This window comes from Bufo bufo, chromosome 2 (assembly GCF_905171765.1).
Source record: "Bufo bufo chromosome 2, aBufBuf1.1, whole genome shotgun sequence".
In the NCBI taxonomy this organism is placed as follows: domain Eukaryota; kingdom Metazoa; phylum Chordata; class Amphibia; order Anura; family Bufonidae; genus Bufo; species Bufo bufo.
In genome coordinates, this window is record NC_053390.1 from 529,130,251 (window position 1) to 529,258,393 (window position 128,143).

The 128,143-nt window shown below is 44.5% G+C and overlaps 2 protein-coding genes across 3 annotated transcripts; both read left to right on the forward strand.

Moving 5' to 3' along the window:
• The first annotated feature begins 7,494 nt into the window (after positions 1–7,494).
• Positions 7,495–88,665, forward strand: SCARB2 (scavenger receptor class B member 2). Of its 2 annotated transcripts, none has more exons than XM_040417959.1 (13): positions 7,495–7,814; positions 9,114–9,271; positions 59,964–60,023; positions 61,341–61,428; positions 66,278–66,478; positions 70,632–70,723; positions 71,941–72,060; positions 73,210–73,388; positions 73,669–73,787; positions 82,776–82,849; positions 84,843–84,894; positions 85,369–85,527; positions 87,620–88,665. In XM_040417959.1, the coding sequence occupies exons 1-13, from the start codon at positions 7,698–7,700 to the stop codon at positions 87,659–87,661; spliced, it is 1,461 nt and encodes a 486-aa protein (XP_040273893.1). In that variant the 5' UTR covers positions 7,495–7,697; the 3' UTR covers positions 87,662–88,665. The 2 variants fall into 2 exon arrangements, with proteins under 2 accessions (XP_040273893.1, XP_040273892.1); XM_040417958.1 differs by having other exon boundaries at positions 7,497–7,814; positions 59,964–60,014; positions 61,332–61,428.
• Positions 88,666–97,871: 9,206 nt separating this feature from the next.
• Positions 97,872–113,581, forward strand: COPS4 (COP9 signalosome subunit 4). The gene is made up of 10 exons (XM_040417960.1): positions 97,872–98,071; positions 100,372–100,451; positions 102,630–102,781; positions 102,871–102,974; positions 103,322–103,475; positions 106,644–106,794; positions 111,259–111,429; positions 111,586–111,701; positions 111,800–111,884; positions 113,270–113,581. Exons 1-10 carry the CDS (start codon positions 97,998–98,000, stop codon positions 113,401–113,403), a joined length of 1,221 nt encoding a protein of 406 aa, XP_040273894.1. The 5' UTR covers positions 97,872–97,997; the 3' UTR covers positions 113,404–113,581.
• Positions 113,582–128,143: the final 14,562 nt, after the last annotated feature.

Below are 128,143 nucleotides of genomic sequence, written 5' to 3' on the forward strand. Positions count from 1 at the left end.
TAAGGCTCAGGTTAGGAAATCAGTCTCTAGAATAGATCCTATGTGCACATGCACTGCACCCAGCTCCCTGAACTGTTAGACAAATAGTGTGTACTTTTGGTTATCGTTCTATAAAAAAATGTGGCCCTGCACGTTTATTTTAATTCATGCCAAAAAAAAACTGGTGTGAATTATTCCTGAAATCTACATGAGCCCAGAGTTGATTTCAGTCCTGGTGCATGAACTTGAGGAGTGCCAAAATTCTCAAGAGGTGTGTAGGATCCAATTCACATTGGCAGTGAAAGCTCTCACCTGAGGTAAGTAGTAAGCTTGTTACTACAGGTCGAGCACTGCCTGCTCCATACACAGCAGAGTCACATTACTGTCTATGACCACCAGCTAATATCCAGGTATGTGGCTAGGAGTGACTCCATGAGGTCTTGGTAGCTTGTCATATGTATCTGGAGCCATGACTCCGTACAACCCACAGCTGAAGTATCCATAGAGTGAACACGACGGTCGAGGTGGTCCCACAGATATTCCATTGGGTTCATGTGTGGGGCATTAGGGGGCCAGAGTAGTACTTAGAAGTCTTGGTCTGTGTGACATGTCTCATTTTCCTGGTGGAAGATCCCATCCACCCCAAAGAAGATAATTAGCATGTATGGGAGTACCATAGGGGTGAGCCTGGGCACACCCTAATTAAGCCTCAAAATGGAGGTTCTGTCACCTCCGGCAGCTGCCTCTTGAGCCCCGCTGGCCGGCGAATACTAATGAAGCGCTTCCATTTTGGAAGTGCTCATTAGTACCGGAGGACCAGGAAGCGGTGAACGCTCTGTACTTACCGCTTCCTGGTCCTCTGCTGTCGGCTGTGCAGGGCTGCACACAGCGTAATGCGGTTTGTGACGTCACGCTGTGCGCGCCAGTTCAGAGCGCACAGTCAAGAGCCGACATCAGGAGGAAGAAAATAGCGGGCGGCAGCTTCCAGGAGCAGAGAGGTAAGTGTTTTTTTTATTTTATAAAAAATGAGGCTGCTTGGGGCATAATGAGGGCTAATGGCATAAAGGCTATATACAGTCATGTGAAAAAATTAGGACACCCTTTGAAAGCATGTGGTTTTTTGTAACATTTTTAATAAATGGTTATTTCATCTCCGTTTCAACAATACAGAGAGATTAAAGTAATCCAACTAAACAAAGAAAACTGAAGAAAAGTCTTTTCAAGATCTTCTGTAAATGTCATTCTACAAAAATGCCTATTCTAACTGAGGAAAAAGATAGGACACCCTCACATGTATTCCCTCTTAAATTGGCTCAGATCTCACACAGGTATATCACACCAGGTGCACATAATTAGTAGATCGTTACTCTGCATGTTGAATGAGGCTTGCCCTATTTAAACCTCAGACATTTAGTTTGGTGTGCTCCTGACTGTTGAAGTGAGAGTGAGCACCATGGTGAGAGCAAAAGAGCTGTCAGAGGACTTCATAAAAAAGATTGTAGCAGCCTATGAGTCTGGGAAGGGATTTAAAAAGATCTCAAAAGATTTTGAAATCAGCCATTCCACTGTCCGGAAGATAGTCTACAAGTGGAGGGCTTTCAAAACAACTGCCAACATGCCCAGGACTGGTCGCCCCAGCAAGTTCACCCCAAGAGCAGACCGCAAGATGCTAAAAGAGGTATCCAAAAACCCTAAAGTGTCATCTCGAGAACTACAGCAGGCTCTGGCTACTGTTGATGTAGAAGTACATGCCTCTACAATCAGAAAGAGACTGTACAAGTTTAACTTGCATGGGAGGTGTGCAAGGAGGAAACCTTTGCTTTCCAAGAGAAACATCGAGGCCAGACTGACATTTGCCAGCGATAAAGTTGACAAAGACCAGGACTTCTGGAATAATGTTCTTTGGACAGATGAGTCCAAAATTGAATTATTTGGACACAACAGCAGAGGACATGTTTGGCGTAAACCAAACACAGCATTCCAAGAAAAGAACCTCATACCAACTGTGAAGCATGGAGGTGGAAGTGTCATGGTTTGGGGCTGCTTTGCTGCAGCAGGACCTGGTCAGCTCACCATCATAGAATCCACGATGAATTCTACTGTGTATCAGAAGGTGCTTGAAGAACATGTGAGACCATCAGTTAGAAAATTAAAGCTGAAGCGGAACTGGACCATGCAACATGACAATGACCCAAAACATACTAGTAAATCAACCAAAGATTGGCTGAAAAAGAAGAAATGGAGAGTCCTGGAATGGCCAAGTCAAAGTCCAGATTTGAATCCCATTGAGATGCTGTGGGGTGACTTGAAAATGGCTGTACGTGCAAGAAACCCCTCAAACATCTCACAGCTGAAAAAGTTCTGCATTGAGGAGTGGGGTAAAATTTCCTCAGACCGATGTCGAAGACTGGTAGATGGCTACAAGAACCGTCTCACTGCAGTTATTTCAGCCAAAGGAGGTAACACTCGCTATTAGGGGCAAGGGTGTCCTATCTTTTTCCTCAGTTAGAATAGGCATTTTTGTAGAATGACATTTACAGAAGATCTTGAAAAGACTTTTCTTCAGTTTTCTTTGTTTAGTCGGATTACTTTAATCTCTCTGTATTGTTGAAACGGAGATGAAATAACCATTTATTAAAAATGTTACAAAAAACCACATGCTTTCAAAGGGTGTCCTAATTTTTTCACATGACTGTATATACATACCATGCACACACGCGGTGTGTGTTTGTGCTTTAGGGTGCACACGCCTATGGGGAGTACATAATCTGCAAGAATGAAGGGGCCCCCCCAGAGCGTATAGCTTGGGGGACACATGGTGGCAGGGGCACTGTTGTTTTATTGGAGTCATTTCAATGGGTTTTGTAATGGTTTTGGTTTGTGGGATTTCTCTCCTCCTCCCCCCTTTTTTCTTTTAATTCAATTATAGGGTTTTCCTGACAGGAATCCGGTTTTGGCTGGTTCCCCTAGTGATCTGCCTGGAAACGGGACGCTCTGAACAGCTGTCAGGATTGGCCAGCTCTTCCTGAAGCGGGAAGTGCTGGACAGCTGATTGGCAGCTGTCATTTTGAGCGGGAATAAAAGTGACAGCGCACAGGTGCCCAGCTGTCAGTTCCAGTGGAGCGCCCTTCAAGGAGCAGCGCCCCGCCCTCCCTCCCTATTTAATGTCGTGTTGCATATTTGGGGGTGATCGGTCACCCAGCTCGTGCTGGGTGGACTTAATGGTCCATGAATTAATGAGATTTAAGTATTTATTCAATTATTTATATTTTATGGTTGGATTATTTATTGATATTTATTAATTCAGTATTTTGATAACTTGGTATGATAACCTGGTAAAACCCCAAATAAAGCAACACGGCCTATTTATTCCACACTGAATTGTCTCGTGTTTTAATTATCTATTAGGTAAGGTTATACGGTTTTAAGAAATGTGTCCTCTGCCACCCATGGAATCATACCCAAATCAGTTGAGAACGCCTTCTACATGGATGAGGGGCCACAGAGAATGCCACAAAAACATTCCCCAGACCATAACACTGCCACCATCAGCTTGTGTTCTTCCAGCAATGGTTACAGGGTGTTTGTTCTCTGATGTTTCTCGCCTAACGCCACACTCGACTATCTGTTTGAAGCAGAAAAAGTGATTTATCAGAGAAGGCAATTCTGATACTGCTGTGAAAACTGACGCCGTCTGCTTCAGAGCCACATTCACAGTAGGGCTCGGTGAACTGTTGTTTTAGGCCTCATGCACACGACCGTTGTGTGTTTTGCGGTCCGCAAATTGCGTATCCACAAAACACGGATGGCGTCCATGTGCGTTCTGCAATTTGCGGAACGACACGGACAGCCATTGATATAAATGCCTATTCTTGTCCGCAAAACGGACAAAAATAGGACAGGTTATATTTTTTTTGTGGAGCAACGGATGAAGACCGCACACTCAGTGCTGTCCGCATCTTTTGCGCCCCCATTAAAGTGAGAGGGTCCGCATCCAAGCCGCAAAAACTGCCGCTAGGTTGAAGACCAAAACAACGGTCGTGTGCATGAGGCCTTAGATGTATGTCTAGTAGCCTCTGGTTCATTTTGGTGTTGAGCTGCTCCATTGTAGTGTGTTGGTCTTCATTCCTGTAGCAGACGTTCACTTCTCACATCTATGGCACGTTGTCCTCCCACAATACATGGTCACCACAGCAGCACGGGAACAATTCAGTATCAGAAATACCGCCATCCTTGGTCTGAAAGCCAATAATCATCCCTTGTTGCAACTCTGATAAATCACCTCTTTTACTTGTGACGAGGGATATGTGTGCAGACAGCCCATCACCACCTTATGTACCCACCAAGACCAGCTGACCACACGTGACTTCCTTCATGAGCTATTGTACTGTACACACTGCTGACGACAAAAGTAGGAAGTGGTCATAATAATGTGACTGACTGTGTCTGACAGAGCCGTGTAGTTCTGGTGCTGATCGGCTCGGGTGCAGAGTGTTAGACTACCCCCCGATCCGTCAGGACAGAAGGTGGCATTTTTCATAAGCTGCATCTCTTTGCATTTTCACATCACCTTCTTTATAAATATGCCATGAAGAAAACACTAGGGGGCAAACACAAAGGGGCTCATTTATTTTGACCCCCATTTTGTGACACGGTGAACGCAGTGTTTTTATCAGGGCTTGATTAAATGAGATCTGCGCGAAACGCGCCACCCTCCCCCCCTCCCAGGACACCATGGAGTTTTTTTTTATTCATGTGACTTAGGGTCCATTCACACGTCCGCAATTCTGTTCCGATGTGCGGCCCGGATCCGGAAATGCGGGTCCGCATTTCCGTTCCCGAAAAAAAATAGAACATGCCCTATTCTTGTCCGCAATTGCGGACAAGAATAGGCATATTCTATTAGTGCCCGTGATGTGTGGTCCACAAAATGCCGTGTCCGTGTTTTGGGGATCCGCAAAACACACACGGATGTGTGAATGGACCCTAAAAGTTACATTTTATTTTAAATTCCAAGGCGCTGGACCTATTGAAAATGACCCCAAATCCAAGGGATTCATCCGTGCTGCCTTTTTCTTCATATTAGTGTCTGGATTACACAAATTTAGGCTACATGCACACGGCCGTTGTTTTGGTCCGCACCTGAGCCGCAGTTTTGGCGGCTCGGATGCGGACCCATTCACTTCAATGGGGCCGCAAAAGATGCGGACAGCACTCCGTGTGCTGTCCGCATCCGTGGCTCCGTTTCGTAGACCGCCCAAAAAATATAACATGTCCTATTCTTGTCCGCGCTTTGCGGACAAGAATAGGCAGTTATATTAAAGGCTATCCGTGCCGTTCTGCAAATTGCGGAATGCACACGGACGCCATCTGTGTTTTGCGGAACCTCAATTTGCGGACCGCAAAACGCACAACGGTCGTGTGCATACAGCCTTAGGGTGAGCTGTGCAAAAAATCTTTTTTTTTTCTTGCGGTGCTTTTATACCACCCTCGCCACTGTGGAGGGGCATGCCAGAGGCAGGGCCATCAGCCTGCCAAAGCCGCTAAAATTTAAAATTTATGCCAGTCGTCTGCCATAAATGACAATTAAATTCTACTCCAGCTAGCGGCACACGGACTGCCAAATAAAACTTGGCAAACGACTACTCCTGACAGGGGCTGAAGTAGTCTTTCTCTCCAGGCGCACGGACTGCTGTAGATTCGCCTTATTTATGATAAGGTGCACGCCTTGTGAGAAATTCGCCAAATCTTACAGCAGCGCAAATGCCAGTCTTAGTAAATCCCCCTCATTCACTTTTTACAATGCATTTTTTTTGTCACAATTTTTTATTGCAAAAAAATAATAATAATGCACCGTGTAAACCCAGCCCCACCGTAACCAATTTAGACAATGTAAGGCTACTTTCACACTTGCGTTTTTCTTTTCCGGCATAGAGTTCCGTCACAGGGGCTCTATACCGGAAAATAACTGATCAGGCATATCCCCATGCACTCTGAATGGAGAGTAATCCGTTCAGTTTGCATCAGGATGTCTTCAGTTCAGTCGTTTTGACTGATCAGGCAAAAGAGAAAACCGTAGCATGCTACGGTTTTATCTCCGGCGAAAAAAACTGAAGACTTGCCTGAATGCCGGATCCGGCATTTTTTTCCATAGGAATGTATTAGTGCCGGATCCGGCATTCAAAATACCGGAATGCCGGATCCGTCCTTCCGGTCTGCGCATGCGCAGACCTTTAAAAACGAAAAAAAAAAAAAACGGATCCGTTTTGCCTGATGACACCGGAAAAACGGATCCGGTATTGCAATGCATTTTTCTGACTGATCAGGCATTTTTCTGACTGATCAGGATCCTGATCAGTCTGAAAAATGCCTGATCAGTCAGAAAAAATGACATCCGTTTGCATACAGTTTGCCTGATCAGGCAGTCAGTTCAGGCAACGGAACTGCCTGCCGGAATCAAACAACGCAAGTGTGAAAGTACCCTAAAGCATCATGACAATAAGTGGCCGATGAAAATGGGTCTTTGTCGGTAAGCTACCACTAATGTGCGGGCCCCCCAGAGTGTTTAATGGCACCATATATGTCATATATATGTTTAGGTTGGTTTTCTCCTCCCCCCTTATATTTTGCAGATTTTACCTCAAGTTTGTGCAAATCCAGTTATCAGCTGTTTTTTTCTGGTTAACCTGTGAGCTGCAGTGACAGCCAGGATCACAGCTGATTGGTTGATGCTGTTGCTGAGGGTGATTTCAAGGCCTCTGGTTGGTGGCTGTACCTGTGGTGGGAAACTTCTAGTCCTTAAATTGCGGGTTCGGTGGCGCTTCTGGGCCAGTGTTAAGAAGACCAGATCGTCGCCCCGCCATCCCGCCCCTTTTTATTGCTAATGTCGCTTTGCTTTATTAGAGGGGCGGAGTGGATTTTGTTAATGAAATTAATGGTTTTAATTTTGAATTTATTAAAGTATGTTAATTTTTAATTGGTTACCCTTAATAAAGCATTGCGGCCATTTTTATTCCACAATAAAGTGTTTGTCATCATTTATTAGAGGTTAAGGATGTTTTTATTAAAGTTGAAGGGTGTCATTTGCATCCATGTGTAAGGACAGGGATGAGGAAGACCACAGTGTGGTAGGAAGGACGCGGTTGTAAATGACGCCCGGTGTCAGGGTGGCCAGACGTCCGGATTTTAGACTCCTGGTCCTCCGTCCGGCACAAGTTCTCCTTTTTTGTTGTACAGGGTGACAGGACGGTTGGCTCTGGAAATGGTGGGTCTGTGACTGACACAGGAAGAGGCCATGAAGAATCATGGCTGGTCAGGCAACCTGGTGGGGGGGGGGGGCAGTGGAAGAGACTGGTATCAGTGTGGCATTCTAGCTGGCAGTGCTAGGAACTCAATGACTTCTAATAACGTCCTCCTGAGCTGCTGTCTGCCAGTAACCGTGTGCAGCCTCCAAGCTCGGCTCCACATAGAAGCAGGCGTCATTGTCCTGCGCCCTGAGGGGGGAAAGAAGCTCCACGAAGCTGGGAATATGAAAGTGAAATAGGCCTGACACCATATTACACGGAGACTGGGCGGACGCTGCTATTGGGCGAGGCGTGACCTCCAGCCTGTAAACAGCACAGTCCTGGCGAGTAGCATGTAGTGCTGCTGTGCCCTCACAGGACTGAAGTCGCCTGCTGTCACCGGGTGTCGCTCCTGCTGGGACCAGTGCGGAGGCTATGGCGCGCTGGGCCATGTACTCCTGCGGCGCGCTGTCTCTGCTGCTGCTCATTGTCAGTGTGGTGCTGCTGCTGGCGCACACCTTCATGGAGACTGTGGAGGGACAGGTGAAGAAGGTCGGTATCTGCCTCATACACTGTATTCTACTTTGTCACTTCTCCCAAGACCCTGTAAAATTCCTTGACATTAGGGCAACTACAAGAAACCCCAAAATTCAAGGTCTTCCCCAGGCTAAGCTTGAGGGTAGCTGTACAGGGGTGCAAGTTTACTAACAAAATCTATGCAGATTTCTGTGTGGTTTTCTGTGCGTTTCCGGACCTAAGCAGCGTTTTTTACTTGCGATTTTTGGTTTGGATTTGATGTAGGTCTCAAGATCTGTTCAGATTGTCAGTGCAGATTCTGTATCGAAAACCGGACCCAATCTGCGCTGAAACCACCTCGCCAGTGTGCAGTTTATGCGGCCAAGGGTTTTTGTCATTCGTTTTTTCAAGACCGCGCCAAGAATGTGCGGGTCCATTCTTGGTGCTGGTACCGTCACAACGCAATAGGAGGAGCCTGCTCTATTCAGTGGCGCTAAACCTAGAGCGGGTCTGCATGAAAGCCCACGGCAGAAACCGCGCCATGGCATGGGGCAGATTTTCAGATCCACAGCATGCTGATTCCACGGATTTCACCCGTTCAGTGCCTAGGGTTGATGTGAGTGATGAGGCATCAGAACGTGCCATTATTTCATTTCCGAGGATACAATTCTGGCGTACGGATACTTGGGGGCAGACTTGCGAACGTGTGCGGCCCTTGGCCGTGCTGCGCCCACAAATTGCGGGCCGCAATGCACGAACACCCACCGTGGGGCAGCCGCAGCAGATCGTGGACCCATTCATTTTAATGGGTCCACGATCCGGCCGTTCCGCAAAAAGATAGAACATGTCCTATCTTTTTGCAGAACGGAAGTACGGAACGAAACCCAACGGAAGCACTCCGTAGTTCTCCCGTAGGGTTCCATTCCATGCTTCCATTCTGCATCTCCGGATTTGCGGACCCATTGAAGTGAATGGGTCCGCATCCGTGATGCGGAATGCCCACGGAATGGTGGGTCCGCAATACGGCTACGGAGCGCACACCTTCGTGTGCAATAAGCCTAAAAGTGTAAGGACCTTCATCAAAGGACCAGTTTGGGTAAAATTGGTATCTTGGGTTTCGATCAGGGCCTGAGGGGGCGATACATGGCACAGGGTTGCTAATTTGACGATACCTGTAGACCTGTGGCCTCACTGTCACCCTAGAGAAAGATCTGCCACGGCCTCTCCTGGTTTCAGTAGAACCTTTCACACCCTGGACCATACAGCTGAACTGTATTTTCTACCAGATCACTTACATGTATGACATGTTTTGTAATTCTATACATTTTATTCCAGGCTACAGTATTAAAGAATGGGACCGAGGTCTTCAATAACTGGGTAAACCCCCCTCCTCCAATCTACATGCAATTCTATTTTTTTAACGTAACTAACCCACTGGAGGTCCTGGATGGAGAGAAGCCTGTGGTAGATGAAATTGGCCCCTATACTTACCGGTAAGTGGAATTATATAAAATGTAGGGTTAATTTGATATGCTTGCTGCAACGCACAGACGATATACAGTTTATTGAATGGATGATTTTACCAGTTTACCTCTGGTGACAATTTTTTTTAAATTATTTCTTTTAACTCACTTTGGCCTAGAAATAATTATTTTTCAGTGGTCTTTATAAAAAAATCTTCACGTTTTCCCTCTGTAGCTTTCACTTTCAGTTCATCTGCAGACTGTTGCTTTCTGCTTACACAGTGAATCTGTCAGAAAGCTGCTCTGATGGCTCGATCTGTAGCCCTTAGGCTACATGCACATGACCGTATGTATTTTGCAGTCCGCAAAATGCGGATCCACCAAAAATACAGATGACGTCCATGTGACATCCGTGTTGCATTCTTTTTTTTTTGCGGATCCATTGTAACAATGCCTATCCTTGTCCACAAAACGGACAAGAATAAGACATGCATATATTTTTTGCGGGGCTACGGAACGGACATACGGATGTGGAGAGCACACGGTGTGCTGTCCACATTTTTTGCGGACCCATTAAAATAAATGGGTCCACATCCTATCTGTAAAAAAAACAAAACGGAACAGACATGGAAACAAAGTACATTCATGTGCATGAGGTCTTATCTGTACTTTTCTAACAGCTTAGGCTACTTTCACACCTGCGTTAGGTGCGGATCCGTCTGGTATCTGCACAGACAGATCCGCACCTATAATGCAAACGCTGGTATCCATTCAGAACGAATCCGTTTGCATTTTTTTTTGGTTCATGATAATGTTAACGGATCCGTTTTGACTTACACTGAAAGTCAATAGGAGGCGGATCCGTTTTCAATTGCACCATATTGTGTCAGTGAAAACGGATCTGTCCCCATTGACTTACATTGTAAGTCAGGAGGGATCCGTTTGGCTCCGCATCGTCAGGCGGACATCAAAATGTTGCAAGCAGCTTTTTGGTGTCCGCCTCCAGCAGTGGCGACTCTAGGAACAATACACTGCGTGCAGAATTATTAGGCAAATGAGTATTTTGACCACATCATCCTCTTTATGCATGTTGTCTTACTCCAAGCTGTATAGGCTCGAAAGCCTACTACCAATTAGGCATATTAGGTGATGTGCATCTCTGTAATGAGAAGGGGTGTGGTCTAATGACATCAACACCCTATATTAGATGTGCATAATTATTAGGCAACTTCCTTTCCTTTGGCAAAATGGGTCAAAATGTCACGGAACCATGAACCAGACGTACAACAAGAGATAAGTGAAAATAAGAAGGCTTTATTGAAAATAAAGCTGTAAAGCAAAAGTCCAAACGAATGGTGAAACCGAAGCAGAGTCTTTGAGAGGCCAGAGATCAGGAACCAGAAGGGTAGTCAGACGAAGCCAGGATCAGGAACCAGCAGGGTAGTCAGACGAAGCCAGGATCAGGAACCAGCAGGGTAGTCAGACGAAACCAGGATCAGGAACCAGAAGCAGCAGCAGTCTTAGAAGCATGTGAACACAGGAGGACCAAGCAAGGAACTGAAGCCACAGACCTCCTATATATATGAGCTAGGCATCCAGCTCCTCCCAGTGGGAAGGAGGAGCCGCAGGGTGGAAGGCTACAAGAAACCCAGAAACCAAGATGGCCGCCAGCACATGTCAAACGAAGGAGAACAGCAAGAAGGTAAGACCATGACAGTACCTCCCCCTCAAGGGCCCCTCCTCCGCGGAGCAAAAAACGGTTTCTGAGGGAAGCGTGCGTGGAAGGCTCGGAGCAAGGCAGGAGCATGGACATCTGCGGAGGGAACCCAGGAACGCTCCTCTGGACCATAACCACGCCAATGGACCAAAAACTGCACCCGACCGCGGACCAGGCGTGAGTCCAGGATATTGCTCACCTCATACTCCTCATGATTGCCCACTCGGACCGGACGAGGCCGAGGAACCGAGGAAGTGAAACGATTACACACCAGTGGCTTCAACAGGGAGACATGAAACACGTTAGAGATCCGCATGCCAGGAGGAAGCGCAAGGGCATAGGCTACCGGGTTTACCCTGCGAAGCACTCGGAAGGGACCAACAAAGCGAGGCGCCAGCTTGGGAGTGGGCACTCGAAGGTTGAGGTTGCGGGTGGACAACCATACACGGTCTCCGACCTGGTAGGAAGGAGCAGGCGCTCGTCTGCGATCAGCCCGGAGTCTCTGGCGCTGCGCAGAGGCCTCAAGGGACTTCTGGATCTGTACCCAAGAAGCACGTAGGACGGAAAGGTGATCCTCCACCGCCGGAATATCCTGGGGAGAGAATACCTCCGTTAACACGGCAGGTTGGAACCCATAATTGGCCATGAAGGGAGACGTCCCAGAGGAAGAGTTCACCGCCGTGTTCCTGGCAAACTCAGCCCAAGGCAGAAGGTCAACCCAATTGTCTTGGTGATCGGAGACATAGCAACGAAGGAATTGCTCCAAGGCCTGATTGGATCGTTCTGCGGCCCCATTGGACTGAGGGTGGTAGGCCGAGGAGAAGGAGAGATGAATCCCCAACTGGGAGCAAAAGGCGCGCCAGAACCTGGACACAAACTGACTCCCCCGATCCGACACAATCTCCTTGGGCAAACCGTGCAACCGGAAGACCTCCCTGGCAAAAATCGTGGCCAACTCTTGTGCAGAGGGTAACTTCTTGAGAGGAACACAGTGGCACATTTTGGAAAACCGATCCACAATCATGAGAATGACCGTATGGCCTCGGGATGCAGGGAGGTCCACAATGAAATCCATCCCCAGGTGTGACCATGGGCGCTCCCCGGTGGCTATGGGTTGCAGAAGGCCCAACGGAAGGTGCCGAGGGGACTTACTCTGGGCACAAACGGAGCATGCCGCTACATATGCGGCGATGTCGGAACGTAGGGAAGGCCACCAGAACAGACGTGAAACAGCCCAGGACAGCTGATTCTTTCCAGGATGCCCCGCGGTCTTGGAGTTATGGTAGGTTCGCAACAACCGAGTGCGCAACTCCTCAGGCACAAAACATCTGCCGTTGGGTCTCCCAGAGGGAGCACCAGATTGAGCCGCCAAAATCTGCTCACCCAGGGGAGAGGTCAGGCTGGTGCGAATGGCGGCCAGGATCTGATTCGGAGGTATGACCGAAGTCGGAATCGACTCCTCCCTGGACAGCTCGGAGTACTGCCGTGATAGGGCATCCGCCCTGATGTTCTTGGAACCGGGTAGGTAGGAGACCACGTAATTAAAACGTGACAAGAACAGAGCCCATCTGGCCTGACGTGGTGTCAATCTCTTGGCCTCAGAAAGGTAGGTCAGATTCTTATGGTCCGTCAGGATGAGAACCGGAACCACCGAACCCTCGAGCAAGTGCCTCCATTCTTTAAGGGCCTGCACGATGGCCAATAACTCCCTGTCACCAATCTGATAGTTGCACTCCGCGGAAGACAGTTTCCGGGAGTAAAACCCACAAGGAAGCAGAGGACCCTCTGGTGTTCTACGCTGAGACAGAAGGGCGCCTACTCCCGTCTCAGACGCGTCCACCTCGAGGACAAAGGGCAACCCAGGGTTGGGATGCGACAGAATCGGAGCCGACACAAAAGCGGACTTTAGGGCCTCAAAAGCTCGGATGGCCTCGAGCGGCCAGACCTGGGAATTACTGCCCTTCCTGGTCAGATCCGTGAGAGGCTTGGCCAGCATGGAAAAGTCCCTGATGAACTTCCGATAATAATTGGCGAAGCCCAAAAAGCGCTGCAGGGAACGAAGACCACTGGGCTGGGGCCACTGTAAGACAGCCGAAACCTTCTCAGGATCCATGGAGAACCCCTCAGCGGAAATGATGTAACCTAAGAAGGTTACCTGGGATCGATGAAATTCGCATTTCTCAAGCTTACCGAACAGCTTGTTCTCTCGTAACCGTTGCAACACTCGTCTGACATCCAGAATGTGGGCCTCCATGGATTCAGAATATACCAAGATGTCATCCAAATAGACCACCACACACTGCTGCAACAGGTCACGGAAAACATCGTTGATGAATTCCTGAAAGACTGCGGGCGCATTGCACAACCCAAAGGGCATAACCAAGGATTCATAATGACCGGTCCTGGTGTTAAACGCGGTCTTCCACTCATCGCCCGCCTTGATCCTTACCAGGTTATATGCCGCCCTCAGGTCGAGTTTGGTAAAGACCGTGGCCCCTTTAAGGCGATCGAACAGCTCGGAAATCAAGGGTATCGGGTAAGCGTTCTTGATCGTGATGCGATTGAGACCCCTGTAATCGATGCAAGGCCTCAACTCACCGCCCTTCTTTTTCACAAAGAAAAATCCAGCCCCTGCCGGGGACGAGGATTTGCGAATGTGTCCGCGTGAAAGCGCCTCCCTCACGTACTCCTCCATGGCCTCATTCTCCGCTACCGACAGTGGATAGACTTTGCCACGAGGAGGAACGGCACCAGGTTGTAACTCTATGGCACAATCGTATGGGCGGTGCGGAGGTAGGGCAACCGCGCGCACCTTATCGAATACATCCCGGTACTCCTCGTATTCAGGAGGCAACAGAGAGTCCGAGGAAGTACACAGCAACTTGACAGACCCATGGATGCAACTAGCCCCACACTGCGGTGACCACGAGAGGATCTCGGCCGATCTCCAATCGAAAGTCGGATTATGCTTCTGGAGCCAGGGGTACCCCAAGACCACCGAGTAGTGTGGAGACGAAATAACCTGGAGACAGACCGACTCTCTGTGAACGGCACTAATGGCTATCCCCACTGGAAGGGTCTCATGAGTCACGTGTGACGACAGAAGGGGTCTGCCGTCTATCGCCTCAAGAGCCAGTGGGGAACCTCGAGCCTGCAGAGGAATGGAATTGGCGGCAGCGAACACACTATCAATGAACAAACCACGAGCACCAGAGTCCACCAACGCCTGGGTCGTCGTTGAGCCCCCGACCCAGGAGAGGACAACAGTGATCAGTGGTTTGTCAACACGGGAAACCGGGGACGAGGAGACTCCACCCAAGATCTGCCCCTGACAGGATCTCAGGTACGAGCGTTTCCCGGACAGTTCGGACATGTCAACCGAAAATGCCCACCGAGACCACAGTACATGCATCGACCCTCGCGTCTCCGGAGTACCCTCTCCCCCTCGGACAGGCGAGCAAACCCCAGCTGCATGGGTTCACCCCCAGACAAGTCATCCCCAGGAGGCGTGGGAGGAGAGGGAGGCACGTGTGGGACAGCAAACGTAGGCGCCAATCTGTTAGAAGACCTCCGCAGGCTCTCCTTAAAGGAAGGTCTCTCCCTGAGTCTGGTGTCAATCAAAATCAGGAAAGAAATAAGAGACTCGAGCTCCACTGGTAGGTCCTTAGCTGCAACCTCATCCTTCAAGGCATCCGAGAGACCATGAGAGAAAGCAGCGACCAGAGCCTCATTATTCCAGCCCACCTCTGCTGCCAGGGTACGAAACTCAATGGCGTATTCAGCTACGGATCGTGAACGCTGTCTGATGGACATAAGGAGCTTCGCAGCAGAGGCAGCACGAGCCGGCACATCGAATACCTTCCGAAGAGAAGCAACAAAACCGGAAAACTCGGCAACCACCGGATTGTTGTTCTCCCATAAAGGGCTGGCCCAGGCCAAGGCCTTGTCCGAGAGCAGCGAGATTAAGAAGCCCACCTTTGATCTCTCAGTAGGAAAGGCATGTGGCAGCAACTCGAAATAAATGCCCACCTGGTTAAGGAAACCTCGGCACTGAGTTGGCTCTCCCCCAAAGCGCTGTGGAAGAGGGGCAGAACCGGTCATACCCCGAAACACCGCAGGCGCAACAACAGGTGTCGGGGTAGACTCTGGCGCAACAACCGGAGCGGCAGTAGGAGCGACAACCGACCCATCGGCAACGGGAGCGAAATGAGCCGTGCGTTCAAGCAGGGTTTGCAACGCCACAGCGAACCGACCCAACAGGTGATCCTGCTGATCAAGTCTGGCAACCAGCATGGGTAGCGAGGATGGCACTGTACCTTCAGAACTCATGGCTTGGTCCTAATGTCACGGAACCATGAACCAGACGTACAACAAGAGATAAGTGAAAATAAGAAGGCTTTATTGAAAATAAAGCTGTAAAGCAAAAGTCCAAACGAATGGTGAAACCGAAGCAGAGTCTTTTGAGAGGCCAGAGATCAGGAACCAGAAGGGTAGTCAGACGAAGCCAGGATCAGGAACCAGCAGGGTAGTCAGACGAAGCCAGGATCAGGAACCAGCAGGGTAGTCAGACGAAGCCAGGATCAGGAACCAGCAGGGTAGTCAGACGAAACCAGGATCAGGAACCAGAAGCAGCAGCAGTCTTAGAAGCATGTGAACACAGGAGGACCAAGCAAGGAACTGAAGCCACAGACCTCCTATATATATGAGCTAGGCATCCAGCTCCTCCCAGTGGGAAGGAGGAGCCGCAGGGTGGAAGGCTACAAGAAACCCAGAAACCAAGATGGCCGCCAGCACATGTCAAACGAAGGAGAACAGCAAGAAGGTAAGACCATGACACAAAAGAAGGACTTGACAGGCTCAGAAAAGTCAAAAATAGTGAGATATCTTGCAGAGGGATACAGCACTCTTAAAATTGCAAAGTTTCTGAAGCGTGATCATCGAACAATCAAGCGTTTCATTCAAAATAGTCAACAGGGTCGCAAGAAGCGTGTGGAAAAACCAAGGCGCAAAATAACTGCCTATGAACTGAGAAAAGTCAAGCGTGCAGCTGCCAAGATGCCACTTGCCACCAGTTTGGCCATATTTCAGAGCTGCAACATCACTGGAGTGCCCAAAAGCACAAGGTGTGCAATACTCAGAGACATGGCCAAGTGAAGAAAGGCTGAAAGACGACCACCACTGAACAAGACACACAAGCTGAAACGTCAAGACTGGGCCAAGAAATATCTCAAGACTGATTTTTCTAAGGTTTTATGGACTGATGAAATGAGAGTGAGTCTTGATGGGCCAGATGGATGGGCCCGTGGCTGGATTGGTAAAGGGCAGAGAGCTCCAGTCCGACTCAGACACCAGCAAGGTGGAGGTGGAGTACTGGTTTGGGCTGGTATCATCAAAGATGAGCTTGTGGGGCCTTTTTGGGTTGAGGATGGAGTCAAGTTCAACTCCCAGTCCTACTGCCAGTTTCTGGAAGACACCTTCTTCAAGCAGTGGTACAGGAAGAAGTCTGCATCCTTCAAGAAAAACATGATTTTCATGCAGGACAATGCTCCATCACACGCGTCCAAGTACTCCACAGCGTGGCTGGCAAGAAAGGGTATAAAAGAAGAAAATCTAATGACATGGCCTCCTTGTTCACCTGATCTGAACCCCATTGAGAACCTGTGGTCCATCATCAAATGTGAGATTTACAAGGAGGGAAAACAGTACACCTCTCTGAACAGTGTCTGGGAGGCTGTGGTTGCTGCTGCACGCAATGTTGATGGTGAACAGATCAAAACACTGACAGAATCCATGGATGGCAGGCTTTTGAGTGTCCTTGCAAAGAAAGGTGGCTAAATTGGTCACTGATTTGTTTTTGTTTTGTTTTTGAATGTCAGAAATGTATATTTGTGAATGTTGAGATGTTATATTGGTTTCACTGGTAAAAATAAATAATTGAAATGGGTATATATTTGTTTTTTGTTAAGTTGCCTAATAATTATGCACAGTAATAGTCACCTACACACACAGATATCCCCCTAAAATAGCTAAAACTAAAAACAAACTAAAAACTACTTCCAAAAATATTCAGCTTTGATATTAATGAGTTTTTTGGGTTCATTGAGAACATGGTTGTTGTTCAATAATAAAATTAATCCTCAAAAATACAACTTGCCTAATAATTCTGCACTCCCTGTATATAGGGGGGGCACAAAGATACCACAGTCAAAAATGGGGGGGGCAAAAACAAAATAAGTATATATAAATAAGATTACAAAATACGAGAGAATTGCGGTATGCAGGGATACATTTATAATAAAACAATTTACTTACAAAAGAAGCTATTCAGTCGTCTGCTGTGCCGTCCTCTGCTTGCTTCCGCGGATTCTTTCCCCTTCTTTCTGTCTCTCGTCAGTGCGCAGGCGTACTGTTATGGTGGATCTGTGGAAGACACACTGTTATGGGGGCATCTGTGGATGACACTGTTATTATGCCTCTCATTAGCCCTCATTATGCCTCTCATCACTCCCATATCAGCCCCCATGCCTCTCATTAGCCCCCATATCAGCCCTTATGCCTCATTAGCCCCATTATAAGCCCTTATGCCTCATTAGCCCCCATTATTCCTCTCATTAGCCCTCATTATGCCTCTCATCACTCCCATATCAGCCCCCACGCCTCTCATTAGCCCCCATATCAACCCTTATGCCTCATTAGCCCCCATATCAGCCCTTATGCCTCATTAGCCCCCATATCAGCCCTTATGCCTCATTAGCCCCATTATAAGCCCTTATGCCTCATTAGCCCCCATTATTCCTCTCATTAGCCCTCATTATGCCTCTCATCACTCCCATATCAGCCCTTATGCCTCATTAGCCCCCATATCAGCCCTTATGCCTCATTAGCCCCCATATCAGCCCTTATGCCTCATTAGCCCCCATATCAGCCCTTATGCCTCATTAGCCCCCATTATAAGCCCTTATGCCTCATTAGCCCCTATTATTCCTCTTATTAGCCCCTATTATGCCTCTTATCACCCCCATATCAGCCCCCATGCCTCTCATTAGCCCCCATATCAGCCCTTATGCCTCGTTAGCCCCCATTATAAGCCCTTATGCCTCATTGGCCCCCATTATTCCTCTTATTAGCCCCCATATGCCTCATTAGCTCCCATATGCCTCATTAGCCCCCATTTATGCCTCTAATAGTCTAATTAGCCCCCATGGTGCCTCTCATTAGCCCCCATGATGCCTCTCATTAGCCCCCATGATGCCTCATTAGCCCCATTAAGCTTCTAATAGTCTAATTAGCCCCCATTATGCCTCTCATTAGCCCTTATTATGCCCCCAGAAGCCTCATTTTTTATAAAATAAAAAAACACTTACCTCTCCTGCTCCTGGACGCCGCCTGCAATTTTCTTTCTCCTCAGTCGACTGTGCTCTGAACTGGCGCGCACAGCGTGAGGTCACAGAGCGCCCTCACGCTGTGCGCAGCCCTGCACAGCCGACAGCCAAGGACCAGGAAGCGGTAAGTACATAGCGTTCACCACTTCCTGGTCCTTCGGTACTAATGAGCGCTTCCATAATGGAAGCGCTCATTAGTATTCACCGGCCATTGGGCAGAGCAGCTCCTTTGGGGAATCAGCGGGGGGGCACCCGGGGGGGCAAAGAATAACATAGGGGGGGCAATTGCCCCCCCTCGCCCCCCTGTAGCGACTCCACTAGCCTCCAGAGAGGAATGGAGGCTGAACGGAGGCAAACTGATGCATTCTGAACGGATCCTTATCCAAACAGAATGCATTGGGGCTAAACTGATCCATTTTGGACCGCTTGTGAGAGCCCTGAAACGGATCTCACAGGCGGACCCAGAAATGGCAGTGTGAAAGTAGCCTTAGAAATGCTCATCACAGCTAAGTTCTTAGCAGTTTGATAAGAATGTAGCTTAAAGGGAAGGTGCCACCATTTTTTTTTTTTTTGCCAGTTAAAATGATATTTATTTTCTGATTGCAGTTTTTTTTAATTCTATTTCTTGAACATGATTATGGGGGTGACCATCTTGCCTGAGCTGTTCTTAACAGCATTTAGAAATATGCTTTACATTAGCCCCATGGTCCATAGGCACAATGGACAGAAGCTGATTCTTTGAGGAGCGTTTTCTAGGCATTCTCTGTGACCTGTGCAGAGGTCAGGAGGGAGCTGATAAGCTGTGATATCACCTGTTGTGAATGGTGGATCCTGTGTTATCTATGTGTAAGTCATATCTGTCATTCTAATCCCGCCTGTAATTATAAGGATATAACTACAAAAAAGTGATCTGCACAGGCCAATTAGTGCTGTTTATTATTAAGCTTAGTGGCCACTGCAAAAACGGCAGTATTTTTTTTAACCTGTTAGTGACCGCTGCTTTTTTACGGCATTCACTAACAGGCCTTAAAGGGGTTATGCCATCTTAGACAATAGGGGCATATCGCTAGGATATGCCCCCATTGTCTGATAGATGTGGGACCCGCACCTACAAGGAGAACGGAGCTGTGGAGAGTTGTGGCTGGAGGACCCCGGATTTCCCGGGGTCCGTCCACCACCAGGCGCAGCTCCCCGCCTCTCCCATTGAAGTGAATGGGAGCACACCTGAGCCAGCTCTCAGCTATTTTCGGCGGCTCCATAGAAATGAATGGAGGGTGGCTGTGCATGCGCAGTGCGCCCTCCTCAAGCTTCTCTGCTCCGTTCTCCTTTTAGGTGCGGGTCCCAGAGGTGGGACCCACACCTATCAGACAATGGGGGCATATTCTAGCGATATGCCCCCATTGTCTAAGATGGGATAACCCCTTTAAGCTAAGCCCTAGTCGCAGCGCTGCTCAGCTCTCCTGTGCAGCAGAGAGTGGGGGCTCAGCTCTCACGTGAGACCTGGGCTCCTGCCCTAGCAGCCCAGATCAGAAGAAGCAATGATCCAGGCTGTTTAACCCCTTAGATGCCCTGGTCAATAGCGACTGCGCCATCTAAGTAGTTTAGAGGAACGGGGCTCCCTCTGTGAACCATCGGCACCCCTGAAAAAGAGATTATGGGTTGCCAAAGACTCCGCATGACAGCCTGGGGCCTAATGAAGGCCCCAGGCCTGCCTTCAGTATATGTGTATTAGGAGTACCTGCTGGTGCCTCTCAGTATAGCACTAACAGTATAATACACTGTACTGCATAAGCATAAGATTGGCTAGCATATTCTTGTAAAAAAAATACAGATTGATAATGGAAAATGACATAAATCCAACCTTTGTATGTTTCTAACCATATGTATATGCAGTTAAACTGATAAGTCCATTTACGTTGTACAGAATCATAAAATACCGACATAGGGTACATCATCTTTAGCTTATTGAATCTCTTTTTTGTCCCAGAAACAGCGATATTCTTGTCTGTAGGCTACTGGGGCTTAGCAGATGTAGCTCATAGACAGGAATGGAGCTGTTTCTGGATAACAGGTATGGTTCAGCTTTAAAACAATTTTTGCCAGTCTCAGCCCCCGGACCTGTGGTGGAAAGGATACTTACCTGGTTCCTGCTACCGGGTTTCGGCTCATTCGGTTCGCTGCGCTCTGGTTTCCTGCTTGTCCGCTTCAGGAATGGATGGGGTCTTGTGTGCTTCGCTGCAGCCAATGACTGACCACAGTTGTGTTGTGTCCCCCTAGCGGCATGCGATCCAGTGACACATGGCCACTCTGGCCAATTACTGGCTGCGCTGCACGTGACCCTTCTACATTCAGGACAAGCTGGGGGGCGGAGCGTGGTGAACCAAAGAAGCCAAAACTCAGCAACGTGGAGCATGTACGTATCCTTTCCTCTACAGGTCTGAAGGACGGGGGTCTAGCGAAAATTGATTTAAAGCGAACCTGTCACCATGATTTTGCGCAAAGAGCTGGGGACATGGGCTGCTAGATGGCCACTAGCACATCTGCAGTACCCAGGTCCCATAGCTCTCTGCACTTTTATTGTGTTAAAAAACCGTTTTGAGTGATATGCAAATTACCTGATATGAGTCCTGTAGCCGGAGATGAGTCAAGCGTCAAGGAGCCCAGCACCGCCCCGCGTCCTCCGAATCTCCTCCTTGCCGGCTGACGTCACAGAGCTGGAGCGCCGAAATCTCGCGATGCGCGAGCTAGCGCATGCGCAGTGTCGGCATCATGTTCATTCCCTGTGCTGGCATCAGCACAGGGAACGAACTACGCATGCGCTAGCTCGCGCATCGCGAGATTTCAGCGCTCCAGCTCTGTGACGTCAGCCGGCAAGGAGGAGATTCGGAGGACGCGGGGCGGTGCTGGGCTCCTTTCCGCTTGACTCATCTCCGGCTACAGGACTCATATCAGGTAATTTGCATATCACTCAAAACGGTTTTTTAACACAATAAAAGTGCAGAGAGCTATGGGACCTGGGTACTGCAGATGTTCTAGTGGCCATCTAGCAGCCCATGTCCCCAGCTCTATGCGCAAAATCATGGTGACAGGTTCGCTTTAAAGCTGGACAACCCCTTAAAAATTTGTGCCTACCTTGTCAGCTATTTTTGGTTAATTGTCCATATATACCTGAAAGGGGTTGTCCGCTGTCTGCTAAAAATTACAGCAATGCCATACACTGACATAAAAGTAATGCTAAAACGCTTCAGGGTTGCTCTCACCGTGAAGTAACCACCATTGCTCATGGGTATTGTACTGTATGTAAGCAAATCATAGGTGCCCATGGTGTCCAAATATGTCGGCTGCATCATCTACTGCGCAGAAGCACAGGACAGATTATATGTGTTACACATGGGAGTTTCTATCTGCATGCTCAGGTAAGCCCTGTAACGTCTTAGGCTGGGTTCACACGAGCGTGTCCGGATTAGTTCGGGATGCGTCCCGGTGTGTTGCGGCAAACCCGCGCGAGTAGGAATGCAATTGCAGTCAGTTTTGACTGCGATTGCGCTCCGATGTTCAGTTTTTATCGCGCGGGTGCAATGTGTTTTGCACGCGCGTGATAAAAAAACGACTGTGGTACCCAGACCCGAACTTCTTCACAGAAGTTCAGGTTTGGGTTCGGTGTTGTGTAGATTGTATTATTTTCCCTTATAACATGGTTATAAGGGAAAATAATAGCATTCTGAAAACAGAGTGCTTAGTAGGTGATCAATTGAGGGTTAAAAAAAAAAAAAAAAAAAAAAAAAATTAACTCACCTTCTCCTCTTGTTCGCGTAGCTCTCCCGGTCTTTAGTTCTTTAAAAGATGAACTATGGGCTAAAGGACCTTTGGTGACGTCAGATCACATGCTCCAATCACATGGTCCATCACCGCGGTGATGTACCATGTGATTGGAGCATGTGATCTGACGTCACCAAAGGTCTTTTAGCCGATAGTTCATCTTTTGAGAAGTAAAGAAGAGACAGGGAGCTACACGAACAAGAGGAGAAGGTGAGTTAATTTTAATATTTTTTTTTAACCCTCAATTGATCACCTACTATGCATTCTGTATTCAGAATGCTATTATTTTCCCTTATAACCATGTTATAAGGGAAAATAATACAGTTTATAGACTGTCACCTAGCAACCATGCGTGAAAATCGCACCGCATCCGCACTTGCTTGCGGATGCTTGCGATTTTCACGCAACCCCATTCACTTCTATGGGGCCTGCGTTGCGTGAAAAACGCAGAAGATAGAGCATGCTGCGATTTTCACGCAACGCATAAGTGATGCGTGAAAATCATCGCTCATCTGAACAGCCCCATAGAAATGAATGGGTCGGGATTCAGTGCGGGTGCAATGCGTTCACCTACCGCATTGCACCCGCGCGGAGATCTCGCCCGTGTGAACGCAGCCTAAGTCTTTCTTATTCCATTACATGTCAGTGTATGGCATTTCTGAAATTGGAGTAGAAACCCTTTAAAAGTTTTTTTTCAGGAGTTTTACACTGATGACCTGTCCTCTGTATAGGTGACGTCACGTGGCCTAGGAGTAGCTCAGCCCCATAGAAGTTCCAATACTATGCACAGCCGCTATATCTCTGCGCTTGGTGGGCAGGGACAAGGCTGCGGCGCTCACAGGAGTACAGTTGCCTTCTAAAACAGCTGATTGGTGGGGGTCCCAGGTGTTGCACCCCCACCGATCAGATACTGATGACCTATAAGGCTACTTTCACACCTGCGTTCAGGTGTCCGCTCGTGAGCTCCGTTTGAAGGGGCTCACGAGCGGCCCCGAACGCATCCGTCCGGCCCTAATGCATTCTCAGTGGAGGCGGATCCACTGAGAATGCATCCGCCTGCCAGCGTTCAGCCTCCGCTCCGCTCAGTGAGCGGACACCTGAACGCTGCTTGCAGCGTTCGGGTGTCCGCCTGGCCGTGCGGAGGCGAGCGGATCCGTCCAGACTTATAATGGAAGTCAATGGGGACGGATCCGCTTGAAGATGACACTATATGGCTCAATCTTCAAGCGGATCCGTTCCCCATTGACTTTCAATGTAAAGTCTGAACGGATCCGTTCAGACAACTTTCACACTTAGAAATTTTTCTAAGTTATAATGCAGACGGATCCGTTCTGAACGAATGCAAACGTCTGCATTATAGGAGCGGATCCGTCTGATGAAACATCAGACGGACCCGCTCCGAACGCTAGTGTGAAAGTAGCCTTAAGAGGATAGATCATCAGTGTAAAACATCCCTGAAAACCCCTTTAACTGATAAAAATGATGCAAGTTTTAATTAAAAATGTCCTATTGTTTGTTTCTATTCCTATAAAAGGTCTCATTGTAACAGTCAACAACTGCTCCTTTTATACTTCATCTGTCCCTGAGATAATAGGGTGTATGACCGCAGGATCAGACTACACGGTGTGTTTGCTGTCTGTTACCATGGAGAAGCATAGGTCTGCATAACAGCCGTTCCAGAACGTCTTTTCAGAAAGTGCAGCTGCACGCTAATCGTGCAGCTGCTGATCGGGTTGCCCGCTGTCAGTGACAGCAGGGCAACCCTAAGACAAGGCAGGGACAGTGCCCAGGTGTCCCTGCCTTCTAGATCGCTGCAGACACAGCGCTCACCGAGCGCTGTGTCTGCAGAGAAGGAAGCGCTGTGCGCTTCCTGTTCCGGCCCGACGGTCATGTGACCGCCGGGACCAGAGTGTGCAGGAGCTGTGTGAGGTCTCTCAGAGACCTCGATCAGCCCTGCTGTGAGGCTGTACAGCGCTGGATTGCTGCTGTACAGCCTCTCTGGGGATGTGGGGAGTGCATTTGTCCTGTAACTGGGGCTACTATGTCAGCCCGAGTTACAGGAGAAATCAATAGTGAAAAAAAAAAGAAAAAGTGAAGCAAATGTCCCCCAGAGGTCTTGTATGACCTTATGGGGGACGAAAAGTGTAAAATAAAATAAAAAAAATAAAGGGTTGAAAAAATAAAATAAAAAAAGTTTCACATGTAAAAAAAAAAAAAGTTCCCAAGTAAGGAATAAAAAAAAATTAAATTTAAAATAGAAAAAATAAAATAAAATAGACATATTTGGTATTGCCGCGTCCGTAAAAAACAGCTCTATAAAAATATCACATGACCTAACCCCTCGGGTGAACACCGTAAAAAAAAAAAAACTGTGTCAAAACAAGCAATTTTTGTCCCCTTGCATCACAAAAGGTGCAACACCAAGTGATCAAAAACGCGTATGTCCCACAAAATAGTACCAATAAAACCGTCACCTCATCCCGCAAAAAATGAGCCCCTACATAAGAAAATCTCTCAAAAAATAAAAAAACTATAGCTCTTAGAACATGGAGACACTAAAACATAATTTTTTTGGTTTCAAAAATGCTATTATTGTGTTAAAGTGAAACAAATAAAAAAAAAGTATACATATTAGGTATTGCCGCGTCCGTAAAAAACAGCTCTATAAAAATATCACATGACCTAACCCCTCGGGTGAACACCGTAAAAAAAAAAAAAAAAACTGTGTCAAAACAAGCAATTTTTGTCACCTTGCATCACAAAAGGTGCAACACTAAGTGATCAAAAACGCGTATGTCCTACAAAATAGTACCAATAAAACCGTCACCTCATCCCGCAAAAAATGAGCCCCTACATAAGAAAATCTCTCAAAAAATAAAAAAACTATAGCTCTCAGAACATGGACACATTAAAACATAATTTTTTTGTTTCAAAAATGCTATTATTGTGTAAAACTTTAATAAATGAGAAAAAGTATACATATTAGGTATCGCCACGTCCGTAACAATCTGCTCTATAAAAATGTCACTTAACCGAACCCCTCGGGTGAACGCTGTAAAAATAAATAAATAGAAACTGTGCTAAAACAACCAATTTTTTGGTCACCTTGCCCCATAAAGTGTTATAATGAATGATCAAAAAGTCATATGTACCCAAAAATAGTACTAATAAAACTGGCACCTTATCCCCTAGTTTCCAAAATGGGGTCACTTCTTGGGAGTTTCTACTGTAAGGGTGCATCAGGGGGCTTCAAATGGGACATGGCATCTAAAAACCATGTGGAGTTCCTTTTCTTCTGCGCCCTGCCGTGTACCCATACAGCAGTTTATGACCACATGTGGGGTGTTTCTGTAAACCGCAGAATCTGGGTAATAAATATTGAGTTTTGTTTGGCTGTTAACCATCGATGTGTTAAAGAAAAAAATTGATTAAAATGGAAAATCTGCCAAAAAAGTGAAATTTAAAAATTTAAACTTCATTTTCCTTTAATTCTTGTGGAACGCCTAAAGGGTTAACAAAGTTTGTAAAATCGGTTTTGAATACCTTGAGGGGTGTAGTTTCTACAATGGAGTCATTTATGGGGGTATCCACTATGTAGGCCCCACAAAGTGACTTCAGACCTGAACTGGTCCTTAAAAAGTGGGTTTTGGCAATTTTCTTAAAAATTTGAAGAATTGCTTCTAAACTTCTAAGCCTTCTAACGTCCTAAAAAAATAAAATGACATTTCCAAAATGATGCCAACATAAAGTAGACATATGGGGAATGTTAAGTAATAAATATTTTATGAGGTATCACTTTCTGTTTTAAAAGCAGAGAAATTGAAATTTAGAAAAGTGCGAATTTTTCTAATTTTTGGGTAAATTTGGTTTTTTTTCATAAATAAAAGGTGAAATATTTTGACTCAAATTTATGACTATCATGAAGTACAATGTGTCACGAGAAAACAATCTCTGAATGACTTGGATAAATAAAGGCGTTCCAAAGTTATTACCACATAAAGTGAGATATGTCAGTTTTGCAAAATTAGGCCTGGTCAGGAAGGGGGCAAATGGCCCAGATGGCAAGTGGTTAAAGGATCACTCCAGGTCCATGCCCCCAAAGTTTTAATAGTGCCATTACAAAGATTCTCTGCTCTACTAGTCCGCAGATGAGGATTAGTGCTGTCCTGAGTCACTTCAGAGTCAGCGTAAGAAATCCTGTATATGTAGACAGCGTGACCACCCCCTGCAGGGTGCTAACAGGACACCAGTAATGATGACGTTTGGATGAAGTTGTCTGGGGTACAGATACAGGATAGGTCAGCAATATCTGTACCGGGCGGCTGCGGTGCTGGAAACTATACAGTGTACAGAGCATTCACAGGATCGCATTTCTGGCTCTGTATCCGTACTGCAATTTTGCGGAATGGGTGCAGACCCATTTATTTCAATGATCTGTCCTGAGCATAGGTCTTCAATATCTGTACCGACAACACCTTTAAAATGAGGTTTATGTCTCTCGGTTTCAATGTCCTCCCACGTTTTCATCACTGTGGGAGGGGCTTAGTTGTGTGCACCACCCACTGACATCTTGTGTAATGAGAGGTAATTGCTATACAGCTCACTGGAGTCATGGAGATAGCAGCCATGTGCTGCTGCAATGTGGAAAATATGTAGTAACCGGAACACACATAAATACCAAGTGATGGCTGATTTCTCATTTTTCACCAAAAATGTAATAAAAAAAAATAATATAAGATGCATTGGTTGCAAAGGTGTACATAACTGACTATTGTAGGAATAATGGTTATGTCTATGGGATAGAAAACTCAGTATAAACCAGTGGAAAAGGGTTCCATAAGTCATATAATGGGATATCTTTAAGATGTTTCATGGTGATTAGGGCACTTTATTTTCTGAAGTGTTTCTCAGCACCTTTCAGTCTATTTGTAACATGTTTCTGGTACAAAGACAAAGCAAACACTGCAGCGCTCACCTGTGTAGTCTGTTAAGGGAGGCACCTGGACAAGGTCAGACAAATCCCCAAAAAGCAGCAGATCCAGCTTCCCATTAAAAGAATTCTTTGTTTATAGCAGATCAGTGTAGTCTACGTGTTTCGGACCCTAGACATGTTGGTCCTTCATCATGACATTAAAACTAAAGCAAATCCACTTCTTATAGACCAGGGTATGATCACATATATTCAAATGATTCCCAACACCTGTTCCTCCGACAAAAGAAAAACCAGTGCTGAAAACAGGGGTGGAATAAAGATGCAATGATCCAGAAGGGATCCAAGTTTCATAAAAACAATCATTTATACTGAAGAACGCGATCATATTTTCTATTCGGACCACCTGGAACACAAGTCCCTAATCTGAACATCCAGAAGGCTTCTCTACTTAGGAGCTTCTGTCTGTGGTTGCCCCTCTAATAGGTAAAGAAACCCTTTCCACCCCCTGCACTACAGATGCAGTAATACTGCCTTTGTGAACAGTGGAACGTGGCCGCTGAAACATTCCGTGTTTTGTAATGTGGGATGTCAGACAAGTGTTTCCGAATTCTGACCTTAATCTGTTTAGTGGTACAAAGCAAGTAATGACATGAACGGCATACTCAGTGTTACAATTCATGTATTGTTGTATCCTATAACTGGTGCCATTTGCTGTAGGTAACAGTCTGGCAGACATTCATGTAATTACAGCAAAGACATCTATTGCTGACACATTTAACCACCTCAGCCCCCAGTGCTTAAACACCCTGAAAGACCAGGCCACTTTTTACACTTCTGACCTACTCTACTTTCACCGTTTATTGCTCGGTCATGCAACTTACCACCCAAATGAATTTTACCTCCTTTTCTTCTCACTAATAGAGCTTTCATTTGGTGGTATTTCATTGCTGCTGACATTTTTACTTTTTTTGTTATTAATCGAAATTTAACGATTTTTTTGCAAAAAAATGAAATTTTTCACTTTCAGGTGTAAAATTTTGCAAAAAAAACAACATCCATATATAAATTTTTCTCTAAATTTATTGTTCTACATGTCTTTGATAAAAAAAAAATGTTTGGGTAAAAAAAAAAAATGGTTTGGGTAAAAGTTATAGCGTTTACAAATTATGGTACAAAAATGTGAATTTCCGCTTTTTGAAGCAGCTCTGACTTTCTGAGCACCTGTCATGTTTCCTGAGGTTCTACAATGCCCAGACAGTACAAATACCCCACAAATGACCCCATTTCGGAAAGTAGACACCCTAAGGTATTCGCTGATGGGCATCGTGAGTTCATAGAACTTTTTATTTTTTGTCACAAGTTAGTGGAAAATGATGATTTTTTTATTTTTTTTTCTTACAAAGTCTCATATTCCACTAACTTGTGACAAAAAATAAAACTTCCATGAACTCACTATGCCCATCAGCGAATACCTTGGGGTGTCTTCTTTCCAAAATGGGGTCACTTGTGGGGTAGTTATACTGCCCTGGCATTCTAGGGGCCCAAATGTGTGGTAAGTTGTTTAAAATCAAAATCTGTAAAAATCGGCCGGTGAAATCCGAAAGGTGCTCTTTGGAATATGGGCCCCTTTGCCCACCTAGACTGCAAAAAAGTGTCACACATGTGGTATCTCCGTACTCAGGAGAAGTTGGGGAATGTGTTTTGGGGTGTCATTTTACATATACCCATGCTGGGTGAGATAAATATCTTGGTCAAATGCCAACTTTGTATAAAAAAATGGGAAAAGTTGTCTTTTGCCGAGATATTTATCTCACCCAGCATGAGTATATGTAAAAAGACACCCCAAAACACATTGCCCAACTTCTCCTGAATACGGCGATACCACATGTGTGACACTTTTTTGCAGCCTAGGTGGGCAAAGGGGCCCATAATCCAAAGAGCACCTTTCGGATTTCACCGGCCAATTTTTACAGATTTTGATTTCAAACAACTTACCACACATTTGGGCCCCTAGAATGCCAGGGCAGTATAACTACCCCACAAGTGACCCCATTTTGGAAAGAAGACACCCCAAGGTATTCAATGAGGGGCATGGCGAGTTCATAGAAATTTATTTTTTTTGGCACAAGTTAGCGGAAATTGATATATATTTTTTTTCTCACAAAGTCTCCCTTTCCGCTAACTTGGGACAAAAATTTCAATCTTTCATGGACTCAATATGCCCCTCACGGAATACCTGGGGGTGTCCTCTTTCCAAAATGGGGTCACATGTGGGGTATTTATACTGCCCTGGCATTCTAGGGGCCCTAAAGCGTGAGAAGAAGTCTGGAATATAAATGTCTAAAAATTTTTACGCATTTGGATTCCGTGAGGGGTATGGTGAGTTCATGTGAGATTTTATTTTTTGACACAAGTTAGTGGAATTTGAGACTTTGTAAGAAAAAAAATAAAAATTTCCGCTAACTTGGGCCAAAAAAATGTCTGAATGGAGCCTTACAGGGGGGTGATCAATGACAGGGGGGTGATCAATGACAGGGGGGTGATCAATGACAGGGGGGCGATCAGGGAGTCTATATGGGTTGATCACCCCCCTGTCATTGATCACCCCCCTATAAGGCTCCATTCAGATGTCCGTATGTGTTTTGCGGATCCGATCCATGTATCAGTGGATCCGTAAAAATCATACGGACATCTGAATGCAGCCTTACAGGGGGGTGATCAATGACAGGGGGGTGATCAATGACAGGGGGGTGATCAGGGAGTCTATATGGGGTGATCACTCCCCTGTAAGGCTCCATTCAGATATCCGTATGTGTTTTGCGGATCCGATCCATGTATCAGTGGATCCGTAAAAATCATACGGACATCTGAATGCAGCCTTACAGGGGGGTGATCAATGACAGGGGGGTGATCAATGACAGGGGGGTGATCAATGACAGGGGGGTGATCAGGGAGTCTATATGGAGTGATCACTCCCCTGTAAGGCTCCATTCAGATGTCTGTATGTGTTTTGCGGATCCGATCCATGTATCAGTGGATCCGTAAAAATCATACGGACATCTGAATGCAGCCTTACAGGGGGGTGATCAATGACAGGGGGGTGATCAATGACAGGGGGGTGATCAGGGAGTCTATATGGGGTGATCACCTCCGTCATTGATCACTCCCCTGTAAGGCTCCATTCAGACGTCCGTATGATTTTTACGGATCCGATCCATCTATCAGTGGATCCGTAAAATTCATACGGACCTCTGAATGGAGCCTTACAGGGGGGTGATCAATGACAGGGGGGTGATCAGGGAGTCTATATGGGGTGATCACCTCCGTCATTGATCACTCCCCTGTAAGGCTCCATTCAGACGTCCGTATGATTTTTACGGATCCGATCCATCTATCAGTGGATCCGTAAAATTCATACGGACCTCTGAATGGAGCCTTACAGGGGGGTGATCAATGACAGGGGGGTGATCAATGACAGGGGGGTGATCAGGGAGTCTATATAGGGTGATCAGGGGTGATCAAGGGTGATCAAGGGTGAATAAGGGGTTAATAAGTGACAGGGAAGGGGGGTGTAGTGTAGTGGTGCTTGGTGCAACATATTACTGAGCTACCTGTGTCCTCTGGTGGTCGATCAAAACAAAGGGGACCACCAGAGGACCAGGTAGCAGGTATATTAGACGCTGTTATCAAAACAGCGTCTAATATACCTGTTAGGGGTTAAAAAAATCGCATCTCCAGCCTGCCAGCGAACGATCGCCGCTGGCAGGCTGGAGATCCACTCTCTTACCTTCCGTTCCTGTGAACGCGCGCGCCTGTGTGCGCGCGCTCACAGGAAATCTCGGCCATCGCGAGAGGACGCACTGGCGCGTCCACCCAGAAGAGCAGGGCCGCCGCCAGGACGCAATCCTGCGTACGGCGGTCCTGAGGAGGTTCAAACTTCCCTTAACCCCTTCCCGCAATATCACGTACATGTACGTGGGGGAATGTGGTGCCTTACCACATCCTCCCGTGCATATACGTGATGCTGCATCCACCGGTTTTGGAAATTTTCTTAAAAAATTTAGGATTTGCTTCTAAACTTCTAAGCCTTCTAACGTTCCAAAAAAAAGAAAATTTAATTTACAAAATGATCCAAACATGCAGTAGACATATAGGAAATGTCAAGTAATAACTATTTTAGGAGGTATCACTATTTGTTTTAAAAGCAGAGAAATTGAAATTTTAAAAATTGCTAATTTTTCCAAATCTTTGGTAAATTTGGTATTTTTTATAAATAAAAATGAAATATTTTGACTCAAATTTACCACTGTCATGAAGTACAATATGTGAGGAGAAAACAATCTCAGAATGGCTTGGATAATTAAAAGCATTTTTAAGTTATCACCACATAAATTGACACATGTCAGATTTGCAAAAAATGGCCTGGTCCTTAAGGTGAAAAATGGCAGGGTCCTGAAGGGGTTAAAAGTCAGCCAAGTGGGTATATTCTCTGAACGATTATGAAATAGACTAGGGCTGACTTTCTGGCCAATGGTAGGGGCCCTCCTTGCTGCAAATTTCACTCCCGCTGAGACTATACTAGGGTACTTTCACACTAGCGTTATTCTTTTCCGGCATTGAGTTCCGTCCTAGGGGCTCAATACCGGAAAAGAACTGATTAGTTTTATCCTAATGCATTCTGGATGGAGAGCAATCCGTTCAGGATGCATCGGGATGTCTTCATTTCAGTCTTTTTGACTTTTCAGGGCGGAGATAATACTGCAGCATGCTGCGGTTTTATCTCCATCCTAAATTCCGGTACACTTAACGGAATGCCGGATCCGGCATTTTTTACCATTGACATGCATTAATGCCGGAGCGTTCTGCCAAAACGGATCCGGCATTGCGGTCTGCGCATACTCAGACAGTAAAAAATGTGAAAAAATAAATGCTGGATCCGTTTTTCCGGATGACACCGGAGAGACGGATCCGGCATTTCAATGCATTTGTAAGACAAATGCCATCAGTCTGCATGCGTTTTGACGGATCCCGCAGGCAGTTCCGGCGACGGATCTGCCTGCCTGAATCCTGCCGCAAGTGTGAAAGTAGCCTTAGGGCTCTTTCACACCTGCGTTATTGTCTTCCGGCATAGAGTTCCGTCGTCGGGGCTCTATGCCGGAAGAATCCTGATCAGTTTTATCCTAATGCATTCTGAATGGAGAGAAATCCGTTCAGGATGCATCAGGATGTCTGCAGTTCCGGACCGGAACGTTTTTTGGCCGGAGAAAATACCGCAGCATGCTGCGCTTTTTGCTCCGGCCAAAAATCCTGAACACTTGCCGCAAGGCTGGATCCGGAATTAATGCCCATTGAAAGGCATTAATCCGGATCCGGCCTTAAGCTAAACGTCGTTTCGGCGCATTGCCGGATCCGACGTTTAGCTTTTTCTGAATGGTTACCATGGCTGCAAGGACGCTAAAGTCCTGTTTGCCATGGTAAAGTGTAGTGGGGAGCGGGGGAGCAGCATACTTACCGTCCGTGCGGCTCCCGGGGCGCTCCAGAGTGACGTCAGGGCGCCCCAAGCGCATTGATCACGTCATCCATGCGCATGGGGCGCCCTGACGTCATTCTGGAGCGCCCTAGGAGCCGCACGGACTGTAAGTATACTGCTCCCTCGCTCCCCACTACTACTATGGCAACCAGGACTTTAATAGCTTCCTGGCTGCCATAGTAACACTGAACGCATTTTGAAGACGGATCCGTCTTCAAATGCTTTCAGTTCACTTGCGTTTTTCCAGATCCGGCGGGCACTTCCGGCAAATGGAGTGCACGACGGATCCGGACAACGCAAGTGTGAAAGAGGCCTTAGCCTATTCTTTGTCATAGTTGAGCACAGGTAAATGTTGCCGAATAATGTTACAGATCTGTGTATATTCCCTGCTATAACCTGTAACAAAAGTAATGGGTGTGTTCTTTTGATTATTAGCTTTATTGGATTTATTTCTCCTTTTGCCACCCATCCTTTCTTTATCCGCATATGGAAATAGTAAAGCCTTTTTTATCCCGCATAAGCGCCCATTGTTTCGCATGTGTAATACTCTGCTCCGTGTATTGTCTCGTCGCTAACCTTGTCTGCTTGAAGATCAAAAATATCGACATTCGAACAATGACGCCTAGTCCTGATCATTTCTCCTTTCGGAATGTTTTTAATAACGTGGTGGATGACAGGACGTGCAGTTTGTTTTCTGAAGGTGAATGTGCTGTTTTCAGCACTGGTTTTTCCTTTGTCGGATGAACAGGTGTTGGGAATCATTTGATTATATGTGATCATACCCTGGTCTATAAGAAGTGGATTTGCTATAGCTTTAATATGTCATGATGAAGGACCAACATGTCTAGGGTCCGAAATGCGTAGACTACACTGATGTTTGGATTTTATCTGCTATAAATAAAGAATTCTTTTTATGGGAAGCTGGATCTGCTGCTTTTTGGGATGTTTCTGGTACAGTATTTAAAATGACTGCATAGGGGTGTTTTTGGGAAATGTAAATTAGTCTGGAGTATAAAAGTTGTCTCTGCTCTCAGCATAGTCCTTCACCCTAAACCCAATCATTAAATTGCCTAGTAATTCGATTTTTATTGGATTTTATTATCACGTGGGTTTTATATATCTTGCTATTTAGAATTAGTGACTTTTAAAAATACCTTTATTAGTGATAGTGTGGGTATAGGTATGTATATACCAACAGAGTGTACTACAATTTCAAAAGGATTATATATAAATTTCTTTTGACAGGGGAGTAGTGACCCCTAAACAGAGCATTAACTAGTGATACAATACTGTCAGTAGACTTAGACGGTTCGAGGATCACATCAACAATAAGACCGGGTCTGAGGAAAGGGCAGGGCAGACACAATGCTTACCCTAACAGCCCTAAAAACTGCTCAGCCCAGGGTGACCCCCTGATGGTGGGGGTTCCCTGTCCCCGAACCTAAGACTGTCAAATCCCTAGTTTGACCCTAGCCAGGGAAAAATATTTGGTATACAAAAACAGTAATGGAGATATATCGGGAGTGGAAGGTGGTTCAAATAAATGGGGTCGCCACCTGCCCTCTCCGAAAATCAAAAATACATGTTATACATACAATATAAGAGTGGAAGGGGGTCCAGATACTGGGGAGATCACCATTCCACTCAAGTATATAATACGCACGTTTTAAAATATGCACATCTTATTACACAAACCTCAACGCATTTCACCTGTATAAAATCAGGCTCATCAGGAGGTAGGTAGAAATTTGGACAAGGTCCAGCTAAGATATAGATGTGATCAATGATACAAGGGCGATAATGTAAATTAAGCGATACTTAGCTACAGATGTTCAATGAAGAAGGCGTAGATACAGCATTACCAGAAGGCATGATAATTACATCCACAAGGGAGATACCTAAAAAGATGTATGTATAAGGAGGACACTTAGATATAGAATAACTCATCACAGCTCTAGGGATAACTATCACAAGTTCCAGAGACATATTAAGACTTACATGATGTTGGTGCTGGCCATTAGCTCCCCCAGTAGCCTGCTTTGGGCCCAGGTACAGTGCCAATAGAAATTCAACCCATTTATAGGGTCAGATTGATGCGTCCGGACGCCGGAAAAGCACTTCCGGTCTCCTGGAACGCATAGTGGAACGCAATGGGGCTTCCGGCCTTCGTCACTTCCGGCGCCGTGGAACGCATCGTGAGCCGCATATGGCTCGATGCCGGCGCCGGAAGACAGCAGAGACCGTGCTGTCCAGGCGAATTAGAACATAGGAGGTTTAATGGAAAAAAGGCCAGTATGTTGTTATTGGAACTAAGAGCTGTGAATGACCATGTCCAGTACACAAATGTGCCAACAGATAAAAGATATAACCTGGGGGCACAGGAGACCCTCAGTAGCAGCCCCCAATGAGACATATATGTATCACACAGTGAACGATATATAGTATTAAAAGATATCAACCATGATACAAAGTACATAAAGACCTGCCTCTACAATAATATTAATAGGATTAAGAGATACCAGGTAGTATTTGAAGATATGGGGAATCAGTCTTGTATACCCCTTAATAACGTGGTGCTTTTCGCACTGATCAGCACAGAAACCCTGGGTCACATACCAGTGATACTGAAAAAATTACCTAGGAACGTCATGTCTCGAGTGCTTGGCAAGTAGAAACCTGCACTTTACCTGCTGTTGGCACTCTTGAACTGCAGAACATGTGTGAACAGGCCCATGTATCTATGATATCATCAGTATTTCCAGTTTGGTCTGTTAGGAAGCAGCCTGCTTGTCTCTAATTGTTATCATTGGAGTTATGTCTGAGCACCTTCTCTCCCTGCTCTCATGCCCAGCTATTCTTAGGCTACTTTCACACTTGCGTTCAGAGCGGATCCGTCTGGTGTCTGCATAGACGGATCCGCTCCTATAATGCAGACGTTTGGATCCGTTCAGAACGGATCCGTCTGCATTATAGTTTAGAAAAAATTCTAAGTCTGAAAGTAGTTCAGACGGATCCGTCCAGACTTTATATTGAAAGTCAATGGGGGACGGATCCGTTTGAAAATTGAGCCATATTGTGTCAACTTCAAACGGATCCGTCCCCATTGACTTACATTGTAAGTCTGGACGGATCCGTTTGCCTCCGCACGGCCAGGCGGACACCCGAACGCTGCAAGCAGCGTTCAGTTGTCCGCATGCTGAGCGGAGCGGAGTCTGAACGCTGCCAGACTGATGTATTCTGAGCGGATCCGCGTCCACTCAGAATGCATTAGGGCAGTACGGATGCGTTCGGGGCCGCTTGTGAGAGCCTTCAAACGGAGCTCACAAGCGGAGCCCTGAACGCTAGTGTGAAAGTAGCCTTATAGAGGATGTATGGATATGGATTGTCCTGATGGAACAATCCTTTTTAAAGGGGTTGTTAGAAACATAGAAACATAGAATGTGTCGGCAGATAAGAACCATTTGGCCCATCTAGTCTGCCCAATTTTATACTGAATACTATGAATAGCCCCTGGCCCTATCTTATATGAAGGATGGCCTTATGCCTATCCCATGCATGCCTAAACTCCTTCACTGTATTTGTAGTTCAGCCATATATATATATATATTAAAAAAAAAAAAAAACACTATATGATGTCACAAAATAATAGTCAAACTCGCTTTACCAAACCGCTGCTGCTTCTAGTTCGATTCTTCCCGGGCCTCCACTAGATTCTGTTCTGACTACCCCATGGAGGACATCCTGACTGTTGCAGTCACCGGCTGTAGTGGTCACAAGTCAGCACTGTGGCCAGTGATTGGCTGCCCATGCCCATGGCGAGACAATCTATGGAGCGGGAAGTAAATTGAACGGGAGTGATGTGGGGTTTGATAAGGTGAGTATGACTTATTTTATTACTTTCTAAATAGTTAAAAAACGCATGGCTGGATATCCCCTATAATTACTTCAGATGGTTTTAAGTAATGTGTTATGTATTTATATATGTTATTTATTTGTGTGGTGGCCATGAAATTATGACGTTTGTGGTTTGCAATAGTAGACTGCCAGGAGTTACTGGATATCTTATTTACATTGCATAGAAGAAAACAGTGTAATTAGAGGCTATCCAAAAATAGCTCCCCGCTAGAGTCAGTAGCTTGATGCTCAGGTTGTGAATCCCAAGGGTTCCCCATGTCACCTTTGGGTATAATAAGAATTCATTATATATTCCTTTGTCTACATACTCATTTCCATTACCGTCTGTGCTGATGAGATGCTCACCTTTACTAATCTAATAATGTTCAGATATATCTAGTGCCAGAATATTCAGCAGGACTCAGGGGGTACATGTATGAAGAGAATAGGAACTACAGTGTAACAGACCAATGAACAATCCATGTGAATGCCCTGGTCCCCAGAGATTTAGAAAATAGGGGTTCCACAAGAGGTAAAAGTGCTTGTTTTGTGCAACAGTCCTGCCGTCTTCTATAAAAAGGAGTACTCATGAGCCAGTCACCAGTCATTATCTGTGTGCGCATTAAGGGCATGGACTGTGGAGAACTTGGTTGAATGAAAGGATCAGGTGCTAAGGAATAAAGTAGATGGAGAAAAGTTCCATTAGGAAATGTAAAAGGCCTGTCCAGAATGATGTGTTTTAGAGCACATGTTAAAACTATGGATGTTGGGAACTGATGCAGCACAAGAAAAGTTGGAAGTAAGAGGTATGGATGATGGAAAATGTTAGTCTTAGATCATTGGGAGGATTGAGAGCTCAGGTAGGGTGGTAGAAAGAGATGAGGGAGTAGATAAAGGGGGTGCAGCCATGTGGAGAGCTTTCTAGGTGAGAGTGAAAAGTTTAAATTGTATTCTGTAGTGAATAGGCAACCAGCGACTTGCACATGGTGGAGGCCACAATGTAGCATTTGGATGGAAAGGGGAGGCTAACTGCTGCTTTTAGGATAGATTGGAGAGGGAAAGACCAATTAGTAAAATCAATAATCAAGATGAAAATGAATCAGAGCAGAAATAAGAGTTTTGTCCATTTCTTGTGGGAGAAATGGGCAGTTTCTGGAGATGTTTTTGAGGTGCAAGTAACATGAGTATGCCAGTGGAATAGAGAATAAAACGAAGATCTGAGCTGAATATATCTCAAGACAGCGAGCATGCTGGAAAATATAAATCAGCCCTTTAAAGGAATTCTGTCACCAGGATTTCACTTACTGAGCTGTTAACATGACCACATCAGTCTCCACGATTTATATTACAATATACTAGTATTACTGCCCTGTGTCTTGTAATTTGTCTATAAAATCGCTTTTTATTAATATGCAAATAACGAAACAACCCTTTAAATGATTAACTTTTTATATCTGATGTCATAGTCCTACATATTTTTACAAGTGTTGCCAGATAAGGATAGAGATTAGATTTAATGAAATATTGAGTCTCATGCATGAGAACTGTGGTAAAATAGGTCACTGGAGGCCATAACAATCTACCAGATTACTTCCAGGACAGGACTCAAATTGAAATACACAATTTGATTGTTTTGGGCAGCATTGATTGTATTTTTTGTTAGAATAGTTGAAATCATCCTCCAAAGAAAATATAAAATCACATTAACTGGAGAATAACAGAACACTTACCTGGTGACCTCTTTCATCTTTTCAACTCAAGATCTGCCAATTCCCAGACTCTTCAGTCATCCAAGATGGCCACACCACTTCTCAGACCAAATACCTCAGTGTGCATCAGGTAGTCTGAGAAGTCTGAGACGAGCCTGGGAATTTGTGGATCTGCAGCTGAAAAGGAGATCAATATGTACAGTATCTGTTCTGTTCATTCCACAGTAACCCTATCCGGAAATTCCCCCATACATGTACAGTGGATGTTGGATCTGTAAAGATGGTGCCCGCTTAGAAGCTGAGCGTGCTGCTCTTTTGCACAGTAGACACTGCATGGCAGAGTCTATGATCAGCAACAACACCAATCATTGACTTTTAATCTCTCAGATGTCGTTGTCAATTGTGACCCTGACATCTGAGCTCTCAATTAGTGGGAGTGCTGCACTTCTGGTGACCGAACGGCTTCCCTGTGATGCGATTGTGGAAGCCATTTGGTTGCTAAAGGCCTGCCATAGCAAAGTTTCTTTCAAGCCATTTAGTAATTGGGGTTGTGGCCTGGAGCTTATGGCGTAATGATGCACAAGTCCAGAGCTCCTGAGAAATCCTGCTTTTATACTGACCATCTGCCTGCCTAGCGCTGTCCCATCTTTGTGGGGATACTGGATGCTCTCACCCTACTTGCTGTGATCCTGAGGTGCTCCGAAATGGACTACCTGTCTTTGTAGTCCTAGTCAGGAATAAGAGATCTGCAATCTAAACTGCAGATGCGAAGCGGCGGCCTGCTGAAATCCAGCCGGATCGGTGGTGCTGGCGAATAGTGTACAGCAAGGTGGAGAGCAATCTCAGCTGCAACAATCACTTATGCTCCTGAGATGCCTATCACTGCTGACAAAAGAAGGGGCCATCTTGCCACATGTCGCAAGGTTTCAGAACGCTGTGCTTGTTATCTATGGTATAGGTGAGTGGTCTTATCGGAATGCCCCCTTCACTGCCTGTCCTTTTGAGTATCTATCTTGCGGACTTGCTCTAGATTACACTGTGAAGGGTGCTCCATAGTTATTTGATGTGTTCAAAGAACAGAAGTAGATTGAGACTTTGTTAAAGGGATTCTGTCACCAAGTTTTGGGCTATAGAGCTGCGGACATGCACGGCTAGATCGCCGCTAGCATGTCCGCAATATACCGGTCCTATAGGGCTGTGTGCTTTTATTTTCTTTAAAAAAGGTAAAGGAGCCCAGCACCGCCTATGTCCTCCGAATCTCCTTTCATCAACGATAGATTGCCGTAATCTTGCGATGCGCGAGCTCGCGCATGCGCAGTGCCGGTATAGTGTTCCTTCCCTGTGCTGGCATCAGCCTCGGAGAAAGAACTGCGCATGCGCGATCTCGCGCATCGCGAGATTACGGCTATCTATCGTTGATGAAAGGAGGAGATTCGGAGGACATAGGCGGTGCTGGGCTCCTTCACAGGCGGGCGTGGCTGGGCACCAGGAAGGTTCGTATAGCCCCTTGGACACAAACAAGACTAATTTACATATCTCTAAAATCCTTTTTTTAAAGAAAATAAAAGCACACAGCCCTATAGGACCGGTATATTGCGGACATGCTAGCGGCGATCTAGCCGTGCATGTCCGCAGCTCTATAGCCCTAAACTTAGTGACAGAATCCCTTTAACCCTTAACTGCCTGTCCTCTACAAACACCTATTCTGTGGGCTTGCTCTGGATTACACTCTAAAAAGTCATTGTTGGGGCGTGGCCAACTGCCGTCATGGATGGTCGCAATTGAGAGTAGCTCCGTCTCCCACCAGCAATCCTGAGCCATCCTGCATCTAAAGACTGACATTTGGATCCCTGAAAGACTATCTGGGGACAGCGAGGAGACCAGATTCAAACCATGAGCCCAAGTAAGGCACAGCTGGCGGCGGAACGTCTTAAGGAGTTCGCAAGGCAGGACTCCCAAAATGGCGCTGCGGCCTCCTCACCATCCCGCGCGACCAATACAAGGAGCCAGTCCTTTCAACAGCTCCCTCCAGACACGGAACCCGCACCGGAACTTACCTTACAGGCCTCACATCACCAGCTGATGGCGGCAATCACCGGGTGCCAGGCCTCCCTGACCAGGAAGATAGAGGTGGTTAGGGTGGACCTGGGCCTACTACGACACGACGTGCAGCAGTTACGGGAGAGGGTCAGACTCACCGAAACCAGAGTGTCTGACCTAGAAGACCTAACTAATCCCTTGCCGGCGAGAATAACCGCTGTGGAAGCATCGGTGGAGCTGTACCGCCAAAAATGCGATGACCTAGAGAATCGTGCACGTCGCAACAACGTGCGCATCATTGGCATGCCGGAGCGGGCGGAGGGCGCAGATCCTGCGGCCTTCTTAGAGGGGTGGTTCAAAGAGTTATTTCCGAGCGCTGCCTTCTCCTCAGCATATGCCGTTGAAAGAGCGCACCGCGTCCCGGCGAGACCGCTTCCACCTGGCGCTCCTCCGAGACCCCTGCTTGCCCGCATGTTAAATTGGCGCGACAGGGACCTAATCCTAGCACAAGCCAGAGTCGCACAGACCATTTCGCTGGGCTCAGCGAACATATCCCTATACCCGGACTTCTCCGCTGACTTACAGAAGAGGAGGGCCACCTTCGTCTCCATCAAAAGACGCCTTCGTGAGATGAACTTCAAATATTCAATGGCGTATCCTGCGCGTTTGAGGATCATAGATGGCGAGAAATCATTATTTTTTTCCACACCTTCTGAGGCGGAGAACTGGCTATCCGGGAGACCCAGACGTTCTCCTCCCAAGTGATCCTAAAGGAGGCCATGGCCTTATTATTAACAGCCAGAGACTCAGGGTAACCCCTGCAAGGTTTGAAATGTGTCCGCAATATGATATCACTCATTTGTATTTCTCTCACCATGCCTGTTTCCTAGTTTGGTAAAATACCTCCTCACTTATATACGGTGGCAGAGATGTTGAGAGATAATACCATATGTTGCTGTTCAGATATTAAGCATATAGTCGGTAATATATGATACCAATGGTGGGGGTCGCTACTCCACCTGCACTGGGTTTACATCTACATACACCGTGCAGGTCCCCCAATGCATGTGGCCACTTGCTAATACAGGCATATTACATGTTTTACAAGTTCACCCGTTGTTTGGGTGGTTAAATTTATGCCTTTTGTTTTCCACTTTTATTGAAATGCATTGCAGATGTTATATATGTGATTTAACCCACGCACATCATCTCCGCCATAGGAAGTCTCGGGAGTGGGGCCTTTCTCCTACTTTTATAACTGGTACTAATTATGGCGGACATTAAAATAATGTCATGGAATGTCAGGGGGATGGGCGGACCTAGGAAGCGCATGGCAGTCTTTTCACATATCCGGAATTACTCCCCTCACATCCTAGGGCTGCAGGAGACGCATCTTACCATAGAAACAGGGGGGAGGGTAAGGAAGCCATGGGCCCAATGGGTGGAGAGTGCGTATGGTAATTCTTACTCCAGAGGTGTGTCATTAATAATTCATCGGGCGCTCAGATGGGAACCGCACCATACAAGTATAGACCCAGAGGGGAAATATGTATTTGTCTACGCCCATATTAATGGTATGCCGTATGTGATATTAACCACCTCCGGACCGCCTAACGCAGGATCGCGTTCCGGAGGTGGCAGCGCTGCGCACAGTCACGCATATACGCGTCATCTCGCGAGACGCGAGATTTCCTGTGAACGCGCGCACACAGGCGCGCGCGCTCACAGGAACGGAAGGTAAGAGAGTTGATCTCCAGCCTGCCAGCGGCGATCGTTCGCTGGCAGGCTGGAGATGTGTTTTTTTTAACCCCTAACAGGTATATTAGACGCTGTTTTGATAACAGCGTCTAATATACCTGCTACCTGGTCCTCTGGTGGTCCCCTTTGTTTGGATCGACCACCAGAGGACACAGGTAGCTCAGTAAAGTAGCACCAAGCACCACTACACTACACTACACCCCCCCCCGTCACTTATTAACCCCTTATTAGCCCCTGATCACCCCTAATCACCCCTGATCACCCCATATAGACTCCCTGATCACCCCCCTGTCATTGATTACCCCCCTGTCATTGATCAACCCCCTGTAAAGCTCCATTCAGACGTCCGCATGATTTTTACGGATCCACTGATAGATGGATCGGATCCGCAAAACGCATCCGGACGTCTGAATGAAGCCTTACAGGGGCATGATCAATGACTGTGGTGATCACCCCATATAGACTCCCTGATCACCCCCCTGTCATTGATTACCCCCCTGTCATTGATTACCCCCCTGTAAAGCTCCATTCAGATGTCCGCATGATTTTTACGGATGCACTGATACATGGATCGGATCCGCAAAACGCATCCGGTCGTCTGAATGAAGCCTTACAGGGGCATGATCAATGACTGTGGTGATCACCCCCCTGTCATTGATTACCCCCCTGTAAAGCTCCATTCAGATGTCCGCATGATTTTTACGGATGCACTGATAGATGGATCGGATCCGCAAAACGCATCCGGACGTCTGAATGAAGCCTTACAGGGGCATGATCAATGACTGTGGTGATCACCCCATATAGACTCCCTGATCACCCCCCTGTCATTGATTACCCCCCTGTCATTGATTACCCCCCTGTAAAGCTCCATTCAGATGTCCGCATGATTTTTACGGATGCACTGATAGATGGATCGGATCCGCAAAACGCATCCGGACGTCTGAATGAAGCCTTACAGGGGCATGATCAATGACTGTGGTTATCACCCCATATAGACTCCCTGATCACCCCCCTGTAAAGCTCCATTCAGATGTCCGCATGATTTTTACGGATGCACTGATACATGGATCGGATCCGCAAAACGCATCCGGTCGTCTGAATGGAGCTTTACAGGGGCATGATCAATGACTGTGGTGATCACCCCCCTGTCATTGATTACCCCCCTGTAAAGCTCCATTCAGATGTCCGCATGATTTTTACGGATGCACTGATAGATGGATCCGATCCGCAAAACGCATCCGGACGTCTGAATGAAGCCTTACAGGGGCATGATCAATGACTGTGGTGATCACCCCATATAGACTCCCTGATCACCCCCCTGTCATTGATCACCCCCCTGTCATTGATTACCCCCCTGTAAAGCTCCATTCAGATGTCCGCATGATTTTTACGGATGCACTGATAGATGGATCCGATCCGCAAAACGCATCCGGACGTCTGAATGAAGCCTTACAGGGGCATGATCAATGACTGTGGTGATCACCCCATATAGACTCCCTGATCACCCCCCTGTCATTGATTACCCCCCTGTAAAGCTCCATTCAGATGTCCGCATGATTTTTACGGATGCACTGATAGATGGATCGGATCCGCAAAACGCATCCGGACGTCTGAATGAAGCCTTACACGGGGGTGATCAATGACTGTGGTTATCACCCCATATAGACTCCCTGATCACCCCCCTGTCATTGATCACCCCCCTGTCATTGATCACCCCCCTGTCATTGATCACCCCCCTGTCATTGATCACCCCCCTGTCATTGATCACCCCCCTGTCATTTATCACCCCCCTGTCATTTAGCACCCCTCTGTAAGGCTCCATTCAGATATTTTTTTGGCCCAAGTTAGCAGAATTTTATTTTTTTTTTCTTACAAAGTCTCATATTCCACTAACTTGTGTCAAAAAATAAAATCTCACATGAACTCACCATACCCCTCACGGAATCCAAATGCGTAAAATTTTTTAGACATTTATATTCCAGACTTCTTCTCACGCTTTAGGGCCCCTAGAATGCCAGGGCAGTATAAATACCCCACATGTGACCCCATTTCGGAAAGAAGACACCCCCAGGTATTCCGTGAGGGGCATATTGAGTCCATGAAAGATTGAAATTTTTGTCCCAAGTTAGCGGAACGGGAGACTTTGTGAGAAAAAAATTAAAAATATCAATTTCCGCTAACTTGTGCCAAAAAAAAAAAATTTCTATGAACTCGCCATGCCCCTCATTGAATACCTTGGGGTGTCTTCTTTCCAAAATGGGGTCACATGTGGGGTATTTATACTGCCCTGGCATTCTAGGGGCCCCAAAGCGTGAGAAGAAGTCTGGTATCCAAATGTCTAAAAATGCCCTCCTAAAAGGAATTTGGGCACCTTTGCGCATCTAGGCTGCAAAAAAGTGTCACACATCTGGTATCGCCGTACTCAGGAGAAGTTGGGGAATGTGTTTTGGGGTGTCATTTTACATATACCCATGCTGGGTGAGAGAAATATCTTGGTCAAATGCCAACTTTGTATAAAAAAATGGGAAAAGTTGTCTTTTGCCAAGATATTTCTCTCACCCAGCATGGGTATATGTAAAATGACACCCCAAAACACATTCCCCAACTTCTCCTGAATACGGCGATACCACATGTGTGACACTTTTTTGCAGCCTAGGTGGGCAAAGGGGCCCATATTCCAAAGAGCACCTTTAGGATTTCACAGGTCATTTACCTACTTACCACACATTAGGGCCCCTGGAAAATGCCAGGGCAGTATAACTACCCCACAAGTGACCCCATTTTGGAAAGAAGACACCCCAAGGTATTCTGTGAGGGGCATGGCGAGTTCCTAGAATTTTTTATTTTTTGTCACAAGTTAGTGGAAAATGCTTATTTTTTTTTTTTTTTTTTTTTTCATACAAAGTCTCATATTCCACTAACTTGTGACAAAAAATAAAAACTTCCATGAACTCACTTTGCCCATCAGCGAATACCTTGGGGTCTCTTCTTTCCAAAATGGGGTCACTTGTGGGGTAGTTATACTGCCCTGGCATTCTAGGGGCCCAAATGTGTGGTAAGGAGTTTGAAATCAAATTCTGTAAAAAATGACCTGTGAAATCCGAAAGGTGCTCTTTTGAATATGGGCCCCTTTGCCCACCTCGGCTGCAAAAAAGTGTCACACATCTGGTATCTCCGTAATCGGGAGAAGTTGGGGAATGTGTTTTGGGGTGTCATTTTACATATACCCATGCTGGGTGAGAGAAATATCTTGGCAAAAGACAACTTTTCCCATTTTTTTATACAAAGTTGGCATTTGACCAAGATATTTATCTCACCCAGCATGGGTATATGTAAAAAGACACCCCAAAACACATTCCTCAACTTCTCCTGAATACGGGGATACCAGATGTGTGACACTTTTTTGCAGCCTAGGTGGGCAAAGGGGCCCACATTCCAAAGAGCACCTTTCGGATTTCACAGGTCATTTACCTACTTACCACACATTTGGGCCCCTAGAATGCCAGGGCAGTATAACTACCACACAAGTGACCCCATTTTGGAGAAAGAAGAGACCCCAAGGTATTCGCTGATGGGCATAGTGAGTTCATGGAAGTTTTTATTTTTTGTCACAAGTTTGTGGAATATGAGACTTTGTATGAAAAAAAAATAAAAATAAAAAATCATCATTTTCCACTAACTTGTGACAAAAAATAAAAAATTCTAGGAACTCGCCATGCCCCTCACGGAATACCTTGGGGTGTCTTCTTTCCAAAATGGGGTCACTTGTGGGGTAGTTATACTGCCCTGGTATTCTAGGGGCCCAAATGTGTGGTAAGGAGTTTGAAATCAAATTCAGGAAAAAATGAGGAGTGAAATCCGAAAGGTGCTCTTTGGAATATGGGCCCCTTTGCCCACCTAGGCTGCAAAAAAGTGTCACACATCTGGTATCCCCGTACTCAGGAGAAGTTGAGGAATGTGTTTTGGGGTGTCTTTTTACATATACCCATGCTGGGTGAGATAAATATCTTGGTCAAATGACAACTTTGTATAAAAAAATGGGAAAAGTTGTCTTTTGCCAAGATATTTCTCTCACCCAGCATGGGTATATATAAAATGACACCCCAAAACACATTCCCCACCTTCTCCTGAGTACGGAGATACCAGATGTGTGACACTTTTTTGCAGCCTAGGTGGGCAAAGGGGCCCATATTCCAAAGAGCACCTTTCGGATTTCACAGGTCATTTTTTACAGAATTTGATTTCAAACTCCTTACCACACATTTGGGCCCCTAGAATGCCAGGGCAGTATAACTACCCCACAAGTGACCCCATTTTGGAAAGAAGAGACCCCAAGGTATTCGCTGATGGGCATAGTGAGTTCATAGAAGTTTTTATTTTTTGTCACAAGTTAGTGGAATATGAGACTTTGTAAGGAAAAAAAAAAAAAAAAAAAAAAATCATAATTTTCCGCTAACTTGTGACAAAAAATAAAAAGTTCTATGAACTCACTATGCCCATCAGCGAATACCTTAGGGTGTGTACTTTCAGAAATGGGGTCATTTGTGGGGTGTTTGTACTGTCTGGGCATTGTAGAACCTCAGGAAACATGACAGGTGCTCAGAAAGTCAGAGCTGCTTCAAAAAGCGGAAATTCACATTTTTGTACCATAGTTTGTAAACGCTATAACTTTTACCCAAACAATTTTTTTTTTACCCAAACATTTTTTTTTTATCAAAGACATGTAGAACTATAAATTTAGAGCAAAATTTCTATATGGATGTCGTTTTTTTTTGCAAAATTTTACAACTGAAAGTGAAAAATGTCATTTTTTTGCAAAAAAATCGTTAAATTTCGATTAATAACAAAAAAAGTAAAAATGTCAGCAGCAATGAAATACCACCAAATGAAAACTCTATTAGTGAGAAGAAAAGGAGGTAAAATTCATTTGGGTGGTAAGTTGCATGACCGAGCAATAAACGGTGAAAGTAGTGTAGGTCAGAAGTGTAAAAAGTGGCCTGGTCTTTCAGGGTGTTTAAGCACTGGGGGCTGAGGTGGTTAAACATGTATAATCCTCCTCCGGCCAACCTTTCGCTGCTTCAGACAGCGGCGGGATTCGCAGCGCAATTCCCATCAGCCGGGATTCTAGGCATGGGAGACCTCAATATGACCCTAGATAACTCGAAAGACAGATTCTGTAATCCGTCCATTAATCACCCTGAACGGCCCTTATCCAGAACTGCTCTAGCACGTCTGCTGTCTGAGCTGGGATGGATTGACATATGGAGAGAGAGATACCCTGACAGAACAGAATTTTCGTGTTTTACCCCTTCAAGAGGAGCTCTGTCTAGGATTGACTACCTCCTGGGCACCCCTGGCACCTATATGGCAATACGAGAGATCCGATATGGGACTCAGGGCCCATCTGACCATGCACCTGTAATAGCCTCATTAGATAACCCTTACGTGGCAGTCCGCACTCCAAAACAACGCGTACACCCATTCTGGCTTTCCTTGATGTCCCTGAATGATAGGGTGCCCGATCAACTACACGCATTTTTTGCGGCTCACCCAGCAGATACAGACCCGGCATTATTTTGGGACACCCTGAAGGCCTTTTTGCGTGGATGCCTTAAGTCCTCCATTTCGTACATTAAAAAGTCCACTCGCTGCAGGGAGGAAGAGTTGTGCATGCAGTGCAGAAACGCAGAGTTTGAGTATGTCTCAAATCCCACGGAAGAGAACAGAAGGGATTGGTTGCTGAAAGGTAGAAATTACATGAATCACTTGCAAGAGAAGAGTGACCGTAAGATGCTCTTCTGGCAACAGCAAACTTTTGAACAAGGTAGCAGAGTGGGTAAGGTATTGGCACAGATAGTGAGGAGGAACAATATGGCGCCCCCGATACTCCGCATAGCGAACAAGGATAGTATTGTAGTATCAGACCCTGGTGAGATCTTAGACCGTTTTGGTGAGTTTTATCAGGATCTGTATTGTTCACATGCTGAGTATTCTTTCCAGTCACTGGAGAATTACCTGCAGGAAGTAACACACCCCAAATTATCCGAGTCAGACAGGGAATTATTAGATGAGGAGCTCACGCTGGAAGAGGTGGGGGAGGCGATTGCAGGGTTAAATAGGGGAAAGGCCCCAGGGCCAGATGGAATTCCATTGGAAGTTTACTCTAAGTATGTGGAGATTTTGGCTCCACAACTGCTGAGCATGTACAAATCATCTTTAAATAGCGGTACTCTTCCGGAAACATTATACGAAGCCTCTATAGTAGTTTTATTAAAACCTGACAAGGACCCCTTAGAGTGCGGGTCATATAGGCCCATTTCGTTGTTAAACTTGGATTACAAAATCCTTACTAAAGTGTTGGCAAATAGGCTAAACAGGGTCATTTCAACTATAATACATGAGAATCAATCCGGGTTTATTCCTGGTAGATCCACCTCTAGTAACATACGCAGGGCACAGGTTATCACCCAGTTGGGATGTGCAAATCACAACTCTTGGGCCCTGGCTGCCTTAGACACCGCCAAGGCGTTCGACTCCGTTGAGTGGCCTTACCTGGTACAGGTACTGCGATTTTTTGGCTTTGGTCCAATGTTTATTAAATGGATCAATATCCTATACAAATCCCCGACGGCGAACATAATGATCAACGGCTCGTTGTCATCCACTTTCAGTTTGCACAGAGGCACCAGACAGGGATGCCCCCTATCTCCCTTGCTATTTGCAGTGGCCATTGAACATTTAGCATTAAGGATCCGCCAGGATGAGGTTTATAGGGGTATTAAGATGGGAAATAGAGAAGATAGGTTGGGACTATACGCTGATGACCTCATTTTGTACATGGATTCTGTAGAGTGCACCTTATCTAGGGCAATATCCATTATTGAGCAGTTTGGTGTATTCTCCGGATTATGTATAAATTGGACCAAGTCAGCTATTATGCCCCTGTGGGCCTCGGGGTGGCCCTCGGTGTACCATAACTTGCTAGTGGTGGACAAGTTTAAATATTTAGGTGTCATTATCACCAAAGTCCCAGGGTCAGCACATTTGTTAAACATTGATCCCTTGGTTTCATACTTCGTAGACAAGTTCAAATCCTGGAATACTCTGCCGTTGTCCACCATGGGCCGCGTGAATTTAATTAAAATGATCCTTCAACCCAAAGCCTTGTACATGTTGGAGCATGCTTGCGCACCTGTACCACGAGCATTCTTTGACAGGTTACACTCCCTTATGGCAACATTCATATGGGGTAGAAACAGAAGAAAATTAGCCATCAGGTCTCTGCAGAGGAGTTGGGACCAAGGGGGTACAGCTTTACCGGACTTACATTTATATTTTCTTGCTGGTCAGTTGCGGTATTTGGTGCCATGGGCGACCCAGGATGTGCTTCCTAATTCTGAATATTACCTGCGGAAGTTTTTGCAGCTCTCCACTCTATGGCCTGTCCTGGAGGGCCAAGCATCTATGGCGGGTTCGCTCCTTCCAATCCATAAGTTGGCACATCAGGTGTGGGGAGCTGCAAAGTTACAGCAGTACAAGGATCTGCCGGAGGATATTCCATTATGGAATAATTTACTGTTTCCGCACCTGATACAAAGAGAGTGGGAGGTGATATGGAGGGGATATGGCATATGCTACCTAAAGGATTTGTATGAAAACGGCATTTTATTTTCCTTCTCACAATTGCAGACTAAGGCGGGTGTTTTGAGGCCACACTTCTTCAGGTATCTTCAGTTGAGACATGCCTTACAGGCCCAGCTGAGAGATCTGAAGAAAATCGTATCGGCTTACCCGTTAATAGGGGTTTTCAGGACGCAGGGCCCTCGGGGACTGATATCTGCCATCTACACACATTTACTTAATCTAAAGATATCAACATCTCCATTGACAGCAGAAAGTAAGTGGAAAGGAAATGTGCCTGATCTGACAAGTGAGGAATGGAGTGAAGCACTGGAAGCCCCAGTGACAGTATCTCCGTCCCTTAATAACAGATTGATACAACTCTTTATCTTGAATAGGTGTTACTTGACCCCAACTAGGCTCTTTAAAATGGGCAGGAGAACGCACACGGAGTGCCACAGGTGCTCACAATTAAATGCGGACTTCTGGCACTTAATATGGGAATGTAATTATATTCAGGTTTTTTGGAAGGAGGTGGTGGCTATAGTATCATCCCTGATTCCAGATTCATTGGTGGTTTGCCCTAAATCCTGCCTATTAGGTATTGTAGAGGAGGAGTCGCGTTCACGATATACACTCATTTTCATTAAGGAAGTTTTGTTTATGGCCAGGAAAGCTATTGCCATTAGATGGATGGCGGACAGACCCCCTTCGATCAGTCAGTGGAAAACCATGGTCAACAATATTATTCCTTTTGAGAGGATTATGTATTCTAACAGGGGTTGCTCTCAAAAGTTTCAGAAGATATGGGGACCTTGGTGTGCTTCTCCTGTGACTACTACGGCGGCCCACCTACATTCTGTGACTTAACTAATATGCTTAACTAGATATGTATCTTCAAAGTTTACTAGCGGGACTTATCAAAATTGAATAAAGATAAAACATTATTCTACTGTACAATATTGACTAAAGATGATCATTAACATGATGTGCGGGGATCAATGGGTAGCGATTTATTTGATATCTGCGATGCTACAAATTGCTCGACTTACCATTGCATTCTTAATTGTAATGTACTACTCTGCAAATTGTAATACAGTGTGAATGTACTGTTAAATATCTTGCCTTTTTATTTTCAATAAAGCGAGTTTAAAAAAAAAAGTCATTGTTGTTTCCCTGCTAACAGAGTAGGACTGGATTGAGTCCTTAACAACTCTTATCGGAAAGTCCTATAATAATTTACATCTTGCCAGCTTGCGCTAGACTACATTCTGAGGTGTGTGCTATGGTTAACTGCTGTGTTCAAAGGACTGGAGTAGCTTGAGATGCTGCTGCCCTTTAACTGCTAGTTCTATAAAGCTACATGCCCTATGAACTTAAATCAGGAGCTGAATCATCTTTACTATTTCTTGACATAGTCCTTTGGATATCCCTGGAGCATAAGTCCTGTTTTACGGGCTGCAAAACTAGTTCAGCTCACACGCCTGTTGGTGTTAAATCCTTGGTAGATGACGCTGATGATGCATATGCTGTGGATACTGCAAAAATCATGTCTGCCATAGCATCCTTTCAGGCAGTTTTAACTGCCAACCATTCGTTACAAAATTGAGCATAGATTGAGTGGTGTGGAGGATGTGGCGCACGCAGGGGAAAATGTTACCCACACACAGAAAATTGTAACCGGTGGAATAATGTCCGTGTCTTGGGGCTACCTGAAAGGGTGGAGGGCTCTGACCTCGGGCTGTTTGCTGAGCAATTGTTGCCACTCTCCTTGTTCTCGTGTTTTGTGATGGAGAGAGCACACCGAATACCGTCCAAACCTGTGCTGACAGGTGACCCTGCACGCCCTTTTATTCAAAAAGTCCTGAACTATAGGGATAAAAAGGGAGAGATCAAGTTTGAAAATATGAGGCTTTCCTTTAACCCAGATTTTACCTCTAAGGTAAGGCAGCTGAGGAGGCAATTTACCCAGGTGTGAGCTTGTCTCAGAGAGAAAGCCATTAAATATGAAGCACTCTAGCTTACGAGATTGAGGGTGTAGGATGGTGAGATGATGCTTTTCTTCACTACTCTAGAGGAGACATTGGACTGGCTAAACAAGAGGACCCCAGCCTGTGTTGAATTCCATATATGACTGTCTGGAGACCACTAGACTTTTATGTTTGATACTGCACCATGAAAGCTTTGGCTATGTTTGGTTTCTATTGTCTTTTTCTCTCTGGACAGGTTGGGACTTATGTTCTCTTAATGTTCAGATCATACTGAGATCTCTGGAGCTCCTGAGAAAGGTGATAACCTAGATCTCACTGGAAGGATCTCCTGTTTCTGTCTGAATGCACTGCTGTTGACACGCACATCTTTTTGCGGTACAAAGACTTCCTTGACCACTGGTTTGGGATGCCATTCTCATACAAGGATGGTTTGGGAAAGGAGGAGGGGGGGGGGGGGGGCACAGATTGCTGAGTCTCCCAGTAGGCAGACATGTCACTCAGGGCAGCTCTTGTATTCACTCCCTTAGCAGTGCAGGGGGAGGGGCAGAGAGAGTTTTTATTGCAAGTAAACAAAGGGCCAGAAGAGAACCAGGGAAATGAGGAAATAATTAGTTATATATTGCTGACCATCAGATTTAGGCCTGTTGCACACGACCGTATGGCTTTTTCAGTGTTTTGCGGTCTGCAAAAAACGGATCCGCAAAAAATACGGATGACATCCGTGTGCATTCCATTTTTTGCAGAACGGAACATCTGGCCCCTAATAGAACAGTACTATCCTTGTCCGTTATGCGGACAATAATAGGACATGTTCTATCTTTGAACGGAAATATGGAAACGGAATGCATACGGAACAGAGTACATTCCTTTTTTTTTTTTGCGGACCCATTGAAATGAATACGGAACGCAAAAAACGGAACGTAAACGAAAAAAAAAAATTAAAACAGATTCGTCCTGTTTCCGCTATGCAGGGGAATTTTCTCCTGCATAACGGAAACGGGACGTATCCGTTATGCAGGCCATAGACTTCTATTATGATGGAATGAATAACGGAATGCCTCTAAAGGCATTCCGTTATGCATTTCGTCATAGAATTGCGTTATGGTCCGTGGTAGCAGAATCCATAACACAATTCTGCTTTTACCACCAAACAAAGCGTGAACGAATTTCATAACCTGAAACATCTCTAGTCAGGATCTTTTTAGTGGGTGGTGTATACATGCTGCCTTCCTTTTATAGGAGAATTCTTCATGAGCTCATGGGGAAATTAGCACTATTCCTGGCCGTTCCTGTTATTTTTTTTAGGAGACTTTAATGCTGAACCCTAGAGGCTGGAGGCGATTACATACTGACTTGCAGCATTACTCCTGCCACTCGGCTCCAGCTGATTCCTTGCCGAGGATTGACCTAAATACAGTTAGGTCCATATATATTTGGACAGAGACAACATTTTTCTAAATTTTGTTCTGTACATTACCACAATGGATTTTGAACAAAACATTTCAGATGCAGTTGAAGTTCAGACTTTCAGCTTTAATTTAGTGGGTAGAACAAAATGATTGCATAAAAATGTGAGGAACTAAAGCATTTTTTAAACTCAATCCCTTCATTTAAGGGGCTCAAATGTAATTGGACATATTAAGTAATTGTAAACAAAATGTTAAATTCTAATTATTCTAATACTTGGTTAAAAGCCCTTTGTTGGCAATGACTGCCTGAAGTCTTGAACTCATGGACATCACCAGACGCTGTGTTTCCTCCTTTTAAATGCTCTGCCATAACTTTACTGCAGTGGTTTTCAGTTGCTGTTCGTGGGCCTTTCTGTCTGAAGTTTAGTCTTTAAAGGGAACCTGTCACCAGTTTTATGGTGTTCTAACTAAGGGCAACATAAATAAGTGACTGATTCTCTTAGCAAAATGCTGGGTCACTTTCTTTAATTGACCCAGTCAATCTGCCAACATTTTGTATTGAAAGGCTCCAGCTGATAATGATGAGTCCTGAATATTCATGAGCTCCTGACTCTCCCCGCCCACCTGCTGCTGAGTGACAGTTATTTTCCATATGAATCAGCAGCAGGTGGGCAGGGGAGTGGCTATATCTCTGAATTAAAAAAACGCTGGACTCACTGACATCACGCTGGACTCAAATCAGCTCATTAGCCTGCGGCATGTGGCATCTTTGTGTGTATATTATGTGACTATACATACACCTGTGACTATGTATGTGAATGTGCCAGTCAAAATTTTCTTGTAGTGTATTACAGACTGTAATTATAGCCTACTCACAGGCTGTCCCAGAAGGCTGCCTTCCCTGCCATCGGGTACCCGTCACAACAGAGCGGGGACCCAATGGCTGCTTCCTCCTTGCACGGACATCGCACGTGCCACGGTCAGCGCTGACCGCGGCCGTGCAGGGGTTAATGCGCCGGCATCAGTGATTTCACCGATGCCGGCGCATACAGCAGGGGTCCGGCTATCAGTGACTGCCGGACCCCTGCCGCGGATCGGGCGGGTGCAGGAGGTACATGTACGACGCTGGACGTTAAGGGGTTAATTAGCTTGTCATATCTTATAACGCCTGCTTTGTGGATGACGTGTGATGTCTGCCGGTGTCTGTTTTTGCCACTGTGTGACTTATTTTTCACCTTTTGTTTACATACTGATAAACCTCAATAAAGATAAAATTTATATTCTGATACACATTGGTCTTATGCACTCCCATTATTGTAGGTATCTTGTTGTAGTAATTTGAGTGTGACCTATAAAAGGCTCATAGGCATAGTAGCCCACATTTACTAATGTGAGTGCATGTAGATTTTGGCATAAATGTGGAGCAATATGACACAGTTGGGCTTAGAGAATTGCACCTGGCCTGAAAACCGGACATGGCTTATGGAAATATGGGACTTTGCTTAACTGGAATATTCTGTGGCATAAGATCAGCATTTTGCAGCAAAACTGCACTTCAGTTCTAGCATAAAATTCTGTCTCAAAGTAACCCAAGAAATAGTTTGTATAGAGTCAGACAAAAGTGTCTAGTGATGCACCACATTTATCACAGTGGTCCTCCACCGCTACCCCCAAAAAGGGACCCACACTGGACCTTATTTTGACCCATCTCTGCTCCCTATCTAATCTTTTAAACTCTCCTCTCATCTTCTCTGACCACAATCTTCTACTTAGGCTACATGCACACGACCGTATGTGTTTTGCGGTCCGCAAATTGCGGATCCGCAAAAAAAAAACGGATGACGTTCCGTATGGCATCCGTTTTTTTTGCGGATCCATTTTTTTGGGCGGATCCATTGTAATAATGCCTATCCTTGTCCGCAAACTAGAAAAAAATAGGACATGCACTATTTTTTTTGCGGAGCAACGGAACGGACATACTGATGCGGACAGCACACTGTGTGCTGTCCACGTTTTTTGCGGACCCATTAAAATGAATGGGTCCGCATCCTATCCGCAAAAAAAACGGATCGGACACGGAAACAAAATACGGTCGTGTGCATGAGGCCTTACATTGTCAACCATTCTCTCTTCAACTGCTTCTCCTGCCCACAAATAAGTGCACCCTCAAACGTTCCGATATTCACACACTCTCTGACTTTTACCTCTCTCAACCATATCTTCCCTTCACGGCACAGAAGCAGCTTCTATTTTCTTTAACCACAATAACTTCAGCTCACAACTCAGTTACCCCTTAAACACAAAAAAGCATGTTGAATCAATAGACAATCCTCGAACACAAATCAGACAAAAAAATTGAGGCAAGCTGCCAGAGTTTCAGAAAGACGCTTGAAGAAAACACACACCAACCAAGACTTCATGACATACAAACAAGCAGAAGTCCGCACTGACCTCTTCAAAACAGAACTACTTCACTACTCTTATATCTTCTCTGTCTCACAAGCCTAAACAGTTGTTTATTCCTTACTCTGTCCCCCAGTGCCCCCTTCTGACGCCTGTCATCTCAGCTGAGGACTTTGCCTCATAACACAACATCAGAGGAAGCTTCAACGAACAGTCCCCACAACCCCTCTACACAACTGTTCAGTGCTCTTCCACATAACCCTCTTTACCATTATCAATGAAGAAAAGCTTTCCACCATACTCCAACTTTCACCTCACCACCTGTGCTCTTGACCCACTTCTATTCCACTTCATCCCTAACCTTATCACCATGCTTATCATGGTTCTAAAACATCTCTTCAACCTATCACTAACCACTGGTGTCTTCCCATCTTCTTTTAGATCTGCCACCATCACAGCCATATTCAAGAAGCCTTCCCTCAACCCATCTTTGTTCTCCAGCTATCTCCCCATCTCGCTACTCCTCTTCACATCAAAACTCTTAGAACATCATGTCCACCTTGAACTATCCTCCCACCTCTTATCCCACTTACTTTTTGACCAGCAACAATCTGGATTCCACCCCATCACTCCACTAAAACTGACCTAAATAAAGTACCCAATGATCTGTTACCTGCCAAAACAAAACATTTCTCTGCGCTCCTCCTTCTAGACCTTACATCTGCCTTTGACATAGTCAGCTACTCCCTTCTGTTACAAACTCTCTCATCCCTCTACATCACAGACTTGGCCATTTTCCTAAATCAACTCATACCTTACCAACCGAACATTCAGTATCGCCCATTCACACACCGCCTCCTCATAACGTTCTCTCTGTGTTGGCTGTCTCCTGGAAACCCTATTCTTCTCCATTTATGGGACAGCACTGCTTTCAGTACCACCTGCTGATGACACCAAAATTTGCCTCTCTGGCCAAGATCTCACTTCCCTGCCATCCAGAGTTTCAGCATGTCTATCAGCTATATCTTCCTTTTTCTTCTCAGTTTAAAAGCTCAACATGGAAAAAACAGAATTAATCATCTTTTCCCCTGTCACTGACGCTCCACTCTTTCACCAGTCTCACAAGTTTGCTGCCTTGGGTTAACATTTGATTCTGCCCTGTCCTTCAAGCCACACATTCAAGCCATTACCTTCTGTGGTGGCCATGTTCCATCCTCTTACTCCAGTAGTCTCAGAATGGTAATACAGTTGCATTCAGGAATCAGGAGGGCACCTACAGCCACCGGCCAAGACACTCATAGCATAAATTAACTGTGGTAATGTCAGATAATTACTTCTGGTCATGAGAAGGGCTCAGACAGGCCCCTGGGCATCAGCCACAAGAAAGTTTTCCTGTAGCTTCTATGATCAGTGCGCCCCTGCCCATGGATTCATAAGTCAGAATTCTGGAGTAAAATGTACCTTTTTGGTGCAAATTAGTTTAGACAAATTGATTTGCATCCGAAAGAACAGATGCTTGTACCTTACAGACAATTACTGGCTGCAGTAATCATTTGCTCTGCACATCAGACCAGAAAGTAGAGAGCGGTGGGGACCAGCTTTGTCAGTACATGAGCACAAAGCGATCCATGAGTGAATTATTATTATTATAATTATTTTTTTCACAGCATGAAGATCAGTTTGACAATTTTTTTTTTTCCTGGAAAACCAATTTAACGACTGCTTAAAGAGGCAGCCGGGCTTCTGGAAACCACCAAGCGGGCCGACACTCCACTGTTTGCTTAACTCCCATTGATTGTATTAAGTGGGAGCCACGCTGACAGTGTAGCAGAACAGGGAGGTAAATGGATAAATTGCAAGTTTTGCTGAATTATTTGGGTGGTTTTTCTTGATAGCCTTTTCTGTGTAAATGTGTATACATAGATAGCTGTCAATCACTGAAAAGATGGCCCACTTGGCTACTGTGCTCAGAAAGAACAAAGATATAAATCTATAAAATACAAATTATGCAGAATCTTTTCTCACAGAACTATATACCAATCTGCCCAGCTCCTCCGGCTCTGTACCATGCTGCCTGCACACTGCATTTTTATGGTGACAGGTTCCCTTTAAGACATTTCTAACAAACAGATGAGCAGAGCAGGACTCATTCATGACCTCATGGCCTGTTTACAGACTAATCTTATAAAACTCCATAAAAGTGGGCTTTCCCTTCAAATGGTTTAGTCACTGAAATGGATGCAAACACCCAAAGTATAGATGGATAAATCCATGGAGTCTAAAAATGAAACAAAGAAGTAGTTCTCTACTCTGAGCAAATGCCAGGAAGAATCACCAACGCCTGTATTCAAAATCATCAGCATCCCTTCATTACTAATCTCCACACAGTGCAGTTTTGGTCACATTTGTCCGATGTGGCACATTCTGCAGGATGGTAGTGAAGATTGTAAGGACACACAGATAGAGGGGAATTTATAATGAGTTTGGTGCAGTTTTATGCATTGCCATAACTTGTACCACTGCTGATATTCCAACTTCTGCATCTCCCCGCTACTGCAATGAGATTGTGCCATTTTTTTGCAAATTTTTGAAAAAAGAAGTTAACCATGCCCACTTTGCCAGACATTTTTCAAAGATGTCAAGATCACAAAAAGTCACACATTTTTGTTTCAGCTTATTTTTACACCAGAAAACCAGTGTGCAGAGCTTCATAAATACCCCCAATAAGGTGAGGTTGCAGTAAAATCAGAGGAAACATGTTGTCTGTTGCGGAGTGTGGCTGCTCCCTTGACTCGAATCTTCGGTGCAGCAAAAATCCCAGTCGGGGGGATTGGAGTTAAGTCTGAGCAAGGACTCCTGCGTTGGGATCCCGCAGCTCTGTGCCCACACTGCCATATCTGCAGGGGGGAAAAATGGCATTTGTATTTTTGGAAAATCCTTATTGTGAACCAAAACCAGGTGTGGGTCAAAAGCACAGAACACGTGCAAGTCTTCCCATTGTACCTTATCTGTGTGTAGGCTCCACTCCTGATTTTGGATGGAAATCACTGATGAAACACTGACCAAATCACTGAAGTGTGAACTAGGGTTTAAAGCCCCTTTACACTGGTGAAGCATCAGCTAGATAATCGCTAATGAGTGTTTGCTTGTTAGCGTTTATCTGCCGGTGTAAAAGTGCCACCAATTACCCGATGAACGAGAGAAAATCTTATTTATCGGGTAATATGATTGCTTGTGCGGACACCAAAATGTCGGCAGCAGATCGGGGATGAGCAGTGGCTTTAGCGATCGCTCCGTGTAAATCCTTCACTAACAAGCAGGCAATTGTCGGGAAGGTATACTGCCTTCCTAACAATCGTCTGCTAAATTTATCAGCGTAAAGGGACCTTTAGGCCACTTTCACACAGTCAGTGTTTGGTCAGTGATTTCCATCAGTGATTGTGAGCCAAAACCAGGAGTGGAGCCTCCACAGAGATAAGGTAGAAGGGAAAGATCTGCACCTGTTCTGTTTTGACCTGCACCTAGTTTTGGCTCATAATCACTGATGCAGATCACTGATCAAAAACTGACCGTGTCCTTATTCAGTGAGTAAATTCTGGAAGGATCCCCATAGCAGTGGAGTTGGAACTGGCATGTCTTAAGAGGCAACATCTTGTGCCAAAATTTTGGAGCGAGTTAAAGGGGTTGGCCACTTTCTGGTTACTGTGTATCAAGGTGTTTGTAAGATGTCTACGAGGCACTTACTAATATAGCCTTTGATGATATTCTTCACTTTTTTCTATATTTCATAAAGCATGCTACCTTCTTGGCCAAGTCTTTTGTGCTGTCCATACAAAGGTTCTGTCCATAAAATGGCTGCTGATGGAGGGTCATGTGACCGTGCAAATCACTTAGTCTCCTCCATTCAAATACACCGCACCTTCCGTCTGTACTTCACTGTTAGGAGTTTAGTGAAGTTTGTTTGACTGGTAGAGATTGAGTGATGTGTCTGGTCACATGACCCTCCATCAGCGGCCATCTTATGGACAGGACCTTTATGTGGACAGCACAGAACAAGGGGACTTCACTGAATATCAACCAAAGTTATGTTACTAAGTGCTGTATAGTGATCTTACAAGTAGCCAGAAAGGGGTCAACTCCTTTAAGGAACTAATAGTGTAAAGTTAGTGTCTAGCCATGCACCAGATTTACCATGCAGTATTACAATACATTTGAGGCATTTTTGGACAGTCTGTCCCAGTTAGCCCTGACTACCTTTTAGACAGGATTTGTAAATCTGCCCCATGTGATCACATGCAATTCCACAATCATGGAGTAGGACTGGGCCCAGTGATATTGACTATAAACAGTAGACCTACATGTGACCGTCTGTTTAATCCTATCTATGTCATTCAGGAGTTTATTGTATCATGTTTTATGTAATCTATAACATTCACATATGTGTATAATGATGACGTGTTCATGTTTGTGGAGTTTACTTTGGGATTAATTGATTGAATTGCTTGTTTCATTTGTAGGGAGTATCGACCTAAAGAGGATATAGAATTTCTTGAGAATGGTACTGAAGTGTCTGCGGTAGGGGTGCACCGAAATTTCGGCAGCCGAAAATATCGGCCGAAAATGCACCTAATCCACTTCGGCCGATATTGTTACATATCGGCCGAAAATATGGGGTGTGGGATTTGTCACCCACCATCTGCGGGCGGGCGCCGGGCGGGCGGTTTACTTTGTCACTGCATCTTTATTTTACCTTACAATCGTGAGGCTCCAGTAACTAACAACTCTGCAGGCAGAGCGGAGGGCGGCGTAACGTCACTTACTCACGTGACGCGCCTGCTCCGCCTCCTTCATTCATAAAGTGGGCGGAGCAGGTGCGTCACGTGAGTAAGTGACGTTACGCCGCCCTCCGCTCTGCCTGCAGAGTTGTTAGTTACTGGAGCCTCACGATTGTAAGGTAAAATAAAGATGCTGTGAGCAGCAGGGCCGGGGCTGTTATGGGTAGGGGGATCGGTCTATGGAACTGCTATGGGGAGGGGGGATCTGTGCACTGCTATGGGGAGGGGGGATCTGTGCACTGCTATGGGGAGGGGGGATCTGTGCACTGCTATGCCCATAACAGTGCACAGATCCCCCTCTCCATAACAGCGCCACCCACAGATTACCCTCTCCATAACAGCGCCACCCACAGATCCCCCTCTCCATAACAGCGCCACCCACAGATTACCCTCTCCATAACAGCGCCACCCACAGATCCCCCTCTCCATAACAGCGCCACCCACAGATCCCCCTCTCCATAACAGCGCCACCCACAGATCCCCCTCTCCATAACAGCGCCACCCACAGATCCCCCTCTCCATAACAGCGCCACCCACAGATCCCCCTCTCCATAACAGCGCCACCCACAGATCCCCCTCTCCATAACAGCGCCACCCACAGATCCCCCTCTCCATAACAGCGCCACCCACAGATCCCCCTCTCCATAACAGCGCCACCCACAGATCCCCCTCTCCATAACAGCGCCACCCACAGATCCCCCTCTCCATAACAGCGCCACCCACAGATCCCCCTCTCCATAACGGCGCCACCCACAGATCCCCCTCTCCATAACGGCGCCACCCACAGATCCCCCTCTCCATAACAGAGCCACCCACAGATCCCCCTCTCCATAACGGCGCCACCCACAGATCCCCCTCTCCATAACAGAGCCACCCACAGATGAATTTCATTCATGAAAAAGAATTATTAATAAAATCATTAAAAAAAAAGTATTTTAAAAGTATTTGGGCAAAAAGGCAGTTTCGGTTTCGGTTTCGGTTTTCGGTCAAGGGCATCCTGAATTTTCGGTTTCGGTTTCGGACCAGAATTTTCATTTCGGTGCACCCCTAGTCTGCGGTTAATCCCAAGACTTACATTTTTGAACCTGATAAGTCTGTGGGGAACCCAGAGGTGGACTTAATACGAACAGTTAATATTCCTATTGTGGTAAGTATTCTAGTAACATTCCAGTTGAGTCTTTTAGTTGCTATCTATTTTCCTGTTGGTTGCTTTTTAGTTCTGTTCCATTAGGGCAGAGTTATAATCAGTGGTGGTACCTTACATGATAATCCGAGCTGCAAAGGAGGCCTGAGGTGGTCAGAGCCACAGACTGGTCTTCTATACCTCCATGCTTTACACTGCAGTTCTGTGTGCTTAGAGTGATTGTTGTGTATACTGTAAGCACAGGCCAGCACAAGACCAGTAGAAAGGCAGAGCATGTTGAGTTGATTTCCTTTGCAGCAAGGATAGAATAATTCAAAACTATAAGTAACCAAGCTAAGGCCCAGTACATATTAGAGTACTGTCAGCAGCACCGACCGACAACTTGAAGGGAACCTGTCATAAACCTTATGGTGACCTCACTGAGGGCAGTATAAAATAGTGACAGAAATGCTGATTTCAGCGGCGTGTCACTGATGAGCTAAAAGTAAGTGGTTGCTGAGAACCAGCATCATAATCATTACAGCACAGGCCTGGAAAAGAGTCCAATCTACCTGAGAAGAGTCCTGGTTATACATAATCTCCTGTACTCCCTGCCCATCTGCTGATGACTGGCAGTTCTCTCCTGGAGAGGAAGGGAGAAAACTAGGTAGAAGACTGTAAGTCACCAGCAGGTGGGCAGGAGAGCAGGACTTCATGAGTAACCAGGACTCTTCTCAGGAGGCCGGGACTCTTTCCCAGGCCCAGTCTGCAATGATTGTGATGTTGGTTCACAGGAACCATTTAGTTTTAACTTATAAATGACAGACCGCTGAGATCAACTCGCCTGTCTCTACTTTATTCTGCCGTTAGTATTGGCAGCATAACATTAATGACAGGTTCCCTTTAACCCCTTAAGGACTTGGCCCTATTTTACCTTCTGGACTTGGCCATTTTTTGCAAATCTGACCAGTGTCACTTTAAGTGCTGATCACTTTGAAACGCTTTGACTTATCCAGGCCATTCTGAGACAGTTTTTTCGTCACATATTGTACTTCATGACACTGCTAAATCGAAGTAAAAAAAAATCATTTTTATTTATAAAAAAATACCAAATTTACCAAAAAATTTTAAAAAATTGCAAATTTCCAAGTTTAAATTTCTCTACTTCTATAATACATAGTAATACCTCCAAAAATAGTTATTACTTTACATTTCCCATATGTCTACTTCATGTTTGGATCATTTTGGGAAGGATATTTTATTTTTTGGGGATGTTACAAGGCTTAGAAGTTTAGAAGCAAATCTTGAAATTTTTCAGAAATTTTCAAAAACCCAATTTTTAGGGACCAGTTCAGGTCTGAAGTCACTTTGCGAGGCTTACATAATAGAAACCACCCAAAAATGACCCCATTCTATAAACTACACCCCTCAAGGTATTCAAAACTGATTTTACAAACTTTGTTAACCCTTTAGGTGCTCCACAAGAATTAATGGAAAATAGAGATACAATTTCAAAATTTCACTTTTTTGGCAGATTTCCCATTTTAATAATTTTTTTCCAGTTACAAAGCAAGGGTTAACAGCCAAACTAAACTCAATATTTATGGCCCTGATTCTGTAGTTCACAGAAACACCTCATATGTGGTCGTAAACCGCTGTACGGGCACACGGCAGGGCGCAGAAGGAAAGGAATGCCATACGGTTTTTGAAAGGCAGGTTTTGCTGGACTGTTTTTTTTGACACCATGTCCCATTTGAAGCCCCCCTGATGCACCCCTAGAGTAGAAACTCCAAAAAAGTGACCCCATTTTAGAAACTATGGGATAGGGTGGCAGTATTGTTGGTACTAGTTTAGGGTACATATGATTTTTGGTTGCTCTATATTACACTTTTTGTGAGGCAAGGGAATTAACAAGAAATAGCTGTTTTGGCACCATTTTTATTTTTTGTTATTTACAACATTCGTCTGACAGGTTAGATCATGTGATATTTTTATAGACCAGGTTGTCACGGACGCTGTGATACCTAATATGTATACTTTTTTTTTTATTTATGTAAGTTTTACACAATGATTTCATTTTTGAAGCAAAACAAATCATGTTTTAGTGTTTCCATAATCTGAGAGCCATAATTTTTTCAGTTTTTGCGTGATTATCTTAGGTAGGGTCTCATTTTTTTGCGGGATGAGATGAGTTTGATTGGCACTATTTTGGGGTGCATATGACTTTTTGATCGCTTGCTATTACACTTTTTGTGATGTAAGGTGACAAAAAATGGTTTATTTAGCACAGTTTTTATTTTTTATTTTTTACTTTGTTCATCTCAGGGGTTAGGTCATGGGATATTTTTATAGAGCCGGTCGATACGGACGCGGCGATGCCTAATCTGTATACTTTTTTTTATTTATGTAAGTTTTACACAATAACAGCTTTTTTAAAACAAAAAAAAATTATGTTTTTAGTTTCTCCATATTCTGAGCCATAGTTTTTTTTTATTTTTTGGGCGATTGTCTCAGGTAGGGGCTCATTTTTTGCGGGATGAGGTGACGGTTAGATTGGTACTATTTTGGTGGGCAAACGCCTTTTTGATCGCTTGCTATTACACTTTTTGTGATGTAAGGTGACAAAAAATGGTTTATTTAGCACAGTTTTTATTTTTTACGGTGTTCATCTCAGGGGTTAGGTCATGTGATATTTTTATAGAGCCGGTCGATACTGACACGGCGATACCTAATATGTATATATTTTTTTTTTCCCCCTATTTTTTACCAATTTTTTTTTAACTTTATTTGGGGAAAATGACGTTTTTGTTTATTTTTACTTGAAACTTAATTTTTTGGGGGGGGGGGAAACTTTTTATTTTTTCAACTTTTTTTTCACTTTCTTTTTTGTCCCACTTTGGGACTTGAACTTTTGGGGGTCTAATCCCCTTTACAATGCATTCCAATACTTCTGTATTGGAATGCGTTGGCTGTATGAGTAATACTGGATCTCACAGGCTCGTCACCGGAAGGCAGCGCGATGCCTTCCTTAGACATCGCACTGCCTTCCATGCCATCGCGTCCCCCCTACAGCCGCATGGGGACCCGATGGCACTGCCGCCCGCCGCTGCCGCACCTGGTAAAAGCCGCAAACCGCAGGTCTCAATTGACCTGCGGTTTGCGGCGATCGTTCCGATTAACCCCCGCGGCACCGCAATCGCGTTTTAAAATTAGGACGTACCGGTACGCCCTGGGTCCTTAAGGACTCTGGAAACAGGGCATACTAAGGGGTTAAAGGGGTTATCCCACTAAAAATACTTTTCTAATTGCACGTAATTAAAGACTTAGCATAGCTATGGAGTTATATAATAAAATGTGTCTGTGTAGCGCAGTGCTTCTCAATTATTTTCTGTCATGCCCCCCCTAGGAAGAAGAAAACATTTCGCGCCCCCCGCGCGACTGTAAATAGTATCATTTGTCTATAAAATTGTTATAAGTACACCTCTGCATAACACTATCCTTATTAACGTATAAGAGAATAAAAAAAGAAAGAAATGTGGATCGGACACACACTTATGGGGGGATCTGTGGATGACGGACACTTATGGGGGGATCTGTGGATGACGGACACTTATGGGGGGATCTGTGGATGACGAACACTTATGGGGGGATCTCTGGATGACGGACACTTATGGGGGGGATCTGTGGCTGGCACTGTTACAGGGGGATCTGGCACTGTTATATATGTGCCATCCACAGACCCCCCACCCCATAACAGTGCCATCCACAGTGCCGCCCCCAGCCCATAACAGTGCCATCCACAGACCCCCACCCCTTAACTGTGCCATCCACAGATTCCGTGTGCCCGCCGCCGCCGTTTAAAGTTATTAAACATGCCCCCCTCATTACTAATAGTACCGTATATCCGAATCTCTTCTGTATAATGCCGGCAGGCGGGCCGGGCGGCCGGCGCGTCCCTCAGTGACGTCACTTGTCTGCGCCGCCTGCTTCATTCATAAAGCAGGCGGCGCAGGCACGTGACATCACTGAGGGACGCTCCGGCCGCCCGGCCTGCCTGCCGGCATTATACAGAAGAAATTCGGATATACAGTACTATTAGGAGTGAGGGGGGCATGCTTAATAACTTTTAATTCAATAATACATTTTATATTAGTATACCGGAGGGAGCAGTGGGGCGGGGCTATAGTACAGTGACCGCACCGCCCCACCGCTATTGCCGGCCCCCAGCTCCTCCTCCCAGTCCCTCCCCCGGCCCCCGCTCCGTACATCGCGTCCAGCGCCTGCGCCGGCCTCTGATCAGACGGGAGATGAGCGCTTCCACAATGGAAGCGCTCATCTCCCTGCCGCATATTACACTGCGAGCTGTCGGCCGCCCGGCGCCCCTGTTGCTATGGCGCCCTGTGCGGCCGCACAGCCCGCACACCCCAAAGGCCGGCCCTGAACGAGCCCCCCTTTACGGAGCCTGGCGCCGCCCCTGGGGGGCGCGCCCCACTATTTGAGAAGCACTGGTGTAGCGTCACCTGCTGTTTGCTTTTTTTCTTATTTCTTTGACCTGCTCACTGAGATGGCCGCACATGCTCAGTTTCATCCTTCAACTGGCACCTGAGCTGGGATAGGGAGAGCATAGGATGAGGAGAGCCCCCGTTTGAAATCCTTAATAGCAATAATGTTTATCTTGTACCCTCTTCCATCAGTACTCCATTAATATGATGCTATTTTATTTATATACCGCTACTATGGCTTTTTGTGCTTCTTAAAATGTGGATTTTTGCTTGTAACTCGGTCTACTGAAAAATGGATTCATTGTATTGAAGTTGTTCACCAAATGTGGGAAGACTTGTAGTTATCTTCTTTGTAATCTTCTATATTTCAGACACTGCTGCAAATTACCAGAAATAATAAGTATTTTAAATACATAAAACCAATAGTTGATGGAGTTTTGAAGACTTACAATGAAGGAGTGTTTCTTACACGATCGGTCCATGAACTGCTTTGGGGTTACAAGGACCCTGTTCTTTCTATGGTACATACTGTAGTACCAGACATTAGTGACATGTTTGGCTTGTTCTACCAGGTAAGTGTGGCAAGTGCCTGTCAGATTTCTGAGGGAAATAATCCAAAAACACCACTAATTTTTTAGGAAACTTAGGTAGAGTTTCCTTATTAAAGGGGTTGTCCCACAAAAATATTCTGCATTTCTCAAACTTGCACTTGGATCTGAATACTTTTTGATTTTGCATGTAATTAAAAATGTTGTAAAGCCAGTGAGTTATTTAAAAAAAAATATATATCTGTATAGAGCCACGTGCTGTTCTTTTCCTTATATCTCTGACCACCTTGCTGAGGTGGACGCATATGCTCAGTTCCATCCTTCAACTGCCACCTGTTCTGTCTTCCATTAGAAGCTGTGACAGTTACAGGGAGACCGCTGCAACGGAAGTGACACGTCTCCTGATCTGTGATAGGGAAAGAGCTGGTGCAGAAATGACATGCCCCCTTAGCTGCAGCAGAAAGGACACTCCCGCTGATCTGGGATAGGGAGAGCATGGACATGCCCCCTTAGCTGCAGCAGAAAGGACACTCCCACTAAGCTGGGATAGGGAGAGCATGGACACACCCCCTTAGCTGCAGCATAAAAGACACTCCCACTGAGCTGGGATAGGGAGAGCATGGACATGCCCCCTTAGCTGCAGCAGAAAAGACACTCCCACTGAGCTGTGATAGGGAGAGCATGGACACGCCCCCTTATCTGCAGCAGAAAAGACACTCCCACTGAGCTGGGATAGGGAGAGCATGGACACGCCCCCTTAGCTGCAGCAGAAAAGACACTCCCACTGAGCTGGAATAGGGAGAGCATGGACACGCCCCCTTAGCTGCAGCAGAAAAGACACTCCCTTTGAGCGGCCAGCTTGATATCAATCTAGCAGAGCATTGAATGGGGAGATCTCTGGATCCATGTGAAGTACAGGGCTGGTTCTAGCTTTGTTAGAAAGAGGTTGTCATGTACTATATGATGTCTGATTAGAATTTTTTACATTAGTCATGGGATAACCCCTTTAATACATTCCCCATGTTAATGATCCACCAAGACTCTGCCATGAGGGAGGGGGTGAGGCTAATATGTTTTTAATGTTCTTTTTTTCCAGTCCGTCCACCCTTAGGGCTCGTTCACATGACCGTGCTGTTTTTTGCGGTCCGCAAAACACGGATGGCGCCCATGTGCCTTCCACAATTTGCGGAACGGAACAGGAGGCCTATTATAAAAATGCCTATTCTTGTTCGCAAAACGCACAAGAATAGGACAGGACTCATAATTTTTGCGGGGCCACGGAACGGAGCAATGGCGGAACGCAAAATACGTTCGTGTGAACGAGCCCTTAGTCTGGATAGGTTGCCTCCATAAGAGCATGTAAAATGCATGGCCACAGAATTGCCTTTCTTATAATAAGATAATGAAATATGTTATTGGATTTGCTTTCTCTTCATTTATTGTGTTTTCATATAGTTTATTGAAAGGGTGGAACTTTGCATACACAACACACCTTGTTTCCCATTAACTAGACCTTCAGTCTGCCTTATGTCTATTTACTCTGCAGTTAGCTGTGGTATCTGTATATTGGTGTCTAGAAGCAGTCATTTTCAGCTGAGGGGTTTCTGAATTGTGGGTATGCCAGCCCAGAGAGATTATCGCCTATCCAGTGGATTGGTGATGCCTGCTAAATCGTTAGGGGTCTGACTGCTGGAAACCACCAGCGATCACCAAAATGGGGGACCCAGAGACCCCATTCCCTCTGGCTGCACTACCATAGCTAGGGGAAGTTTGAATGTAGCAGCGGTCAAGCATGAGCATATGCCCTGCTCCTCCATTCAAAGTCAACGGCCAAACTCTTTGCGACACTTAAGAGTATGTTTACATGGCAGAAAATACACAGTAGAAAAATCTTGCTTGAGAAATCCAAGGCTGATCCTCAAATTTCTGCCATAGATTTCTAGTCTGAATGCTGTGTGGACACCCACCACGGTTTAAAAGTCCATGGCTACAGATGTAGCAGGGTTAGCACTCCAGCTCTTAACTGAAATTTCTTAACTCATCGAGTTATCTTGAGACAAAAGCCATTGAAAAGCAATTGAAGGTGTTTGCTTAGATTAGATAACTCAGAAATCTCAGAAAACAGGAGTGTTTACTCCATCCGTATATAAATAGCAGTGCATATTCCTATTGAGGAAGAATGGGAGGTAGAATAGAAGCAGTCGGTGGAATGGATCAAAATCCGTTGGGAAAAAAAACAACCTTTGTGAACATGCCCTTAGAATACTAAAAAACTGTTCTGTGTCAGTTGTAGCTTCAAATTGAGAATTTACCACCCCTACATGGAATGTCTCTGTTTTATAGCGAATGTATTGTTGTATCCAATGTGCACTGCTGATTTGAAGAATATAAATTTGTTTCAGGGGCATAATTATGGGTCCCATAGCAAAATAGCAGCATTAGGCCTCTTGCACACGACCGTATGGCTTTTTCAGTATTTTGCGGTCCGCAAAAAACGGATCTGCAAAAAATACAGATGACGTCCGTGTGCATTCTGTATTTTGCGGAACGGAACAGCTGGCCCCTGATAGAACAGTACTATCCTTGTCCATTATGCGGACAATAATAGGACATCTTTGAATGGAAAAATGGAAATACGGAAACGTAAGGCATACGTACCTTCCGTTTTTTTTTTTTTTTGCGGATCCATTGAAATGAATGGTTCCATATATGGAACGCAAAAAACGGAGCGCAAACGGAAAAAAAAAATGTTTATTTGCAAGAGGCCTTAGGCCTCCTATGGAACCATTCATTTCAATAGACCTGTAAAAAAAACGGAAGGTACTTCATATGCCTTCCGTTTCTATATTTCCGTTCAAAGATAGAACATGTCCTATTATTGCCTGCAAATCACGTTCCGTGTCTCCATTCAAGTCAATGGTTCCGCAAAAAAAACTGAATGCATCCGGATGTCTTCCGTATCAGTTCCGTTTTTGCGGAGCCATCTATTGAAAAGGTTATGCCCAGCTCAATTTTTTTATGTACTTACTGTTTAAACATTATTGTATACTTCCGTTTTTGATCCGCAAAAAATGGATCACAAACGGAAACCAAACGGAACCGAAACGGAAACATTACTGAAACAAAAAGTCTGAAAAACTGATCTGTTTAAAATGGACTGCAAAACCATACGGTCCTGTGCAGGAGGCCTTAGGCTACTTTCACACTTGCGGTAGCCTTTTGTGGCAGGTTTTTCCGGCGGGGGAACAGCCTGCCAGATCCGGCAGGTTGTTCCCCCTGCCAGAAAAGGCTACCGCAAGTGTGAAAGTAGCCTTATACCAAAAGGCCACCATATTGTCATTCCCCACTAAACAGTACAATGTTCTCGCGCCAGCTTGGACCTCCAACCTCTGGTGCTATGGCTATTGTTAAGTCCATGATTTATTCAGCTGGCACCTTGCTTCTTTTTGGCAAATTGATGCCCTCTTAGCACTTGTGACTTAGGCCTCATGCACACGAAAGTATATTCTTTCTGTGTCTGTTCCTTTTTTTTTTGCGGACCGTATACGGAACCATTCATTTCAATGGGTCCGCAAAAAAAACTAAAGTTTCTCCATCCGCATTACGGACAAGGAGAGTACAGTTCTATCAAGGGCCAGCTGTTCCGTTCCGCAAAATACGGAATGCACACGGACGTAATCCGTATTTTTGGCAGATCCGTTTTTTGCGGACCGCAAAATACATACCTTGGTGTGCATGAGGCCTTACTCAGTGAGAGTTGCCATGTGTCATGTATATACTGTATACATATATTCTATATTTTGTCTCCAAATCAGTGCGTTATGGCTGATTAGTGATAAAGAAATGGCTTTTTTAAAGTGGTCTTTGAGGTACGCATTAGTGTTCGAAACGCTACTAATAGTAGAGCCCAGTACGATATGCTGTATACTCCCCCTTGGGGCTCAGTTGCACTTCTGCTCTGCCACTCGTCTGTCCACACTTAGAGATAGCCGATCATGGAGCACAACTGCTGCACTGCTATGTTTGGCTATGTGAGTGTACTGCAAAATATTTATCTAACCACTGTTATGGGCTTTTCTATATGTTTTTGGAATCTCAGATAACCCCTTTAAAGTGGTCTTTGTAGACCTCACATATAATGCAAGTACCTTTGTTTTTGCACTTCATATCTTTACAGATGAATGCAACCAATGATGGGACCTACGTGTTTCTTAGTGGTTCCAAAGGATACATGGATTTTACCAAGATTGTGGAATGGAAAGGAGAAAGGTAGGGTTATCTTAATCTATAATAATATTTACATATACATATATACTAAGGTTCATACCTTTCATAAAGTGCCCTCAGAACATATTCCACGGTGAATGGGATTCTTTACGGTAAGAGCAGTGAGACTATGGAACTCTCTCCCTGAGGAGGGGGTGATGGTGAGTACAATAAAAGAGTTCAAGAGGGGCCTGGATGTGTTTCTGGAGTGTAATAATATTACAGGCTATAGCTACTAGAGGGGGGTCGTTGATCCAGGGAGTTAGGCCTCCTGCACACGACCGTTGTGTGCATCCGCGTCTGTGGTTCCGTTTTTTTTCGCGGACCCATTGACTTTCAATGGGTCCGTGGAAAAATCGGAAAATGCACCGTTTGGCAGCCGCATCCGTGATCCGTGTTTCCTGGCCGTGAAAAAAATAAGACCTGTCCTATTTTTTTCACGGTCAACGGTTCGCGGACCCATTCAAGTCAATGGGTCCGTGAAAAATCACAGATGCACACAAGATTGTCATCCGTGTCCGTGATCCGTGTCCGTTTTTTCCTATCATTTCAATGGCAAACTTGACTTAGATTTTTTTTTCATTTTTCATGTTCGTGGATCCTTCAAAAATCAAGGAAGACCCACGGACGAAAAAACGGTCACGGATCACGGACCAACGGAACCCCGTTTTGCGGACCGTGAAAAAATACTGTCGTGTGCAGGAGGCCTTAGTCTGATTTCATGATTGGAGCCGGGAAGGAATTTTTCCACCATTATATGGAGACTTGGTTTCTACCTCTTGGGGGTTATTCTACCTTCCTCTGGATGAACATTGCAGGATAATAGGTTTGACTAGATAGACTTAGGTCTTTTTTCTACCTTAATAACTATGGGGATCATTTATCAAATTGGTGTAAAGTAGAACTGGCTTAGTTGCCCATAGCAACCAATGAGATTCCTCCGTTCATCTTCCAAAGGAGCTGTCCAAAATGAAAGGAGGAATCTGATTGGTTACTACGGGTAACTAAGCCAGTTCTACTTTACACTAGTTTGATAAATGACCCCTTATGTTGCTGTGAATGACTTCTTCAAGAAACGGAAATCCTTTTAAAAGTTGTGCCGGTTTTAAGTTGTGTAATAAACCCTGAACTTTGTCAGACTGACCTGTTTGTTCAGTGACATGATGTGGTATCTGATCTCCCGCCAATAAAATTTTTTATTTTTTTTGTTTCCTAATCAGAAATCTCATGTGGTGGACATCAGACACATGCAATATGATTAATGGAACGGATGGAACGTCCTTTCACCCATTAATAGATAAAGATGATATCATTTACATGTTTTCATCAGACCTATGCAGGTAAGAAAAAAAAAAAATCTTATAAGGCCCCCTACACAAATGAATTTGGTCTGGCCTGTTTTTGTTTATGGAAAGTTTTTTTGTACAGCATTCTGTTTTTTATGGAGTGGAGTTTGAGAATGTTTTTTTTTTTTTTCCTGGTGTTTTATTCCTTATAGAGAAAGAGGTGTCAAAATGTCAGAAAAAAACTTCAGAGGTTTGATATGTTTTGTTTTTGTGTTTTTCGCTTGTTTCATATTCCCATGGACTTTCAGCTAACGTGGAACTAGCGTTTTTACTACAAAAAAAAAAATAAATGTACAAAATAACGCAGTTACAATAAACATCACTAAGTCCATAAAAGTACACAAAAACACCACTGAAAATCTGTATGTGAACCGGCCACATGCACATGACCATATTCATTTTGCGGTCCGCAAACTGCGGATCCACAAAATACGGATACCAGCTGTGTGCATGCCACAGTTTTCTCACACCCATTAGTAGCAATGGCTATTCTTGTCTGCAAAACAGACAAGAACAGAGCATGTTCTATAATTTGCGGAATGGCCACACGGATGTGGACAGCACACACATGACATCCGTGTGCTGCCCACATTTTTTGCAGACCCATAGAAATGAATGGGTCTGAGTGCAATCTGCAAAAATGTTGACGCAGATCAAAACTACTGTCGTGTGCATGAGGCCTAAATATACAATGCCAACTATACTATATGAGGTGCAGCTGCTCATTAACACAAATATCTGCTTGGCATCTGGTAACCATAAGGGCTGCAGGAACTGCATGCCGCTGAACCTTACCCACCCGTGATGGCCAGTTGCTCCACAATTTAGAGGTGAAATCGGCAGCCCACTGACGGTGGGTGGCGTTATGGGCTTTTGTGTTTGCTGCAAGGTGTGGCCTTTTCTAAACAAAATTCATGATAGCACTGGTAGTCCTGTATAGACATTGCAGATGCAAGTAATGGATGCAGGGCAACCTAACAAGATTGGGATATAGAGAGAAATGGATTATTACTATACAACTATATGGTATATGTACATGTGTTTCAGGGCTCCTGTCCACTTCTTCAGTAGCTTACAATATATACCGTATATAAAAATGCTATTTAGTTGCCAAGGACTTTACACACCCCTTCTTTTCCCTAGGTCTGTTTATGCGGTTTATGAAGCATCAGAAAGTGTAAAGGGCATTCCCGTCTTCCGTTTTACCCCGCCAGCCAAGGTTTTTGCCAATGTTACCATCAATCCGGACAATGCAGGATTCTGTGTGCCAGAGGGAAATTGCCTTCCATCGGGCCTACTCAATGTCAGTGCATGCAAGCAAGGTATGTAAAGCAGGTTGCCGATAGAAAGGCATCACGTTTTTGGACAATTGAACCAGATAAGGTCCATAGCTTGTACTTTCCATCTTATATTGTACAAATGTTATACTGATGCATCATGTCTCAAGGCATTTCCTCAGGCTAGAAGGCACGCGGGGCAGTTTGCTGCCGGTCAGACATGTTCTTCTCTTTTTATATCCTTTCTTTGCTTTGGTGGACAGGCACTCAGTGGTCTCTGTTTCTGGATATCCATCAGGCCTTTTTTCTGTGTTTCTTTTGACAGGTGCTCCTATTATATTGTCCTCTCCCCATTTCTACCAAGCTGAAGAATCCGTCATTGCCAATGTAGTAGGAATGAATCCCAAGAAAGAATATCATGAAACATTTTTGGACATCAGTCCGGTATGGTAGCTACATAAGTAATCCAGTATTAAAATGTTAAATGTGGTTCTCTCAGAAAACTTGTTGATAGCCTATTCTTGAAATTCTTGATAGCCTATTCTTGATGTGAGCATCCCCAAATTGGTTTTGATAAATTAGACCCATTGGGGCAGATTTACTAATCCGGTCTAAAATGTAGACAACATAAACTTAGGCAATTCCATACAAAAAGACACCAGAGTCTCTATAGCTCAAAATATTAAAAAATATCTTTATTAAATGATTATATATAATGTAACATGATTAGCAGAGATGAAAATCCACAATAAAAAGAAGTGCGGTCCCCCTGAGCGATGGTATGACAATATAGGAGTAACTGCATACCCTCAGGAGAACCGCTCATTTCCGGCCAGACGCAGGCAGTGCATGGTGGGGAAGGAAACTCAGGCGCGTCTCATGACACCAGTACACATCGGTAGGCAATTTTCTTATTAGGCTGACAACACTCCGATTGGTGAGCTACATGTTTAAATACACACATTTCCAAGGAGAACCGCGCCCACAGAGGAAGGCTTCGCCGAAACGTGCGTTGGGGTGTGCGGTTCTCCTGAGGGTACTGTGCTCTGATGGGTATGTAGTTACTCCATTACGTATTGGTTACTTGTTTGTGTAGGAGTTAGCCTCAGATATAGGAGACTATGTTTATATGTCCTGGCACCTGCCTTATATTGCAATTTAGCAACTATTTGCTCATGTTACACTGGACTAATTGACTTATACTGCTCACAGCTACTCCTATAGATAATTAACTATTATATTGTCATACCATCCCTCAGGGGAACCGCACTTTTTTATTGTTGCTTTTCATCTCTGCTAATCATGTTACATTATATATAATCATTTAATAAAGATTTTTTTAATATTTTGAGCTATAGAGGCTCTGGTGTCTTTTTGTAGATAATTGTATTAGTATAGAGTTGGCTCTATTTTGAGGGGTTTGCAAGGAAGTTTTTTTGATTTATGTTTTCATGTATAACCTTTATACATAAACTTAGACAAGCAGTCTAAAGATGCACCAGATTTGTCTGACAGGATAACTCCTATTGGATGGCTTACTTTGCACCAAATTTACGATAAAAATAAGTCACACCCCAGTTCACATGTTAGTAAGGCCATTCTAACTTCTTATCTTGGTATAAGGGAAGAAGCTTCAGGGATTGAACTTTCATAGGATATATTGCTCATACTTTCTGGTTGTACTTTGCCCGTGTTTTAAGCAATAATGTATACTAAGCAATCACAAGAAAGATGTGTCACATTGTGTTATCTGTCACATGCTCATCCAGATACTTGTTTTTAAGCAGTTGAACCTAACAGAGGAAATGAATTATGGTAGGATTTATTCTCTTACATAGTAACATAGTTTATAAGGCTGAAAAAAGACATTTGTCCATCCAGTTTGGCCTGTTATACTGCAAGTTGATCCAGAGGAAGGCTCTTGATCATCTTCTTAAAAGGGGTTTACCGGGTTCAGAGCTGAACCCGGACATACCCATAATTTCACCCAGGCAGCCCCCCTGATGTTGGCATCGGAGCATTTAATGCTCCGATGCTCTCCCTTGCCCTGGGCTGGATCGCGCAGGGCAAGGGCTCTTTTATTTGCAATAACACACTGCGGGGCGGAGGCTTTTGCCCAGCAGTGTGCTAGGTGACGTCACCGGCTCTGATGGGCGGGCTTTAGCACTGCCCTAGCCATTTTACAGGCTAGGGCAGCGCTAAAGCCCTCCCATCAGTGCCAGTGACGTCACGGGGCTCACCACTGGGCGGAAGCCTCCGTCTGGCAGCCCAAAGGAGAGCCCGGTTCGTCACCGGAACTCCAGAAAATGCCTTTGCCCTGCGCGATTTAGCGCAGGGCAAAGGAGAGCATCGAAGCATGAACTGCTCCGATGCTCAAGTCAGGGGGGCTGCCGGGGTGAAAATGGAGGTATGTCCGGGTTCGGCTCTGAACCCGGACAACCCCTTTAAGGGCTCATTCACACGACAGTATGAATGAGTCCGCATTCATGTCACAATTTTGCAGAACGGGTGCAGACCCATTCATTTCAATGGGGCCGCAAAAGATGCGGACAGCACACCATGTGCTGTCCTCATCCGTAGTTCCGTTCCGCGGCCCCACAAAAAATATAGAGCAGGTCCTTTTCTTGTCTGCAGTTGGACAATAGGCATTTCTATAATGGGCGACCTATTCCATTCCGCAAATTGCGGAACGCACACGGGGGGCAACCTTCATGCTGTGTTTATCTTTCCGGCATATCCTAGTGATTTTTTTTGTGCTGGTTTAACAGCTGTGTGTTAATTGTTATGCTATTAAATAGTTTGTGTGTTTTTTGATACATAGTGCTATGTTTTTTTTAAATAAATTTTGCACATATACTGTATAGGCTTCAATGGAAAATAGCTTTCATTTCTTAGGCTACTTTCACACTTGCGGTAGAGTGATCCGGCAAGCAGTTCCGTCGCTGGAACTGCCTGCCGGATCAGGCAATCTGCATGCAAACTGACAGCATTTATAGACTGATCCGGATGCGGATCCGTCTCACAAATGCATTGCAAAAACGGATCCGTCTGTCCGTTTGTCATACGGACAAACGGATCCGTTTAAAAAAAAACAAAAAACATTTTTACCAGTCTGCGCATGCGCAGACTGGAAGGACGGATCCGGCATTGCACTAATACATTTTAATGTAAATGAATGCTGGATCCGGCATTCCGGGAACTGATCCGGAATTTTGGACGGAGAGAATACCGCAGCATGCTGCGGTATTTCCTCCATCCAAAACGCTGTTCAGTGACTGAACTGAAGACATCCTGATACATCCTGCAAGTATTTCTCTTCATTCAAAATGCATGGGGAAGAAACTGATCAGTTCTTTTCCGGTATTGAGCCCCTATGACGGAACTCAGTGCCGGAAAAGAAAAACGCTAGTGTGAAATTCCCCTAAACTGTTCTGGAAAAAGAAATGCTAGCCTGTGCTTTGTTGATATGGACAACACAGTCAGGGTTTGTGGTAGACAAATTTAGTATTTTAAACAAAAATTTTAATCCCATAGAGAAATCCTCATTTGTTTTTTCTTAATTTGTCTCTCAAAATATCAGAAAAAGATGTTTGCGGGAGATTTTTACACTATGTTTGACCTGTGACGTGCTATAGTCTTCTACACCTTCTTTAGGTTTCACAATTCCCTGGGCAGCTGCTATTTTTACACCAATAGGGTTGTCAGGCAGTGAAAAAAAAAAAAAAAGGTGCAGAATGGCTTACATTTAAAAAAACAACTGTACCTTCCAATCCCTTCCTGTTCCTTTTTTTAACACTTTCCAGGTCCCTCACCAGTCTCCTGGTTTCTCTCAACATAGGAAATGTGACTACCAAGCCAAACCCTGGCTGCAGCAGTTACCTGGCTTAACCATTGATTGGCTGAGCAGTCACATTTCAGTATCGAGAGGGACCAAGAAGTAAAAAATGGTGCAACCCTTTTAACCTCTTAAGGATGCAACCTAGTTTGGTACTAGTTATTCACTGTTCTTAACAAATGTCCCCCTAAATGTGTGTGTGTATATATATATATATATATATATATATATATATATATATATGTATATATACACACACTGCTCAAAAAAATAAAGGGTACACAAAAATAACATCCTAGATCTGAATTAATTATTCTTCTGAAATACTTTGTTCTTTACATAGTTGAATGTGCTGACAACAAAATCACAAAAAAAAAATATGGAAATCAGATTTTTCAACCCATGGAGGTCTGGATTTGGAGTCGCACTCAAAATTAAAGTGGGAAAACACACTACAGGCTGATCCAACTTTGATGTAATGTCCTTAAAATAAGTCAAAATGAGGCTCAGTAGTGTGTGTGGCCTCCACGTGCCTATATGACCTCCCTACAACGCCTGTGCATGCTCCTGATGAGGTGGCGGACGGTCTCCTGAGGGATCTCCTCCCAGACCTGGACTAAAGCATCTGCCAACTCCTGGACAGTCTGTGGTGCAACTTGACGTTGGTGGATAGAGCGAGACATGGCAGTGCTCCTCCTGTTCCTCCTTGCACAAAGGTGGAGGTAGCGGTCCTGCTGCTGGGTTGTTGCCCTCCTACGGCCTCCTCCAAGTCTCCAGATGTACTGACCTGTCTCCTGTTAGCGCCTCCATGCTCTGGACACTACGCTGACAGACACAGCAAACCTTCTTGCCACAGCTCGCATTGATGTGCCATCCTGGATAAGCTGCACTACCTGAGCCACTTGTGTGGGTTGTAGACTCCGTCTCATGCTACCACTAGAGTGAAAGCACCGCCAGCATTCAAAAGTGACCAAAACATCAGCCAGGAAGCATAGGAACTGAGAAGTGGTCTGTGATCACCACCTGCAGAACCACTTCTTTATTGGGGGTGTCTTCCTAATTGCCTATAATTTCCACCTGTTGTCTATCCCATTTGCACAACAGCATGTGAAATTGATTGTCACTCAGTGTTGCTTCCTAAGTGGACAGTTTGATTTCACAGAAGTGTGATTGACTTGGAGTTACATTGTGTTGTTTAAGTGTTCCCTTTATTTTTTTGAGCAGTGTATATATATATATATATATATATACTGTAGCGGGATTAGCTCACGGGACCGCCGTCTCCTGGGATAGACGGGCGCTATAGGCACATAAAACACAGTCCAGTCCAAGCAAGTATGGTGCAACTGGCCTCAGCCAGTTTTATTGACTTTTGCAGAAAAAGAATTAAACAAAACAGTTCAAAACAAATGAAATACCTGGCCGTCTGGCCACTACTTCTAGACAGGTAGTAGTCCCTAACTACATGAAACTGAGCCTTGTGCCCAGCTCATCAACAAAACACACTGTTGTTTTTACTCACACATAAGGGTTCTTCCCAGGAGCAGAGAGATCAGCTAGTGAGCTGTTTGCCCTTTTATAGCACACTCAGGTTCCAAGGTGATTAGCCACAGTTACACTGAATACCTGGAGTGGCTAATTGGAGCAGGGACCCACCCAACTCTCCCTGCTCCAAGCAGCCAGGCCCTTCTAACCAGATTTTTAACAAAACCCTTGCAAAGAGAAAACCTAGTTTTCCTTGCTGTCAATTCCCTGGCTGCTTTTTAGAACGTATAGGACAGGAACCTAGGTGAAATGTAGACTCCTTCCACCACTTTCCCCCTGGTCCTGTCACAATACACACACACACACACACACACACACACGTATATTACTACATACCTGACTATGGAATGCCTTTGGAACTGCTGACACTCCCACTTATACACAGATGCTGAACACCCATGTTCATAGCCTGTGTGCTGGGAACTTCCTCTGTCATGTGCAACATTTGCACTTTGCCCAGCATTGGCATTGCAACACTGTGAGCAAGGGTCACCAGGATCTCAGGATGTAAGCCGAGTCACATGGACTGGTGACTACCTCACCACTCTTTCAGTTCCCTAAGAAGCAAATCTTACTCTGACTACAGTTTCATAATTTATAAAACTATATATTATGTCTTTGTTGCCCATAGCAAGCAATAACAGTACAGCTTTTACAAGCACACAATGAGACATAAAAGCTGTGCTGTGATCATTTTTCTTTTAGACAATTTTCATAAATCTGGCTATCATCTCTTCGTAAATCTCCCCCATGTTTTTTTCTAGTCTTAGGCCCCTTGCAGATGAGCGTGTCCGGATGCGTTGCATCAGCGATCAGGGAAAATCGTGCGAGTAGGTACGCGATTGCAGTCAGTTTTGACTGCAATTGCGTTCCGATGTTTAGTTTTTATTGCGCAGGTGCAATGCGTTTTGCATGCGCGTGATAAAAAACTGACTGTGGTACCCAGACCCGAACCCAGACTTTTTCACTGAAGTTCGGGTTTGGGTTGGGCGTTTTGTATATTTTATTATTTTCCCTTATAACATGGTTATAAGGGAAAATAATAGCATTCTTAATACAGAATGCTTACTAAAATGTGGCTTTAGGGATTAAAAAATAAAATAAAAAATTAACTCCCCTCATCCTGTTGTTCGCGCAGCCGGCATCTTCTTCTTTCTTCTTCTTTCTTCTTCTTTCAGGACCTGCCAAAGGACCTTTGATGACGTAATCACGCTCACCACGTGAATCAAAGGTCCTTTTGGCAGGTCCTGAAAGAAGACGATGCCGACTGCGCGAACAACAGGATGAGGTGAGTTAATTATTATTATTTTTTTAACCCCTAAAGCCACATTTTAGTAAGCATTCTGTATTAAGAATGCTATTATTTTCCCTTATAACCATAAAATCTACAGAACACCAAACCCGAACTTCAGTGAAGAAGTCCGGGTTCGGGTCTGGGTACCACCTGATCACAGACGACGCAACCGGACCTAACCCGGACACGCTCGTATGCAGCGGGCCTAATTGTTTTGCTATGTAGATTTGCGTCGTGAAACATGTAAATTAATTATTGTTTCAAACCAGTGGTGGGGGTTGAATTTCCATATAATCCTATTGATATTAAAGGGATTCTGTCATGAGATTTGAGGCCTATAACCTAAACATATGGCCAGGTCCCTACTAATACCCTGAATCCGAAACTGACCTTATTAAATGTGCCTGTGGCTCTATTAGCATATAAAACAGGTTTTTATAACCTGTCATTCACCTACCTAATGTGCCCAAGGGGACGTCGCTTCATACAGGGTGCCCGGCTGCAGCCATCTCCGTCTGGTGCCCAGCACCGCCTTCCCACTAGAAATCGCCTCCCTCCCTTTCAATAGAGCCGCCTTCCTCACCTCAGCCCCACCTCCGCAATCGTCCGGTCCCTCAGGTTATGCCTAGTGCGCACGCGCGGGATCTGGAAGAGGGACCCCATGATTGCGGAGGCGGGGCTGAGGTGAGGAAGGCGGCTCTATTGAAAGGGAGGGAGGCGATTTCTAGTGGGAAGGCGGCGCTGGGCACCAGACGGAGATGGCTGCTGCCGGGCACACTGTATGAAGCGACGTCCCCTTGGGCACATTAGGTAGGTGAATGACAGGTTATAAAAACCTGTTTTATATGCTAATAGAGCCACAGGCACATTTAATAAGGTCAGTTTCGGATTCAGGGTATTAGTAGGGACCTGGCCATATGTTTAGGTTATAGGCCTCAAATCTCATGACAGAATCCCTTTAATTAGTACTAATATTTCTATGATTCACATTCTGAAATATTAGCTGCATCATTTCACAATGTAAGTTATGTGCACATTAGTCCAGCCAGTCGCTGGGTGTCTCTGTTTCCTGACTGCAGCAGTATAGGGTACACATGACACAGGGGGATACTAAGGACTGCTTTTCTATATTGCTGTGGTGATCCTTATAAAAATCAACCAAAAATTGGCCACTTTTCAAGCTGCCAAAATGTTAGCACTCAGAATTAACTTTACTTGTTATCTTCATCTAGGCACACCGAAGTTAAAGGGAACCTGTCATGTTAACCATGGTGTCTGAGCTGCAGTCAGCATGTTATAGAGCAGGAGGAGCTGAGCAGACTGATATATAGTTTTATGGAAAACGATTCAGTGTAACTTGTAACTTCCTTAAAGGGTTTATCCCATGATTAATGTAAAAATGAAAATCCAATAACCAGCCCTGTACCTCACATGGATCCAGAGATCTCCCCATTCATTGCTCCAATTTATTTCAAGCTGGGCATGCACATTATCAGGGGGCGTGTACTTTCTACTGCAGCTGGTGGCAGTTGAAGGATGGAACTGTGCATGTGCTTCCATCTCAGTGAGCAGGACAGAGAAAGTAGAAAAATAGAAAACAGCAGGTGGCACTATACAGATATGTTTTATTGAATAACTCAGTGGCTATACAAAATTTTTAATTACCTGCCATTACAAAAGTATTCAGATCCAGGTGATTAGTTGCCCATAGCAACCAATCAGATTCCACCTTTTATTTTCCAAAGGAGCTGATTGGTTGCTATGGGCAACTAAGCCAGTTCTACTTTACACCAGTTTGATAAATGTCCCCCATAATATTTTTCGTTGAACAATCCCTTTAAATTCCTGGTTTTCCCACAAAACTACATATTAATCTGCTCAGCTCCTTCTGCTCTATAACATGCTGCCTGCAGATCGCACTGGATTTTCATGGTGTTAGGTTCCCTTGAAGAATGGAGAACAGTTCTTGAAAATAAAGAAGGTGGTCGTTTTGACTTGCTGAGCCAAAATTCATGATGCGGATATGTTGACATGCAGAGTAATAGTGGTGCAGATTACTACACAGTAGATACTGTGTGGATGTACATCTGTAAATACATAAATCACTGCGAAAGGTGCACCACAATGGTATGCAACTGACAACACTGGCTAATCCCTCATGTTGATGTTAAGAACTGAGACTTTAGCCAATGTATTCCAGTCAGGAACACATCGGAGCCCTTTTGCACCACCGTCAAGGTATCTCAGCGTGACATGGGTTCCTACCACTAAACTACCTACGGTGTGTGAACACGGTCTGAGAGGTGCTGAGATACAACTTACAGCCAAGCTCCGACATACCTCCATAGTGAGATCACTCAGGTAGTGGGAGAGATGATAAGGCTGTAAGCCCCACCTATAACAGGACATGTGACACAGGCTACCAGGTGTAACAGAATGCTACCAGCAGTACACAATGGCACATTCTAAACATATCAAAAAAAAAAATAACTGAAATAAAGTGATCAGTTATCCATCTGTAAATACATGCTTGTCAGTTCAAGAAAAGCCTGTAATATTGTAAAAGACAATGGGGGAGATTTATCAAAACTGGTGTAAAGGAAAACTGACTTAGTTGCTCATGAAAATGACAGGTGGGATCCGCTTGGTTCCTGGGGGAAACTAAGCCAGTTTTCTTTTACACCAGTTTAGATACCGGTAACTCTCCCCTAATGTGAATAGTTTTTTGTCAGTTACATTATCCCACTTTTTTTTTCAGCTCACTGGAATGGTAATTCGAGCCGCTAAGCGCATGCAGGTCAATGTTTATGTCACAAAAATTCCTGAGTACGAGTAAGTATTCTGAATTATACTTTACCACAGCCATCAAACATCTGACTACACACATCTATTAAATGTATACTGTATAACAGGCTGATGCAGTGATGTCATTACTGATGTAGGTCGACAGCAGTACTGTAGGCCTCTGTATATACATATTTGCCATGTTGGGGTAGAGTATGTAGGCCTATATACTTAGGAAATACTGCCTCAGAGGATCTGTCTCCTCAGAAGATATCCCAACCATTGCAGGTGGTAGTAATGTACTCACTAATCCGGCATTGGACTATAGGAAGCACTCAAACAAATATTTTAGGGCAAAGGACACTGTTTAGAAAGGTACATTATGTAACTTATAATGACTGTAATTTTCTTACCGGTGACTATATTGGTGAGTTATTTCCTCCCTTCTGGCCCTCAGCTGTGCCATGTGACTGGCACTTTGACTCTCCAACACCATGAACCACATTTATCATACAGATAAGCCACTTGGCACTTGCACAAGTTGCATTATTCCGCTGGCCATACCACTTTCCAAAAAAAAGGGGACATGGCGAGGGAGGGGATGGGGCAACTGGCGTAGAAGAAAACTGAAATCTACTCCAGCCCCTGGCGCACGGACTGCCAGATGCTGCGTCTAATTTACCATTAGGCGTACACCGCATCATAAATCAGGCGCAGCATCCGGCAGCACAACTGGCAGATGCAGTGGGACTATGATAAATGTATCGCTGTGTCTTATGTGGACAGGAAATCAGTTTTTGTGTATTCATTCCTATGAAAATTACATTGAGGTTTCCATAGGAAAGAACAGAGAAACTGACTTCCTGTCCTCCCATAGGATGCTGTGTTGGTCACATGACACAGCTGAGAACCAGAAGTGAGTGATAAACTCACAACTACAGTCACCGGTAAAAAGACCCCAACTACATTTTATCTCATACTTCGCTCTGTATATTTAATCTATTTCATTTAATGTCTGTGTGTGTCGTTAAAAGATATCGACAGTATCCACTATAACAGTGACATCTACAGTATCCCGCCCCTTAACACTGACCCTTCCCCCACGGAGCCCCGTCTTCTTAAAATGAGACCTCCACAGCAGCCCGGCTCCTTAACTTTGACCTTCACAGAAGCCTGACTCTTTAACAGTGAGTTCCACAGCACCCCACCCCCTTGACTGACCTCCAAGGGATTTATCTCTATAGATCCAGTTTCATGTTATTGGAGGTCTCCCACAGCATGTCAGAAATATACCAGTGTGTAAATTGACTGCTGTAGTTTTGCAGAAAAAAACTGACTGGTAGGACCGCCCCTTGGGCTCTTCACAGTTCATTTGCATACATATAAAAATCGTTTTTTTCTGCAATACTACAGCAGTCATAATTTACATACTAGTATATTTCTGACATGCTGGTGACTGAATCCCTTTAAATGGTGTCATCAGATGGCATGTATCTGGAAAGGAATACATTAGGTAGAGAACCTAATAAAATAGTTTGTGTTTACCGAGCAACTTGCTTAGGGGATCGCCAAAAGACAGCAATAGCAAAACCTTTTATAGTAGGAATGGGGTAGCTGTAGAGACATTTGGAGGGGTTACCCACTGGTAACAATGTTGGAACAGCCTGCCTGATCTGTACTAACGGTAGCCCACGAGTTGGGCCGGGGGTCTGGCTGCAGCACTGCAAACATGCCGAGAGCAAGCTGTGGTTTTTGTCTGGCCACCTCTCGGCACATTTGCCGTGCTGCTGCCCGAACCCCGGCCCGTCCCCATTATAGTGAATGGGGCCGGAGCGGACTTCTGGCTGCACACATGGGCTAGCGTAAGTATAGATCAGGCAGGCTGTTCCCCTGCCGGACCCTGCTAGTGCAAATGTGAAAGTAGCCTTACTGATCTAAGTTTTTTAATTTACCATAGCGATTTGCCATAAAATCATGTTCCTATGGTTCCAAATCTGTCTTTTCACAAATACTCAAACTTTTTTTTTATGTTTACTTTCAGAATTACTCAGAAAATACAAACTCTGTATTTCCCAGTAATGTATCTCAATGAGGTAAGAAGGTTTGATCCCTGTGAGGACTCTAAGTAGTAGGACCCTGGCAAAGAGTACATTCATGCTTTATCCAGTTTACTTTTTTGTATACCTCTGGAGACAAAAAGAATAGACATCTATAAGGTTCTGTACTTAACAGATGTAAAAAAATAAATCAGGATTTATGACAGTAATGACTCTACATGTCATGTTCTAAGCGTCGACAGAACCCCTGAACATATCACAAGCATACAAAAATCAGGCAAATGGATCAGAGAAGACAAACGAGACTTTATTAAACATGGGCATTGTTTCTTATAGGAAATCCTCATTGAGCAGATCACTATTTGGTGATACTATCCATATACCAAGTCATCTAAATTACAATATACATTGGCGAATTCCTGCAATTTTACCACACTGTTCTATCTACATCTACTACAGGAAAGTTCTGGGCTTTACGAAATAATTTATGTAACATTTCACCCCCCCCAGAGTGTCCTGATTGATGACGAGTCTGCTGGAAAACTCAAGTCTGTTCTTCTGGAAGCCAGAGTGCTAGCTAATGTTCCTTTTATCATCATGGCACTTGGGATTATATTTGGCATAGTATTTGTTGTACTTGTTTGCCGTCCATCCAGAACACGGGAGGAGGTGAGTTTCCAATAATATATCTAACATGTACTGTAAAGAAGCATTAAATGGTCAGAAATACAGTGCACATTGTTACATTGATTCTGACTCAAAAAATGGTGACAGATACTCTTTAAGGCTAGGGCTACACAGAGACATGTGCCACGTGAAAAAAAAGTGTACATTGCGACAAGTGTTGTGTGACATTTATTGTAATGAGTCTGTGGTGTCGAACTGAGACTGCAAAGCAACAATCGCACAAAAATTCAACTTGGAAGGATTCTTTTGCGACTGTCGTGTCGCAGTCGCAGCATGTCACAGTGTGACACTATGGACTATCATTATAAAAAAGGTTGCACGATAGAAGTCGCGCAACACATGTCGTTGTGCAGCCCTGGCCTTAATATGGCCATACACAGGGGCTGGAAAAATGTCAGGAGCTAGGTGGCCAATGCACATGCATATTTGCTGCTGGTGTCCATCTTTTTTTTTTCTGTTGAAACTAGTGATGAGCGAAGCAAGCTTCGGATGCTACATCCGAAGGCGCTTCATTCAAAACTTTGGATTAATACTATATGGAGATCCGTTTCCGTACAGTATTAAACTGTATGGGTTCCGATGAGCTGAAGTCAGTTATTCGCGAAATGACGCGAGGCTTCGTTGAATAACTTCGGTAGTTGATTTTTACAGTGGAAAACCACTTTAAAGGGAACCTGTCACCGGGATTTTGGGTATAGAGCTGAGGACATGGGTTGCTAGATGGCCGCTAGCACATCCACAATACCCAGTCCACATAGCTCTGTGTGCTTTTATTGTGTCAAAAAACCTATTTGATACATATGCAAATTAACCTGAGATGAGTCCTGTATGTGAGATGAGTCAGGGACAGGACTCATATTAGGTTAATTTGCATATATATCAAATCGGTTTTTTGACACAATAAAAGCACACAGAGCTATGGGGACTGGATATTGCGGCTGTGCTAGCGGCCATCTAGCAACCCATGTCCTCAGCTCTATACACAAAATCCCGGTGACAGGTTCCCTTTAAAACTTGAAACCGAACTCTGCTTCGGTTCCAACTGGTACCTCGAAGCCGAGTTTGGCAGACTAACATTTTATGTTATAAGAGGGGCTCATTAGTATGTTGGCGATTTGTAGTATTTTATCTTCTTACCTTCATTTTACAACACAACGTCAGCCAAAATGATAGTTCAGTTTCTAAAGTTTAACAAGGAACTATCATTTTGGCGGCAAAGGACAGGCAGTCATCTAAAAAGAAGTTGGCCATGTTTGAAATTTTCATCTGATGGATGAAAGATCGTTGATGAAAGATCTTTCTTTGAAAGAATGTTCCCAGAAAGACTGCCCATACTTCGTCCGCTGTCAATAAAGGGGTTGTGCAGTGTCATGATACTTATACTTCAGGATAAGACATCAATATCAGATCAGTGGGGGTCGTTTGCCGCGGCCACTGCGCTCATACAGGTAAATATAGAAGGAGACATAATATTTGCAGGAGCGCCATGGCCTCTTCATACAGAGGATCGGTGGAGGTGCCTGGTGTCAGACCCCCAACAATTTAAGGCCTCTTGCAGATGACCATATTTTCGGTCTGCATCCAATCGGATGCAGACCCATTCATTTCAATGTGACGGCAAAAGATGCGGACAGCACAGACCCGCAAAAAAGATAGAATACGTCCTATTCTTGTCCGTTTCGCGATAGGACAGTTCTACAGGAGTGTGAAAAAAAATGGTGGCATGCACACTGCCGGGATGCAGTTGTGTGCATGAGGCCTAATACTGATGGCCCATCCTGAGTTTCGGTCATCAATATCATGACACTGCACAACCCCTTTAAACATGTATGGACAGTTTGGACTACAGTAACAGCCATAGTGGACTAAAATGTGTATGGCTGTGTGATCGTTTACCAGATCATCGTTTGTTCAGCCACGAACCTATATCTGTCTAATGTGTATGGCAACCATTAACACCACGCTTGTGAAGTCTCTTTTATGTGAGAGATGAACCAGTAGGTCTTACTGTAGATATAAGAAGATATTGTTTCATGAGTATAACTGTAATCATGTCTCACCTTGCGTTATTTAGAGCTCAGAAGAAGAGAGAGGACCACTTATAAGAACATCTTAATTAATGTAGAAATTCAAAAAAATGAACTATGCAAGATCATTGATATCTGTCTGGACTAGAAAATGGAGATTTTTTGAGGGGCTTAGACAGAGACCCCAGCTAGAAGATGCCTTGTACCTGAGTGATGTCTATTGGAGATCTTGGTGACATACCCATATCCTCTACCTTACCACTATAAAATACTAAGCACATGTTAATATACACATTTACTAAGCGTTGATCTGACTCATTTAATGAAAAGTAACAATTCACTGTGATACCAGAGTGGTGAAACCATGCTCTCCTTAAAGTTCACTGTATACAGTTTGGCACAAAGTCGGACTACAGATTTGGCACACTGCATGCAGGATTTGACTACAGGATGATTCCTTTCTAGCTGCAAAATAGTATAGTCTGCTATGCTGTTCTACCCAGTAACCAAAACGGAAAAACTTACGGTACATTAAGATTCATGACTAGGTTGTTGAGACTGTAACTGATCTGAGACCACATCTTGAGAAATCTACATGACTTGTAAAATAATATTCTTCATAATTGTGATCTTCAAGGGGTTTTCCAGTGAAACAAAAAGAGTTGGGTAAGAGACCTAAAAACATAAAATAAGTGATACTCCCCTCCACTAGTTCCACCACCACAGCAGTTCCAAAGCTGCCTGGACCTTGATGTCCTCTACTTTCATTTCCCGTACTAACATGCAGGAAATGCCCCGTATAGCCCTCTCAGCCAAACACTGGCTGCACAGGTGACCCACCACACCCAGTGACTGGCAGAGAGGGCATTTGGAGGCATTTCCTGTGGGTCAACACTAGGTCAAGTAGAAGGGACCTGAGCTGTGGCAGGGAGGTATGGCTTCTTTTATGTTTTTAAGTCATGCAGACCTCTTTGACAACTATTTTTGTTTCACTGGACATCTCCTTTAAATGAAACGCATCAACAGAAGTTTTCATTTTTGGTGTTTTTTTTTAAAATATTCTAATTTTCACTTTGGACAGTAGAGCAATCACTTCTTAAGCTGACAATTATATTTTTCTGCAGCTCACTGTCAGCTTTAGGCCTCATGCACACGACCGTAGTTATGGTCCGCATTCGAGCCGCAGTATTTGCGGCTTGGATGCGGACCCATTCACTTCAATGGGGCCGCAAAAGATGAGGACAGCACTCCGTGTGCTTTCCGCATCCGTTGCTCCGTTCCGTGGTCCGCAAAAAAAATATAACCTGTCCTATTCTAAGAATAGGCAGTTATATTAATGGCTGTCTGCGCCGTTTCGCAAATTGCGGAACGCACATAGACGCCATCCGTGTTTTGCGGATTCGCAATTTGCGGACCGCAAAACATACAACGGTTGTGTGCATGAGGCCTTACTATGTAGACTGGGGCAGGGTCAGTGGAGGACAGTAGATTCCATTTATTTTATTCTTTTATATAGCACATATTCTGCAGCACTGTACAGAGATTGGTATCGCTCCTGTCCCCATTGGGACTTACAATGTAAATTTGAACCCAGGACGCCAGCAACCATGGAGCCACACTGCTGCTTGACAACCTTTATTAGCACCACTATATGCGCAGGCTGTGCATTCATTTCCCCCTTTGCTCCCAGATCCCTTTGCTGCTTTATTTCTCTTGTACATACATAAAAAAGGGTGCCCACTTAATTTTTTTATGTTGTGGGAATATAATTATGTGCAACTTTCTAATATATAGTGATCAGTGCGGTTTTCTTCCCTTGTGATGCACTGCCCACTTGTCAGTACAGCCCAAGTATTCCTGTCCTGAACAGGGCTGCTGGAGTCACCAGACATGCCCATCAGCTTCTAACATTGACAAACACTACACATGGGAAACTAGCACATGCAATGTTTTTCTATGGAGATGGCTGTACTGACAAGCCACTGCGTTTCACAAAGAAAGAAGAGGAAATCAACACTAATCTTCTAATAGCTATAGATTAGTACTTTCCACATAATCTTCTGTTAAAATCAATATAAAACGGTCAATACCTTTAAATCTGATTTAAATAAAAAAATTAAATACATGACTCATTCAGAAAATTTTATTTTGTAAAAAATATTTTATGCAAATTAGGCACATATCCATGTACAGCACATCTCCGTAATCTGTCGTTCTGTCCTGATTCCAGATTATGGAGCTCTATTAGAGTCAGTGTAGTCACAACATGGAAGACACATACACCGCTTTCATGCAGTTTCTATCTTCCTAATCTGAGGTTCCCACCACTTTTTGGTATGTAATATCTTGGTACATAGCACATTTGCTAATTCTTCTGTCCAAATTGTCCCCCCACTGCTGACCATCATTATGTAGGTCCTGTGCCATCATTGTATGGGCACAGTCTGCTGGGAGCTAATTTTGGTTGTGTGACACTGGTAAAAGGGATGAGACATTGGAAACATTTACTGTGGCATGAGCTTCAATGTTTCCATGATGGGGGCTATTGAATGACAACTAACTATTTTTGTTTTTTCCCAAAAGGCACCCACTATAGATATAGGCTTTAGGCTAGGGCTACATGGTGACGTGCGAAAAAGGGTACAACTACACTGTGACATGTGCTGCACAACATTTTTTTATGATGATGGTCAATGGTGTCGCACTGCAACATACTGCGACCTGAGGGTGGCACAGAAATCGAACTTGGATGGATTTTTTGCGACTGTCGTGTCGCAGCTCGACACCATTGATTATCATTATAAAAAATGTTGTGCAACTTTTCTGCGACACATGTCGCCATGTAGCCCTAGCCTAAGGGTGTTATCCAAGACTTAAGAAACTCCCCACAATACCCAGACCCGCAGTGCTTACTATACTTAACTGGTCCCCGCTGCCGGTTTCCTTCCCGATTCATGGCCGTCTCCACATCTTGTCACATGTGATCTATTGGCTGCAGCAGAGAGAGGAGATGGCTGTGGCGTGATCGGGAAGGAAACCGGCAGCGGGGACCAGGTAAGTGTAGTCAGAACAGTGGGTCTGGGCATTGTAGGGGGGTTGCTAAGTCTTGGATAGCCCCTTTAATATTCAGGTCTTCTAAGGAGTACATGTCACCTCTCCTGCCATGTTCGTTTTAGTAACTACTTACATTCCCCAAGTAATAACAATCCTGGAGCATCTATTCTTATGAATCTTTGTCGCGCCATTCATGTTATTTCTTCTAGAAGTTGTGAATGAATTGCTAACAGTTTGCAATAAAGGTCCAGATGGATGTTACGAGTTGGGGGGGTGTTCCCTGCACAGTCTGACGCTGGCAGCACTGACTGGATAGTGTCAGACTGTGCAGGGACACACCTCCACCTGATAACACCCATCTGGACCTTCACTGCAAACTGCTAGCAATTCACTTATAACCTAGCTGGAATAATAAAGGAATGGTACAACAAAAAGTCATAAGAATAAAAAAAACAGGAGTGGTATAAAAGATAGGGACTGTGATCATTTAGTTTTTTCCACACAGAGAGAGTGTTCTGCTTGCTAGGGACTTCAAGGTCACCTCTTCCTGATATGAAGCCGTTTACTTGTCTACAGACAATATATGTTTATGTTCTGCATGACTCTTACATACAGCATTAACAGTCATATGTCTACAAGTTTATTTTTTGCTATGGTTCTCAAGGTTAGGCTATATTGACACGGTTGTTTACGTTTGGAGGTCTGCAATACGCAGATACTGTGTGTGTGCATCCCGCACTTTTCATGGGCCCTATTGAGGAAATGCCTATTCTTCTCTGCAAAACGGTTTTCTATCATTTGCAGACATCCACGTGCTCCCCGTGTTGTTTGCAGCCTGATAGAAATGAATGGGTCTGCGTGCGATTCACAAAAGAATGCGGATCAGACACGGACCGAAAATACGGTTGCGTGCATGTAGCCTAAAGCATATGATTACAATGACACAATTACAATTTAGTCTAATGTAAAAATCTCAATAAAATTTAACATTTCTCATGCAAATAAAGACAATTTATAGAGATTGTGTTTCAATTTTTTATTTTTAACTTCATCTGTTGATCACGTGAACAAAGCCTTGGTAAATTGCAGTGGTCCCCAACTGCTTAAGGGCCACAGTTCTTGAGCCCCACATATGTGCTTCCATAGCTGTTTCATCTGCTAATATTCATCAGGAATTACTACACCTGGCTTCAAGGCTGGCGCCATAGACCTGATGCCAGGTCACACACAATGCCATCAGCACAGCATTCAGTACTGTAGAAGTGGACTAACATTTTCTGTTAGTTATTACGCTTGTTGTTATTGGTGATTGGCTGTACACTGTTAATACAATTACCATTACATCTTGCTATAATACACCTTCCAAGGTGAGAAAAAACAGGTTGTCAATCTATATCCTTGCATAAGTAAATGCTTATTTTGTTTTGTGCTTGCTGTATAACATATAAATGGCTTTTCAAAGCTCACCAAGACAACACATTCTTAAAACAAAGTCATCACGGTGGTCAACTGATCAATACTGGTCCTGCTTCTCTAATCCCTGGCGATCAGCTGGCATGTCAGGGGCACCTGCGCCTAGCCAATTACACTGACTGACTTATTATTAAATAACGCACCAAGAAGAAGTTGTAATCAGATGAAACTTAAACGTTATAGAGAACACTATACAAGTGAAAGAAGTCTATAGTACACTGTTGGGCTGCCTCTAGCCTGGATACAAGATGAGATACAGTTGAGCATGGACAGGTTCTGTATGGTATCCTGCGGCACATTTGCCCACAGATGTTACAGCTGGGCCTGTAGGTCCTGAAGCTGGCGTCCCAACTGGTCCTATAAATGCTTGACTGGCGACCAGGCAGGCAAGAAAGTGTTACAATCTGGTGGAGACATTCCTGGGAAACCTTAGCTGTGTGTGGGTGAGCATTATCCTGCTGAAAAATGCCAGTTGGAAGCCCTGCCACGAAAGGCAACACATGTGGTCGCAGGGGACTGTTCGCTGTGTGTGCATGCCTAGATGGAGGGTAGTTTGCTAAAATGATGATCCTGCTTCTCTCAGTCCAAAGATGCACCCCCTTTCAAAGTCTGTCAACTGGCAAAATCCCAACACGTACAGTCAGGTCCATAAATATTGGAACATCAACACAATTCTAACATTTTTGGCTCTATACACCACCACAATGGATTTGAAATGAAACGAACAAGATGTACTCTAACTGCAGACTGTCAGCTTTAATTTGAGGGTATTTACATCCAAATCAGGTGAACGGTGTAGGAATTACAACAGTTTGCATATGTGCCTCCCACTTGTTAAGGGACCAAAAGTAATGGGACAGAACAATAATCATAAATCAAACTTTCACTTTTTAATACTTGGTTGCAAATCCTTTGCAGTCAATTACAACCTGAAGTCTGGAACGCATAGAAATCACCAGACGCTGGGTTTCATCCCTGGTGATGCTTTGCCAGGCCTCTACTGCAACTGTCTTCAGTTCCTGCTTGTTCTTGAGGCATTTTCCCTTCAGTTTTGTCTTCAGAAAGTGAAATGCATGCTCAATCGGATTCAGGTCAGGGGATTGACTTGGCCATTGCATAACATTCCACTTCTTTCCCTTAAAAAACTCTTTGGTTGCTTTTGCAGTATGCTTTGGGTCATTGTCCATCTGCACTGTGAAGCACCGTCCAATGAGTTCTGTAGCATTTGGCTGAATATGAGCAGATAATATTGCCCTAAACACTTCAGAATTCATCCTGCTGCTTTTGTCAGCAGTCACATCATCTATAAATACAAGAGAACCAGTTCCATTGGCAGCCATACGTGCCCACGCCATGACACTACCACCACCATGCTTCACTGATGAGGTGGTACGCTTAGGATCATGAGAAGTTCCTTTCCTTCTCCATGCTCTTCTCTTCCCATCACTCTGGTACAAGTTGATCTTGGTCTCATCTGTCCATAGGATGTTGTTCCAGAACTGTGAAGGCTTTTTTAGATGTCGTTAGGCAAACTCTAATCTGGCCTTCCTGTTTTTGAGGCTCACCAATGGTTTACATCTTGTGGTGAACCCTCTGTATTCACTCTGGTGAAGTCTTCTCTTGATTGTTGACTTTGACACACATACACCTACCTCCTGGAGAGTGTTCTTGATCTGGCTAACTGTTGTGAAGGCTGTTTTCTTCACCAGGGAAAGAATTCTTCGGTCATCCACCACAGTTGTTTTCCGTGGTCTACCTGGTCTTTTGGTGTTGCTGAGCTCACCGGTGCGTTCCTTCTTTTTAAGAATGTTCCAAACAGTTGTTTTGGCCACGCCTAATGTTTTTGTTATCTCTCTGATGGATTTGTTGTGTTTTTTCAGCCTAATGATGGCTTGCTTCACTGATAGTGACAGCTCTTTGGATCTCATCTTGAGAGTTTACAGCAACAGATTCCAAATGCAAATAGCAGACTTGAAATGAACTCTGGACCTTTTATCTGCTCATTGTAATTGAGATAATTAGGGAATAACTCACACCTGGCCATGGAACAGCTGAGAAGCCAATTGTCCCATTACTTTTGGTCCCTTAACATGTGTGAGGCACATATGGAAACTGTTGTAATTCCTACACCGTTCACCTGATTTGGATGTAAATATCCTCAAATTAGTTAAAGCTGACAGTCTGCAGTTAAAGCACATCTTGTTTGTTTCATTTTAAATCCATTGTGGTGGTGAATAGAGCCAAAACTGTTAGAATTGTGTCGATGTCCCAATATTTATGGACCTGACTGTACATTAAATATATCCATAGGCCAGATAGAGGGCTCAATCAGGTTGGTATATGGTGTGCTGTTCCATACAGAGGCATCCGGTAAAAAATGTATACCGTGCAGCATACTTTTTTTTTAAAACATGGGAGCCTGTTGGTGATGGAAGTCACCATATGACTATTCAGCCTCTAGGAGGGCAGAGCTTCCAACAACAATTACAACCTCACATGTGCCCACAAAGGTATCAGAACTGATAGTGGGGGCATGGCAGGCGGTGACATCATAATGGATGTTGGGCATATCAACTTAACGCTAAGACCCATGAGGTTGCTGCCACAGGGACTGACATCATGTCTTGAGTACATCAGTGTCTGATAAAGTCATCTGGAGTGTTGTCAGGTATATTCCTATGTTCACACTGTATGGGCTTTGTATGGTGCTATGAAATAATGGAGGGGTGGTAGTGGAAAGCTGCAAATGACACGAGAAAGAAAGATCACAGCCTGTTACTGGCGTCTCTGCTCCTGTACTGCCTCCAGTAACACCAAGTGAGATACAGAGGCTTTTCTTCATGTTGTCACCCACCCACCCCTCTTACCAATCAGGGATGATATGTTGGTCCTGGCACCTTACCAGGACATTTTTCAACTCTGACTCAAATGCTTATTGCCATCTGAATTGCGAAGCGGTTTAGTCTGGTGAATATGAGATGACAATGATGTGCGTGTAGACAGAAGTGGTTCTGTACATCCTGATCTTTTATAATTAGTAGTGATTTGTGCATATAAAGGTCTGCTTGGGTCTGACCTCACCACACATGATTTTATATGCATTTATTACGAAGCGTTAGGCTTCAAGGAAAACTGGGTGCTCTCCTAGAAGACTAAAGGTAGCACCACTATAATCTCCAACTATCAGAAGAAATAATACATTGTGACAAGAAATAAATCAATGGCAGTAGATAGCATTCCCCCGAACCTCCCTTCTACAGTGCTGGCACAGCATGTGTTAGGCTACTATCACATTAGCGGCAGCCTTCTCCGGCACACTGTTCCAGCGGGTGAACAGCCTGCTGGATCCGGGCTGCCTCTAGTGCACTGTGCCGCTGGAAGTCCGCTCCAATCACTATAATGGGGGCGGGCCGCAGCACGGCAAACATGCCAGGAGGCGGCCGGAATAAAACTACGACATCACACTACGTAGTGGGAGACTACACACTGTGGTATTTGGTGCTGATAAGGAAGTCATTTGTACTGCACTGTGGTAATTGGTGCTGCTGGGGAGGTCATTTGTCCTGCACCGTGGTATTTGGTGCTGCTGGGGAGGTCATTTGTGCTGCACTGTGGTATTTGGTGCTGCTGGGGAGGTCATTTGTGCTGCACTGTGGTATTTGGTGCTGCTGGGGAGGTCATTTGTGCTGCACTGTGGTATTTGGTGCTGATGAGGAGGTCATTTGTCCTGCACTGTGGTATTTGGTGCTGCTGGGGAGGTCATTTGTGCTGCACTGTGGTATTTGGTTCTGATGAGGAGGTCATTTGTGCTGCACTGTGGTATTTGATGCTGATGAGGAGGTCATTTGTGCTGCACTGTGGTATTTGGTGCTGCTGGGGAGGTCATTTGTGCTGCACTGTGGTATTTGGTGCTGATGAGGAGGTACTTTGTACTGCACTGTGGTATTTGGTGCTGATGAGGAGGTACTTTGTGCTGCATTGTGGTATTTGGTGCTGCTGAGGAGGTCATTTGTGCTGCACTGTGGTATTTGGTGCTGCTGAGGAGGTCATTTGTGCTGCACTGTGGTATTTGGTGCTGATGAGGAGGTACTTTGTGCTGCACTGTGGTATTTGGTGCTGATGAGGAGGTACTTTGTGCTGCACTGTGGTATTTGGTGCTGATGAGGAGGTCATTTGTGCTGCACTGTGGTATTTGGTGCTGCTGGGGAGGTACTTTGTGCTGCACTGTGGTATTTGGTGCTGCTGAAGAGGTCATTTGTGCTGCACTGTGGTATTTGGTGCTGATGAGGAGGTCATTTGTGCTGCACTGTGGTATTTGGTGCTGCTGGGGAGGTACTTTGTGCTGCACTGTGGTATTTGGTGCTGCTGAGGAGGTCATTTGTGCTGCACTGTGGTATTTGGTGCTGATGAGGAGGTCATTTGTGCTGCACTGTGGTATTTGGTGCTGCTGGGGAGGTACTTTGTGCTGCACTGTGGTATTTGGTGCTGCTGAGGAGGTCATTTGTGCTGCACTGTGGTATTTGGTGCTGATGAGGAGGTACTTTGTGCTGCACTGTTGTATTTGGTGCTGCTGAGGAGGTCATTTGTGCTGCACTGTGGTATTTGGTGCTGCTGGGGAGGTCATTTGTGCTGCACTGTGGTATTTGGTGCTGATGAGGAGGTACTTTGTACTGCACTGTGGTATTTGGTGCTGATGAGGAGGTACTTTGTGCTGCACTGTGGTATTTGGTGCTGCTGAGGAGGTCATTTGTGCTGCACTGTGGTATTTGGTGCTGCTGAGGAGGTCATTTGTGCTGCACTGTGGTATTTGGTGCTGCTGAGGAGGTCATTTGTGCTGCACTGTGGTATTTGGTGCTGCTGAGGAGGTCATTTGTGCTGCACTGTGGTATTTGGTGCTGCTGAGGAGGTCATTTGTGCTGCACTGTGGTATTTGGTGCTGATGAGGAGGTCATTTGTGCTGCACTGTGGCACGTGCTTCTGTTGGGGAGTTGACCTCTGTTCTTTGCCTTGTGATGTGAGGTGTTTCTGTGTTGCACTTTTATTTTCCTTCTTGTGGATGGTGCGGTTTACATAATTTTGGGAGTGGTGACCAAATACACTGTAAGGCAAAATTTTCTGCAGCTTGCATTGCGCACCACAGTTTTTCTGTTATGAAGGCAGGTAGTCATATTGTATATAGGGTATTGGAGTTAGTGTGCTATTTAATTTGGAGAGGCCAGGATATCACCAATTAGGGATTCGCTTAAAGGGGTTTTCCGGGAATAATTTTACCTAATATTGGAAATCTGACTCCATAAACAGAAATATCATACTTATCCACTTCCCGCTCTGGCTCCACTGTGTCTATGCAGTGTTTACAACTGGCACTACATGGGCATGGTCACATGCTCTGTTGCACCCAATAACTGGTTTCAGTCGTAACTCTGCTGCACATCGCATATCACCACTGAAGCCAGTTATTGGCTGCAGCAGAGCATGTGACCATGCCCAAGTTGCACCAGATGTAAACAGTGCAAATAGTGGGGAGCAGGTAAGTATGATTTTTCTGTTTCCAGAGCCGGGCTGATTAGCAATTATTTCCAAACACCCCTTTGAGGCAGCAGCAAACATAGAAATACTTCTGATGCCAGTTGAGCCTGGAGAGACCTTATTTATGTTATATATTTTACTCACTTCTCTGACCTGAATATTAGTTTCTTGGTCAGCTTCTATCTTTACTATCTATGTGCTATTCTGCAAGCGTCCAGCAGGAGGAGCCCATCACACAAATAAGACAAATTGAACTCTAGGCGATCCGTAGCTCCGAATGACGACATCGTGGAGCGTCCGGAAAGCAGTAGTCGGAGCGGCGCAATCTCATGACGTCACTCCGCCGTCAACCAGCTAAGAAACATCAGGATGGCCGCGTCTGTGAGACAGGATCTCACCCAGCTGATGAGCTCCAGTGGTTCTCACAAGGACCTGGCTGGGAAGTGAGTGGGGGCATGACGGGGCTCCCGTCTCCATTCTTCTGTTTGTGGCTATAGCCCATAATGGGGGGTAGTGTAGCGCCCCCACACGTCGGCTTATAGGGAGCGATCTTCGTCGATTTTACAGGAGGCCTAGAGCAATGGCTGTGCTTTATTCGCCCTGTGTGTGTGTGTGACATTGCAGCTTATCTGCACTTGTTTTATTTCCTCCATCCACTGCATTAAATATCACACTCAAGCCTGATGGGTGTGTAGATCATTTTTAGCATCTCTGCTTGCTGTCATTGTATGATACTTGTTACAGTATGGCAAAAACAGGGGTCAGCAACCGCTAGTGTGAAACTACAACTCCCAGCATGTTCCATTCTATTCTATGAGAACAGCTGAGCAAGTGTGCATGATGGGAGTTGTAGTCTGAGCACAGCTGGAGGTTGTTGATCCCTGCTCTGTCATATTGGCCCAGCGACTGTGTTAGATGCACTTTTTTATTTCATGTAAGCAAGAATCTCTCCACTCATTGACAGCAAACAGACATCTTGAACATGGCAAGGAACTGAAAACCACATTATGGCTGCTTTAAACTGAACATAGCAGATCCTTTAAGTGTGGAGCAAATGTACCGATATTTAAGTGCATCCTGTATTAAAAAGATGCATTACTTTTCATCCCCTAAAGCGAGCTGTTAAAGGGTGTGACTCCCGGAGACAACCTTTTGACAAAGAAGCTGGCGTGTGGACAGTAATGTCATGGTGAGACCTTGGATTTGGCCCGAAACATCAGTTCTGTTTGGTTTCTTGCAGTCATTTAATATTACTTCTATGGGGTCATTTATCAAACTGGTGTAAAGGAGAAATGGCTTAGTTGCCCATAGCAACCAATCAGATTCCTCATTTCATTTTCCAAAGGAGCTGTCCAAAATGAAAGGTGGGATCTGATTGGTTGCTATGGGTAACTGAGCCATTTCTCCTTTACACCAGTATGATAAATGACCCCATTCGTTTTTATTGTATTTTTTAGGTAATATTTAAGAACAGTTTGTTTTTATAATATAAAGCATAGCTTTGACGTGACAAGGAGTGTTGTAGTACAGCATGAAAGGGTTGAAAAAGCAGCAGCGCCATAACCTGCATCATATCCTAAACATGGAAGTGGACAGTGCAGCACATGGCAGTATTATTAGGGGCCTTCACACCATGCAGATGTTTCTGCAGCTGAAAATAAGTTCCATTCATTTGAATGAGGCTTCCAGAAATCCATGTTTTTACCGCCAAAACAACCCCATTCAGATGAATAAAACAGATTTCTGGTGGCAAGAAATTTCTGCAGCAAAATCTGCTGCGTGTGAAGGCAGCCTTACAGAAGGTGAAAATGGTCGTCCTATATCCACCCACATATATAGATCGTCTGTTCGAAAGCAGCTTGCCACAGACAAGGATATTAATAGGAGGACGCTGACTGAAAGCTTTATTGTATTCACAAGGAAAAGCAGTATGGATGTGTCTCGTATTGTGAGACGACTGTCCACCACAAACCTGCTGATACACATGTTATACATGTGCGTACAATGTGTATATGTTGCATAATGTAGTTGATTAGGGCAGAGTTCACATTTCAGTGTTTTGGTCAGTGATTTCCATCGGTGATGGTGAAGCCTACTCAGAGATCAGATAATGGAAAGATTTTCGCCTCTATTGTGCTTTTGACCCGCATCTGGTTTTAACTCGCAATAACTGAGGTGTGAACTCGGCCTAAGGGTCCATTCACACATCCGCAATTCCATTCTGCATTTTGCGGAATGGAATTGCGGACCCATACATTTCTATGGGGCCACATGATGTGCGGCCCCGATCGGATTTGCGGACCCGCACTTCCGGGTCCGCAATTCCGATCCTGAAAAAAATAGAACATGTCCTATTCTTGTCCGCAATAGCGGACAAGAATAGGCATATTCTCTTAGTGACGTCAATGTGCGGTCCTGCTCCGTACAGTATTGGAACAAAGTTTTATGTGATTCGACTTCGGATGTTTCATCCGAGGTCGATTCCCTCATCCCTAATATTGTTATAAGAATAGATGCTCCAGAATTGGTATTACATGGGGAATGCAAGTAGTTACTAAAACGGACATGTCAGGAGAGAGGACAGGTTCTAGTTTATCTTTGCAAGACTGCAAAATATCTATCTATCTCTGGGGAGATCAGGTTAGTATTTGCCCACCTGCTCAATGCTGTATGTCACATCCCCAGAACATTCTCTATTCTTTTGGGTGAATGATATTTATAGTTATTCTTTCTTGTTTTACAGATATCGTCAAATTTTAGAGAAAGCCCTTCAGCTTGTTGGACAAGAGCAGCTTGAAGCTCTCAAGGCCTTTGTAGAAGCAAGTAAGAATTATGGAGTAACTGGCCTCAAGCTACCACATGGCAATTTAACAGTTTCGCTACCAGCGCGGTACATGTACACCGCTGGAGCGATAGGCAAACATGACGCCCGCTTGCACGTGCAGCGGGCGTCATAGCCGGCAGGTCCTAGCTGTTTCAAACAGCAGAGACCTGCGGCTAATTACCGTAACTGGCAATAATGCCGATCGCGGTAAATAAAGCCTTTAGATTACATGATCAAGTGAGATCACTGCATCTAAATGCGCAAAAACCTGGACACTCGCGCTTCTGGGGGTGTTACCAGCATCCTCTGTGGCCAGTGAGGATGCCGGTAATTGATTTGAAAGCACTCAGCCTCACTGAAGAGGCTGAGAGCCTTCAAACTTCAATTCTCAGCAATAAATGAGCAATAGACAGTAATAGTCATTTTAAAAATACATGATTGTTCAAAATTGAAAATTAAAAAATAGATTTTGTAGGCTCAAATACGAGCTTCAAAATCATATAACAAAAAAAAAAAAAAAAAAAACTTGCGTATTTCAAAAAAATATAAATGTTTAAATCATCCCCCTTTCCGTATAACAAAAAAAATAAATGCATAAATAACAAAAAATATAAACATCATGGGTATCACCGTGACTGAAAATGCCTGTACTATTAAAATCTAAAAATATTTTTACAGCGAATGACGTAACGGAAAAAAGGGTCAAAATGGGTAAAAAAAAATTATAAAATGTGATCAAAAAGTCCCACACACACTCTGAAATGGTATCAATAAAAACTACAGATTGTCCCACAAATATGATAATGTAAAAAAATAAAATAAAAATATATATATATTTTTCACTATTTAGACATAAAAAAAACTATACATATGGGGTATCGTTGTAATCATACTGACCCAGAGAATGAAGAGCATGGGTCAGTTTTGCCGCAAACGGCACGCCGTGGGAACAAAACCCGTAAAACGGTGGAGGAATATTTATATATTTTTTTCCAGTTCCAACCCATTTGGAAATTTTTTACCGCTTCCTACTACATTGTAAAGGGGTTATCAAATTTCTCAAACAGCCCCACATGTTCCGGGCCCCTCACAGGTAATATACTTAGGCTACTTTCACACTCGCGTTTGGGGCGAATCTGTTACAATAATACAACCGCATGCATCCGTCATGAACGGATCCGTTTGTATTATCTGTAACATAGCCAAGACAGATCCGTCATGAACTCCATTGAAAGTCAATGGGAGACAGATCCGTTTTCTATTGTGCCAGATTGTGTCAGAGAAAACTCATTTGTCCCCATTGACTTACATTGTGTGTCAGGATGGATCCGTTTGGCTGAGTTTCGTCAAGCGGACAGCAAAACGCTACAGGCAGCGTTTTGGTGTCCGCCTCCAGAGCGGAATGGAGACTGATCGGAGGCATTCTGAGCGGATCCTTTTCCATTCAGAATGTATTAGGGCAAAACTGATCCGTTTTGGACCGCTTGTGAGAGCACTGAATGGATCTCACAAATGGAAAGCCAAAACGCCAGTGTGAAAGTAGCCTTCCCCCAGCACCGCCGCTGCTACTTCTCCCTGTACACGGATGAAAACATCCGGTGGTCTTGGGGGGGGGGGAAGGAACAGCCAATGACAGACGGGGGACGAGCCTCCCTAGCATCACCCGTGATCCTAGGGAGGTTTGTCCCAGGCTGCAATTGGTTGCTTCCCCCCGAAACTGGATGTTTTTATCCATGTACAGGGAGAAGCAGCGGCTGTGCGGGGTAAGTATATTACCTGTGAGGGGCCCGGCACATGGGGGAAAGTTGAGAAATTGGGAAACCCCTTGGTGGCATTAGAAAGTACAACATGTACAGCAAATAATAAGCCCTCATACAGCTATGTGAAATAAAAAAGTTATGGCTCAAGGAAGATAGGGAAGAAAAATGAAAACGCAAAAAAGCTAAAAAAACCTCCGGTATTCTAAGGGTTAATGAAAAGTGAATATCGACTTTATTGTTTAGCACTGAATGTTTTCCCCAACAAAGGGATTGAAACGCGTAGACACCCGTGGCCGTTTTTTTTTACGTCCCTTCACCTTCTAACCTTTCTTATGCCTTGATGTTTATGTTGTAATGTTTATCAGTAAAACTGTATAGTATGAATACCTGTCTAATGGGGTCTCATCCTCTTTCCAGTGGTGAATGAGAATGTCAGCCTAGTCATTTCACGTCAGCTGCTCACAGACTTTTGCAGCCATCTTCCGAGTTTGCCTGATGGTATTGCCAAAGAGGTTTATCATTTCACCCTTGAAAAGATCCAGCCACGAGTCATTTCTTTTGAAGAACAGGTGAGAGGTCACACCGCACATACTGCATTGTGTCCAGCCGAAGTACACAGTGTGTAGATGGTTAATTTGATGGCATTGTTTTCCTGTAGGTCGCATCTATTAGGCAGCACTTGGCATCCATTTATGAGAAGGAAGAAGACTGGAGGAACGCAGCACAAGTATTAGTTGGGATACCATTGGAAACAGGACAGAAGTGAGACTTATCAGTTTTATTTCATTTAAAATAGTCTCTAAGGGGCTCTTCACATCACATTTTTAACTCTCCACTGATCCTTCCACCGCGGTGATATATCTGACTACCCGAAAAAGCTATGTGTATATAATATTTTTTATTTTTGACCTATTCCACTCATTAAATAAAATATGTCTGTATACATTTGGCCCGAGGTGTATGTTTGAGTACCATTTTCGGTTATTCAAACGTACATTTACTCCCAAAGGCATGAAGTTCAGAGGGGAGCTAAAACCTGATGAGAACGGCCCCTAAGCATGTACCTTGTTGTCTGAATGTTTTTTTTTTTTTTGTTTGTTTTTGTGAAGACAGTACAATGTTGACTATAAACTGGAAACCTACCTGAAGATCGCCCGGCTATACCTGGAGGATGATGACCCAGTACAAGCTGAAGCATACATAAACCGGGCCTCCTTACTACAGAATGAGTCCACCAATGAGCAGCTGCAAATCCACTACAAGGTAAAGGATTGGCGTCTGCCTCAGTTGCCTAGAAGGAAACAATTTCCTATGTACTGCACCTCTGGTGGGGCAGATTTATGAATCCTGTCTGAAATGCAGTGTAAACTTTAGGCAAGTAGTCTAAAAATGCGCCAGATTTATCACAGTGGTTTATGCTGTATGATAAATTTAGTGTAGGGATAGACACTTTTGTCTGATTTTATACCAGCTGCTGGCTGGCTTACTTTGCTGCAAAATTTTGCCACATATTGTTGCATCTTAAAGGGGTTGTCCTGCCGATAACTGCATTGTTATTCCCATTCACTTAAATGGGAGCAGTGCTGTAGTAACCAGCTCCATCCTTTACACTCAGTGGATGGAGGTATGTTGTTCCTTCGCCGGAGGTAACGGCTGATCAAAGGGAGTGAGGACTGTCGTTTCCTTTGTCTGACATTGAGTATTGATCAGTTTCAGATTTCTGGACAACCCCTTTAAGCCATACACTATTAATGCAAATTTTGCCACATTTTATGACAAGGTCTAGGCGCAAGCACATTAATACATTTTCCCAATCCTCTCTGTATATAGGTGTATAGGCCAGACACACTCCATATGGAAAGTCATGCATAAAAGGCTAGTTGGCCACACTCCCCTACCAGTCATTAGCTCGGTTAAATGTAATATCTACCGTAAATACCACCTGGCATACCGAGCAGAGCATAAATATATGGCCCCTTTGAGCTGAAAGAGTAATGTTGCAGAGTGTCATCAGCAAAATAGCAGGTATAATACACAATCCACCCAAAAAAATAAAAATAATATTAAACAATATATTTTGATCAAAACACATCTGAGCCCGCCTACCAAGCGCCAAGGTGGTCTCAGGTCAGGCGGGTCCTACGCTAAACCTACCTAAGCCATTGGGCTTCTATGTTCAGGAGCACAGACGCCGCACATATGGTGTGCTGCTCCTAGTCTCCTCCATGTGCATCAAGCAACCAATGGGAGGAGGAGCAAGCACACCCATATGTACCACCTAATCAAGGCGCTCTATTGGATAGGAAGGGCAAAAGTGCAGAGGAATGCTACTCCCAAGATAAATAGGAGCGCATTCACACCTGAAGGTGCCACTCCCTCAAGCAAATACTACATAGACAAAAAATCACAGAAAAAACTAAGATGGAAACAGAGCAGCACACCATATGTGTGGCGTCTGCACTCCTGAACATAGAAGCCCAATGGCTTAGGTAGGTTTAGCGTAGGACCCGCCTGACCTGAGACCACCTTGGCGCTTGGTAGGCAGGCACAGATGTGTTTTGATCAAAATATATTGGCTAAGTGTCTCAGATATTATCATATCAGAGTGAGGACTTTGTCCATATATAATGCTTGCATCTACTTTACTAAGTGCATTATTATCTTATTTCTGTGGTTTTCTTCAATAATATGGCCAGGGACATCCGCACATTTATATATCGTACCGTGCAGGGTTTTTTTATCTTAATTTTTTCTGTGATTTTTTTTTATTTTTTTTGTCTAATATTAAACAATATCTAGTAAACCAGGCAATGTCTACAAGTATCCGCTGGTGTGACTCTGCAGCATATAGTAAAATGTAAGGCAGGAACAAATAGTGAAAAAAATCAATTACCCATATTGTTACGCGGTCTGGTCCACGTGCCAAGACTACTACCTCGACGCGCGTTTTGCAAACCAACTAGCCTTTTATGCGTGACTTTGCATATTGATTGTGTCTGGCCTATACACCTGTGCGGTTTCCGCACTGCAGGGGGACAGTGGGGGGCTTTTACTTTATTATATTTTGTGTAATTATGTTTCAATAAATTATTTTGATATATTTTATATGGTATTTTCTGTTTATTTGACTTTGGGCTATTGACTTCTATGTATAGGTGTTTCTTTGAGCTATATTGCTTAGGCCCACTATTTGTTATTTGGCTGAGGTACTGGTTGGTTTAACCCTTTGACCCCCAGAGGTTTTTTTTTTTGGTTTTTTTTGTGTTTTCGTTTTGCGCTCCCTGCCTTCCCAGAGCCATAACTTTTTTTTATTTGTCTGTTCACCATAGCCATATGAGGGCTTGATTTCTGCGGGACAAGTTGTACTTTCAAACGCCACAATTTATTATTGCATATGATGTAGTGGGAAGCGGAAAAAAAATTCCAAATGGGTTGAAATTGCAAAAAAAAAAAGCAATTCCACCACAGTTTTCAGTTTTTTTTTTATTTTTATTTACGACGTTTGATGTACGATAAAACTTGCGTTTTTTAAAAAAAAAAAGTGGGGGAAATTTTTATTTTATTTTTTTGTTGCCATATTTTGACCCCTATTACTTTTTTGTAATTCTGTTTATGGAGCTGTATGGGAGCTCATTTTTTGCGGGGTGATCTGAACTTTTCATTGATACCATTCTGGGGTGTGTATGACTTTTTGATCACTTTTTATTAAATGTTTTGCTTTTTTCTGTTTTGCTGTTTGCCGTATGGGGAATATATTTTTATATTTTTACAGGCAAGGGCTCCATAGGAAATACTATGCAGCAGCCTCCTATCATTCACAAAGACAGGGGCTGATGCACACAAGTTTCGGCTCCTCCAATCGCCGCACGGGGGAGCCGGAGCACCACCGGAAGCGAGCGCTTTCGGTTTTCAGCACGCTCAGATGCCATGGTCATCAATCATCTGAGGGGTTAAATTTCCGCAATCGGCATTATTGCCGGTTGCAGACATGAGGCGCGGGTCTCTTCTATAAGAAGCTCAGGGGCGCGCGCCATCTTTAAAGACACAGCCAGCGCCGTACTATTACAGGGCTGGTCGGGAAGGGGTTAATAAAGTGTGGCTTCCCTTGAAAGGCCCAGTGGGTGTGGGGTTTATTTAAAACACACTTGAAGGTAGCCAACCTCTTTAATCTAATTTGGGGAAATCATAATCTATTCACTTGCATTGTAGAATTCTGAATTCCATGTTTGAGTTGGGGAATCTGCAGCGTGCCTAAAATTGATGCAGATTTTTAAAGCTGCTTGAAATTGGCTTTCTTTAAACACATTTTACCTTGTACTTTGTTCTGGAATTTTGGGGAGATCTCCACAACTGAAATTCTGCAAAACATATACATTTATGGATCATTCAGAACATATTGTGTCGTGGCGTTAATACATTTCTTCTGTCTAGGTTTGCTATGCCCGGGTTCTAGACTACAGGAGAAAGTTCATAGAAGCTGCCCAGAGATACAATGAATTGTCATACAAAACCATAGTGCATGAAACAGAGCGGATGGAAGCACTTAAGCATGCACTGCATTGTACCATCCTTGCTTCTGCAGGTAAGGCATAGGAAAATGATGATATGGATACAAAGGCTTTATACCAGGAGTGCTGGACAGAAACATCTGATCGTCTGCCTGTGCGATCAGCTATGTTTCTGACTGCAACGCCATACGGCACAGGATAAAAGGGGACCTTTCACCGATTCTGACTTTACAATATCAATACCTGGCACTGTAGGGCATGCTCGCTAGACATATCACTAATAATTTTTACTGATAGCCTGCTCTGTTGGGGTGCTGTGCCCCCGTTCTGTTTTGCCGCCCTGTATGATAATCAGTATCATCAGTACAGAGAGGAGGAGACGATGGCTGTGTTTCTCAAGGCGTCTCCTTCTTGGCCGTGAGCTGTCCAATCACAGCGGACCACGTCACAGTCTGGGAGAAGGTAAGCTGTTTTTTCTCAATGGCTGTGAAGTAGTCCGCTGTGATTGGACAGCTCACAACCAGGAAGGAGAGGCCCGCTGAGAAACGCAGCCGTCTCCTCCTCCCTGTACCGATGCTACTGATTAGCATATAGGGTGCGAATACAGAATTGGGGGCACGGCCCCCCCAATGGAGCAGAGTATCAGTAAAAAAAAAATTGTGACAACTGGGGTCCCCGAGAAGACGACCGAAGCAGTTTACAACCGCTTCTGGTTTCTCCTTTCCTTGGTACTTGGCGCTCAATGCACTCTAGGCAGTAAATAAAGTATGTGGCTTTGCTGCTTCCTCTATTGGACCTGGTAATTACGTGACCGCCTGGTGTCTTGGGCATAGGAGAGCTGCAAGGTTTTAGCAGACCCTGATCAGCTCTCCCTGCATACATTGCCTCCACAGGGGGTTGTTTTCCTCTGTAACTGGGACTCCTTTGAATGCCCCAGTTACAGTGGAAAAAGGGTAAAAAACAAACAAAGCCTTGAGTGTACCCCAGAGGTCTTTTAATAACCCTTGGGGGAATATTAAAAACATATTAAACATATAATATATTAAACCTAATATACAAATAAAAACACCAACTGAAACCGTAGAAGTTATTGTTCCATTCACACATTTAAAGAATAAGGAGCTATAGTTTTCAAAAATTATATATATTTTTTTTTCTCAACTAAAACAGAAAAATGCTAAAAAAGTTCTGTGTGTCATGTAAAAAAACATTGCAAAACTTATTTTGGTAGTCCAGCTAATAAAAGTTACAACTGTTAAACCACCATGTGTGCTAAATCACAAAGTGTCTGGTCATTATACAGCCTCTGTCAGTATGATCAACCCTATTAAACCAGGCATATTGCCTGGTAGGGTTGATCATGCTGATTAAAATGATACCAAGTTAGGAAGTTCGATCACCGAGGGACCAGCGAGTGGGACCGCTACTGCTTACCCCCTTGTTCAGTACACTCGCCTTTGATTGACCGGGCTAGACAGAGGCCTGCGCTGTGTCTCACTTAGTCATTGCTCGAACTGCCTAATTTGCATAAATATTAAGGTCCACATATCTCTGCAGCAGTGCAATCTAAAAAAAAAAAAGAAAGTGGTTGTTTCAATCAGTATGACCCACCCTACCAGGCAATATGCCTGGTTTAATAGGTTTGATCATGCTGACAGAGGCTCTGAGGCCTTTTCCGACTTGGTCATTAAAGGGTTATCCAATGAGTGCTTTCCCTGCTAATAAGCAAAGTGCTTACTGGTTATTGCAGGGCACCAGTCACATAGATATAACCTATACCTGGGGAAGGGGGGGGGGGGGCAGGAGGCGGTGATAACCAATGAGCGCTGTCCTCTGCAGTGAAGGAAAGTGCTCATTTATGAATAGGAGGCAGGATGGAAGGAAATGTCACCACTGCCCAGATTACACTGCATTATTTTTGGAACAATTACTGGAAACAAGTTCATAGGAATGCTCTTTTCTGATAATTTGCCTGTATAATGGTGCCTTCGATCAGCCAATAAACAAGAAATCGCTTGTTTGTTTGGCTGATTTGCATCTTTCATCAGGACGAAAGATGGACGATTATCGGCAGTAAATCTTCCTGTTTGATCAAGGATGTACTGCTGATAATACAACTGAATGTGGGAGGACTGACTATGGTAGCGATCATTCCTCCCCATTCACTTTGCATTGGCCTGTGTAATAGGCCAATGCAAACAAGTGCTGATCAAATTTTTTATTTTTTATTATGCCCCTTGAAATAGAGAAATGTGGCCCCCAGACAAAAAAATAAAGTTTGTGCACCCTTGCTTTATAACCTATCAAATGCAATATGTCATCAGAAAATGACCTATTGCTTAAATCACATTTTTATGTCACATTCATTTTAGAACTTTTAATAATTTTCTAAAATGAATTCCATGTAACTATCTACATTTAAAAAAAGTATACAGTCCTGCAATTTTCACACTGGCCACTAGGTCTACTAATACGTCATGGATTCCTTTTCTGTACAAATAACTTTTCAGTAGCTATTATCATTATCACCACAGTCAGAATTACATTGAATAGTAACACCTCTATTAGGGGTGGGCGATATGGCCTACTTTATTGCGATATAATTTTAAGCATGTGCGATATGCGATATATATTGCGATATATTGTTTTCTATATTGAGGGGGGGGGGTGTTTTAAACTTTTTTTTTTTTTTTTACTTTTTATTTAATAACTATTAGCCTCCTTAAGGGCTAGAACCCTTGTCATATTCACCCTAATAGAGCTCTATTAGGGTGAATAGGACTTTACACTCTTCCTGCTGCCCTGTGCACACAACAGCAGGGAGCTGACCATGGCAGCCAGCCTCTCATGTGCCCCCTTCCCCCAGCCTCTGATCTGCCGCCTCTGAGCCTCTGATCTGCCCCCTCTGGTAACTCAAACCCACCCCCCCAGTATTAATCATTGGTGGCAGTGGCCACAGGGTCCCCCCCCCCCATCATTGGTGGCAGTTCCTATCGGAGTCCCAGCAGTGTAATGCTGGGGCTCCGATCGGTTACCGTGGCAGCCAGGACGCTACTGAAGTCCTGGCTGCGATGGTATATTAGTGAGCAGCATTATACTCACGTGCGCCGTGGCCGCCGGTCGCTCCTTCTTCTCATAGGTCTGTGCGGCGCATTGCTAATTCTATAAGCATTATCAATCCGCCGCACAGACAGAAGAAGGAGCGCCCGGCAGCCACGGCGCATGTGAGTATAATGCTGCTCACTAACATACCATCGCAGCCAGGACTTCAGTAGCGTGACTCCTGGCTGCCATGGTAACCGATCGGAGCCCCAGCATTACACTGCTGGGACTCCGATCGGAACTGCCCACTGCCACCAATGATGGGGGGGGACCCTGTGGGATATGGCCGGCACATTCATTGGTGGCGAAGTGGCCACAGTCCCTCCCCTCCTCCTCCTACTCTGTCCTCATTGGTGTTCAGCGGCAGCCACGCACAGTGGGGAGGGAGGGACTCCCTCCTTCTCCCTCCACTGTGCCGGCTCATCAGGAGAAAATGGTGCGCGCAGAGAGCGCGATCATATCGCGGTCCGGCTATATGGCGAAAATCCATATCGTGGCCCAAATTTATATCGCCTATACCGCCCACCCCTAACCTCTATATAGATAACACAGCATCCACCATTCACATTAGGTGATATCACAGCTTATCTACTCCCTCCTGACCTCTGTACAGATCACACAGCTACCTGGAAAACTCTCCCGTAGAAGTCAATGAATCAGCTCCTGTCCATTGGATCTGTGGCTCATGTAGCTGCTCTCAAAAGTTAGGAAGTCTTTACATATTGTAGGCCCAGTGGCCAGTGTGAAAACTGTATTTTTTTTTTTTTTTTTATATTGTAAATAAAAATATGTTTAACATAAAAATGTGATTTAAAAAAATAGGTCATTGTCTGATAGCACATTCCCTTCAGGAGCTCCGCCTGTTTTAGTTGAGGTGATTTGTCCCTTTTAAAAATAGAAATTTTGTGACTCTCCTGTAAAATCCTTTTCTCGCTCCAATCCTTGGTGGACACAGGAGACCGTGGGGTATAGCTGCTGCTTCCAGGAAGCGACCCGAGGTAAAAAGACTTAGCTAAAACTGATCAGCCCAGTGCCTGCAGGAAGGATATAGCTGGTAAGAGCAGCTAAGTGTCTGAAGGGGTGCAGACCTACCTCACCAGGCAGGTCTTCTTTTCTTTTAACATTTTCATTTCACTTTTCACTCAGAGATAGCCAGGCAGCCTAACCCCCCTGCCTTCACTGCGGCCTCTGCTCTGGAAAACTCATGGTTGCCATTTGAACGGGCACGGGTTGGTGCTTTTCCCTGCAGTGTTTCTGTGGATTGGCCAGCTGCCCCCTATCCCCTGCTGAGAATAATCACTCATTGTCAGGGGTTCTGTCCCAGGACAACACAATTTAGTTATTGGGATATCTATTAGACCAATATTTAGAGGTATTCTCATCACCATGAAACCGCCAGTTTTGTACAGAAGCTTATCATGCCATATTATTCATAGGACAGCAACGTTCCCGAATGTTGGCAACGCTGTTTAAGGATGAACGATGCCAACAGCTTTCCGCCTATGGGATTCTGGAGAAGATGTACCTTGACAGAATCATCCGAGGAAACCAACTGCAAGAGTTTGCCGCTATGCTTATGCCACATCAGAAAGCAACTACTGGGGATGGTAAGATTACTATTCTACAGAATATTATTGTTCTTGTCCTGGATGACCTGTCAGCTGTATTAGATCAGGAATGACGTTGAGAGGATAACTGTCCTTATGCATGGGGTCAAATAGAGCAACAATTCTATAAACAATTTGCTTTTCTTCTTATTGAAGGTTCAAGTATCCTGGATAGAGCAGTAATAGAGCATAATTTGCTGTCAGCAAGCAAACTGTACAACAATATAACATTTGAGGAGCTTGGAGCATTACTAGAAATTCCTGCTGCCAAGGTAAGAGGCGTTACATTATTTATTCTGACATCTTATAAGTCTAAAAGTCCCAAAATATTCATGACTGCCTGACATGCAATATGTTGTGTATTATGCAGGCAGAGAAGATTGCGTCTCAGATGATCACAGAGGGAAGAATGAATGGATTCATTGATCAGATTGATGGCATTGTTCACTTTGAGAGTAAGTCAGTTGTTATAAATCGCCTGGCAATGTCTGCACAACATTAAGGTGTAAAAAACAGCATGTAAAGAGTCTCCTTAGTAGCACTCTAAGGGCCCCTTCACGTACTGGGTCCGTTTTTCTCCAGTGTGGTGCAGAATATGCCGGAAGGAAACTGAAGAGAGAACTGATCCCATAGTTTTCTATGGGAACATCAGGTATATCAGTTGTGATACTAGATGTGAAATGGCATGGCAGCATTTTTCTGTGTGGCGCTATCAGTCTATAGACACTGGACATGTCCATTAGAGGTTGTGTCTGTCTCCACAGTAAAAAACGGATCTGCCCCCATTGACTTGTAAGTCAGAACGGATCCGTTTGGCTCCGCATCACCAGGCGGACACCAAAACGCTGCAAGCAGCGTTGTGGTGTCCGCATCCAGAGCGGAACTGAGCCAAACTGATGCATTCTGAACGGATCCTTATCCATTCAGAATTCATTGGGGCTGAACTGATCCGTTTGTGAGATCCCTGAAACGGATCTCACAAACTGAATTCAAAACGCCAGTGTGAAAGTAGCCTTAGTTACTAAGTGCTGGGAAGGGAGAAGAGAACAGGGCTGCCAGCACTTAGCAATGACTATAAGCATACTATGTTTCTGTAAATGTGCTGGCAGTTCTGTTCTGCTCTCTTTTTCATCTGCTCACTACCTAACAGAGAAGCGTAGAGAATAGAGATACAAGTGCAGAGCTACCAGTGCTCAGCACTGGCATCAAGTTAGTTAGGCAGGGGCCCAGGCAAAGCTCATTAGAACACATGTAGATAGTCAGGGGCTGGGGTAGTGAGATAAGAGGCAGGCTGAGAAGGCTTTCTGTTCAGTAGACACTGAAAATAAATTCTCCTTTGCACCAGTTGGATCAGTTAGTGTTGTAAGGAGGCTCTTTAGATCTTGTTTTCTAGTAAATATGAACACATTTCCCTAATGAAGTATATTACAAAAATGCTCACCATCACTGTCCCTACACTATAATAAAACTAAACTGAAATAGAAGTTACACTTAGAATTGTACTAGTTTGTACATTTTCCCGTATGCTAGATCTGCAGCTCAATTCAATTGATCCGATTGGAATAATTGCTGCAGTTATAACTGCCTGACTGCTATATGTACTTTCAAGCATCAGTCTCTGCTTGGTGCATGGCCACTCCTGCAGGGATAGATGGAATTGGATGTTGTTGCCAATGGCATCGTCTTATGGAAGCACCCAGCTGTCAGATGCATGAATGTCATGATAGCAAGTCTCTAGGACTGACTTTCCATTGTCCACCCTTGAGCTAGTGTAATAAAATATCATCTTCAACTGCTGTACATTATGCTGAATTGACCTATTTTGGGTTTGCTTTTTCAGCTCGTGAAGCTTTACCTACATGGGACAAACAGATCCAGTCACTGTGTTTTCAAGTCAATAACCTTCTAGAAAAGATAAGTCAGACGGCACCAGAGTGGACCGCACAGGCCATGGAGGCTCAGATGGCTCAGTGAAAACTATACCTGTGTGTGTTGTTTTTTTTTCTTTAGGATCATACATAATACCTGTGTGGTAACTATGCACTTAGCGGACTTTTTTTTGTAAGAATTTTGTTTTTCATGCAACATTTATTGGATGCTGGAAGCGGCAGTGTTTATGTGGCATGCACCTCAAATAAAGGGTCATTTCTTTGTCTAGCTCGTCTCAAAAATTATTGTAAATGTGTGTTCTGTTTGAAAGCCACTGCACGTGCTGTTAATGTCTGATAGGTGTGGGCCCTCTTCATTTTACAAACCGTAGGAGTTAACATGTAGAGGTGGCTGCCCATTCTTATCAGTTTTGGTAACTCCTATAGATTTCAACGGAGAGACCAAATCAGGGGACCCCCACACACACTTATTAGGCCTCATGCCTTAAAATAGCACACACTGACCCAAATACAGTCAATGGAGCCATGCACACTTTTTTTTACAGATCTGAGAATCTCACTGCAGGTCTTATTTTTGCGGATAAAATCGTTTTTTTGTGGATTGAAAATCAAACGCGGCTGTTTGTTTTGCATGAAATCTTGTGTAGCAGAACTTACTATTAGTTCTAACTCCATGACATTCTTCAGATCCCCAATTTGCCTCCTTCTCTTAGAGGATCATACGGTCGTTCATAGACAAACAAAGGGATTACAGCCACTATTTTAGTACTAGGGAGGCCATAAATCATCTGAACTGCTTAGAGGATGGTCCCAGGCTTGGATCAGTGGGGAGGAGACACAAAACAACCATTTTCATTAACCATATATCTTTACCATTCATGAGCTAGCAGGTTGTGCCTGTCTCCACAAAAAAAAAAAAAAAAAAAATAGCCAGGCACAACCGATGTATGCAGTGTGGATTCCAGAATGCTTTGTTATATGTGTAACTTATACTAATAATCACTGACAAATATGATCTGCCATTGCTCATGATAAACATGTTGCTTGAAGTAGAATGAATTGGGCAGGGCCGGTGTTCATCTATTGATTGCTGCAATGGGGCTGAGAAATACCGCACACAGGATCGGAAGGTTTTTTTGCTCCCAGTGAGTAGCATTCTGATATTTTCTCTTATAGGATGAATGATCATTAAATATACGAAAAAACCTAGCCAAAAGTTGTACACCTAAGGCTACTTTAACACTAGCATTTTGGCTTTCCATTTATGAGATCCGTTCTGGGCTCTCACAAGCGGTCCAAAACGGATTAGTTTTGCCCTAATGCATTCTGAATGGAAAAGGATCTGCTTAGAATGCATCAGTTTGCCTCCGTTCAGTCTCCGTTCCATTCTGGAGGCGGACACCAAAAAGCTGCCTGCAGCGTTTTGCTGTCCGCTTGACGAAACTGAGCCAAACGTTTTCTCTGACACAATTGAAAACGGATCCGACTTGGCTATGTTACAGATAATACAAACTGATCCGTTCATGAGGGATGCATGCAGTTGTATTATTGTAACAGATCCGTTTTCCGCCCAAAATGTGAGTGTGAATGTAGCCTAAACTGTCTTTTATAAATGTGCTTCATGTTCTATCATTCCAAACCAATTGTATTAGTCTTGCAGACATATTTTGTTTGCCAAGTTGTTAAATGTCATTATCTCTTTAGTATATCCTGGTTAAATTGGTATTTGAGATATTCAAGTAAGATTTACTAAGCCTGTAGAAGGTGTAAGCTGAAGGCTCCTTTACACTGCCCGAGCATTGGGGAGATAATTGCTAACAAGCATTTGTAGGAATGCTCGTTATCGGTGATCTGCCTGTGTAAAGGTGCCACTTCCTTTCCAGCAATTGTCTGCAGTGTAGGGCTGCTTTCCAGGACATCCTCCATGACAGCACCCATGGAGGATGTCCTATTGGCCTCTCTTGGGACAGGAAGAGAGAGAGACTTATGGGGGTTGACTCTTCCTAGGGATGAGTCCCTCCGGAAAGAAAAAGAGGAGGCGGCGACAGGGGGGCGTGATTAAGGTAAAAGAAAAAATAAATAAAACCTTATTTAATGGCTGATGGCAATCATTTTAATGTTGCATCATGGAGGTCCAGACGTCTGCGAAGCAGAAGGCTTGCTCAGACTCACCCGTCCAGGCCCTGGTAAGTGGTTTCCCTACCATTGTTTAATAGGGTTCATACAGTCCTGATCAAAAGTTTAAAACCACTTGAAAAATGGCAAAAAAATCATATTAAGCATGGCTGGATCTTCACAAGGTTCCAAGTAGAGCTTCAACATGCAACAAGAAGAAATGGGAGTGAGACAAAACATTTTTTGAGCATTCAATTTAATGAAAACAACGAATAAACTGAAACAGGCTGTTTTTCAGCTGATCAAAAGTTTAGAACCACACCTCCAAAAAAAAAAATTAAACCCCCCCAAAACAGAAATCCAACTTCCAAACATGAACTCAGTAATGAGTAGCTCCGCCGTTATTGTTTATCACTTCAAAAATTAGTTTCGGCATGCTTGATGCAAGCGTTTCCATGAGGTGAGTGGGAACATTTCTCCAAGTGGTGAAGACGGCCGCACGAAGGCTATCTACTGTCTGAAACTGTTGTCCATTTTTGTAAACTTCCCTTGCCATCCCATCCCCAAAGGTTCTCAATTGGATTTAGATCAGGGGAACACGCAGGATGGGCCAAAAGAGTGATGTTATTCTCCTGGAAGAAGTCCCTTGTCCTGCGGGCTTTGTGTACTGTAGCGTTGTCCTGTTGAAAAACCCAGTCGTTACCACACAGACGAGGGCCCTCAGTCATGAGGAATGCTCTCTGCAACATCTGGACATAGCCAGCGGCCGTTTGACGCCCCTGCACTTCCTGAAGCTCCATTGTTCCACTGAAGGAAGCACCCCAGACCATTATGGCGCCCCCTCCACTGTGGCGTGTAGAAAACATCTCAGGTGGGATCTGCTTGTCATGCCAGTAACGTTGGAAACCATCAGGACCATCAAGGTTACATTTTTTCTCATCAAAGAATAAAACTTTCTTCCACCTTTGAATGTCCCATGTTTGGTGCTCTCTTGCAAAGTCCAAACGAGCAGTTCTGTGGCGTTCAAGGAGACGAGGTCTTTGAAGACGTTTTTTGTTTTTGAAGCCCTTCAGTCTCAGATGCCGTCTTATGGTTATGGGGCTGCAGTCAGCACCAGTAAGGGCCTTAATTTGGGTCGAGGATCATCCAGTGTCTTGACTGACAGCCAATTGGATCCTCCTGCTCAGTGCTGATGACATTTTTTTGGGTCTTCCATAACCCTCAGGATCATTTAAGAAATTCCAAATGACTGTCTTACTGCGTCCCACCTCAGCAGCGATGGCGCGCTGTGAGAGACCCTGCTTATGTAGTTCAACAACCCGACCACATTCAAAAAGGGAGAATTTTTTTGCCTTTGCCATCACAACGTGACTACCTGACAGAAAATGACAATGAATCCACATCTTTGCACAGATTTGGCCTTTTAAAGGCATGTGGTCCTAAAATTTGGATCAGCTGAAAAACAGCCTGTTTCAGTTTAATCATTATTTTCAATTAATTGAATGCTCAAAAAATGTTTTGTCTCACTCTCATTTCTTCTTGTTGCATGTTGAAGCTCTACTTGGAACCTTGTTAAAGAGGACCTTTCACTAGAATAAAACATCTAAACTAACTATACAGACATGGAGAGCGGCGCCCAGGGATCCCCCTGCACTTACTATTATACCTGGGCGCCGCTCCGTTCTCCCGGTATAGCCTCCGGTATCTTCATAGTTAGACTCCACCCAGGGGAACCTGCCGGCATCTCATTCTCCCATGCTGTAGCGCTGGCCAATCGCAGCGCTCAGCTCATAGCCTGAGAGAAAAAAAAGCCTCTCAGGCTATGAGCTGAGCGCTGCGATTGGCCAGCGCTACAGCATGGGAGAAGGAGACGCCTGAATGTTAGAAAAAGAAAGGTTTTCCCTGTAAATAAAAACCTAAAAGACCTGATAGATGAATGGGCTGAAGCAGAGAGAAAGCTCTATATGTCAAGGGAGTTTAACCGCCTCCGGACCGCCTAACGCAGGATCGCGTTCCGGAGGCGGCAGCCCTGCGCAGAGTCACGCATATATGCGTCATCTCGCGAGACGCGTGATTTCCTGTGAACGCGCGCACACAGGATCGGAAGGTAAGCGAGTGGATCTCCAGCCTGCCAGCGGCGATCGTTCGCTGGCAGGCTGGAGATGTGATTTTTTTTTAACCCCTAACAGGTATATTAGACGCTGTTTTGATAACAGCGTCTAATATACCTGCTACCTGGTCCTCTGGTGGTCCCTTTTGTTTGGATCGACCACCAGAGGACACAGGTAGCTCAGTAAAGTAGCACCAAACACCACTACACTACACTACACCCCCCCTGTCACTTATTAACCCCTTATGAACCCCTGATCACCCCATATAGACTCCCTGATCACCCCCCTGTCATTGATCACCCCCCCCTGTAAGGCTGCATTCAGATGTCCGTATGTTTTTTACGGATCCACGGATACATGGATCGGATCCGCAAAACACATACAGGCGTCTGAATGGAGCCTTACAGGGGGGTGATCACCCCATATAGACTCCCTGATCACCCCCCTGTCATTGATCACCCCCTTGTAAGGCTCCATTCAGACGTCCGTATGATTTTTACGGATCCACTGATACATGGATCGGATCCGCAAAACACATACGGACGTCTGAATGGAGCCTTACAGGGGGGTGATCAATGACAGGGGGGTGATCACCCCATATAGACTCCCTGATCACCCCCCTGTCATTGATCACCCCCTTGTAAGGCTCCATTCAGACGTCCGTATGATTTTTACGGATCCACTGATACATGGATCGGATCCGCAAAACACATACGGACGTCTGAATGGAGCCTTACAGGGGGGTGATCAATGACAGGGGGGTGATCACCCCCCCTGTCATTGATCACCCCCCTGTAAGGCTCCATTCAGACATTTTTTTTGCGGAAATTATTTTTTTTTTCTTACAAAGTCTCATATTCCACTAACTTGTGTCAAAAAATAAAATCTCACATGGACTCACCATACCCCTCACGGAATCCAAATGCGTAAATTTTTTTTAGACATTTAGATTCCAGACTTCTTCTCACGCTTTAGGGCCCCTAGAATGCCAGGGCAGTATAAGCACCCCACATGTGACCCCATTTCGGAAAGAAGACACCCCAAGGTATTCGCTGAGGGGCATATTGAGTCCATGAAAGATTGAAATTTTTGTCCCAAGTTAGCGGAAAGGGAGACTTTGTGAGAAAAAAAATAAAAAATCAATTTCCGCTAACTTGTGCCAAAAAAAAAATATTTCTATGAACTCGCCATGCCCCTCATTGAATACCTTGGGGTGTCTTCTTTCCAAAATGGGGTCACATGTGGGGTATTTATACTGCCCTGGCTTTTTAGGGGCCCTAAAGCGTGAGAAGAAGTCTGGGATCCAAATATCTAAAAATGCTCTCATAAAAGGAATGTGGGCCCCTTTGCACACCTAGGCTGCAAAAAAGTGTCACACATCTGGTATCGCCGTACTCAGGAGAAGTTGGGCAATGTGTTTTGGGGTGTCATTTTACATATACCCATGCTGGGTGAGATAAATATCTTGGTCAAATGCCAACTTTGTATAAAAAATGGGAAAAGTTGTCTTTTGCCGAGATATTTCACAGGTCATTTACCTACTTACCACACATTAGGGCCCCTAGAATGCCAGGGCAGTATAACTACCCCACAAGTGACCCCATTTTGGAAAGAAGACACCCCAAGGTATTCCGTGAGGGGCATGGAGAGTTCCTAGAATTTTTTATTTTTTGTCACAAGTTAGCGGAAAATGATGATTTTTTTTTTTCCTTACAAAGTCTCATATTCCACTAACTTGTGGCAAAAAATAAAAAATTCTAGGAACTCGCCATGCCCCTCACGGAATATCTTGGGGTGTCTTCTTTCCAAAATGGGGTCACTTGTGGGGTAGTTATACTGCCCTGGCATTCTAGGGGCCCAAATGTGTGGTAAGTAGTTTGAAATAAAAATCTGCAAAAAATGGCCGGTGAAATCCGAAAGGTGCTCTTTGGAATGTGGGCCCCTTTGCCCACCTAGGCTGCAAAAAAGTGTCACACATGTGGTATCGCCGTACTCAGGAGAAGTTGGGGAATGTGTTTTGGGGTGTCATTTTACATATACCCATGCTGGGTGAGAGAAATATCTTGGCAAAAGACAACTTTTCCCATTTTTATATACAAAGTTGGCATTTGACCAAGATATTTATCTCACCCAGCATGGGTATATGTAAAATGACACCCCAAAACACATTGCCCAACTTCTCCTGAGTACGGAGATACCACAAGTGTGACACTTTTTTGCAGCCTAGGTGGGCAAAGTGGCCCACATTCCAAAGAGCACCTTTCGGATTTCACCGGCCATTTTTTACAGATTTTGATTTCAAACTACTTACCACACATTTGGGCCCCTAGAATGCCAGGGCAGTATAACTATCCCACAAGTGACCCCATTTTGGAAAGAAGACACCCCAAGGTATTCGCTGATGGGCATAGTGAGTTCATAGAAGTTTTTATTTTTTGTCACAAGTTAGTGGAATATGAGACTTTGTAAGAAAAAAATAAAAATAAAATAAAATCATCATTTTCCGCTAACTTGTGACAAAAAATAAAAAGTTCTATGAACTCACTATGCCCATCAGCGAATACCTTAGGGTGTCAACCTTCCGAAATGGGGTCATTTGTGGGGTGTTTGTACTGTCTGGGCATTGTAGAACCTCAGGAAACATGACAGGTGCTCAGAAAGTCAGAGCTGCTTCAAAAAGCGGAAATTCACATTTTTGTACCATAGTTGGTAAACGCTATAACTTTTACCCAGACCATTTTTTTTTATCAAAGACATGTAGAACAATAAATTTAGAGAAAAATTTATATATGGATGTCGTTTTTTTTGCAAAATTTTACAACTGAAAGTGAAAAATGTCATTTTTTTGCAAAAAAATCGTTAAATTTGATTAATAACAAAAAAGTAAAAATGTCAGCAGCAATGAAATACCACCAAATGAAAGCTCTATTAGTGAGAAGAAAAGGAGGTAAAATTCATTTGGGTGGTAAGTTGCATGACCGAGCAATAAACGGTGAAAGTAGGGTAGGTCAAAAGTGTAAAAAGTGGCCTGGTCATTAAGGGTGTTTAAGCTATGGGGGCTGAGGTGGTTAAAAGCAGACTCCTGTTTGATCCTGCAGATACTAAACTTTGGGAAGAGATCCCAAAAGTGGACGTTCAGGTGGCAAAAGTGGTGAAAAAAAACCACAATACCGTTTGAGGATTCTTCACAATTGAGGAATCCCATGGAAAGAAAAATAGACTGCTTACTAAAAAAAATCCTGGGAGTCAGCGGCAGCTACAATCAATACAAATTTCGCAGCTACCTCTGTAGCTAGGGCCTTAGTACTATGGATTAATCAGCTGGAAAATCATCTCAAAGCTAAAACCCCCAGAGAATAAATCCTGGAGTCGCTTCCCCTATTAAAGATGGCTCCAGGATTTATGGAAGACGCCTCAGCTGAATCAATCAGATTCGCAGCTAAGACATAATCCCTAACGAACATGGCCAGACGTACCCTCTGGCTGAAATCTTGGTCTAGGAATATAGAATCTAAGAATAGATTCTCTGCGATACCTTTCACAGGTTCCTTTGTGTTTAGCCCAGTTCTGGACTCCATCTTGGAAAATGCTGCAGATAAAAAAAAAAAAAAGGGGGGTTTCCTGAGGAGAAAAAGAAACAGCAGCCCTTTCGTAAAACCTCTAGTCAGAATCAGAACAGGTCTTATAGAGGGAAAGGAATGTCTGGTAGATGGAGCTACCCAAAAGGGGGGAGAGGAAGGGGGGTTCCTCTTCAACCCCAATACAAACACAGGAAAATAATGACGCCAGGCCAGTGGGGGCGAAGACTACGTCAATTTTGGCAAAATTAAAGACAGATCACCCAGAATCAGTGGATCGTAGATTCCATCAGAGACTGCTTCAGAATAGAGTTTTCGAAGTCCTCCTCCCCAAACCTTCCAGCTAACGGAGTTCGAGTCACCTCATCTACAGCAACAGCTATGGTCAGATGTAAAAAAAACTATTAGATCTAGAGGCAATTACACAAGTCCCTCCTCATCAAGAGTTCAAGGGACATTACTCAAGGCTATTCTTTGTAAAAAAAAAAAAAAAAAAAGCCAGACAGGTCAGTCAGGACTATCATCAACTTAAAATTCCTGAACAAATGGGTGACCTATTACAGGTTCAAAATGGAAAGAATATTATCCACAACCCCATTGATCACCCCAGGGGCATTTCTATGCACGTTGGATCTGAAGGATGCGTACTATCACATCCCTATATATCAGCAACACCAACAGTATGTGAGATTCGCAATCAGGAACAAAGGGAAGATTCTCCATTACCAGTTCCAGTGCTTGCCGTTCGGGATAGCATCAGCCCTCCGCATATTCACAAAAGTCGTTTCAGAAATCATGGCCTATCTACGCCAGAGTCAGATTGTGATCGTGCCCTACCTGGACGACTTCCTACTCATTGCAAATTCAGAACAGAAGTTGGAAGGGGACATTCATCAAATCTTGTCTCTATTCAAAGATCTGGGGTGGGTCATAAACTAAAAAAATTAATAAAAATAACAGACCTTCTACCAGACACAAGGAAGAAGTTCCTGGGAACACTCCTGGACACAATAGAACAACATTCATTTCTCAATTCCATTCGAGGATCCTTTAGGAAGCGGTATTGGGGGCTTGGGACAGAGATCACCAATCCCTCAGGTCCACAGTATTAATGCCAGACAAGGTGTTGAACTCACTGTCCTAGTGGGTGACGACAAAAAATTAGAAGAAAGGGGTTTTCTTGGAATACGACTCCAGCCATAATTGTCACCACGGACGCAAGTCTCAGAGGCTGGGGGGGTCATTTGAAAAAGCACTTCTTTCAGAGGACATGGTCCTTACAGGACGGGCTAAGGTCTTCAATTTACAGGGAATTGAAGGCTGTGTTGAAAACACTAAAAGCAGCCGAGCATCTTCTCCAGGGACAACATGTCAAAGTCCTGTCAGACAACATAAAAGCGGTCTGCTATCTAAAAAGGCAAGGGGGAACCAGATGTCCACTCCTTCAGTGTCTAGCGGAACAAATTTTCACGTGGGCAGAAAAGAAAGTCCTGTCCATTTCAGCAACTCATTTGAAAGGAACTCAGAACTCCAGGGCAGACTTCCTCAGCCGTCACAGAATCGACTCAGGGAAATGGAGTCTAAACAAACAGATATTTCAACAGATCTGTCAGAAATAGGGCCGACCAGAGATAGATCTCTTCGCGTCAAGGGAAAATTCACAGCTGGATTGTTTCTTTTCTCTAAATCCCAAAGATGCTCTAGCTCAAAAGTAGGATATGGACCGAGCATACGCTTTTCCTCCATTACTCCTGATCCCAGCAATCCTGAAGAAAATGAGAACCAGCTCTACAACTTTAATCCTGATAGCACCAGACTGGCCCAAGAGAGCCTGGTACCCCATCTTGAAGGAAATGTTGATCAGGGACCCATTCCCCCTTCCATACAGGAAAGATCTTCTATTACAGGGTCCGCTAGAACATCCAAATCTCAACAAACTGAGATTGACTGCCTGGATCCTGAGAGGCAAACCTTGAGACAAAAGGGGCTCTCGGATAAGGTAATATCAACATTGAAGAAATCTCGTAAACCTGTAACTTCGGCCATATATAGCAAGATATGGAAAAAGTTCTCATCCTAGGTCTCCCAGACTCACCCAGATACCAGGACACCATCAGTAGGATGCATATTGGATTTCCTTCAAAACGGGTTTGATTTGGATTCAAAACCCAGCGCACACAAAGTCCAAATTTCTGCTTTAAGTTGTTTTTTTAGACATCCCCTTAGCAGACCATAGATGGATCAAAAGATTCATCAAGGCAGTTTCCAGAATGAGACCTACTTTGAGACAGAGGATTCCCCCTTGGGATTTAAATGTAGTATTAAATAGCCTGTGGGGGGGGGGGGGGGCGTGGCCGGAAGCTGACATGAGAGGACGCGGTTAGCAGGAGCTCCGGACCTCATACCCTAGCTTTTCGTTAATCCTGAACCTAACAAACGCCAACATTTCCACATCGAGGGGCAAGAGATCGGGTAGATCCCGTACGCCTAAAATGTCCCGAAACAGAGCTCTTAGTGCCGCAGAAAAACTTAAAGAATTTGCCCGCCTGGATAATCAAGATGGCGGCGGAGCGGGAGCGCAGTCATGTGCATCAGTGGCCTCTGGGGAATCGCTAATGGAAGCGGAGGAAGCGACCCAGAGTGAACCATCACTCAAACAGGTGACGGAGCAATTATTACTAGCCATTACCTCCTGCCGGTCTTCTCTATCCGGAAAGATGGAAGAAGTGAAGGTGGATATAGGCCTTCTACGGGCTGACATGCAGAACATGTGTGAGCGCATAAAAGAATCGGAGCAGAGGATCTCTGATGTGGAGGATAGAGTGAACCCGATACCTGCGCAAATATCCGAATTGGAAAAGAAAGTTGAATTTTGGCAGCAGAAATGCGATGATTACGAGAATCGCACACGGCGCAATAATTTGCGCATAGTTGGACTTCCAGAAAGAGCGGAAGGTACTGATCCTGGTACCTTTGTTACTACTTGGCTGAAGTCCACCTTCCCTGACGCCAACTTTTCAAGTGCATTCATCGTGGAGAGGGCTCATAGAGTTCCCGCCAAGACACCGCCACCAGGAGCCCCTCCGCGCCCGTTGCTGGCGCGATTGCTGAATTCCAATGATAGGGATCGCATCCTTCAATTGGCAAGGCGTAAACAGAATATCTGCTTTGAAAACGCCACAGTTATGCTCTTCCCGGATTTCTCTGCGGAATTACAAAAGCGCAGAGCTACGTTCGTGGCAGTGAAAAAACGCCTCCGAGATCTGGACATACCATATTCTATGGCGTATCCAGCCCGTTTCAGGATTACTGATGGAGAGAGGAGCAGATTTTTCAACTCGCCGGCGGAAGCTGTCGCCTGGTTGGAGAGCAGACCCCGTCCCGCCAGAGACCAAAGATGACTTTATTCTTGGGACATGTGCGGTATACTGTCGTGCTAAGAGGAGAGCGCAATAATGGGTTGTATGGCCTTAATACCGGGAATGCAATTTATCTTCACCTATGCCTTGATTTCGCAAGTATTAGCCTGTCAGGGTGAACTCTGTTCTTTATCGTTAATGATTTATCTTATGCCACTCATTGATATGCTGTTGTGAAATCTTGAGGTCTCGAACATGTTAGGCTACTTTCACACTAGCGTTCAGAGCGGGTCCGTCTGATGTCTGCTCAGACGGATCCGCTCCTATAATGCAGACGTTTGTATCCGTTCAGAACGGATCCGTCTGCATTATAGTTTGAAAAAAAAACGAAGTCTGAAAGTAGCCTGAACGGATCCGTTCAGACTTTACATTGAAAGTCAATGGGGGACGGATCCGTTTGAAGATTGAGCCATATGGTGTCATCTTCAAGCGGATCCGTCCCCATTGACTTCGATTGTAAGTCTGGACGGGTCCGCTTGCCTCCGCACGGCCAGGCGGACACCCGAACGCTGCAAGCAGCATTCAGGTGTCCGCTTGCTGAGCGGAGGGGAGGCTGAACGCTGCCAGACTGATGCATTCTGAGCGGATCCGCATCCACTCAGAATGCATTAGGGCAGTACGGATGCGTTCGGGGCCGCTTGTGAGCCCCTTCAAACTGAGCTCACAAGCGGACACCCGAACGCAGTGTGAAAGTAGCCTTAGGTTGTGAGAGGGCGGGTGGGGAGGCATCTTTCCTCTAGATAAGGATGTACATTACTTTACTACCCTATGATTTTTAATGGGAATGGTAGCTAGATACCGGTGTGGATGCACTGGAGGGGAGATGCCTCACCGGAACCGCAGCACTTATATTGATGGCGCTATCGTATTCAGGAATAATCCCAAGTTGTGCGTATACATATTCTTAATTTACATGTGTGAAAGTTAGGGTATGCGTTTATTTTACATGTTATAGCTGACAACATCAGTGCAATTGGTAAAAATATACCATTAGTACTCCCCGTTTAAGTGTGGCCACGAGGGCCTTGACATTGTTTGGTTATTGCAGGAGTGAAAATTGTCTATATGGAATGAGCCATATTCCAAATCCTGCTTCTATGTTTTGTTCTATGTTTTATTTCTATATGTTCAATGATTTGTACTATGTCAGTGTTACGCTATTAAGATCGCCAAATCACGTGATTGCTAGGATGGCAGATGAGGGAGTTGGGAGGTACTGGTAGTTGCGATGGATCCGAATGATTGAGTATTGTACAACAAAATGGCAGACATGAGAGGAATGTCGTGGAATATCCGGGGTCTAGGGAGCGTTAAGAAAAGGGCCATGGTATTCTCTGAGATAAAGAAATTTAATCCACACATATTGTGTTTGCAGGAGACACATTTAACCACAGAAACGGTCATACGGCTGAGAAAGCCGTGGCAGCAATGGGCACAGCATTCCTGCTACACAAATATGTCCCGAGGAGTATCCTTAATGATTCATAAATCATTGCGGTGGGAGCTGGAGCAAATGCAGATTGATCCTGCTGGTCGATACGTATTTGTAGCTGCGTACATCCAAGGCATCCTATTTGTCTTGATAGGTGTGTATATACCTCCCCCATCCTCTCTGCAAATAATCCACCAAGATATTAGCTTTGCAATTTCCTACCCATCAGCTAGGGTGTTGTGCATGGGCGATTATAATATGACTATGTCTAACACCTTAGATAGGTTCCACCCAAGGGGGTCCTTGGAAAGTGCTGACGAGTATGGTTCCTCTCTAGCTAAATTAATGACGGAGGTTGGATGGGTGGACATGTGGCGGCTTAAACATCCTAGTGATAGGATTTATTCTTGTCATTCTACTAGTCACAATAGTTTGTCTAGGATAGATTATGTTATGGGGAATTCTGATGTGTGCTCCACTAACTATAAGATTGAGTATGGGGTGAGAGGGGTTTCTGATCATTCACCGGTACTTCTAACTTTTTTACCTGGGCTTAAGAAGGCTGGTCATTCGATGAAGATACATCCCTTCTGGCTAACCCTTTTCTCATCCAATGACCGTATACCAGATCAATTGGCGGTATTTGTAGAGGTTCATGATGACAACGTGGATTCCTTGCTGAAGTGGGACACACTGAAGGCTTATTTGAGGGGCTGCCTAAAATCCTCCATATCTTTTGTGAAGAGAGCTGCAGCTAGGCTTGAGGAAGAGACAGCTTCGGAATGCTCTGTAATGGAGAGATTATATATTGATGATCCCACTGAACAGAACAAGCAGAATTGGCTTATGAAGGGGAGTCAATATTTGAATCTCCTGAAAGAAAGCTCCCAGCGCAGGTTATTTTTCACTAGACAATTCTACTTTGAACTGGGGAATCAATCCAGTAAGCTATTAGCCCATATAATCCGACAAAATCAGGCTTCCCCAGCGATACTTAGGATTAGGGATGTAAACGGTACCCTACTGACTGAGCCTGATGCCATTGTCAGTAGATTTAGGGAGTATTACCAGGCGCTATATACTGGGAGGGCAGATTATACAACTGAGGAAGCGAGGGGTTATTTATCAGATATAGAGATTCCTAAACTATCACAGGAGTCAAGGAATATATTGGAAGACCAGATAACAACTCAAGAGATTTCAGATGCTATAGCCGCACTTGCGAAAGGGAAATCCCCTGGCCCGGACGGGCTACCTGTGGAAATCTATTCCAAATATGCTGCTTCTATATCTCAACCTCTGCTACAAATGTACAAGGAATCGTTTAGACAGGGAAGTTTACCTCCATCCCTATATGATGCGTCTATTGTGGTTTTATTGAAGCCAGGGAAGGACCCAGCGGAATGTGGCTCTTACAGGCCGATATCCCTGCTGAATCTGGATTACCAAATATTAACTAAGATTTTGGCATCGAGACTGAGCAGGGTGGTTAGCCCATTGATTCATCCAGATCAGTCGGGATTTCTGCCTGGGAGATCTACATCGGATAATATCAGGAGGGTACAGGTGATTACACAGTTAGGTTTAGCTAGAAAACAGAGATGGGCGTTGGCTTCATTAGATGCGGCCAAAGCCTTAGACTCCATAGAATGGCCATATTTACTTACCACACTGGAGCAGTTCGGGATTGGTCCTAATTTCATTAAATGGATCTCCATATTATATAGGGAGCCGAGGTCTAATATCCTGGTGAATGGAACATGCTCAAATAGCTTTCAGTTGGGTAGAGGCACGCGGCAGGGATGTCCACTTTCCCCCTTGCTTTTTGCATTAGCTATTGAGCCTCTGGCTATACGTATTAGAGGGGATGAGATTTTCAGGGGAGTGAGTCTGGGACAAGGGGAAGACAGGGCAGGTTTATATGCAGACGACATGGTGCTTTTCATGTCTGAGGTGGAAAATACTCTTCCTAGAGCTGTAACACTAATTGATGGATTTAGTCGATTCTCTGGTCTCCTGATCAATTGGTCTAAATCAATACTCTTCCCTCTGTATGCCATGGACCCTATACAACTTTCTAATGGAGATTTACCTATAGTATCTAGCTTTAAATATTTGGGCATTACTATCACGAAAGATGTAGACTCCTTTCACGCCTCCAATGTTAGAC

Excerpts from the sequence above, each read along its gene's own strand:
- SCARB2 (XM_040417959.1), top strand. The coding sequence starts at position 7,698 with ATGGCGCGCTGGGCCATGTACTCCTGCGGCGCGCTGTCTCTGCTGCTG. Across the intron at positions 9,272-59,963 it reads ATTGGCCCCTATACTTACCG|GGAGTATCGACCTAAAGAGG; the intron begins GTAAGTGGAATT and ends TTTCATTTGTAG. Across the intron at positions 60,024-61,340 it reads GGTACTGAAGTGTCTGCGGT|TAATCCCAAGACTTACATTT; the intron begins AGGGGTGCACCG and ends CTAGTCTGCGGT.
- COPS4 (XM_040417960.1), top strand. The coding sequence starts at position 97,998 with ATGGCCGCGTCTGTGAGACAGGATCTCACCCAGCTGATGAGCTCCAGT. Across the intron at positions 103,476-106,643 it reads AGCTGCAAATCCACTACAAG|GTTTGCTATGCCCGGGTTCT; the intron begins GTAAAGGATTGG and ends TCTTCTGTCTAG. Across the intron at positions 106,795-111,258 it reads TACCATCCTTGCTTCTGCAG|GACAGCAACGTTCCCGAATG; the intron begins GTAAGGCATAGG and ends TATTATTCATAG.